Source organism: Cottoperca gobio, chromosome 6 (assembly GCF_900634415.1).
Source record: "Cottoperca gobio chromosome 6, fCotGob3.1, whole genome shotgun sequence".
In the NCBI taxonomy this organism is placed as follows: domain Eukaryota; kingdom Metazoa; phylum Chordata; class Actinopteri; order Perciformes; family Bovichtidae; genus Cottoperca; species Cottoperca gobio.
Genome location: NC_041360.1, coordinates 19,963,587 through 20,105,792, shown reverse-complemented (window position 1 = coordinate 20,105,792; position 142,206 = coordinate 19,963,587). Strand labels below are relative to the sequence as shown.

General features: G+C 39.5%; 13 protein-coding genes, 1 long non-coding RNA gene and 2 pseudogenes across 20 annotated transcripts; 7 read left to right on the top strand and 9 right to left on the bottom strand.

Annotated features, from left to right (window-relative positions):
• Positions 1-647, bottom strand: part of LOC115009725 (troponin I, slow skeletal muscle-like) — a 2,123-nt pseudogene extending 1,476 nt beyond the window's left edge.
• A 3,181-nt stretch (positions 648-3,828) lies between these two features.
• Positions 3,829-5,769, bottom strand: LOC115009726 (troponin I, slow skeletal muscle-like; annotated as a pseudogene).
• A 1,076-nt stretch (positions 5,770-6,845) lies between these two features.
• Positions 6,846-8,366, bottom strand: LOC115009424 (troponin I, slow skeletal muscle-like). The gene is made up of 5 exons (XM_029433383.1): positions 8,295-8,366; positions 8,058-8,189; positions 7,398-7,487; positions 7,134-7,304; positions 6,846-7,048 (listed from the first exon to the last, which is right to left on the bottom strand). The coding sequence occupies exons 1-5, from the start codon at positions 8,364-8,366 to the stop codon at positions 6,962-6,964; spliced, it is 552 nt and encodes a 183-aa protein (XP_029289243.1). The 3' UTR covers positions 6,846-6,961.
• Positions 8,367-14,031: 5,665 nt separating this feature from the next.
• Positions 14,032-17,675, top strand: LOC115009423 (interleukin-17 receptor A). Its single transcript, XM_029433381.1, is given in 12 exon segments — positions 14,032-14,169; positions 14,284-14,305; positions 14,570-14,713; positions 14,866-14,984; positions 15,064-15,184; positions 15,520-15,567; positions 15,677-15,834; positions 15,957-16,031; positions 16,121-16,190; positions 16,581-16,673; positions 16,760-17,524; positions 17,527-17,675. Coding segments are annotated over 12 exon segments (1,902 nt in total).
• Positions 17,676-18,418: 743 nt separating this feature from the next.
• LOC115009903 (pseudouridine-metabolizing bifunctional protein C1861.05) lies at positions 18,419-25,367 on the top strand. Its single transcript, XM_029434208.1, is given in 20 exon segments — positions 18,419-18,790; positions 19,395-19,496; positions 19,597-19,689; positions 19,692-19,710; positions 19,803-19,977; positions 20,343-20,454; positions 20,729-20,835; positions 21,209-21,335; positions 21,440-21,560; positions 21,808-21,893; positions 22,053-22,174; positions 22,334-22,393; positions 22,481-22,544; positions 22,628-22,722; positions 23,132-23,260; positions 23,703-23,817; positions 23,904-24,041; positions 24,156-24,331; positions 24,721-24,803; positions 24,997-25,367. Coding segments are annotated over 19 exon segments (2,097 nt in total). The 5' UTR covers positions 18,419-18,790; positions 19,395-19,417; the 3' UTR covers positions 25,193-25,367.
• A 694-nt stretch (positions 25,368-26,061) lies between these two features.
• On the top strand, positions 26,062-37,570 carry cnot4a (CCR4-NOT transcription complex, subunit 4a). Of its 2 annotated transcripts, none has more exons than XM_029434228.1 (13): positions 26,062-26,310; positions 28,127-28,330; positions 29,096-29,293; positions 29,606-29,692; positions 30,005-30,106; positions 30,294-30,419; positions 30,545-30,669; positions 30,750-30,956; positions 31,427-31,484; positions 31,608-31,863; positions 32,729-33,226; positions 33,933-34,166; positions 35,637-37,570. In XM_029434228.1, exons 2-13 carry the CDS (start codon positions 28,157-28,159, stop codon positions 35,966-35,968), a joined length of 2,397 nt encoding a protein of 798 aa, XP_029290088.1. In that variant the 5' UTR covers positions 26,062-26,310; positions 28,127-28,156; the 3' UTR covers positions 35,969-37,570. The 2 variants fall into 2 exon arrangements, with proteins under 2 accessions (XP_029290088.1, XP_029290087.1); XM_029434227.1 differs by having other exon boundaries at positions 28,108-28,330.
• Positions 37,571-48,368: 10,798 nt separating this feature from the next.
• LOC115009468 (potassium voltage-gated channel subfamily A member 1-like) lies at positions 48,369-59,292 on the bottom strand. The gene is made up of 3 exons (XM_029433442.1): positions 59,263-59,292; positions 55,906-56,006; positions 48,369-55,104 (listed from the first exon to the last, which is right to left on the bottom strand). The coding sequence occupies exon 3, from the start codon at positions 54,848-54,850 to the stop codon at positions 53,372-53,374; it is 1,479 nt and encodes a 492-aa protein (XP_029289302.1). The 5' UTR covers positions 54,851-55,104; positions 55,906-56,006; positions 59,263-59,292; the 3' UTR covers positions 48,369-53,371.
• Positions 57,420-61,022, bottom strand: LOC115009469 (shaker-related potassium channel tsha2-like). The gene is given in 3 exon segments (XM_029433443.1): positions 57,420-58,217; positions 59,263-60,281; positions 60,283-61,022. Coding segments are annotated over 2 exon segments (1,437 nt in total). The 5' UTR covers positions 60,727-61,022; the 3' UTR covers positions 57,420-58,217; positions 59,263-59,288.
• An 11,429-nt stretch (positions 61,023-72,451) lies between these two features.
• On the bottom strand, positions 72,452-74,218 carry LOC115009422 (melanin-concentrating hormone receptor 1). The gene is made up of 2 exons (XM_029433380.1): positions 73,325-74,218; positions 72,452-72,688 (listed from the first exon to the last, which is right to left on the bottom strand). Exons 1-2 carry the CDS (start codon positions 74,216-74,218, stop codon positions 72,452-72,454), a joined length of 1,131 nt encoding a protein of 376 aa, XP_029289240.1.
• A 3,124-nt stretch (positions 74,219-77,342) lies between these two features.
• LOC115010009 (parathyroid hormone-related protein-like) lies at positions 77,343-79,554 on the bottom strand. Its single transcript, XM_029434377.1, has 3 exons — positions 79,442-79,554; positions 79,096-79,214; positions 77,343-78,460 (listed from the first exon to the last, which is right to left on the bottom strand). The coding sequence occupies exons 2-3, from the start codon at positions 79,197-79,199 to the stop codon at positions 78,070-78,072; spliced, it is 495 nt and encodes a 164-aa protein (XP_029290237.1). The 5' UTR covers positions 79,200-79,214; positions 79,442-79,554; the 3' UTR covers positions 77,343-78,069.
• A 25,804-nt stretch (positions 79,555-105,358) lies between these two features.
• On the top strand, positions 105,359-111,116 carry tmpob (thymopoietin b). The gene is made up of 6 exons (XM_029434434.1): positions 105,359-106,037; positions 106,167-106,284; positions 107,238-107,393; positions 107,634-107,746; positions 107,825-107,925; positions 109,187-111,116. Exons 1-6 carry the CDS (start codon positions 105,804-105,806, stop codon positions 109,569-109,571), a joined length of 1,107 nt encoding a protein of 368 aa, XP_029290294.1. The 5' UTR covers positions 105,359-105,803; the 3' UTR covers positions 109,572-111,116.
• Positions 111,117-113,978: 2,862 nt separating this feature from the next.
• LOC115009604 (L-lactate dehydrogenase C chain) lies at positions 113,979-121,491 on the top strand. Of its 3 annotated transcripts, none has more exons than XM_029433720.1 (8): positions 113,979-114,044; positions 114,535-114,671; positions 116,123-116,240; positions 116,656-116,829; positions 116,921-117,094; positions 119,557-119,674; positions 120,793-120,916; positions 121,063-121,491. In XM_029433720.1, the coding sequence occupies exons 2-8, from the start codon at positions 114,543-114,545 to the stop codon at positions 121,228-121,230; spliced, it is 1,005 nt and encodes a 334-aa protein (XP_029289580.1). In that variant the 5' UTR covers positions 113,979-114,044; positions 114,535-114,542; the 3' UTR covers positions 121,231-121,491. The 3 variants fall into 3 exon arrangements, with proteins under 3 accessions (XP_029289580.1, XP_029289578.1, XP_029289579.1); XM_029433718.1 differs by having other exon boundaries at positions 113,985-114,188; XM_029433719.1 differs by having other exon boundaries at positions 114,022-114,115.
• Positions 121,492-122,465: 974 nt separating this feature from the next.
• On the bottom strand, positions 122,466-123,093 carry LOC115010158 (uncharacterized). 2 transcript variants are annotated; one of them, XR_003832420.1, is made up of 3 exons: positions 122,888-123,028; positions 122,622-122,705; positions 122,466-122,540 (listed from the first exon to the last, which is right to left on the bottom strand). It is a non-coding gene; the product is annotated as an uncharacterized LOC115010158 (long non-coding RNA). The 2 variants fall into 2 exon arrangements; XR_003832421.1 differs by lacking the exon at positions 122,466-122,540 and adding an exon at positions 123,050-123,093 and having other exon boundaries at positions 122,574-122,705; positions 122,888-122,947.
• Positions 123,094-125,512: 2,419 nt separating this feature from the next.
• golt1bb (golgi transport 1Bb) lies at positions 125,513-127,672 on the bottom strand. Its single transcript, XM_029434163.1, has 5 exons — positions 127,521-127,672; positions 126,874-126,965; positions 126,602-126,780; positions 126,437-126,518; positions 125,513-126,046 (listed from the first exon to the last, which is right to left on the bottom strand). The coding sequence occupies exons 1-5, from the start codon at positions 127,543-127,545 to the stop codon at positions 126,008-126,010; spliced, it is 417 nt and encodes a 138-aa protein (XP_029290023.1). The 5' UTR covers positions 127,546-127,672; the 3' UTR covers positions 125,513-126,007.
• An 898-nt stretch (positions 127,673-128,570) lies between these two features.
• Positions 128,571-132,364, top strand: slc35b4 (solute carrier family 35 member B4). The gene is made up of 10 exons (XM_029434056.1): positions 128,571-128,834; positions 129,379-129,492; positions 129,590-129,692; positions 129,779-129,828; positions 129,922-130,003; positions 130,176-130,236; positions 130,547-130,656; positions 130,799-130,874; positions 130,958-131,033; positions 131,120-132,364. Exons 1-10 carry the CDS (start codon positions 128,758-128,760, stop codon positions 131,367-131,369), a joined length of 999 nt encoding a protein of 332 aa, XP_029289916.1. The 5' UTR covers positions 128,571-128,757; the 3' UTR covers positions 131,370-132,364.
• Positions 132,365-133,323: 959 nt separating this feature from the next.
• Positions 133,324-139,088, top strand: LOC115010055 (vegetative cell wall protein gp1-like). Of its 3 annotated transcripts, XM_029434439.1 has the most exons (10): positions 133,325-133,539; positions 134,678-135,216; positions 135,310-136,271; positions 136,368-136,482; positions 137,034-137,214; positions 137,331-137,345; positions 137,597-137,680; positions 137,961-138,031; positions 138,278-138,413; positions 138,517-139,088. In XM_029434439.1, exons 1-10 carry the CDS (start codon positions 133,462-133,464, stop codon positions 138,538-138,540), a joined length of 2,205 nt encoding a protein of 734 aa, XP_029290299.1. In that variant the 5' UTR covers positions 133,325-133,461; the 3' UTR covers positions 138,541-139,088. The 3 variants fall into 3 exon arrangements, with proteins under 3 accessions (XP_029290298.1, XP_029290299.1, XP_029290297.1); XM_029434437.1 differs by having other exon boundaries at positions 134,678-136,271; XM_029434438.1 differs by lacking the exon at positions 137,331-137,345 and having other exon boundaries at positions 133,324-133,539; positions 134,678-136,271.
• The last annotated feature ends 3,118 nt before the right edge of the window (positions 139,089-142,206 follow it).

Genomic DNA, 142,206 nt, shown 5'->3' with positions numbered 1-142,206 from the left:
TCATTTTTGGACACCTTGAGGCTGATATCATACCACTCCTCATCTACAACGTCGATCTTGTGGTGCAGGTCTTTGCAAAGATCCTGTAAAAACAGTAAAAGACACCCTCTAGTGGTATCAACATATTATAACAAACTAAAAAGAGAGTGTACTGGACAATAGGAATAAAATAAAATACCTGAAGCTCTTGCAAAGACGCACCAGACATGTTAAGAGGAGGGACTCGTTCTACTAGAGCTGCTTCTTTCTCCTTCATGTTCTGCTCCATCTCCACCTGCAGCATCTGAGCAGCGACTGTCAAAAGTCTAATCTAAGGAGAAAAATAATAATAAAGGAATTAAAATCTATTTAATTAGGATCACTAGACCAAATAAAGCAAAAGTCCTCATACATACCTGAAGTTTTCATAAATGTATATTAATACATGACCATGAGTATGACACATGTTTAAATTATGTATGCATGTAAACTACAACTAACTTCTAAAGGTTCATACAAAGTTATATAATCTAATGTTTCAAGTCTTCTTCATAATAAATATAACATATAACATGAACTGTACACAACATCTCAAATAAAAAACGTACCTTTAACCCCAGCCTTCGAGAGGAGGAGATCTTTGATTTGTTTTTCTATAATTCAGACATAAAAAAACATTTAATACCGTCCATATACACTATACATGGACAACAACTTTCATCTATGCTGTTTGATATATAAAACAAAAAGGGCTTATTAAAGATGTTGAAGGATAGATACTCACTTGTCTGTTGCAACATTAACAAGAGAGAGAGAGAGAGAAAATGCATTTCAACTTATTTGCATAATAAATATCAATACATAGTTTTACAGTATACTTTGACGCTGTCATCAAACACATTAAATAAACCAGAAGTGGTTATACTCACTGATCAGCCATGATTGTTTTAAATTCCCGCACTAGAAATGAGAAGAAGAAAAAAAGAAACAGTTTTTTGCTGAAAAAGAAAACTGTGATTTTGTTCAATATAACCAACATGCCTTTAATTGCTTACAGAATGAATTCACCTTTTACACCCGTTCAACTGAGCTGTGTGCTGAAGACTCACTCCAAACATTCATTGGCTCATTAAGGCTGCTTAAAGTTATTTATTGTTCCCTCATTTGTCCCGCTGGTGCAGTTTATGACGGTTTGGAATGTTTTATGAACCAAATCTACCATATTTTACCATTTATATACAATATAGATATGCTTTTTCTTAAAATATTGTCAAAATCACAAGAATTAAATGTAATATTATTCAAAATTTAAATACATATAACGACTAAAATAAAATAATAGGTTCACTGGCTTCTGTTTCATATGCTTGTATCTTTTAAAGTTTAAAAGCACTTGTGCCAGCATTCAAAGCTTGTGCCGGGTCAGTGGACGTGCATAACTCACAAGAGTCTCTGCATAGGTGACAAAAAAGGTGAATGGCCAGATAATCCACAGGCATGTAAACTGACAATATTCAATTTGCTGTTAATCTTAATCACAACGATATCCAAATACAACAACAAAGTAAAGACAAGACACTCATGTGATTATACAGATTCTAAATGAACTGTTAGTAATTGTTTTAAACTCGCAGCAGGCTCAGAAGTTACTACTTATTTACAGAGATCAGCTCAACACCTCAACATGCACTTCACACCACATTTACTCTAATCCATTTAAGCAACTCCGTACCTTATTGAAGCTGAACTGATCCTTGAGCCTCCAAACTGAAGAAGAGGTTGTGCGTGTGAGGGCGGCAGCAATAGACTTCTAGACTACTAGAAATCAGATTTATAGTGTCAGTGCCTTGTGTGAATGGCTCACTAAAATAGACTCCTCTCTGTCCACCAACGGTGGCATTTAGTGTTGCACATAGCATCCCCACAATATCAGACAGGAAAGGGGGTAATAAAACTTCATTTATGGACACAAACACTTTGGTATCTTGTGTAATTTTGACAACACCTGTTGGTGGAAGTGACAGTGAGAATTTAAAGAGACATTACCCACTGACCCACTGGGAGCACGCCGGGTCAGTGTCACACATTCTCATTTGATCAGGGCCTGCGCGTTGGAAATTTGGATCACGTTGTTAAGGTGTCAAACAGAAGGAAGAAATCAAACTAGAGTGTCAGCATTAACTTTTTTTTCTTCTTTATTTATAGAACAAACAACACAGTCCAAGTGTGAACCTGGACCTTCTCAAGATGTCCATCTATAGACATCTATTGGTGTCACCAACTGAGATTAAAGAGGCTATTAAAGACACATATCTGAGTTTCTAGTGACCACATCATGGCTTTGTTTATGCCAATTTGCAAATGAATCAACACAATAAAGATTAAAACATTGAAAATGAATGAAATTATGTTTTCTTAGAATTTGGGAACTTTAAAAATTATTATTGGCATCAATTCAAATGGAGCTCATTTCTTACTTCCAACACAACTTCACAAAAAGTAAATAAAAGTAAGTAACAGTGATATTTTAAAGATTAAATATAGATTTTATGTTAATAATACACATATGATAATAGTGTATAAACAATCCAACGCCTCTCTAGCTCACTATTCATGATTGTTGTTTTGTTACGCTTTGTCCAGTTATGGTTACAGACTCTCTTTCATCTCCCTACACTCGTATTTTGAGTCCAATTCATTTGCCAAAAAAGGCAACAAAACGCACAATAAACAAAGTTAAAGATGAAGTTGACTGATGGCATTATTTTTCAATAGATATCGCGATAATATCGTTATTGTGAAATCTTTTGGCGACGATAATCGTGTCGTTTCTTATATTGTGACAGCCCAGCAGAGAAACAAGGACAGGTGCTGGTTAGGACTTGATGGATTGTAAACTGAGCCAGCCTGAGTTCAACCTGCGTCATTGTTGTAACAGGGAGTCAAGTGGCTCAAAGGCCTGAGACATATGCCCTCTCATAAGGATAGGTAGTCAGCGAACGATTAAACAAGAATAGTAAAGTACAAACCATGGGTCAAATATTATTCTTAGACCACTTCTGGAGTACTTCTTAGAGGAGTATTCAAGCAGTTTACCTCCATTACCTCCACTGCGAGCCTTATAATCACGTCATGGACATAAACCTGTTATTGTGTGGTCTTGTGTTTTTAAATTGAAAGTGGAATCACATACAAACCTCTATAGCTTCTTTAAAATGTGTTGGATTGATTGTAATAGTGTTGGTTATGTATTTTATTTAGATGTAACTGCCAGCAATGGTGGCCTTGCAGCCATTTTGCCAACTTTTTTTCACATGTGTATGCACAAACGTCCACTTGGACCCAAGGATGAACTGATTAGATTTTAGTGGACAGAGGTCAAAGGTCCAATTTCAAATTCCAAAGATGTTTGAACAACTTTGTTCTCAGCCGCTGCTGTTGTACCAAGTCCTGGAACTATTACTACCATCTGGCTGATGTTGTGTCCCATAATGTGGATAATAAAGTAGATATTCAAAAAGACTCAAGCCTCAGTTTTCTGTGTTGATCAGAAGTATTTAATTTGATTTAAACTGGTCTTTTCCAGGCATTTCAAAATCAAGACACAGCAAGTCTCACTAAGTGCTCATCTGGGATGAAGGTGTAGTCAATTTAAAAAGTGCCAACACCACAAAATGATGACAGAATGCAACTCATTTATATGCAAAATATACACATTACTTTTATTTTGTATTTTACGATTAGTGCATATTGTGAAGTCTATACACACACTCACACATACACTGTGGACCTGCTGTTGTGAGCAGTCATAGTAACTTTATTTTATAAATCTTAATCTACTGTCTTGATCTACTGTCCGGCATCAAACAGCTTCTTCCTGCCCTCCATACCAGACATGGCCTCCACGTTCTTACGCCAGTCAATCACTTCCTCTTTCTGTTCATGAAAAGAAAATAATTCTAAGTGATACTGTACCTTAAAAAAATAACCGATACCCCAGCATTGTGCCATAATTAAAACCTAATTTGAGTTTAAAACCGAGGAGTCAACCCAGCCCGATATAATCTCAAAAACTTCTATAAAACAATCTTCTGTTTTAGCAGCCCTTACCTTCTCCTCCTCTTTCTTCACAGTCTTGAGGTTGGCCTTGAAGTCCACAGACTCTTTGACCTTAGAGCCCAGCAGAGCCCCCAGCATGGCGTCAGCTGAGATCTTCACCCTCTTCAGAGCAGGTCGCTTCATTTTACCCTTCAGCTCAAAGATCTTAATTGAAAGATTTTCAATCTGCAGGAAACAATGAAAAGTGTAAGAGAAAAGTGTGCTATTAACAGGCTATTAACTCTAAATGTTGCTGGTAAATGATAAAACTGATAAAGAAAATTACAACAGAAAACAGAATTAAATCCACATGTGAGCCAAATTAACTTATTTAAACATAAACATGTACCTCCTTGTTATTTTTGACCACTTTGCCGTCAATGTCGTAGCGTTCTTCATCTACCACGTCGATCTTATGGTGCAGCTCTTTGCACAGAGCCTGCAGACGGAGAGAATCGCATCATGTGAATTGATCGTTTAATGAGAACGCTGCAATCCTTTGGCGTGTTGCACATCTCAAACTCAAAGGTTATCTTTTTCTGTGTACTTCTGAAAATCTAAACCAAAGAGCCTGGTGTCTTTTATTAATAATGTGTGCATTGTTACATTATTAGTGGTTACTTGTTATGTATTTATTAGGTGAAAATTCCTTGTATGGGAAAACCTACTTGGCAATAAACCTTATTCTGATTCTGAAATAATGTGTTTTATAATAGTATGAGTTGCTCTAAATGTCAGCTTAATGAGCACATTTTTAACCTCTCTAACGTGTCTACTGCATATGAACATACTGTATGCATGTCATCTATATACATCAGAGCAATGCTTGTGTATGGAGCATTTCAACGATGTTGTTTGATTGTATTATGATTGGCGGCTCATGCAGTGACCTGCACATACCTGAAGGTCCAGCATAGACATACCAGGCAGCTGAAGTGGAGGGACTCTCTCAACCAAAGTGGCTTCTCTCTCCAGCTTCTTTTCCTCCATCTCCTTCTCCAACATCACAGCTGCCAATTTCATCAGCTTGGTCTAAATTGAATAGAAAAAGTGAGGTTGAATAACTATGTGGCACAGATCACCCTTTTTTTGGAAACTTGTGGATGGTTGTATAAGTTGTCGTAAAGACAAAGAAGACAATACCTTGAGAGCCAGTCTGCGTGATGCGGTGATCTTAGATGTGTTCTACAAAGAATCAGTAGAGACGTTTTATGAAGCAACATTTACATACAAAACTACATATGGTATCTAAGTGTAGATTTTCTTTAGATAAGCTACACTAATGATACAATGTCTTACTTGTCTGTGGTGGACATTATGATGATGGAAAGGAAAAGAAAAAGTTTCAACATGATAAAGATCCAAAGATTTACTTTGATTTTACAAGTACTGCTTTACAACATTAAAAACAAATCAGAACTTACCCCTCAGACATGATTGGCTTTTTTCTGTAAAAAGGAAATAATTCATACTAAGGTCAGAAAAATGCAATATTCAGAAACAGTATTAGTTGCAGCAGTGGCCGTACATACATGCTGTATTGTAGTATTCTTCATGTTTAACATTAATGTACAAGATATATTATAATATTTAATCACTTCATGCACCAGAATCCTTTTCTTATACTATACATACTGTTTATTCACCTCTTGTTGACCGGGCCGAGTCATCCAGACCTCGGTATGGTAACATACCAACATTAAGCCTTTAAGTTAACAACACTGCTTGTGTGAGTGCTGCAGATTGTTTGAATGGTATCTAATTATAATCCCTGTTGGAATTGATCTTTTTTTCAAGGCAGCCAGAATCAGAACCGAAACCAGAATTATCTTTTGCCAAATAAGACAAATATATGTAATATATGTCCCAGCAAACATGTATAACAAAGTAAGTAGATATAACTGTCTCTTAAAGATCAAACTGTATTAAACCTTTTACAGTAAATCTGCACGTTTGTTGCTGTTCTTTAAATTATTCCAGATAAATGCAACAGGTGGAATCCTCTTATTTATTCTTAAGCCACATTATCATCATCACAAAAGTCAACCTACCTTTTTTTTTTTTTATCTCGGCAGAAAACCTGTTGAGTTGAGAAGTGGCTGTCTTTAAATGACCAGAGGAAAACTCAAGTCAAATTTAATGGTTCCTATTGTCTCCTGTGAGTGGTCAACTAAAATAGCCTTCTCTGTCTGACAGCTAGTATACTGCATATCACTAAACTTACAAGGCATTCCCCAACGCCAGGTTAACCACCACTGCTTCATACTCCCATTGCTCAACACCAAGAGTCGAGGCTGCGAGGACGGCCGGGTGACTAACATCTATGAATACGTCATCATGATGCTCTCTGTTATCGTATAGATTGAAAAGATTAAATCTGGAAATTTAAATAAACCAAAGAAACCAAGCAGTAAAGTTGTTATGGTCGTTTAATCAGCATCACATGTATTACAGACTAGTAGGACAGTGCCATCATCTGTATAATACACATACTGCACTTCAAAAGACAAACTCATAAAGCTAATCAGCCTTTTCTTTAGCACAATATGCAAAGGGTACTGTATACTATACAATGTATATGATTACATCCATGGCATGTAGTGGTATATTTTACATACATGTTTACAATAAATCAAGATTTAAACTATTTTTTTTAACGCCATTATGCTCCCTTTCTTAAAGGCAATGCGTTGTTTTCAATCAACATGTGATGTCACGTTGGTGTGTCCCGTTCCTCCTTTCTATACCAATTTGAGCCCTCATGAACTCACACACTCAAGCATTACATCTATGTACACAGGTGATGTCAATTAAGCCAGTGAGGGTTTAGTGCTTAGGGTGTAGGGTGTAGGTTGGGCCGATGTGTTACTAACATAGCACCTTTTTATTGCCCTGCATTAAACAGCTTCTTCCTACCCTCCATACCAGACATGGCCTCCACGTTCTTACGCCAATCATTCACTTCTTCCTTCTGCAAAGATAAATAATGTGATTGTAATATACTTTGTATGCAGTTTCTTATTTTTGTGGACGATTGTGTCAGCCACCAGCTTTACCTTTTCTTCCTCCTTCTTCACTGTCTTAAGTTTGGCCTTGAAATCAGCCTTCATGAGTTTGGAGTTGTCGGTGCATGCACCCAGCATGTCGTCTGTAGTTTTCTTCACCCTCTTCAAGTTGGGCCTCTTTGTCCCCTTCAGCCCACTGATCTTCTCATTCAGTGTCTGGATCTGTGCAACAAACACACACTTCAACATCCTCATAGGTCAATACATATATGAATGAACTGTTATGTGTGACCTACTGATTAACTTTCACTGTACCTCCGTCTCATTTTTGGATACCTTAAGCTCTGAATCATAACGAGCTTCATCTACAACATCAATCTTACGATATAGTTCTTTGCAAAGATCCTGTAGAGAAAAAGAAAAGTGTCAAGAGGATGTATAATAATAGAGTTCTGCAGGAATGATTCTTAAAACCCGGAAATGAGTTACCAGTTTTGCACTTCCAGTTCCCTCGTCTCGTAGGATTTTGGTTAGATGCCTGAAATAAGGTATGTGCTTAACACAAGCTTAAGAGATTGTCACGTTTTGTTCCACGGTATAAAATACTTCAGTGAGGTGGTTACTAACAAGTGGCTAAATGAGACTACGGAGGTGGTCGTGAACATTACACGTCATCGCGCTGAACACGGGGAAGCTCATCTACTCATGCGACCGTGGTGTAGTTTGTTTAAAGCCTAATGTTCGCTCTTTAGTTCTGGAGATTGCATTTGGTGGTGGTGTTCATTTGTGACGCTTACCTTGCTGAACAAAACGCATAAGTACCAACAACCTTTGTTTGCCACAGACCTTATTTTCTGCAATAATCAAAAGTCGAGAGAACCAGTGCGATGCTAACTTCCGGGTTGGCCTACAAAAATATGTCATCCCTGCAGCACTCTATAATGACTGAGTCAGCAGGATTTGCTGTGTCAGTACCTGGAGTTCCTGGACTGACAGACCTGGAAGATTCAGTGGAGGGAAGCTCTCTTTCACAACTCTTTCCTTGTCGTGTTTCTTCTGTTCAATCTCAGCCACCAGCATAGAAGCTGCCTTCTTCAGCAGTTTAGACTGTAAGATAGTGAGGCGTTAATAAGTCTGAATGAAAACTCAAGCGGTCTTGGAAGCATGTGGCATATCGTTGAACACGGCGGTCTAAAGGTCTATAAGACCTACCTTCAAAAGCAGTCTACGTGTCGCGGAATATTTTGCCTTTTTCTGTGAGAAAGATAAAAATACTTTATACATCAAAGTCATTAATAAAGCGTTAATTAAATGCATGATTCTGATTCATTAATGATTGTCAAATAAATCTTTTTGACTCACCGGTCTTCATCAACATATGTCAAGAAAAGTCAAAGATATAAAGAGATGTTTTTATTTATTAAACAAATAGTGTACAGAATTTTGAATCTCTTTAGAGGTCAATACTCACCCCTCAGACATGACTGCAGTTTACGGTACCTTTGGAGCAGAAACAATGTTTATTTACTCTTTTTAAATGCATTGCATGTATTTTTAACACGGCTCCACATAGTTTTACAAACTAGAATAAATAATTATAATGAGTCTAAATCGTGTTTTCTACAATTAATCCAACTAGTTCACAGTTTAGTTAAAAGTCTAATTGTCCTCAGGGGCTTTTAGATGCATTTTACTATTCTTTCAAGACCAGATAATCCTTCCTATTGTTATAAGAGCTGACGAGGAGCCTGTCGCACGGCTATATTTAGCCAAATTGCCACCATGTTCTGCTGTGTCCCAGCAGCTGCTGTGGCATTGATGGTGCCAGAGAAAGGTTTGGCATGGCCAAGAGACAAGCAATATCAAACCTGACGAAGACTGTGAGAGTAATTAAAAACTGTTTTCAATCCACAACACTGATCATTTTTTATTTTGCTAGTTTGTTAATTGCATATATCTGTCGTCCAAGCATACAGTCCCAGATTAGGACTAAAGTGAAAATGCGCCGTAAATAAACACTCTCTCCTCTGTCTCTCTCACTTTCTTTGACCTTGTCTTTGTAGCATTAGCTTTACAACTGCATTACTACAAGGAATTTAACCATGGTATTATATATTAACAAATATATGTAGGTATTAGAGAATGATGAAAGCATGTCAATGCCTCTGACACAACACGATAATACATCCAATTTAGATTAAGCCAGACTGACAGGGTGTGAACGTTAAGGTAAACAAGCCAAGCAAGCAGACAATTCCTGGAAGCCTGCAGCCTTGCTCCTCCACCCAGGAGGTTGGCAGTTCATATGAGCGAGCCATCATCACTTATCACACCAGCTTTCCGCACACTACGACGGGTCAGGCCTGCTGTTACCAGCCGATAATATTTTTTTTAAGCAGTTAAAGCCTCAGGTTACATTTCTTCACTTAGAGGATGAAGAGATCATCAAGACGCTTACGTTGTGATAGAAGTCAAAGCTGAAAAGTTACTTTAAGACCTTGACAAAAGTAGCAACATAGCAGGGATTCACTCACATAAATACCAGCCACACTAAATGTCTCAGGCACATGCTGATATGCAGTCTTCATTATTGAAGCCGGACTCGACTTTACAGGCAGACATGGCCGTAGAGATTTAGATAGCTGGGCTGCTGTCACATCAGGGGAATCATTTTATCTTACAATGTCAGGTTAAAGAGCCCCTTTAATGTCTGTAATCTGATTTGACTTTTAGTTTTTTTTTTTTTATAGCATAGGTTGATTACTTGATAGGAAACTTACCTTGAAGGTGATAGGAAGTCAGAGCAGGCAGCGACAGTAGTGAGTCTGTAAAAGAAAAAGTACTTCACGATTATTAGTGAAAGATTTATGTATTCAAAGTCTCATGTGAATGGCTCGCTAAAATAGACCCCCTGTCCACCTGACAATTGCTGCATAACAGTGCAACCCCTTTTTGATTTGCCCTCAACCCATGACCCATTTATCTCATGTGATTGCGTTGCACGAGGGCACACCTCACACGTTCCTCACCTAACTGACAGCTGACTTATCGTCTCTGCAGATATCAGGCGGCCTGACCTTGTTTGCTTTTTGAATATGTGCCATGGGGTGTACTGGCAAAGGTTTTAAAGGTGTCTTTAAAGTCAGTTTTGAAATGTTGATGGGTTTATTAAGTTGAACTTCTTTTTTTGTCATTTTATTGTCTGCAGCTGGAAGTCTACAGCAGCGTTCATCACGTGAGGCTGTTCTTGGCCATAGTGGTGTTGTGAGCTAAACATTCTGATATCAAGAAGGTATAATATTTATATTTATGTTCACTATCTTAGTTTACTATATTAGCATGCTAACATTACCTAATTAACAAAGTACATATGAGGCTGACGGGAATGTCCTTAGTTTTGCAGGAATTTTGTTAAAATCCAAAGTATTGGATGAGTTAATATTTTTTATTTTAATTCTAGAGCCATAAGACAGGGGTGGGGAACATTTTCATGTCAAGGGCCATTTTTTCTTTACAACATCCTTCGAGGGACCATACTAATTATTGAATTCATAACCTCTGCAAAAACTTTTTAAGACACAGCCCATTCATTTCACTTTTCTTATATGCTGTGCAAAAAAAGCAACTTTTTTATCCATGTATCTTTCTGTTATCAGAAAACAACAGGGAAATGTATCTTGTCACAGCAAAAGAACATATGAAGTGAAAAGGCAGTACACAATAATTAAATATAGTAAAAAATAATATAAGTACCAAGTGGTTGATAGAAAATAAAGAGAGTATTGCACATGGCAGTGATAACTGCACAGCAGTGGTGGATCAGTCTGTTCTTGGTGTGGTGGTCTACCTCTCTATCTCTCCATGTTTGTATGTTACGCTCTGGAGAGAGCTGCTTGTTGGGCCGAACTCCGCCAAAGAGCGTAAACTTTATACAAACGCACTCGTCCTCTCAGCTCGTGCAGTTTGACATGTTTCGTGTTTCACCGCAAGCCCGTCCGCACAAACTAGGCACACTGGCCTTTTACTTCCTCAAAGAAATAATCGTTCGTCCATTTCTCCTGGAAAGTGCGACATTCCGCATCCACCTTTCTCTTAGTTACACTGGCCACGTTGCGTTCGCTGATGTCAATGACCGTCTCGTTTAATATTGAAGTGTTTTGACATGATGTGACCACGTGATAGCACATTCCACTTGTGTTGTGTTCAAGGACCCTGACCTTGGGCCAGGAAAAACAGTCAATCGACCGTCTATCACTGTCTAGATTTGTTTGTTTTTCTTCTAGTTGATTTATTTATTATTTGTTTATGAATTACCTCGAGGGCCGGATCAAATGGTCTCGTGGGCCGTATACGTCCCGGAGGCCGGAGGTTCCCCACCCCTACCATAAGGTATTAAAAATCTGATAAAACTAACACACTATAATGCTGTAAGCAAATATAAAGAAAGTTTTACATTTTTTACGAATGTATTTGTCAACAAGTATACCTCCTCCTATGAAGCACCAGTAACTCGTGTACAGGAAAAATGCTCGACAATACGGATGTGATTATACATGAACAAGTTATTAAGTGTGTTAAGCATTTATTAAAGGTGTATATACATTAAGTCAATATGTTATTTTTGTTTTGCATATGTGATATGATGTTGTTGTTAAAATAAAATAAATTATTTTATTGATTGATTTTATTTTATTAAATCAAATCAAATCAAATTTATTTATATAGCCCAATATCACAAATTATACATTTGTCTCAGTGTGCTTTACAGACTGTATAGGTTACGACACCCTCTGTCCTTAGACCCTCGCATCGCACAAGGAAAAACTTCCTAAAAGAAACCCCATAATTAAAGGGGGAACATGTTAGAAACCTCAGGGAGAGCAACTGAGGAGGGATCCCTCTCCCAGGACGGACAGACATGCAATAGATGTCATGTGTACAGGATAAACAACATAGTACAAATACAACATTTGACAGAAATTATGTTGTGTTGGAAAAAAAGAAATAGAAAGTTTGGATGAATCCAGGAAAATGTCAATAAGGCTTCCTGGTGTCCAGCAGGACCAGGTCAGCAGGCGCTGTCACGATTCATGATCCTGACGTAAACTTTATCAGTGGCAACCTGCCACATGAGAGACAGACACTCCGGGGATGATACCCCGGATGGTGAGTTAGTAACATACATTTACATAAATGCATACAGATAGAGAGGGAGAAGAAGAGAGGGAGGGGAGGAGAGAGGAAGAGAAGGAAGAGAGCAGGGAGGTGTCCCCCGGCAGTCTAAGCCTATAGCAGCATAACTAGGGGCTGATCCAGGGCAAACCTGAGCCAGCCCTAACTATAAGCTTTATCAAAAAGACTTAAATTCTCTTAAAAAACTCTTAAATGTGGAGAGTGTGTCTGCCTCCCGAACATATATAAAATCAATTAAAAAATACTGTTTATCTCTCAAGCTGCAATTTGAAGCAAGTGAGTTTAAAAACACAAATGCACACAACCCATTCAACATTCTCAAATACAATACAAAGAATTGAAATACACAAGGATCAGCAGTGGCCAACAATAGCCAACATCACAAAAGCACATTGTGTCAAAAAGTGTCAAAGTGCATTTATCAATGTGGACACGAGGTAAACTGAACATTTCGTCTACTTTGGCTGTTCAGTCTGGAATAAAACCAAAACCAAACTTCCTTCAGGAGGTACGCAGGTCATCTAAAACACCTTCAGCATGTGTAAATAAATAAATAAATAACACATAGAAAAAAGCAGACAAAACTAAATCAATTCTGTACACTTTCTATTCAATTTAGAGCAAGCAAGGAAAACTAGTAAAAGAAACATTTTAGTCTGACACATACGAGCACATGTACACAACAATTACACAAAAACACACAAAACGTATTCTCATATCTGATAACGACTACGTTCTAGTATGTTGTACTGTGTTGTAAACCATTTATTAGGTGTTTATGTACTGCTTATACATGTTTCATTCTGTTCACAGAACATCACGTCAGCTGTACTGAATAAAAGTGTCTTGTTATATTTGAACCATGGCGACTGAATCACAGTTGCTCTCTCTCACTCTCACACAGAGCAGAGCTCAAATACAATCTCTGCAGTCTATTCTGGTCAGATTTCAGTGGCACATGTCTGTCTGCCTTAGTGTTATGTAAAGTGATACAATTGAGCTCAATGTCCAGGAGGGGGCCGTAGTAACACTGAGACAAAGCAACAGGAATTAACACATAACCACGGCCACATGCTTGTCCTATACAATGTAATCCCCTGGAACGGAAAGCAGTGAATAGTTGAAAGTTCAGTGTTTACAATCCTGGCCTTCAGGTGTTTATCCTCAAGACCGAGATGTTCTGGTGTCTGTTTATTTAGGTGGTGTTGCCTGGGGGTTAGGGAGGGTCGGGCTGGATGTTTAAAGGAACAGTTCACCCTAAAATCAGAGGTTTAACCTCTTGATTGATTTTATAATCAGTTTCTGTTTCTACCATTTGCTGTGAAGCCAAAAATGTCCCCCTAAAAAGTAGTTTAACCATGTGAATAAAGTGTGTGTTTTTTCGTTCAACAACTTTCTTTTTCTCATGTCACAAAATTATTGGACAGCACTTCACTATGTAGCTGCTGCCACCTAGTGGCTAGTTTGACATATTGGTTTGCAGTTGGCATCAATCTACAGTGTACATACATATACATGGCAATAAGGAGAAAAAATAACATGCTTTTTTCTCATATAGTTCTTTAAAAATGTGCAGATAAAGAGAGCAATATTTGCAGCCCGTGCAATGTTCTTCATAAGAATTTAAAAACCACATTATAGCGTCCTTCCTGTGTATTCAGATGGCACATCTGATAAAGTTGAAACTTCCCACACGTTGAGATCATAGTGAACCTTCTCTGTCTTTGTTCAAGCAAACCATTGAAACATCTTCTAAATGGAGTGTGTTATGGTCCTCGTTTACTCGATTGTTTTTAATGCTTTTCTTCTTTTTTTCTGCCTTTGTTTAACTGCTGGACACACAGTGTCGTCTTCTCTCAGGATTCTGGACAAGCGTCTGGACTGCAAGCAACAGGTGAGGATTCAACGCATAAAACAAAAAATACAAGCTATCTTATAAAAGTCAACTGAGTGGAACTTAAAGTCCTCGATTCATCAAGTCACTCTTATCTTGTGTTTTGTTTCCCAGGGTCTTGACCACTGCCACATTAGTAAGTATCTTACTTGTCAAATCAGTAGAATATAGTTTAAAATACTTATATACAGAGAGGACTTCAACCAATGTGTTAAGGGTGTCAATATTTTTCGCAACTTAAATATAGATTTGATTCTTAGCACTATGGAAAGATTTGCAAAGGAAATTATCATTTTAATTTTACGTTTTAATTTGACATTTATGTGATTCATCTGCCAACACACATACTGTACCTACACACCACAGCATTATAATATGCACACCGTTCCCTTAATGTCAGATAACTGCTCAGACGAGCGCAGGGTCGTACCAAGACCGCTTGCTCCTATTGGCCCAGAACTACTTACTGAGAAGGTGGGAGTCTGGATGGACGAACACGGGCCAGTTTCTGTTGTTAATGTGTCATGGAAAATAAAGGGAGATGGTAAGTAATGCTAAAATCTGCTTTTCTGTTTTGTTTTTTTTAATGCATCAAATTCAAGTTGTAAACCAACCAGTCTTTCTTCAAAAGATAATAGAAAAGCAGGACTCACAGATAATATTCATACACTATATACTATTTTCTTCTATTCACAGGAAGTATAAACGCCCTTCGTGGATCAGAGATAAATATTCTGGATGAAAGTACAAATCAAAGTTTGTGTGTGCAGTTTTCTTACAACCTCAACAAACAGCAAAATCCAAACTTCAGTGCGGTAAGATTGGAACACACTTGTTTATATATCTATTCCTGTAACGGCAAGCAGACGTTGCAGATTTGTTTTTATCTTTCAGTGGACATTTTCCTTGGATGGAGTTGTGGTAGAGCCTGGGCATACATATATAGTGTCAGTTGTTAATCTGCCAGAGCCTGACATTGGACACTACAGGGTTAGAAAGCCAATTACCATCCCAGGTGAGTTACCTGCAGATACCTGAAATCTGCATGAAACAGTGAATAGGACAGAAAACGTCGTGTGTATCATGACCACAGTTCAAATTATCAATGTAAAAATATTTGTGTGCTTGAATCAGGAAGTAGTAACTATCGCTTTTATTTAATTATCTTTGGAGATGTGATTATTATTATTTCTTTTGCATGTTAAGAGCCTCTTTAAGTGTCTTGTCAGGGTTCAGAGGGATTACCGCAATTCACCGAGTGATTCATTATTCATCATAAATATAAAAAATACAAAACAAACTTTTAAAACGTTCTAATCGTCTTCTTGTAATATGTACTGTCATGGTCAGGATGTGTTGACACGAGAATCCAAAAGGCCCAAATGTGTCGGGAAAACGGTACATTTTACATTATTTGACATTATTCACATCTCACAGGTTTTGATGGACCAGTGTACGATATCCAGGACCCTCTAAGCATTGTGCTCAGCATGTTTTATTATTTCAGGTAGCCTATGGGATCCTCACATGATCTCTGCTGTGTCTCTGAATAAGGAACGTAAACATTTTTCCATTGTTTTGGATTTTGAGGCAGCAAAGTATTCAGAGAGATACCAAGTCTCCCTCCAGAGTCGAGCTTTCCATTTCTCAAAGAATGTGTCAAAGGTAATTACCCTGAATGTATCACTTATATTATCTATAACACGAATGACTATGTTGTGAGACTACCGTCGTATGGTTCGCTGCTTGTTCAGCCTACATGATATCATTATCGTCTTCCTTTATAGGACAACAGAACATCGCTGAACGTGACATTTGAGTTTGGTTGGTGGCAGATTCCACAATGTGAAATGTTGTTAATGGTGAGTTTGATTGTATTGTAAAGTCCCATCCCTATGGGGTGATGAAGTCATCATCATCATTAAAAGCTCAACATACTCTCGTTTTTAAGATTCAGCCGTTTTTTGTTGGATGCAAGAATGACTGTCGGCGGTTCAAGAAACATATCGATTTATGCCCGTGTAAGTACGATCACTATGAAATATTTACAAGTCCCATATTGTGCAGAGCATTAACCAGCTGTTCCCAACCTTTTTATCTTGTGATCTTTCAAAATAAACCAGTTATTTCTTTGCGACCCCTTGTTGAAGGTGGCAGAAGTCTTTTACTTTTGACCTTCTTGCCCGATTTGAATAAATGTTTGAAACCGAAAGTGGTTAAATAATCCCATAATTCACAACGACGCGAAGATTAGAGAAGATACTAAATATAATATAATTATTCTTTCCTATCCCTTCAATCATCTCGCAAGCGCGACCTCCAGTTTGGGAATCACTGGCATAATAATATTCTTTTATCACTTTCTGTATTTGTAGAGGTATTTAGATAATCATATTTTGTTTTGTTTTTAGATTATCCACCACGGACTTTAATCATAAAGGCAACTGTGGGGCTGCTCTTTATTGGTGGTCTTGCCTTTTTACCATGGAGAGCCTCTCAGAAAGGTTTGTTTCCTCATAAATGAACAGTACTGAATAAGAAAACTCAGCTTGAATTAATAATTCATCAACCGATATTACCCCTCCCTCAGATCCTGTGAACTCATCCTCATCTGTTGCCAATCAACAACCAGAAAGTGTTCAAGTGCAAGAGAGAAGAAGAGTCCTCATCATCTACTCCCTCGACCATCCTTTATACAAAAACATTGTCCTCAAGCTTTGTGCCTTCCTGGAGACCAAATGTGGTACTGAAGTGTTCCTGGATCTTCTGGATTCTACCAGACTGGGAGTGTTGGGAAGCATCCAGTGGTTGGACTGGCACAGAGGACAAATAGAAAGATCTTCAGATAAGATACTTATCCTGTGCTCGAGAGGAGTACAAGCCAAATGGAGAGCCATGTGTGGTGACAAACAGGTTATTCTGAGAGAGGACGCCCACTCACCTGTAGGTGACATGCTCAGTCCAGCCCTCAGCCTCATGGTCCCCCATTTTATCCGATCTGTGTCGTTTGAAAAATACATTGTGGGCTATTTTGATGATGTTTGTTGTGAAGAAGATGTTCCTTCCCCCTTCAATATTACAGTACGATACAAGCTGATGAAACAGTTTGAGGAGCTCTTTTTCAGAATCCTGGACACCGAGAAGCACACGCCCGGCAGAGTGAGTCACATTGAAGGGTTTTCAGAGAACGAGTACTATCACTGTCCCTCAGGCAGAGCCCTGCGGGATGCCGTAGAGGCTTTTCATGCATACCAGCTGGAACATCCACAGTGGTTTGAAGATGAATTACTGGAAAGCTCAAAGGCTTCACCTGAAATCAGTGACGATGCAAAAACAAGCACAAACCTTATTACATATTGTACTCAACCTAAGTCACTGGTCATGTAAAGACACAACAAAGTGATTTCGCTTTAAACAAAACGGGACTTTACTCGGCTGAGGAGCTTCAAAGGTGCACCTCTGTTGAACTCAACCCTCTTATTGCTGAGAACAAGCAGCCAGTTTGATGCAACTGCGTTAGTGTTTGGAGACACCAATGAAGATCTTCTACTTAACTTTCAAAAGCAATCCATCAGTTATTCAGGTTGATGTGATTCATGTCCTACAATTTTAAGACTATTAAAGGAGCAACTGAAATCTCACCAGTGGATACAAACAGATATTAAACTCATATTGGAGCAAGTAATCAGATGATAAATGGCCAATGGATGTAGAAGACTTGTATGAATCTGTAACTTTTCATGAAACGTGGTGGAAGCGTGTTGCATGGGCCAAGAAAGAACGCATACAATGAGTAGATACACGCATTATTTTTATCCTATGGAAACAAAGGTCTGCAATATCTTCTAGTTTAATCATGTATCTCATATCAGTTCTGCAGGGTTTTCTTTGCATGTTGCATTAATGTTAAATATCTCTTTCTTTCACTCAGTAGACACATCCAGAGTAGTTAGACCACAGAGATCTGTAGTTGATGCTTTTGGTCTGTGTAAATAGAGTTTGGGTCAAAGTTCAGTCTTCTGGGCAAAGTTTCGAGCATTTGTGTTGCACTGAAGAAGGTAAGCATTAATCGCTGTTTGTGGGACATATTATAAGGATTTAATGTAAAGTGCTGTGGATTGTTATCGCAGGTAAATGGTGTCCTGACTGCATAGAGCATGTGAGCAGAAATGAGTAAATGTTAATCATTCCTTTAGGTTGATGCAGCTTTTCAGATGTTTTCTTTGTTATCTAAAGTGTTGATGTGTCTTGATGAGTTATTAGATTAAAGACTATTACATTTGCAATTCTGGCACAAAATCAGAGAAAACAACGTTTGTTAACTGGTCTCAGATAAGTTACTGACAGTGTAGCACATTTCAGCCGACACTCTTTAGTGCGTACATGCAGTGAAGTAGGACAAAAAGATAACAAACAGACCCCAGCTCTGGAATTTGGTTGTCGGATTCTGAGAGTGGCCCCAAAAAAAGGGGGACGGTGGTGTGAATGTGTCCCAACTAACTGGAGCAAAGAAATCCTCACAATGGCTGAGTTGGACTTGTGCCTTGCAGTGACAGAGAACACACTGCAGGGGTGTGACGCAACTGGGGAGCCTGTTTGATTTTTCCTTCAAGAAGCTGAGGTAATGTTGTGCATTGGTTTGATTTTGACAAGCACATTGTGTGTGACCTACGGCGCTTTCTTTTAGATTGGTCTACATGAGTTTTAAGTTAGACGCACCGTATATTGTGAAGTGTTTTCCATCACATGAAGGAGACTACAGGGTGTGAGTTTAAGGATCAAATCAATTCTGTACTTTAATGCATTCTTGTTCATTCTGAAGAACAGTGAAGATGAAGCTTTGATTGAGTCTTTGCGGCGTTCTTTTTGTAATTCAACATTGTGATATAGTAAGTTTTGAATGTATGCTGGAAAGAAGACGTGTAGGGTGTTTGTTTTATTCTTCCATAAGTATTAAACCATGATCAACCAATTACAGAGTTATTTTCTCTTTCTCTTGATGCCCAGTCTCGCTGTTATTTTAAACTTCAAAAACAATCAAAACAAAAGGACATCCCAAGTCTTAATATCTATGCAAATTACTACCATGTGATTGCCCGAGGAAGAGGGGGAACACTGGAGGGGGGGCCGTAGCCTTTGGCACATCAGGCTGCACCAGTAAAAAAAACTTGAATGGCACACTTAGATTTCAGACTTTAGATTTAAAAGCTCTTTGTGTTTTCAAGGTTTCTCTCAAAATCTGAACAGAATGGGGATGCTGAAGAGAGCCTCTGTACTCATCCTGAGAAGAGGAATCACAACTCATCAGAGCAGACTGTGCAGAAATGGTAAATGCATCCTCTCAATATATCTATATTTAAAAGTGTACGCACAGTTCATAACAGATGGATGATAATAAAGGTGATTTAATATCACGTCTTCTCTTAGACAGCCTCTTCAGAGTTCATTCATCTGTATCTCAGGCGCTGGCAGAAAACAAACCAGTGGTTGCACTCGAGAGTACTATTATCACACATGGCATGCCTATCCACACAACCTGAGGTACCCTGTTTTAAGATTCTGTGAACTCTGAAACCAGCCGCTAGAAGTTGCTTTAATCATTGATAATCAATGGCATTATTGTTTTAATGCAGCACAGCGAAGGAGGTGGAGGCCATTGTGAGAGCTGAAGGAGCCACACCAGCCACTGTCGGAGTGATCAAGGGTGAAATCCATGTTGGTCTGTCGTCAGAGAAGCTCGACCACCTCGCCCGCTGCAAGAGCTCCCTGAAGGTGTCTCGCCGTGATCTGTCCTACATCATCAGCAAAGTGAGACTACAACACGTTCGTCTCAAATAAACTCTGTACAAACCCATGAAGGTTGATTAGTGGCATCCGATTAGTGGAATACAATAAGAAAACAACAGTCCCCTCCTAGTTTAAACTATTCACAAAACACACAAGCAACATAAACAGTAAGAAACAAACAAACAAACTTGGAATAAGTAATTATGTACAAGCAATATGTTGATATAAAGTTCAAGATGAAATGAGAAATGTTTATCCTAAAATCTGGCAAGGAAGATAACGACTTCAGTGTATGTGGACCTCTAAGTTAGATTTGTATTTTGATGTATGTCTTGATGTACAACACTAGGTCAAATGTAAATCTTAGTTTTTTTTATTATTCTCAGGGGCTCTCTGGGGGAACGACAGTGTCAGCCACGATGATAGCTGCACATCGAGCGGGCATCCCTGTGTTTGTCACAGGGGGCATTGGAGGAGTTCACAGAGATGGAGAGAACAGTAAGCAGACTTATAAATACTTTTGCTAACTTATTACTCTTAACAAACCGTGAAAACAGACTCACTGACTGGATGGTGTTGGCCTCCTTTCACATGGAGACTGAACAACATTTGATAACCATGAACAAGAAACAAGGGAGTGATCGTGTGGAGGCCATAAGAAGGTCCGGTCACAGGATAAATCACTCTGAGGAAGGCCTCCATGTGTAAGGACACCAAAACTGTTCGGCACAGTACTGTAAGTGTGAAGAATAAGTCACGATTACTCCTCCAGGTCTGGACATCAGTGCAGATCTGACAGAGCTCGGCAGGACTCCCATTGCAGTCGTCTCTGCTGGTGTCAAGTCTATCCTGGACATCGGTCGCACCCTGGAGTTCCTTGTAAGAATATTGAGATAATGTTGTACAATGATACTAATACTGTGTTTCCCATTTGAGTGTGTACTATATTCTGCCAAATATGTGTTAGAAATCTTCTACTTTATGTATCATATTGCCTTGTTGTGACTTTAGTTCAAATGTGATTGAACACAGAGAGGGGTGTTGGAACATGCATACAATAGTTGAGTTTATGTAGGTTAGTGGGTCAGCTCAGAAATAATAAGCACTAGTCGATATAACTGCACTAGTCATATAAAGATAAAATGACAATCAATATCATAGCATAGAAGGAAAGGGAAAGAAAAGAGGATACATTAAAAAGCTGTGTTTAAAGGGGACTGTAATGTATTTATGTTATTGTATCTTTTATTAGGAGACGCAGGGTGTCTGTGTAGCCACTTATGGAGCATCGAAGAATTTCCCTGCCTTCTTCTCTCCACAAAGTGGATTCACTTCTCCATACCATGTCTCCAACCCTGAAGAGGCTGCAAAACTCATTGGTATGTCAACATATTATATTCTTAATACACAGAGGCCAAGATTCACTCGTTTTTATTTATTTATATCTGTAATGAATGGGGATCTGTCTTTTTGCGTCGTTCAGCAAGCACTCTGTCACTGGGTCTCCAAAGTGGTGTCCTGTTAGCAGTGCCCATCCCAGAGGAGCATGCAGCAGCCGGCCAGCTGATAGAGGAAGCCATACAGGCTGCGTTAACAGAGGCAAGGTACAAAAAGTCTCTGTGGATTGTAATTGCTCCACAACATTTAAAGATATCATCCTGGACTTTTAGTAACTGCGATGGATATTTTATAGACCAAACGATTAATCTACAAAAAGAAAATAATCTGCAGATTAATTGAGAATGAACATAATCGGTAGTTGCCGCACTAGTCATGACAAAGTGAATAATACGGACTGTTTATTTCAGCTGGAAAATGATCACTCTCTGTTCTCTTTTTTAATTTACTCAGAGCTAAAGGTATAACAGGAAGAGACGTGACACCTTTCATCCTTCAAAAGGTCAATGAACTGACTGAAGGAAAGTCCCTTCAGGCCAGTATCCTTCTGAAAATCTGAATCACTGAGACCACAAGCAGCGAACACCATAGAAAGGAAAAGGCACAGTGAAGATTGATGTCGTTCTTTTCTGATAAGCCAGACAATGTTACCGTGTAGTATGAATAACTAAAATGTCCTTAACCTGTTATGTTCTCAGACATATCTCTCATTTATAACAATGCTAAAGTTGGCAGTCAGATAGCCTGCGCACTGTCCAAACAAATGACTGAGAGAAGGTTAAGAGGAAAGACTCATCATCATGGAAAACACTCAGATATTGTGAGTATAAGCACTTATGATGTATTTTATTTTATTCTTCTACATTGGAAAGCACTTTGTACTTTGTTTGATAGGTGCTCTATAAATAAAGTTTATAATTATTACTTGCTTCGTCAAATACTGGCGTAATGCAGTACCCACAATGCTGTTCTTTTACAGGTTGTCATAGGAGGAATAAATGTTGATTTTATTGCAAAAGGAAAAACGGGAACACTTCATGTAAGTGTAATTGATCCACACTACTGCAGATCATGTACGGTCATGTTGTTGGAGGTTACTTCTGAGAAAACTTGTTGTGTCTTTCAGTTTGGACAGACCAACCCAGGAAGTGTCTGTCAGTCATTTGGTGGTGTAGGACGGAACATCGCTGGTGTGTTCTTATCTGATTATGTACATGCACATGTTTTCATCCGCACTTTGAATCTTAATGTGCCACATTCACTTTCATTACAGACTCTCTGAGTCGATTAGGCCATAGCCCCCTGTTCATCTCAGCTACTGGAGCTGATTCACACAGCGAAGCAGTGTTAAACTATTGTAAACATATGGTATGTCAGCAGTTGTTCATTACTAAGCATGATTATAATGGAATAATTTACAGAGTAGACTGAAACTTGATAGGGCATAAAAACATTTGGCTTGACTGTTTTCCATGATATGCTTTTTTATTTTATTTTTTTAAACATACACCAAGGATAAGTTTAGAAAGCGTTGACTCATCATGTGCCATACTGTTGTCTATATGTATGTATATCATCATTCAAACGTTGCTATTTAATTACATATTTCTATGTCATTACCATTATATATATCTTTTATTTTTTTCTGTCCTCAGGTCTCAGGTTTAAATGAAATCTCCATCTCAATGTGACTTCCTGATAGAGTATATATTTATAAAATCCCTTTTGCTTTAATATGTAAATATAAATTAGACTTTTTTTTTCTTATTTCTGTGAGAACACACGTGGTGTGGCCCGGCTAGAAGAGCAAAGCACCGCGACTTACTGTGCTGTTATCACTGAGAGTGGAGAACTGAGTCTTGGATTGGGAGACATGGATGTTCATCAACAGATCACAGAGCAGTATGTAAGTATTACTGAAAGAGTTATTCATTTTTAGCAAGGCTATAGTTCAAGATGTGTGTTTGAATACCATGTTCAGAACTAGATTCACTATTTAAAGTTGTCATATCAAACCCAAATCTTGATTTACGGTTGCCATTAGTTTAGCTATAGCCATTAAATACATTTACACTCATTAGTTATCTCTGTGTAAAGTAATTTGCATTGTCACCATTCCCACGCTGCAAAGCAAAGGGAAACAACACTTGCATGTACTGAACAGAATGAAATAGAGAAGATCTGGTGTATACGGACATTGCAAATAATTTGAGTGCATGCTCATATGTCACAGAATGCCCAGTGATCACGTTTCAGGCTCAAAACAAAGAGGGATAATGCTTTTAGGGTTTTAGTTTCAACACTTTCCAACGGAATCAGTCATTTTATCTTTGTATATCTTTTTTTAGGTGTCACAGTTTGAGAAGCAGCTTTCATCAGCCACTCTCGTGTGTCTCGACGGAAACATTCCTGCCTCCACCATCAACTATGTTTGCTCCATTGCCAAAAAACATAACATCAATGGTAAGCATGTGGAGATGGTCACTATGAATGATCTTGGTCAGAAGCTTTGATTGACATTAATACAACACAATCAATGTGTGTCACAGTTTGGTATGAGCCAACGGATTCAGAAAAGGCTTGTAAGCCTTTCCTGTCCGACGCCTGGAAGTCTCTTTCCTATTCATCCCCAAACCTGGCAGAGTTGTGCACCATGAACAAAACTCTGGGCATCCCCACACCTGAAGGTAAACTGTATTACTCATTTTGTGTTTCAACTTCTCTGCTCTCAAACACATATTCCCACATATAGCTAGGTTTCGTGTGAAATAGTGAGATAGTTATTGAGGATTTGTCTTGAGGTGTGGCAGTGCTGCCGAGCTCTGTCGAGGAGCTGCTGAGTGTTGCTGTGACTCTCTCACGCCCCCTACTGGAGCATCTCCACTGTCTGGTGGTGACTCTGGGGGAGAGTGGAGTGCTGGTGTGTGGAGAGTATTATTCAGGCTCTGTCAACCTGCAGCCAAGAAAACAGAAGAGGGTAAGGGCAACTTACATTTAACCCTTGTGCCTCACTAGGTAAAAACAATTCCCGATCATTTTGGTTATGTTAATGCATATTGCATAAATGTTGGCAAGGGTGTGACAAAAATGTCCCCATTAGAACCCATGATAACCACAATTGTTGATCCCATGACCATTACAGCATAAAATCATGCATTCAATATATTCTTTATAAGAAAACAACAGTAACAAACTGGTATTTTGGACCTCATTTTCCCTATTTAAAAAGGTTACAATTCTAAAATGTAATGAATATTTCGTAGTTATGATGAGGACTGATGTTGGTCAAAACAATTGAACTCAGTGAAAGTGATGATTATTGCTATGACAGTGAAAGTGAATGTTTACTGCACTATGTATTTGCAGAGGGAGCGACTCTGTGCTGTCCACTACCCAGCACTGACTGTGACGGCAGAGGAGACGATGAATGTGTCAGGAGCAGGAGATAGGTGCTGAAAATTAACTTGACCTACTTTCTCTGCTCTATTCTTATTTTAATTCCAATCTTCCTCTGCTTCAGTTTCTTCCACTTGTTCATTTCTCATGACCTCTTTCTCTTCCTGTCCCTGTCACACTTTCTCTCACTCACAAAATCCTTTTGACATTCATTCAAACAAAACGACACTCATTCCCTGTCTGCAGTCTCGCAGGCGCTTTAATGGCTGGGATTCTCCAGCGGCGAGACACAGACAGCTGTGTTCGGATGGGGCTCCTGGCTGCACGGCTGTCCCTGGCATCACCGCACCCCATCGCCCCCACGCTCACCTCAGACTCTGTGGATCCCAACAAAGTCCAGAATCAGCACTGGCCCAAACCCAGCTTCATGTGGATAGATTGAAATTAATTAAAAGTGTGAAGATTTGGTCTATTATACATTGGTTTAATATAATTCTCAGTTTGATCATTTTTGGCCTTAAAATGTGTGATTGGATTGTGAAGCCTGCATAAAGCCATTAAATCCAAATTGTGTTTGATATTCCATATTGATAAATAAATGAACCACTTTTTATTGAGTTCATGATTACAAATACTTGTGAAAAAAATATGAAATATTATAACAAGGTACAATGGTGTTTTTATTTCTCATAATAAAGACAGGTATAAGCAGTGGTGGAGTAAATACTGCATTCAAAATTGTATAATGTTGCTGCTGTTCAAGATGGAGCTCAATTTAACATGTTACTGTTGTGTAGTTTAACTACTAACAATCCACCATATCTTATTAATCTACAAAGTAACTAATAACTAAAGCTAAATATGTTGAAATATGTAGTTAAGGATGATACTGTATTTTGTTTGTGTATTTTGTTGGTGGAGCATCATTCTCAAAGATAACAAAACATGGTCGTGCATGCTATGGTATTTTCCATACAAACAGACATACTAGCAAAAGGCATAGGGAAAACACCCATCAAAAAAAGAAAGAAAGGTACACAATAATAATATTTGTGATACATAACTTATTCATTAAAAACATAGTAATAATAGTAATAATACAATACTACTATTCCTCGTATAACTAAAATGTTTTTGCCTACATATCGAAGAAAAACACATCTAACCCATAACAGGCTTCACACTCCCCTTATCTATCCCTTATTTTATTTTAAACGCACCCTCCGTGGTCCTAGTTTAAAGTCACCGAAAACAGCATTTCCCACAAAGCACCTGTCCACCTGCGCAGACTCAGTCGCTCTGAGCACTTGCCCCACTCCCTCCTCCCTACTTTAATGCTAGCTAAGATGGTGGTTTGAGCGTAAATTGTCTCCACTATACCAAGAAAAGAAAGGGGCAAAACATCTCTATAGCCTTTTAATCACAACAGAACAACACTACTACGGTTATCTTAAGTGACCGGCTATAGAAATCTTGACATTTCAGACACATTGGCTCGCAGTCCCCGCCCAATTTGGTGTGACTCCCTTGGAGAGGAATCCTAAGCTAAATACGGACAGGGTAAGTAACGCTAACGTTAGCTGAGCTGCTAGTTGGGCTAGCCAGCTTCCATCCTCCCTCAATAAATAAAGGACAGTTGTGTCTGTCACGATTTTACAGACTGACATTGGAGTATCCTCAAGCCTATTGGATCAGTGTCCAGGTAATCTTATTGTCGTGGGAGCAATGTCAGTTGTTTATAGTGCCAACAACTTGCTCCCAGTTCAGCGTTAGCTTGTGTAGGCCTCATCGTAAGCTTGGCTCGTACACTTTGATGAGAATGTAGCATGCTAGCTACGTCGATGCTAGCGGTTAGCCTAAAGCAAGCTGTCAGTTAATATGTAGGAGAAGGCGTACTTTTTGTGGCATACGTATTTTTAAATGTCAATATCAAGTTAATATTCACCTGTATGTTTTGGTTTTGTGATCAAACGTACAACTGCTCCTAGCTACTTGCTATTAGTTAGACCGGCTTCTTTTACCTATTCGCGGCTAATGTTAGCTTAGCCTAATGTTAGTCAAATAACATCTGTCATAATGTACGATACAGTAGGCAGAGCAGCTAAAGTTACCAGCTGGGTATTCCGGCTTCATACACGACTTTACCAATCAGCTGATTTCTGCGAGTGAAGCAGGAAAACTGTGACACTCGTGTACGTGTTCATGTATCAGCAAAATGCTGCCAAGTATTTAAAATGTTGGCATTTTCTCTGTTATCGTTTAATTCAACTTTACACAGCCAGGTTTTATCAATCCGGGGTTATCATGAGGTGGCCTGCTGGCTGCAGTGTTGTCATGTAGAAACCAGGCTGGTGTTTAACTGCTTACAGTAAAAGGTTTCATTAGTAAAATAAATGCAGTTTGTTGCATTTCCCTTTAACGTCCATCATGACGATGTGTCTACTAATGTCAACCCCTGGACGATACCACAACATCCGCATTATCACTTAAACATGACTGCTATGTTTGACTTGTTTTCTAAGATATACAGTCAGCTGTCTTTTATTAGGCACATCTAGCTTCTACTAATGCTGTCTATCACGAAGTCCTAAAATAAATCCAACATTTTGTGGAGTTATAGTGTTTAGTATTTGTTGAAGTTGTTTGAGATAGACATTGATTTAACTTTATGATCATTTTTGGAGGCTGTAGCTTGCGACCAATCAGAACCCAAGGTGACATGTTCCTGTTTTGTTCTACCAATAGTCAAATATATTCAAATAACTATGAAAGAGGACTTTGAACACCATCACATATTTACATTAAAGAATAATTTTGTTTTAAAATTAGATTTGTTTTTCAGAATACTTCAATTTCTGTCGCTCCTCATTTATTGAGCTCTTAAATCTACTGGGAGTAGTTTCCGATATTTAATCTACACTCGATGGTATAAATGTAGTAGAAAAAGCATTAGGAACATCTCTGCCTTCAGCACAATGCAGTTCACCAGCACCACAAAGTGTGTGGTAGTTTGTTAAACTACAACCTCCAAAAGGACTATGCAGTTAAATCAACTCCTCTCCAAACAAAAAGTTTAATCTAAAACTGAACATTATATCCATCATTAAAGTAAGATGTATTGCATTAGACTGCTGGAGCTTAGCTAGTTGAACCGAATAAATTGGCAACTGAGTGGTGTTTCCTTTGCTGCTGAAATAATAAATACATTTTGGTGTGCTCTGTCTGATATCGTGACCTTGGTGGTCATAAAGTCGTTACAGCATCCCACTATTAAGTATGTGTGGGGACAACAAGTTCAGTTGATATTATTTTCAATCATGTCATGATGGAGCTCTTAAACTTTGTATGTTTTCTTAGCCCTGTGCTCTGTGACTAGCTTCAAAACTCACCATCGCCGTGCCATAGGATGTCCCACAGCCCTGAAATGAAGGACGACCCCATGGAGTGCCCTCTGTGTATGGAGCCGCTGGAGATTGATGACGTCAATTTCTTCCCCTGCACCTGCGGCTATCAGATCTGCCGCTTCTGTTGGCATCGCATCCGCACAGACGAGAACGGCCTCTGCCCCGCCTGCAGAAAGGTGAGGAGATGATGAGATGGACAGGAGAGCAGAGAAACTCATCACAACTGAAGGGGGATTTATCTTTAGTGAACAGAAGGGATGATGATGTTGAGTGTCCAAATATTAATATATATGGGGGAGAGAAACTTTTGATCAGCCCTCTAAAGTAAACTGTTAGTTAAAGCATCACCTTATTGTCATTTACAATTTACAGCCTCAGCAGATTTTATATTATTTGCACACACATTAGAATGCATCAAATCCAGATAAAGAAAAGAAAATGTGTGAGGAGAGGTCAAGAAGCCATGGGCTTATACAACGGACCTCTGATCAATTAAAAAAAACATTATTAAAAAGATGTATACAACAAAAAATAAATGACAAAGAGAAGCACACAAAATGATAAAAAAAAAATAACAAATCCAATGAAAAATTAAATTCATGAAAACATTACATAAATGTCAAGAAATATTTAGACATCATGAATGCGATGACAAAAAAAGGTTTGTAAGGATAACAAGCTCTTGATAAGTTTTGCTTTAAATTTGAAGAGGTTGCTAAACGATGATGGTAATAACATGTATTTATATATGAGCACACGCATCTAAAGAATATTTGCCATATTCTGAAATAATGTTCAGTTTGACCAGCGATGCCTGTTGAAATACCAAATTGACAACTAAAGGCCTTTGTTACCCGCTATCCTTTACAAAGCCACTAGAGGAGGGTTTCTCTTTTTCTTCAAATGGTGGATATCTCATAACTTTCTGTGTTTTCGTGTAGCCGTACCCAGAGGACCCCGCTGTGTACAAGCCTCTGTCACAGGAAGAGATCCAGAGGATAAAGAACGAAAAGAAGCAGAAACAGAACGAGAAGAAGCAGAAAGTGACAGAAAACCGAAAGCATCTGGCAAGTGTCCGGGTGGTGCAGAGAAACCTGGTGTTTGTGGTGGGGCTCTCACAGCGACTCGCAGACCCGGAGGTGAGTGCATGGTCTCTACTCGAAAGCTCAGCGACTTATCTTACCTGCGAGTGTTGGAACTGTTTTAGCTTAATGTCAATCAGGCTGTGACTAAATGAAGGCCCTGGCTGCAGGCTGTATGTGAGAGTGATGCTGCCATAAATATTTTCATAGGGAATTATTTGAATGCACATTTTAAAGGTCTTTCAGTAAAACCTCCCTATGAAGCTTTCAATGTAAAGTTTTTGTTGAATATTTTCTTTAGAGTTCACAGTGCACCCAAACCTTCGTGATAAGTGACGTGTATTTATATTTTTACATTTGTGCCCACAGGTCCTAAAACGACCAGAGTATTTTGGGAGGTTTGGGAAAATCCATAAAGTGGTCATCAACAATAGCACATCATACGCAGGTTCACAGGTAAGAGGTTGGATCCAATCGACGGGATGAACTCTAAATTAATTTCTAAACATCAGAACATAATCAATGTCATTTTTTCTAATAGAAGAACCTTTTGGCTTTTAACAGGCAAACTGTGAAACCTACTGTTAATTAGTTTACAAATGTTTGTTATTTTAGTTGCATGTTATTTAGTGTTGCATAAATTATCTTCTTAGTTCTCATTATTGCAATGTAAGCAATCAATAATGGAAATACTACTGCCCTAGAATAATTAATCCGCTACAGAAGGTGTTTGCCTTGTATGTTTACTTTTTGTTCTTGTTTCTTCAGGGGCCCAGTGCCAGCGCTTATGTCACTTACATCCGCTCTGAAGATGCTTTAAGAGCGATACAGTGTGTGAACAATGTGGTTGTTGATGGCAGAACACTCAAGGTGAGAAGTTCACAACCGCTTTTCTCTCTAGGATTAGAAGTTTTATTTGTATAAAAGCCACGTGATAACTTTATTCTATATTTCCTTGTCTGTAAAACATAAACATCCTTTTATTCAAAACGACCTGCGACTAAAAGTCCTTACGTTTTGATTTACATATGGTATAATCATCTTTTCTCTGTTACAGGCTTCTTTAGGCACAACAAAGTACTGCAGTTACTTTCTCAAAAGTATGCAGTGTCCCAAACCTGATTGTATGTATCTACATGAGCTGGGGGATGAAGCAGCTAGCTTTACTAAAGAGGAGATGCAGGTAAGATACCTTTTTATCTTTGTCAAATGTAAATGAAATAGTTGCTTTGTGTGTTCATCGTGCTTTATGCTTTGCGTATTAACAAAAATAATGAATGTTGACTCATTGTGTCCCTTTGTTTTTAGGCGGGGAAACATCAAGAGTATGAGCAGAAACTCCTCCAAGACCTCTATAAAATTAACCCTAGCTTTCTACAACCTCCAGCATGTGGAACAGAGAAGTCAAAGAGTAAATCCAGCTCCACACAGAGGTCGGTGTTTTATTGATCTTCGATGTTTTTCCTCTTAATTCGTTCACTTGTGCTAAGATGGACTTCTCTCTTTGTGACAGAAGCAACAGTAGCAATGGTAAAGATGGGTGGCCGACGCTGTCAGGACACAACAAACTGGCCAACGGGCTTTCAGAGGACCGCAAGTCTCCTCCGCTGCTAGACTATCTAGACCAAGAGGTTCTTACTTCAGAAGGGCTAGAAACAGACCTGGGTCCTGGTCAACGCACTGCGCTGTCCCCCTTCTCCTCTAACTGTGACAGTAACAGGTAATATAGACGACACTCCAACAACAGCACCTGAAAACAATGTCTTATCTGTTTTATTATTTTTCAATTAACCTTTCCAGTTGATATGAATCTAAATGTGCCTCTTGTTTATGCGACCACGGGAATACTCTCACTGATTGTATTTCTTGGTGTGATAACAGCGTCTTAACTGCGTCTCTAACTATGAACTGATTTTTAGATGTAAAAGAGACGCAGCCATCGCACACAATAAAAGTTCTGAAATTGTCGCATAATAAAAAAAAATGGATACGATTTTTGATGACCATCTTAAATTTGATGTGGACACTGAGGCTATTGTGAAGCGATCACTCTCATCAATGCTCCGTGCATTACTTTATAGATTTTATTCAACATTTTAGCTCCTTCATGTATTTGTTTGTATGTTACTGTGTTTCTCTGTGTACGAGATGCTCGTAACTCATAAAGTTGTTTTGAATTTGAATTTGCAGTCCCAGTGATAAACCTACAGACTCAATCGGTATGGTAAATGGAGAGACTTTACAACAGGTAAAAATAATAATAATAATTTTCATATGAAAATAAAAGCTTCAACTCTGTTTTATTTCTGTTACATATAAACGAAGGTGTGAAGGACAATCTCACAATCTCTCTCTCTCTCTCTCTTTCCAGTTACCAAGCAGTGACTCTCCTTCTCCTCCCCCGGGTTTAACCAAGCCCAGCCTGGTAGTGCCCATCAGCGTGTCAGACCTCACAGCCCGTTCACCCTTCGAGGGAGCGGCAGCTGAGTCCCAGTCGCTCTTTTCAGACAACAGTAACTTCAGACATCCTAACCCTCTCCCCGCTGGCCTTCCCCCCTTCCCCAGCTCCCCCCGCAGCAACTCTGACTGGCCCATGACCCCCGAACCACAGAGCCTCTTCACATCAGGTACAGTGGAGATTTAAGAAAACATCTTGTGTTTCATTGTTTGTGCTTTTTGTCTAATTAAAAATACAGGATTGACCTGCAACCAACAGTGTGTTCATAATACTGTCGCCATTAGCATTGCACAACATAACATTGACTGTAACAGTGGTGTCTCGCTAATTTAGGTATTTTCTGCCATTGCATTTCCCTGGATAATAAAATGAACAAGGTGGCACCCTCTTAATGAATAAGATTAGTTTCATGGGACATTAGCGATAAGTCATGAGTCCCTACTGAATTTTACATCCCTGTAGTGTTGACAAATACATGTTAGTAAGTCTTAGACTTAAAAAGATCCTTCTGCATCATGGGAACTCACATTTTAGAAAGAACAATAATATCAGAGACCGTTTGAGTTCATTTAAATCAATAGTATGAACTTTATTTGGATAGCATTTTTCTTAAACACGCACAGGATTTTAGTATTTAAAGAAAAAAACAATGTAAAGACTCAGAAATGTAATTTGATTATGAACTACTAACAGTGTGTGGCGGTGCTGTGTTCTCGACATTTCTGGGCGTCAACCTCGAAAAACGACTCATTATTCCTTTAACATAGTTACAAAGTGCTTCAAAGGGAAAAGAAAAAAAACAAACAACTATTTAAAATGGCAAGAATAGAAAGATAAGATAACACCAAAGGAAACATAAAGTGTTTACAAATGCTTTGTGGTCACAGATGTATTGTCTGATCTCAATGGGGCAAAAGCATTCCAAAGTCTGGAGGCTCGAGAATAATTTGTCAAAGAGATCCTATGGCTGATTGTCTAAGAGTTGCTCACATGGAGGACAGCTCGAGTAATGTGTCTCTCTTCTTTCCTCGCAGACACAATACCGGTGTCCTCTTCCACAGACTGGCAGGCGGCCTTTGGCTTCGGCTCGTCCAGCAAACAGCAGGACGACGATCTGGGCTTCGATCCTTTCGACGTCACTCGCAAGGCCTTGGCGGACCTGATAGAGAAGGAGCTGTCCGTGCAAGATCAGAGCCCCTTGTCCCCGGGGCTCCTCTCCCACGGTGGGAGCATCCACGGTCCCGGCCTGCCTCCCCTGAACCCTAACGCCTCTCACCATTTCCCTAGCGGCCTGCCACGCCTCCCTCAGCTCCACCACAGAGCCATCTACAGCTCCTTCAGTTTCCCCGGCAGTCAGAACAGCCAGGCCAGTCAGCAGCTGCCATCCGCCAGACACCCCTGGATGGGCGTCCCGACACGAAATAACCTCACACACTTGAACCACTCAGCCAGTGCTGCCTCACACAGTAATTTTCTGGACCTGAATCTGCCCCCTCAGCACAACACAGGGCTGGGAGGGATCCCCATCTCAGGTAGTGGGCACCTCCGTGGAACCTTTCTGCATGTTAACACGGGGAACAGATGTGTTGCGTAATGATGTCTCACTACACTGCTGCCTCGTAGCATTGTGATCTGTGGTGGAAAGTAACTAAATACATTTACTCATGTACTGTAGTAATTCTGAGGTACTTGTACTTTACTTTGGTAGATCAAGTTTTATGGAAATATTGTACTTTTTACTCGACTACATTTATCTGACAGCTGGAGGTACCAGTTACTTTACAGATTTAGATTTTACAAACAAAACACTGAATTAATAAAATCTGATGCTGTTATAAATTAAACTAACAGGACATAGAAGTAGCTAAATTGTGCTCCACCTCCACCAGCTGTAACATTAAAATGCAGCAAACATGGTAAAGCATCATTAATATTATTCCAATAATATATACATATATTTATTTATTACTACGTTTAGTATACTTTTGTACTTAAGTGAAATCTTGACTGTAGGACTTTTGCTTGTAACATAGTATTTTTGCAGAGGGGTATTACCTCTTTTACTTCAGTAAAAGATATGAGGAGTTCCTCCACCTCTGATTTGTGATACTTGTTTTGATTAGTGTTTGTTGACCGTACAGAGGGAACGCTGGTAGATGCAGTTCTGCAGCTGACCACCAGTCTGTGCTCAAAACACCCGAGAAACTGACGTCGCTGTCTCCCTCTCCTCTCCTGCAGAAAACAGTGGCTCTATAGACGGCTTAAATATGAAAGAGTGGCAGGACGGCCTCCGAGCTCTCCTGCCCAACATCAATATCAACTTCGGGGGCCTCCCAAACTCTTCTTCCTCTTCATCTTCCTCATCCTCTAACAGTGTTAACCACATCGGTGGGCCGGTGGGGCCGGCAGGCATCTCACACAGCCTGAGCTGGGACAGCACAGCCAGTTGGATGGACCCTGCTATCATCACAGGTAGAAATGGTTACTTTAATTATGAAGCGTTGATCGAGCAAGTCAATCAATCATTTTGATATTCAATTAGTTGTAAAAGTCATTTATAAAGCTGCTGTGTTATATCATTGAATAAGAGCTGCAACTATTTTCTTTTTCAATAATCTGCTTATTTTCTTGATTAATCGCTTTGTCTATAGAAATGTAATAAAATAGGGAAAAAAGGTTAATCTGTTTCTTAAAGCCCTTTCAAGTTGGACATTTAGTTTACTAAAATGTAAGACAAACTCATTCTCACACTGGAGAAGCTGGAACCATCGAATATGTGACATATGTGGGAGTTAAACAGTTATTAAAGTAGTTTTAAATAATCAATAATCCTTTTGGAATTTTGTGTTTTGCACTTAATAATATTTTATAACAATAATTATAAAATGCCACTTTTTCAATTTTGATATACAATTATCTTTTTTAATAATAATAAATCAAAAGAAATGAGTGGCAGAGGAATCTCTGTTATAAATAATAATTTCCATGACAAAATTGCTGAGATTCTTTCATGAGCTGATGGAGGAAGTGTTTTACCAGAAACGTTGACAATACAAAAGCCTTTGGAATTATATCCTCATCCTTTATGATACTCTTCCCTGTGCTCCATTACACAAGTGCAGTTTCTGCAAATAATGCTCATTTATTCAAACCAGTCGATTTGAAAAGTCAGCAAATACTTTGTGATTTATTGCTTCATCTCTGAAGGTGCCATCTTAAAGATGTTCATCATTCCCGCTCTGAAAGTGCAATATTTTAATTACTGGTTTTGTCCAACCAACAGTCCAAAAGACTAAAGGTATTACATTTATTACACATCATCACATTTGAAAAGCTGGAACCAGTGAATGTTTGGTTTGTGGGGAAACTTTCTGTCGATTTGAATCTTATGAAGTTAAATTAATGTCCATCTGCTATAACTGACTAAGTGGACAGAAAGTAAGTTTTACAAAACTTCACTGATTGGTTGCTTTTATTTAGTGATATAGAAGACTTCTTCTTCCCAACATGGTCCTGGATGTCATAGAAAACAGGACAGACAATCCCACATGACATGCAAAGAAACAACAACTGTCATCCTATAAATTAAAAACATCAACTTCAAAACTCTGTCCTTGTATCTTCCTTCTTAACTATTTATGTCCTAAAAGCACAAAACCAAGAAAAGCATTAAAATAGAAGCAAGAGAAAGCGTTCACAAAAAAAGAATAACGAACATAATACCAAAGCACAATAAGATAAATAAAACTAACATTTAAAACACCCAGAACCTGTTAAATGATGTCAGCTTGATGTTCACTAAATTATCTTCACATCGTTTGTATTTACTGCAGTGTTGTTGTGTTGAAATGTGTTTATTTGTCTCCCCCATGTGTTTGTCATCACTCATCTGTTCTGTGACCTCTCTCTGCCATCACCCCCCCCCCCCTGCCCCCCCCTCAGGCATCCCGGCCACAGCAGGCAACAATATAGACTGTCTCCAGGACGACAACCCTCCACACTGGCTCAAGTCCCTGCAGGCGCTCACAGAGATGGACGGCCCGGCCAGTTCAGCGATGCCCACTCCTTCCCAGCCCCTCCACAGCGGCCTCCTCGACGGCCACCTCCCCCTCCACCACAGAGCCGCCGGCGGCTGGGCTCCCTACATGCCCCCCCCCACAGCCAACCCCGCCAGCCAGTTCCACTCCCCTCCCCCCGGCTTCCAGACCGCCTTCAGACCCCCAGGACAACCTGCCACAGAGCTGCTACAGAGTGCCGCTGTGGACCGCCACTGAACACAGACTACAGCAGACACCCATCCATTCCCCCACTACCACTTTATACCCACTCATCCTGTACCCCGCTCCCCCCTCCCCTCAATGCAATACACACCAATCTGCAGAGTATGAAAAATTATTAACAAAGTAACAAACATGCTTTCTTCTTTTTCTCTTCCTCCTTCCTTTTTGTCTACTCCAAAGGCCTATTTGTTTTTGTTTGTGGCACACAAGTTATCGGTACCCTTTACATGCTACCATCATCACTCCTTAGACATAGTTCTGGGCGTAACATGTGATTCATTGTGTAGCTCGCTGTTAACGGAGAGCACAAGAAACAGTTTAACATCGAGCGCTCAGTGGTGACACAAGAGTTAACTCCACAAAGAAACAAATTAGCTGAAGGGAGATCTTTTTTTTTTTTTTAAGTAACTAATGATTAAGCATGAACAACATTGTGTTTTTGAAAGTTGAAGTCGCGTTTAGATTTCGAGGAATGAAGCAAGCTGTGAATCTGCTCTTGAAGCTTTGCCCCAAAGACCCTCAACCTCCCCACTTTAACAGGAGACTGTGAAGCGGTTAACCCTTAACAGCCAAGTTATGAATACGGCGAGGTGAGAGAGAGAAAAGGGGTTGGTGCGTAGCTTTTTTGTGAGTGGTTTAAAAAAAAATAAAAAAAAAAGAAGCTGAGATTTGGTTATTGGAGAGTGAATGCAGATGACAGGGGAGTTGAGGGCACAGGCTATGCATTGGTTCCTGTTAGGTAGGGACACAGATGGCCTGCTTGAGAGGCCAATTGGCCCACATTCCCTTTAGTGGAGGACTCCCACTGGCCCCGTCCTGCTGCAGGGAAAATTTTGCTGAACCTCTGTATCAGAGGATAGAGCACTGCCTAACCGCGGGGCGCCGGGGCTTTGGGAGATCGTGGCACACATCCTGAGCACTAGGGTTAGACTCTTACTCACAGTGCCACTGTGTGGTACCTACAGTAGCTATCCCTAACATGGACAGCCACCAAGTAGATAGGACAATGACTGAATGGATGAGGATATGTCAAAAAATACTAAAGAGGGTAGCAACAGGGTTAACAGGCCCGTTTGTTCGACCCACGAGGGCTTAAACGAGGCCTTAACATGGACAGATGAGAGAAAGGAGCTCAAGTGATTGGAGGGGGAGTCTAGTGTCAATGATTGCTCAAAAATATGCAATATTGTATGTGACTTCAGCTGTATGCGAGTGTGTCCCAAAGGAAGGTGCTGCAAGACTATACCAAGTACTGTAGTAGGGATTTAAGGAGCTCACAGCCTTTTAGGATTTGAGATCGACCTCTCCGACCACCGCCTTTTCTTTTCTTTTTTTGAAGTCTTAATTCTGATCCATGTTCGCTCTGTCCCTTTCTCTCTCTCTTACCCTCCACCCCCACCACTCCTGCTGTTCCCTATTTAACAGTATTTCACAAAAATGAACAAATTCATCCAGGAGAAACCAACACAGAGTCATACAGTGGGTTTTAACATGATGTTGCGCGTAACAAAAAACAAAATTGAGGAGCTTAAAAGGAAGTGAACTGTCCTCTGCAGGTCTGGAGAAATGAACCTTAAATAAAACTGAAAACTCAGAGCTGGTGTTTGTCTGCTGTTGTGTTCTCAGCACCCTGATTCAAACATGTGCACTTATAAATATTTAAACCTTAAAGTACTCACCACCATACTGGGTATAACTCTAAAGGAAGGTCACTATAAATCACTCTTGCTTGTTGTTCCAATGTCTTCCACTAGGGGGCAGATCATTCTGTCAGTGATGAAGCTCTGCAGTCAAACTTCAGTCGAGCACACACAAGGTTACACAGAGTGACTGACGGATACCACAGTTGTTCAAATACACCATGTTTATTCCCACAAAATAACATTTTCAACAAGTATTTAGTAGGCACATTAAATGATTACATGCAACTATAATGCAGATAAGAATGAGGTGTTCTTACATCCTTCAGAACCGTATGTTTGTCTTCAGTGGGAGCAGAGCATGGGTGCTTATCGCAGCCCTTCAGTTTGCAGCTCTGCACTCTCCCCGGCCAATGCAGCAGTAGATACCTGCAGCAAAAACTTTTGGTCGTGTAGGTCTTCTGACAGACGCAGGGAGGAGCACAGTCGATACTTATACAGTGGATTCACGAGATCTCTGAATCAGGTGACTCCATATACACATGATTTGAAATGTAATTTATTTGGTCTTTGCAGTGCCCAGGAAGACGATCCAAAGGGATTCTTGGTTAGGGGTGCAAGTTAAGATTATATTCCTTATTATTTTTGATTATTATTTATCAATAATGTTGCCGTGGAGACAAGTTGAGCCCTGCTTTTTAGCCTATATTTGTTTACATTTCACCAAATGTCCACCATTAAAAGTATGCATTGTAAGCATTTATTAGCAGCATATAAATATTTAATCAATTATTTTTAACACACTATAATAGATTAATAAGCAGATATAAGGACATAGATATATGTACAATAAACACAAGTAATACAAACAAATACAGCTGTAACAACAAATGAATGAGCAAAATGTCCAGTTAATATACAATACTTTCTTTTTCAATGAAAATTTAAGAGCAATCTTTTTGACGAGCTCTATTTATTTATTTATTTTAGTTTTTAAAATTAAAAACGTAATAGTTTTACCTTTGCCTCTGGTGTAACTGGGCCTGTCGGTAAAACAGGCACCCAGGAACGGCTGGAGCTGCCCACTCTGGTTTCGTCCCCTCTAGTTTCAGACCCTCTGGTTTCAGACCCTCTGGTGTCAGTCCTCCTAGTTTCAGCCCCCCCCCCCCCCCCTGGTTTCTGCCCCTTTGGTCTCAGACCCTTTGGTTTAAGACCCCTCTAGTTTCAACCCCCTCTGGTTTCAGCCCCCCTGGTTTCAGACCCCTCTAGTTTCAGACCCTCTAGTTTCAGACCCTCTGGTTTCAGTCCTTCTAGTTTAAGACCCCTGTAGTTTCAACCCCCTGTAGTTTCAGCCCCCCCTGGTTTCAGACCCCTCTAGTTTCAGCCCCTTTAATTTCAGACCTCTCTAGTCTCAGACCCTCTAGTTTCAGCCCCTTTGGTCTCAGACCCTCTGGTTTCAGACTCTCTAGTTTCAGACCCTTTGGTTTAGACCCCTGTAGTTTCAACCCCCCCCCCCCCCCCCCCCGATTTCAGCCCCTCTGGTTTCAGCCCCCCCTGGTTTCAGGCCCTATGGTTTCAAGCTCCAGGTGCTGAGGAGGCTTTAGCAGAGGAAGGTGAGTGTGTGTGAATAATGCAGGCAGGCAGCAGATTCAGTAGCTGTGACAATGAGTCAGCAGCAACACAGATGGGGGGGTTGGCTCTGCTGAGAGTGTTCCTGGACCAACACACACTCATGCAGACACTGCACTGAAACATAATAGAGGGATCTTTGTGATGATGCATACCTGACAAGAATAGCATCTGTTTATTTTCGACAGCTACAGAAAAGAAATCCAGGGTTTGGGGCCTTTTTTTTTTTGCTCTCGTGGAAAAAGACTACAGCATTTGCCTAAAAGCATGCCGGACTTAATTATTAAGTGCTCTGAGACGAACAGTGTTGCCGTAAACAAATTATTAGTTTATTGATTTGCTTGCTTTGCTGATACTGCATATTCATGCTCATTAACATAAGGGAAAGGGGAGGACTGGGGAGTGAGGACAAATGATGATGAAGCAAAAGAGGTTAAAGGTAAATCATTTTTATTTTTAAATCACCAGAATTAGGAATTTTACAGTTACAGTTTTAAACTTCACATTCCTGCCTGTAAATGTCGAACTGAAGTATGCTGAGTATCTGTAAAAGAATGTCTACAAACAGCATTTCACTATGGCCAGGTGTTTCATCAGGCCAAGCAGAAAAAAACCCCTGATTTTTCACTCTGTCCTCTGCAGGAGTTCAGTCTGTTAAACTGCTGAAATCTCGCTTTCCTTGAGGACTGCAGCTATGAGGGCATGTGGAGAGGGCACAGTAGCTGCAATGGCTGCCGGTGAGAGTGAGCTGCCTGTGCTGAGAGGCATCAATGGATTATGAAACAGTATACAATAACGCATTGTTTGTAGTCAGTGACATTTTGCAGGTGAATCAGAAGGTGCCGCTGTATTTCATTCACACTGCAGATAAGGAAAAGCTGCCTTCAGCTTCATTCCACAACGTATCTACGCTGACGATCCTCTGCACAGCGTTATACTAAATACTGCAGCCCACTGTACAAAATATGATCAGAAACCATCAAGGAAAGCCTGAGTTGCAGTTTATATTTTTTTTAAGGAACTGTATTGAAATTAATGGCTTGGGGAGGGGGGGTGAAAAAAAAGCAAGCCTTTTAATATTTTCTTTGGCCCCTCCCTTTCGCTTTGAAAAAACTGCAACACAGCAGTGTGGATATCTCCATCAATTACTGAAAGTCATGTGACGAGAACTGACCTTGTGTGCAACCTTGCTTTGTATTTGTTTGTTTAAGATATGCAAAGTGTTTGAGGACTTTTTAAAACGGACTTATGAATATGGACAGCGATGCTGTGGGACACTGTTTGCACACACAGCAAGGCTTTGAGATAAACACTAACATCAGCATGCTAACGTGATCACAATGATGGTAAGCAGATATAAGTGCTTTCCTGCTTAATTTAGCGTGTTAACATGGTAACATTTGCGCATTTGCACCTGAGGCGGCTGGAAATCTGTCCAAAGCAGAGGGGGGACCAGACGCATCTGCCAGAGCAAATAAAACATGAGCTTGCAAGTTTGTCTGGTTCCCAGCCAACCGAAGTGTTGGACCGACCGACAAACTGACATTGCATCGTTGGAGCCAAAGAACAAGAATGGGTCAGTACTTTTACCTGAGCTCTGTGACTTTACAACAAGTTATGTTCACAGTCACTTCAAACAGAGGCAGGGGCCCCATGACCTCTTGGGCCCCTGGACCCTGAGCCCGTTCAGTAATTCATCTGTGAGGGGCTGTGTAGCTATTTTTCTTTATCTTACCCAAAGTGACAGAAGTTTTTGTTAGGCATATCAGCAATGCAGTGGTTCAAGCCCAAACCTTCATGTGTGTCACTGAGAACAACCGTAATTTACATTTTGAGGTTATGTGGTTTTCATATGTCAACATTATATATATATATATATATATATATATATATATATATTTCCTCGCCCTGGACTGGCTGCCTGCATGGGAAACCTGTAGGGACGCCTCTCAGCAGAAAGCACTCTCCATTTGTCAGCCTTTGACAGGCTCTCTCACCAGTGGAGCTGCCTGCACTGCAAGAAATTACCATTTTGGCAGGTTATGTAGTCTCATATTAAGCTATTAAAACTAGAGCTGAAATGATTAGTCAATTAATTGATTAGTTGATCAACAGAAAATCTATCTGCAACTGAGATTATTCTCTAGTTCCATCCTCTGGAGCTCTTTTTCAGTTTTCTAATGTTTTCTAAACCCAACCATTATTTGAATAATCCATAAACTAACCAGTGGTTTAAATGAATACTGAAAATAAGTTTGTTAAGTTAGTTGAAGCCCTAATAAAAACATTAAAAAACTATTATTGGAAAATGCTAGTAAGACTAAATAAGTCCACTTCTCTGCAGGGCTTCACGTTTACATTTAAAGAAAAGCACCAATAAAGTTGAATTGACACACAAAATGCATTAAAATATTTCACTTTATTTGTAGAAAGTTTAAGTCGAATGACTCAATAAGGTGGCTGTTTTTTGCAGTGTGCACACAAGCCTTTACTGTAAACTCCACCAGCAGTCCAATTAATGTGTCCTGGCCAGGAAAGCTGACATGCTCTTCCATCATCGTACAATATGTAATGACTCTGCTGTATGGGTTCTGTATGTACTGCAACATGGACAGTGGTTCATGTCCAACAATAACTCTGTGTCCTCTGCTGTAACCTCAGGAAAAACACATCCCATGCATGTTTTCTTTTCTTATTAAGACATGACAGCTATTATAGGTCATCCATATTTTACCTGAATATACAGTATAAGTATAAGATCTGTTTTCCAAAGAGTTTTTTCTAAAGAAGTTTAGGAAGTGATATCAAATCAGGATTGTGTTGCAGGAGATGAATGACTCTCGGACTGCAGGTGAGACGTCCAGTTTAATAAATGAGACTCTGCTACGGGGGAATGGATGGTAGTTGAGGCAGCTTGGCCCAACGACCAACTGCTGGCTGTAGCTTCATATTTATGTACAGACATGAGTGGTATCAATCTTATCGTATAACTCTTGCCAAGAAAAGCAAATTTCCCAAAATGTTAAATTAATCCTTTAAAAGATCATCAGTAACCATGACTACTAAACCCTCTTTCCAGCATTACAGTGACCTTTGTTGGTGCCTTAGACTGTAGTCAGCATGTGCATCTCAGCACGGTCCTCGTGCTTCATGGTGATATACTTTTGTGGTTTTGTATTTTCCGGCCTCCTTAATTAAGCGCTGTGCTGTGATGTAATTGAGCGGGAAGGTCACAGCGCTGGTTTTTTGTTGATGTTAAGTTTTGAATTTTCTTCCCCAGACAAGCACGCTGACACTGCACACTGGGGCAAGAGGAGCATGTAAACTGAGATCCACATCGCCTGAAACCACAAGGACACATTCAGACCGGGAGCATTGATGACAGATTCTACTACGGCCGGAGAGATGGGTGGACAGAAAATATCTATTAACAAGTACTTAAGTATGAGTAGTTCAATCTAACAGATCTACCATAAGGGGGAGATATTTCTGCTTTCTTAGCTATGCTGGTGGCATGGCTCCAGAGATGTGGCGCGATCAATATATCACTTTGATCCAGACTGGAATATCTCAAAAATAATTGTATTGCTATGACATTTTGAACAAACGTTCATGGTGCCCAGAGGATGAATCCTACTGACTTTGTTGATCCTCTGACTTTTCATTTGTGTTTTTGAGTGTGTCTCAACAACTGCTGGATGGATTTCCGTGAAATTTGGTAGAGACATTCACGTCTCCCTGAGGATGAATTGTGATAACTTTGCTCGTTACTGAACCTTTTAACCCAGGACCATCATCAGGTCAAATCTTTTAATGTGTCCAATAGTTATGTTTATGACCAAAAACCTGCAAAACCAAAGTTTCTGCGACCGATATATTGTATACATACTGCATGCAACAGTACATACTTTGTAAGGGCGGTTGCAGTACATACTAAAAGTTAAAAGAAATTGTATGCGATTTGGAATGCAGCCACTGTAAACACCTTTCCCACAGCAGACATGCTGTGATAAGCACAGGTGTAAATAATTAAATGAATGATGGCTGAATATCATTTAGATGCTTTGATTTCAGGTTCCTGGTATCGAGCATGCTGACAAATAGTCCTTACTGCAGCGGCCGGGGTTCAAATCCGACCTGCGGCCCTTTGCTGCATGTCATCACATCTCTCTCCCCCTTTCCTGTCTCTATATGGACAGAACAGAGCTTGCTAAACATGTTAGCACTGTCATTAGCAGACATGTGTACAGCCTCACAGAGCTGCTAGCAGTAGACTCTGCACTGTTTCTTTTCATGGATGAGTGGATGAATAGATGGACTCATCCGTTTATATATTGATTATTTTATGGGCACATGGAGGCACGTTGGACAATCAGACATATCGATGCTTGTTTATAGTTAATGTACTCCGTCATTCATTATTCCTAGAACACAGTGTGATGGCAGACACTCCACCACAGGATGTGTGAGTGTGTCTACGTCAATGGAAATTGGATAAACTGATAAAAAGATGAGCGGGTAATTCATGAAGAACTCAATCCTTCTGATCGTCCCTCCACCACCTCCACTGGATTGTATCACTGCAGTGATGTAGGGCTGTCAGTTGCCCGAGGTAAAGAGGTACATTTAACCGGCCTGAGTTTCACAGAGACCATTTGTGGACTTCCACAAGGATGAGAAAATTATGGACGTGCCCTTAATTATTAAACAAGTGTGTCAGCAGCCCGGCCTGATGGAGGTAATGCAAAGAGGAAGTGGGCCAGAGAGAGAGAGAGCCTCTGGGATTGAGGTGGATAAGAGAGGCTGGTGGGCTCGGACCTGCGGGTGGGGTAGTGTTAGGCCCAAGGGCTTTGGATTAGGCATGGGAGATCCAATAATGCTGTCAAAGCTATTTTGTACATTGTTAACATTCAGAACCTATTGTAAAGCATATGAGGCTGTTAGTGGTGGACAACTGTGCATTTGTTTTTCTAGATAGCGGTAAAGCCAACACCAAAGGACACTTGTGATTTGATATAATCATACGATATTGTGCATGCACAGCTGGTTCGACCACAATAAGGCCCTTGAGAAACTTTTTGGATGACGTCAACAGGAATGGCATGGCATTTTTGTACAAGAGATATGGGATGAGTGTCTGGCTTCAAAGGAATCGATCGGGGAATATCAAGTGAGCCAGAGGCCTGACTCAGGCAAATCGGCCATCCTTTGCGTGTGCGTGTGTGTGGGAAACAGAATGAAAGACAAGTGGTGAGGGAATGAGCACATGCAGCCACAGTACTTTTGCACGCAGGCATGGCTGTAAACACTCATTCCTTGATAAGGACATATTTTCAAACAGCTGACAGACTTTTTTTTCAGGCTGTTGGAAGATATACAGTAGCGTAGAGGGAAGAGGTGCCGGAGGAGGGTGCGTTAAGCTCGATGGAGGCCTACTGCACCACTGAGCGACAGTCCCTCAATTAGTCCAACACGCTCATCAGGGATTACCAAGACAGTGCCTTAAACCACAGTTTCATTACATGCCTTCATCTGCATGTGGAGGCCGACACCTGGGTGCATGTGTTGACCTGAAACACCCAATAAACACCCACCAGGAAGTCTGTAAAGGATGATCCAGGTGATATTCTATATTTTTCTTGTCAACAAATCCATGAAAAGAGAAAATACAGCAATGAAGTGATCCTAAGTTTATATTCAATGTTTCTCACCAGAATTCAATGTATTTTTGACGTCATGTTGACAAACATGTTTTATGCATTTCCTTCCTCTTGAAACATTTGCAAAGTTTGCATCCTGCATTGTTAACTGTGCAATGTTTTCTTGTTTGCAGTGCTCTTCTTCTAATGTATTGCTGCGTGGCAGGTAACTGTACATCAGTGGAATAGTGTGAAACCATTGGCATGTTTGGCATCCTGCATGCTCGTACATTTGTGTCCTCATGCACTTGCACAAGAACAAACAAAATGGGAACCCACTCATAAAAACTTTACTCGATAGTGTTGCTAATGGTAAAGAACCTTTAAAGCACCTTTAAAGATTTATGTCTTCAATAGGAACCCGTGAGCTTGCGACTGGATGCCACAGACGGGTCTAGAAATATCAAAAGGAATTGAGAGATGGACGAACACATTTCTTGGTTTATGGAATTTGTTGACAATAAAACAAATATAGAACATCTCTAACCTTACCGTTAGACCTCACTGACAAACGATGTGCTCCCCAACCCAGAAAACTTTATAATAAATTCTAGTGGAGATCCTAAAGTTTACAGAGATACCAAATATGTCAGGTTGACTTTTGGAAAAATGCTTCTTAAATGATGACATTTATCTTTTTGTTGCTGGAGTGGTGTGTTTTTTACTACGTGTAAAGCATAGAGCTGAAGTGTTGGATCAAGCCAGTACAGAATTGACTGTTTATGTGACAGTATCGGAGAGAGTGGAAAAAGATTTAATCAAAGCTTTTCATATGTTATTGCAATATGTAACAAAACTGGACTGCATTAAAACATGTGTGTGTTTCTTTGTCACTTGGGGGCAGTGGAGCTGTAAACACAACATTGACATGTCATGTTGTTATGGCAAACAACTTAGCAATGCTTATACATCCAGCAGTTACAGTAACATTCAGTTGTAGTTGTGTTTCTGGCCACCTGGTGAATCAAAGTCCAATATTCACTTTTAGCTCCATGTTGGTCTCCAATAACTCCAGATGGAAATATCTGGCTCTTTAGCTGCTCCACTGTGTTCTCCAGCTAGTCGCTCACTGTGTCTGCTGCTGGTGCTGCGTAGGTAGCGTGCAGTGGAGTTTCATCAGAGCTACTGAAAACAGCTGCCTGCTGCAGATGGGGTTGGTGGCCTAGTCCACACGTACGCAGGTATTTTTGAAAACAGGGTTTTTCCTCCTTTGTTCTCAAAAAACATCCTGTTCACACAGGCACTATTAAAAAAAATCTGTGTCCACATGAAAATGCAAAAGGTTTGGCCACAGAGACAAACAAACACTCTCGTCCAAAACCGGGGACGTTGGTGTTGTAGGAGTGTTAGAGAATGTAGCAGCGATCTCTGCACCACATTCTGACGGCTCTGTTCCTCAATATAGTGGAAGAATAACCTTATATTTATGTGTCAATATGTAAAATAAATCCTGTTAGAGAGGTTATTTGGCCACGTCTGCTGTTCATACATGTATTTATGTCGCTGTTGCACGAAATGGTGCATAATATGTGACGCCTACAAAAGGAGATAACGGCGCACACTCTGACGTTACAAGCCAAAAACGTTGCTTTTCGTGTCTACACGTTAAAATCTTCAACCTGGAAGCAGTTATACAGTTTTCAGTGACTTAAAATGCAGTTTGCTTGTACACGAAAGGCCAAAATGTATAGAAAAAGCTACATTAAAAAAAGATCCATATACATGTGGACTAGGCCAAAACCAAATCAGTAAAGTTGAAACCAAAACAAGGAGCTGAAAGACGCCACAATGCTTCTTAGAGTAGGGTCGGGTGGTCATCTGTGGGTTTGTCTTTCACATTACACATAGTCACTTAAATCTTTGCTGATGTGAAAATATTGATTAGTGCAGTTAATACTAGCAATACTATTAATGGTCATGGAAGACATGGAAAAAAAGAAAACATTAGCACGCAGACTGTTATCTGACAGTCATGGTTGGATGTTTGAACCCCTATGTGTGAAATTGAAAGTTAAGTAACAACAACAGAGAGAGAAAACAAATGAAAGCAGGTGTGATATCCTCTATTACAACTGATCTTTGTTGTACGATGCTCTGTGCTATTACAGTCCATGGGAGCTTCACAGCACTAAAGAGAGGGAGAGAGAGAGAGAGAGAGACAAAGACAGACAGCGAGAGAGAGAGAGAGAGAGAGAGTATGTGTGTGCAAGAAGAGTGGGACCGGTGCCAGCTCACCCCACCCTTGCTGCTGCTGCCTGCAGAGTGAGGAGTGCTGCATTTCCTGAGGGCAATGCAGAGGACAAGGAAGAAGAAGAGGCTCACTTCTGTTAAGGTCACCATACAGCAAAACATAGAGCTGGGCTGCAGACAACAGAGAGAGCCTGCGGCGGACAGAGAAACTGAGAGGGACAGAGACACAGAGAGCGACAGATGGACAGATAGAGAGAGAGACAGATGATCTGCAGCATTCAGCGTGATGCCTCTGCTGTCCAATGTTCTCCACAAATATTCAGCTTCACGCCATCACAGGACAGAAGCGGGAATGAATCAGTTTCACACCCCAAAAATTGCGCCCACTTCTTTCAGTTACATCGCTTGACTGTATGATTGGATGTGTTTGTTTGTTCCGTTTCAGGGTTACTGTGATCGACAGCTACATGTATTTAATATTACATAAAAATAAAAAACTTGTGATGAGTTTTATGTGACATGTTGTCTAATTCACACTCTTAGAAACAAGATGTTTTAGAGTATGCTTGAAAAGGTTATATTTTAAGTTTATAGAAGGCAAAAACTTAACTCAGTATCTCAAATCCACTCTGAAGAAACTAAGTGGTTTACATTTTATTACATTCTTAAAGCAAATACTAAACATTTCCGTGTACCAGCTTGTCAAATGTTTGTCTTTGTCTCTTGTTATAGCACACTGTCAGACAAAAGAAGCAGTTTGAAGATGTCACCTTGGGATTGGATATTGTGATGGGCATATTTCACTATTTTTTATAGATAATAATCATTTTTAGTTGCAGCCCTAAAACTTCATAATCCCACACTTAGCAAATGCACAACACCTCAGAAGTCATGCTCTGATGGATTTAAGCATGAGGAAGCAGAGAGTGGAGGGGAGCTCTTCTGAGGTGTGTAACCACTCGCAGGGAAGGACAGAGGTAAGCAGGCCTCCCCTGGGACAGGAGGATTAGTGTGTAACCATTACCTTATATTAGCCCTGTGAATCACTGCTAATGGCTTCAGTGAGAGGGTACTGTAGCACAGAGGTAGGACACGTTTGAATTGAGACTTTGATTTCTGAAACGACTCACACTGCAGAATATTTCTGCAGATGGTTTGATTTATGTAGGTTTTTTGCGCAGGTCCGTAGTGCAGATATAATCCCCCATCCCGAGCCGAAATGAGCATACACCAGCAGATCCTTAAAAATTTATTGAAGTTAATGTAAGTTGAAATCATAAGTGATATAAGAAAGAAAAACAAATAACCCTTGCATAGATCACAGACCATGCCTTTGTCATCATCTGACAAACTGAACACATTGTAGCATAATCCTTGGTAAACATAACATGACAATGACGGCTGGATTAGATAACACAATCAGAGTTTGGTTTGCTTGTGAATGAAAAAGAAGAGCAGAAGAGTTCAACAGTCCTTTTTGCGATTTGCTCCAAAACGTCCCTACAAGCGATTTAAATGTGCATTCTTGACAGGAAAGACAAACTCATAACCATCACACTTCTAACACAAACAAGATCTTCTCATCAATACACAACATCCAAACATTTGATCCTGTTCAGTGCCTCCTCAGCAGGCAGAAAGCAGTCCAACATCAACACCTTTAGCAAACAAGAATGCCTTCAAACCAATGTAGTACAGAGGAGGGTGTGTGGCACAGGCCCTGTTTAGACATGATGGGCACGTTTCCAACAACGCAGTATCACTACAGTCTAGACTGAGATAAGAATGGGCAAAATGTCACTTGAAAGAACATTTCAGTCCTAGAATAGAGATAAAGTTTGAGAAACTAGCCCTTAATGTCCTTGCTCACATTCAGAGCCTAGCGAGCACAACCTGAAAATCACACACAGACGCTGAGCACGGCTCGGATACCCAGCGCAGTCTTAGTGATGAGGTCAGCGCTAAGGTGCTTTAAAGAAATCCAGCAGAGGACACGTTTCACGACAACTTCTGAACAGGGCCTTACAGGAAGTCTTGGTGCAGATGAAAGCAAGGGTTTCTTTTTTTAAATGATGCAACTGTATTATAGTTGATCCACAGTTTGAAAGGCAAAACTCATGCAGTCTTCCATCGACCATGCAGTTTTTTGCGATTAGTAGGTTTCTGTAGAGATACATCGTAGCAGTAGGTTCAGTGGTGGAGATTGGAAAAATGTGAAAATGGTGTTTGAATGAATCCTGTTTTTTTTTCTTCTTAAAACCAAAGAGAAAACCATAAGTCTTTTGTATAATAGTACACTTTTTGTCCGTATCATTTAGTGTATAGCAATTGATCATAATACAGTAGTTTCATTATCATGGCTTGCCAGAGGAACAAATTGTCTTTGATATTCCAGTATATGGCATGTTCTTCCTAAATCAATCATGTTACAGTGCCACCAAAAGAAAGAGGAAAAATAAAAACACACATTAAAATTGTTTTTCATACGTAATTGCAGTATATAGTGATTACTTTTCTCTATCTTATTGTAGCTAAATTGCATTTTGTTCTCATGACATTTCAGGTTTTTTCTTATAGTTTAATTAGGTTAATGTCGTCATTTTTTTTTTTTAGATCTTCTCACTCATGTTTGTTTGCAGAGGCATTAACATCTAACAGTAAGCTAAACAAATGAATATGTTAAAACAATTTAGGCACCTTCTCTGACTTTCTCTCACACAGCTGATCAGTCCAGTGGACTGATGATAGATCCTCTCTAAGTGCATTATGGGCTTTTCCTTTGGGACTGTGTTATAGGTTCGCATGAACCCTTCAGCAGCCTTTGTTCCTGACTGAAAAACAACTCCAGTCCTACCTCGGTAGTTAATGGGGACTGCCTATATTTGGACTTTTCACGGCTTTCTCTCGATAAAATGTCAGCCTTTACATTCGACCCCACTGACCTTACAAAATCACAGAACAGAGGGTAAGAGGTTGGTACATAAACAGCCCTGTTGTGAGTTATCTGTCACATGATCGCAGTTTCTCCGACATTCAAAATAGATTTGTTTTCCTATTTTTTTTTTTTACAAAAAGCATCTAAGAAACAGGATATCTGTTATTCTATTGCTGTTAAGAATGCATGTTTCTGTTGGGTAATTGAATGCATAGCACCATCCATACATGCCTCACAGCACTGCTAATGTGAGGGGTAACATTTGTATTTTCTTCACCTCACTTTCAGCTCTTTCCTGCAGGACATGTTACACACATCACTACTTTCAAGCATCAGTCGTACAAGAAACTCGTGAACAAAGCGAACAATTTCCTGATAGCTGCATTAATGAGACTACTATAATTTCCTTGTATCTATACATAGCAATATAATATATGGTATTGGGTATTATTGATGTCCTTCTGTATGAGAAACCCTACACAAATTTAAGATCCCTGACACAAATGTGTATCTTTTTTGCTCTCATGAAGTTACTGACATCTAGCAAGGCTCTTGAATTTTTACCTCGCCTGAGGCAGACACTCTTCAGCGATACAGTAAAAAGATCATTCAAATGAAATGACAAACAGTACCCTAAACTAACAAACCGGCAACCAATAAGAAAACAGGGACACGATATAGGGAATGGAAAAAGTCTTGCCCAAAATAACATGTGATGTTAACAAGACAACAACGGTAGTCCTGTACTAGCAGCACAAAGGATAGGCATTGCACCAACAGAAACAACTATATGACATTCAAGTAGCACTGCAGTGGAGATTTCTTTTTTTTACAGGACATTGTCAGGAGAGTGCTAAATAAAAACAAAAGAGCGTACAGTACATTATAAAATCTTACTATTATTTGGGTAAGTTCATCTCAATACTGAGTGTAGATTGATGAACAGTAGCTGGAGATTTTCAAGTAGTCATTACAATTTGTCCAATTCTATCCGCAGTTAGTCTGCCTGGAACAATATGCTGAGAAACAATGCACTATGTATGAGCAAGCACAGTGAAAAAACAAAAAGAAATCTCACTAGCAAAAAAAAATGGTTTGAGCAAGAGAACAAAATGATTGTGCAAAAAGGCGGGCTGCACTTTGCTGTGCATCATAATGCCCAAGGATTGCAGTATGACATATTTAAAAACTATAACAAACGTTTCCACCGTCTTACACACGTGTGTGTTTAAACGCATTCAGGTGACACAACAGTAACTTTAGATCCCATTGTTTCAAAGAAAGCAACATATAAAACAGTCAATCTCATCCCCTTTAGAGAGTCAAGGACTCTCTACATACTCTCTACATATGAATGTTCTGATTGTGCGTAGCTTTAAGTGAACAAAAGGAGCGGGATCGTGGTACACTATTTGTCCTAAGTGCTTGTCTAAAGGCTATGCTTTGGGACTCTCACATTCAATGTTGCATGACTGCAGTTTACACTTAAGGTTCCATTTTGCATTATGGTATAGGAAGCCCTGCATTGAAGCTTGCAGCTCTGCAGCAAGTTTGCAATGACCTCACTGAGGTAGAGACCCTGAAAGGATGCATGGTGCACAAATAAATAAAAAACAACAGACATAAATAAAACATGTTTAAACCTATGGATATTCCCTTTTGAATTGGATTGGTAAACATGCAGAGTACAATACATTGCTGCTTAAGGGCATAATTAAGTGCGTGACAGCATGAAAACTGGGTTGTGCATAACAGCCATGGATCATCTTTTGTTTTTGTTTTTGACCACAATCACCTGCTGTTTCAACCTTGCTCATCTGGCATCATTTACATCATAACCAACAGTGTATCAACACTAGAACAGAAGGTAAACCAGCTCTGCTCAACCTCACAAATCCCATTGTACACAGAGGCACTTTCACTGGTCCTGTTGGTGAAAGGGATAAAGGCACTAGCAACTAATGTCAGAATAATTCTCTGTAATATGAAGTGAAATTTGGTATTGATCCTTTTTTCAGTGGATTCCAAACCAATATGTACTCAAATTTGCAATTTGGAAATGGAAGCATGACTAATGATATGTTAACTTTTCTTCTTCAAAGAAAGTCCATGCACTGCACTATTGATGTAATACTGTAATCGGTGCTTATTATAATTATATGCATTTTTAATAATATGTATTCAGTTTCTTTGACTACTTTTAAATTAGAAACTCTGCATCCTCAAGGTGGGTTTGGATATATTTGATCGCAATTCGGAAAACATCCAGAATTTGATTTCCTTAGCTTCCCTGACAATAGGGCACTGCAGAGTGCCTGAATTGCAACAAGCTGAATACTCATGTCATGCATTAAATATACCAGGATACAAAAGTACCTTAGTCGATAGACCATAATGCAGGTTACTTTTTTCATGCTATGATCTCATTTATGTACTGTTCCCTTAAGATTTAACATTCAATTTCTATACTTCTAAATGATTAGCATTTCAAATTAATAACTCATCCAGTGCACTCGGTATGAAAACTGATGAGAAGGGGGGGGATGGAGGCAGGTATCCAAAAGAACATCCTTTCCGTTATGTGAGATATGTCTCGTGCATGCCGATATCAAAATGGAAAGTCTCTAATCATGCTCGTGTGAAGCTCACTTTAACATTGTGCTGTGTTGCATCTAAAGGGCATGGCATTGAATCACTTGGTGATATCACAATTACAGCATCTGCTGGAAAACAGCAGCATTGCGGATGTCCGTGAAGCGAGTAGATCACCATCTGTTTACATCCAAACAAGAGAGATCAGTCTTCCTCCTATAAGGTGCTTTGCTGAATAGTAGATATCCTTTGTAGGGAGAGAGGAGGGAGGAGGAGGGAGCGGGGGTCACCTAACTTCTTGGCGCTTACCACTTGGCTGCAGGTGCTTGCAAGTCTCTGCAGACTTTTCTGGTGCATTGTGCAACTTGCTGAAATGTTTTCCGTACTCCATGCATAAGATTTTAATTATCACGCCGTCATCTGATAAGACGATGTGTGCTCTGCGTCCTCCAGGGAGCCGTGTATATGCGTAATAGTTGATGTTTTCTTTTTGATGTATCTATATATTTGTAGGATCAGAAGAATTAATTATTCTATCTACCTGTCATACACTCTAAGAGCTTTGATTTTTCTGTTTCCTTTCTATATAGCTTAGCATAGTTGTAGGCCTAATGCCATAGAGCGCTTTGAGGAGGTAAATGAAGCATTCCTAACTGATGGTCTACTCCACATATGACAGTCCCATTGAGATCCCAAAGTTCCTAACTAGTGTCTAAACATCTGTAAGCAGCTTGCTTTTATTTACACAGTTTTGGTTGGCTATAGTGCAATTGCCAGTTCTGAGGTTTGCCTCCCTAAAGTTGTCGATGCTATTGTTTATGTCTCCATCAATCTCCATGTACTCTGACTTGCTGACGGCGGATGAACTACGGCGGCTGGAGTTGGTTTCAGAGGGGATGTTGGGATTGCTGACGTTGAGCAGCTGGGCCTGCTCTTCTCCCTCGGTCTCCCTGTGGTAGAAGTAGTTGAAGTTGGACACAATGACAGGCACTGGGAGCGCAATTGTCAACACTCCGGCGATGGCGCACAGAGATCCTACAATCTTGCCTCCTATAGTGACCGGGACCATGTCCCCATAGCCCACAGTTGTCATAGACACAACAGCCCACCAAAAAGCATCCGGGATGCTGCCAAAGTGGGATCCTTGCTCCTCTGCCTCAGCAAAGTAGACAGCGCTGGAGAACAAGATGACTCCAATGAACAGAAAGAAGATCAGCAATCCGAGCTCTCGCATGCTGGCCTTGAGGGTCTGCCCCAAAATCTGCAGTCCTTTGGAGTGTCGTGACAGCTTGAAGATCCTGAACACCCTGACCAGACGGATCACCCTGAGTATGGCCAGAGATGTTGCCTGCTCCCCACTCCCTCCCTCTTTTTCTGGGTCTTCGGCCAGCTCGGTGCCGAGTGTAATGAAGTAAGGGATGATAGCCACTATGTCGATCATGTTCATCATGTTCTTGAAGAAGGCCGGTTTGCTTGGGCACGCCAGAAAGCGTACAATCAACTCAAAGGAGAACCAGATTATACAGAGTGTCTCAACGACGAAGAAGGGGTCAGTGAGGATATTTGGCTTATAATAAACAGTAGTGTTCCCAACTGCCACCATTCGGCCCCTCGGGTCCTCTTTCAGCTGTGGTAAAGTCTCTAAACAAAATATGACTATTGAAATCAGGATCACCATCACAGACACGATGGCAATCCCTCTCGCAGTGCCTGAGCTTTCTGGGTGCTCAAAGAGGAGCCAAATCTGACGCTGGAACTCCTTCTCAGGTAAAGGACGCTCCTCCTCCCTGATGAAACCCTCGTCCTCACGAAACCTCTCCATCGCATCCACTCCCAGCTCGTAAAATTTGATTTCTTCTGAGAACATATCCAAAGGGACATTCACTGGTCTTCTCAGCCGACCCCCAGACTGGTAGTAATAGAGGATGGCATCAAAGCTGGGGCGGTTTCTGTCGAAGAAGTACTCGTTCCTCAGAGGGTCAAAGTACCGCATCCGCTTTTTGGGGTTGCCGAGCAATGTCTCTGGAAACTGGGAGAGAGTTTTCAACTGTGTCTCAAACCGGAGCCCGGCGATGTTGATGACCACCCTCTCGCAGCATTCGTGGTCATTGTGGTCTGGGTGGTAGGTGTCCTGAGGGTGGCCCGGGACAGCCGAGGTGTCGTCCATGTTATCTCCTGCTACCACGGTCATTTTGGAAGGAGGAGGAGGGGGAAGAGGAGGAAGAGGAGATGTGTTGGGATCCCGGTTAGTCTGACTGAGCAGGCATTCAGGTTCGGGGCAAATTTTCCACTCCCCAGCTGCCCACACCCCTTAAATTGTTGGAGACGTCCCCAGATACGAAGGGGCTGGCTGGCTGCTTTGCCTCAGTGCGGCTCCACTGCGGTTCTCGCTGACTTGACCATTGCTGCTCTCCAGTGCATCTGCTGCTGTTGTTACTGCTGCCTCTGTCACCCAGAGAGCGAGGGAGAGGGAGAGGGAGAGGGAGAGGGAGTGGGAGAGACATAGAGAGAGAGAGACAGAGAGAGAGAGAGAGAGAGAGAGAGAGAGAGACAGAGAGAGAGAGAGACAGAGAGACAGAGAGAGAGACAGAGAGAGAGAGAGAGAGAGAGAGAGAGAGAGAGAGAGAGAGAGAGAGAGAGAGAGAGAGAGAGAGAGAGAGGAGGAAGAAATAATGGGATCAAACAGCCAAGATATTTGCTGGCTCAGCATTTTTTGCAGTTTATTTATTTATTTATCTACTTCTCTCAACCTGCAATAAGTGCAGTTATCCAGTAGTACAGGTTAAAAACACCCCAAGGAGAATTTCTAATGCATTTCTATAATATAAACATTTACAGATTATATGATTTATACATTCCTATATAAGTGATTATATTGGCATTTCTATCCTGTTTCTTTGATTCAGTCATATGATGTTTCTGGACGGATGTTTACTTTAGTTTAACAAATAAATGATGTGTTTCTATGTCCTAAAGGAGCATGGCAATGATTTGTCCTACGGCACTCTAACAAGCCTGAATTATGATGTGACGCATAGCATCTGATACTGATATTACACCAACTGATGTTTCTACATGCAAACAGCCTATAGGCCTACTGCGGGGCAAAAGATACAAAATGCATTTGCGAGATAGAACAACAATACAGTAGTTGTCTTTTATAATCCCCACATCAACAGCAGCTGTCGATAAGAAAATTACCTAACCGATATCATTATTGTATAAGTCAGCAGTTTCGAGGCTTACCGTGGGCTGTTCTTGAAAGGTCCTGAATGCGTCTTATCCTCGAGTAAAATCATCCAACGGCAGGGCAGCAGTGGGTGTCATGTGGCAACTTTACATTGCACCTACCACAAAAAAAAAGAAGAAGCCTAGAGCCTTTCTGTGCTCATCACCATCCTAACTGTGTCCGCGACAAAGTGCCGTCAAATGTCTTTAGACGGTGAAGCAAGATGAGATAAAACAAGATGTAAAATCAGGTGAGTCTAATGAGGAAAGCCTGAGATGGAAAAGGAACAAAAGAGAGAAAGCTGCAGCGTCGATAGTTGCTTGCGCGGCGGCACGGTGGTGTGAACAGCTTACAGTATACCGCAGGAGGAAATATTGCGCTGCAATTCAGGGGGGGAGATACATTAAGGGGCAATAAGCGAGCCCTTGACATTTCCAGACATCTCTGCATCAGCAGAAATCTGGCGCTTTTTGCGAGTAGACAAGATGACGGGCAGAATGTGTTTTCAGCACCGCTCGGAGGGCTGAATAAAATAAATCAAAAATGGATAGTTGCGAGACAGTCAAGTGCAGCAGCGAGGTCCAAATGTTTTCTCCACAATGTCAAGCAAGTTTTGCTGTGCATTTTACATGCAAGTGCAGGGGAGGTGAGGGGAAAAGAGAGGAGGGGAGAGGAGAGGGGAGGGAGAGCAGCAGGAGAAGGAGGAGGAGGAGGAGTTGGAGGGTTTCGACGCAATGCAGACCGGCTCTACTAAAGCACGCCGACAGAAGTTCTCCACAAACCACAAAAACAAGAGCGCTCGTGTGCCAGCACTGGCGCAATCAGACTGCAAAGAAGGACAGTTGGTAGCAAAACATCTAAATCCAAACTGGGTAACATTTGAGATGTTTCATAATTTAGAAAACTAGTTTATCACAAATTGGTGAGAGATTAAATCACTTTTGCATTCCCTCCAGGATTTAAAGATTATATGTGTTTGTCAATATCTAAGTTTATGTGAGACCAAATTAGATTTAGTCATTTTCATAATTTTACTAGTGAGCAATGAGAGATAAAGTCGTCCGCAATGTGTTTGCAGCACTAGTTATAATACATCACATCAGGGGAGCTTGCTTCCAGGATGTGCACTATTCACACCCAGTATCTGATACTTTATGATACTGACTAAGTTATAATATCTCCTCAGCCTCCACTCATCGCTCCATAGGGCTCCAGTAGTCAAACAGATCTGAGACAAATGCAGAAATGTTTCCTCTGCAGAGGACGGAGGATCAGGTTCAGCACCACGGACAGCTCAATGATTCACCTCATAGAAAACTACAAAACCGCAAACAAACCAGTATATACTCAAGTCATTACGATACAGTATCTTAAGAAATAAGCAAATATATTTCTCCATAGCTGACTTTGACAGATTTGAATAGGCAGATGTTTTTTTCGGGGCCTAAACACAGTGAGGGTCAGAGCTGAACTGACTCAAAACAACTGTCCTCTGACTTTCTAAAAACACACATTCAACACAAAATCAGATCATCAGACCTCTGTCTAATTTGTTAAAATGTTCCTCCAGCTAATTAAACCCCCCTGCATTAATCACTTTGACATTTTATTAAGTTAATTGGTTTTGTTGCAAGACAACACAATATCTGGTTCTGCCTGTTTTTTTCAATCATTCAGCACCAAAAGTGAACTGAACTAATAATTGGCCGTGGATTTGTATGTTGTCTCAAACAACTTGCTGTTCGCCTTCTGTGAGTCTGTATACTGAGAGGGAAAAATAACGAGTGATATATTTTCTGATTCATAATTTATTTATATAAAAGGATTACGTTACGTTCACATACATGTTTAAATTAGAAAAATAAATACTTTATTACATTGAAATTCACGATGCATTCGTGTCATGCAGACGTTGCATTGCAATGTCTTGGGCTGTGTTGTTGTTTACACAGCACGCTGCAATGCAATCTGAATGTTTCTAACAACACAGTTGCGATTCCAACTTTGCATTAAAAGCTGCATAAGAAAAGGGAAAATTCTGAATTACAAAAACGCAGTATACACAAGGCTCTTTATACAAATAAAGCGTGGTCATTAATAAAGCCTACACAAAAGAATGTTGTTTTTTCTACTGATGATACACACTATGTCCATTAAGGCAGACAAACCCCTTTTCAAAGTGTTTCCTCCATCTATGTAGGCTACAACATTGGCAATGCACGAATATCTGTGAGAAAATGATCCAATACTTTGGAGAAGAAGAGAATCCCATGCTTGTATTTTGTTGCGACTCTGAGGGAGAAACAAGCTTCACAAAATCGTCTGTGTCCTGCAAGTAAGCAGAAAACAAATCTCTCTAAGTAAACAGTGAGAGAAATCAGTCAGGCTTCAGCTGAGCTTAGTTAGCCATGACAAGCATCCATACAGTCAAAGAGCATGATCTCAGGGGCTTACGCCTAAATCAGTCAAGGCCAGCTGCAACAGTAAAGCTAAAGTATTAATTTTACACACAGCAGAGCCTGAGCAGGCTGCAGGGAGATGTGTCCTCCACAGAGGGGCGCTCACAGCTCACTTCTTCTGATCACATATATATAAAAGCATATTACAAACTCCAAAGAAAAAATAAGCCTGAGATGTTTTTTATCTCTCATAGTGAGATCTGCTGTTTTTTTAGAAAATAATTTCATAATTATGGAAAACTATCTTGTGATTACGAGTTATGTATCTTTTAATTATGGAAAACTGATATCGTTATTATGGAAAACATGTAAACTTTTGATAGTACCCTGAGGGATAAACAGTCCTGCAGTTCACACAGACGCAAACAAGCCCTACTATTAGAAGACGACGGTTACCAGTCACCTTTACACATAAGGCGAACTACAAACCCACAGTATTAACTAAAGTCTTGTGCGATAGACAGATTACTGTATTGGTTTATATGTGCGCTTTGACGCACGCCTGAACTCTCCTCGTCTACTTTATTTAAAGCGCTCTTTATATTAAAGATAATTTTTTTCTTTGGTTATTACAATTTCAAAGAAGTGTGTGACGTATGGCTACATTACTGCGGATGGTATTTCAAATATGCCATGCGTCCCCCAGGGGTTCCCAAATGTTTGCATGTGAGGGCTATGTGAGGTAGCTTTGGTGCACAGTTCCCTGCGTATTGATTTGTGACCCCTTCGTTTTGCCTTGCCACCTATAGTAATTAAATTACAGTGAATTTAAGATAATCCTCACTTTGGTGGGTGTTGTAGCATGAATATCTGAGGCTCCACGTTTGGGAACCACTGTAAGACAGCTTGCATAAAACAACTGCACATCCTAGCACCAAGGAGCTTAAATAGTATGTCCACTGGAAGACAACTCACCAGAAATAAAACCAGATCCCAAAGTGTTATACTTCTGTCAGTCTCACTGTGTATGTCTCCACTGGGGTTACGTGTGGATGTGTCAACATTTCCAAGTCGTCGCTTTCCTGGAAGGACTCAGTTTTGGAGAGCGACTGGTTACTTTTGTTTAAATCACTTTCACTTAAGGAGGTCTGATGCTGTTGTCCGCATGTCACGTGCACGTACTGGACATTTTCCTCATCCTCGTTCTCTCTGTGGTAGAAGTAATTGAAATTTGACACTATGACAGGGACAGGTAAAGCTATGGTTAGCACTCCAGCTATGGCGCACAAAGATCCAACGAATTTCCCCCCGATGGTGGAGGGACACATGTCTCCATATCCAACTGTGGTCATTGTCACCACGGCCCACCAAAACGCATCAGGTATACTTGAAAATCCAGACTCAGGGTCTTCTGCTTCTGCAAAATAAACAGAACTGGAGAATAAAACAACTCCAATAATCAGGAAGAATATGAGCAGTCCCAGCTCCCTGAGGCTTGCGTGAAGTGTTTGTCCGAGAATCTGGAGACCTTTGGAGTGCCTGGAAAGTTTAAAAATCCTGAAAACACGGACCAGACGGATGACCCTCAGGATGGCCAAAGACGCAGCCTGCTGACTGCTGCCCTGATGCTCCGCGAGGTCAAGGCTCAGGGTGACAAAATAAGGAACTATCGCCACAACATCGATCAGGTTCATGATGTTTTTAAAGAAAGCTGCTTTACTGGGGCAGGAGAGAAACCGCATGTTGAACTCAAAGGAGAACCAGACGATGCAAAGTGTCTCCACCATGAAAAACGGATCTGTGAATGGACTGGGCTCTTTGCCAACAGCACTGCCATTGGGGTGAGTTTCGGGCACTACAGGGACTTCTCTAAACTCGGGTAAAGTCTCCAAGCAGAATATGATTATGGATATCAAAATAACCACAACTGACACAATGGCATTTATCCGTGCAGGTCCTGAACTCTCTGGATATTCAAACAGGAGCCATAACTGGACGTTGATACACGTTGTTGGGCAGTGGGCGGTCCTCCTCCCTCGATAAGCCCTCATCTTCCCGGAAAAGTTCAATCGTCTCATCGTCAAATTCATAAAACTTTAATTCTTCCAGGAAAATATCCACAGGTACACTGATGGGCCTCCGGAGCCGCCCTCCTGACTGGTAATAATAGAGGACGGCGTCAAAGCTCGGCCTGTTCCTGTCAAAGAAGTATTCATTTCTCAGCGGGTCAAAGAAACGCATCCGTTTACGCGGATCCCCTAAAAGTGTGTTTGGGAAGCGCGAGAGGGTCTTTAGCTGCGTCTCAAAGCGCAGACCTGAGATGTTGATGACCACGCGCTCGCTGCACTCCTGCTCCGCTGGGTCCAAGTCAGCAGCATCTTGGAACAAAGGAGTTACGACCACAGTGTCGTCGTGGTTCTCCTGGGACACCACAGTCATCTTTTTACCCCTCCGAGGGTAAATCCGTCACTCACCTCCTCTGTCTTCCTCCTGCCCTGCTGCCTGTGCGTCCTCCCAACTCTCTTTCTCATGCAGCCGCTCGAGACTCAGGTAAAGTCCCCCGTTTTTTGTTTGTTGATATCCAAAATAATTGTGCTGTTGATTTACACCGTCCCTTTGTCAGATTAGTGCCTCTGAACTGTCAACTTTCAATGGTGCAGACAGATGTCCACTTGCATAAGCTATACCGATGGCTATGGCTATCATATTCACACCATTTTAAACTCCAAAGCCCTCCCCAAGTTGAAAGACCAGATGACACTTGCTGCTGCTGCTGTCCCTCTCACACTCACTCACTGTAGCAGTGCAGTGATTTACAAGTACAGGGATAGCCTTACAAATATAATCTTTTTAATTCTTATTTATTTGTTTACTTGCACACACATTATATATATATAGATATATATATATATATATATATATATATATATATATATATATATATATATATATATATATATATATATATATATAGATATATATAGATATATATAGATATATATAATATATCTATATATCTATATATATCTATCTATATATATATATATATATACACCACCCCACATACACATACAGTGTGTGTACTGTTTGTGTGTGTGTGTGTGTGTGTGTGTGTGTGGTGTGTGGTGTGTGTGTGTGTGTGTGTGTGTGTGGTGTGTGTGTGTGTGGTGTGTATCGAATAACCGAATACTAGCTATATATATATTATCTCTTACTATATCTATACTAGTAGACTATCTCATATACTATCTTCTCAAATATATCTCTATATCTTAATCTCTATGTATATTATATATATATCTATATATATCTATATATCTATAATATATATTATCTATATATTAGATATATATATTATTCATATCTCTATTATATATATATATATATAGTTATATATATATATATATATATATAATATATAGATATAGATATGTTATATAGTTATATATATATAGATATATATGGATCTATATATATAGATATAGTTATATATATATCTATATATATATAGATATATATATATATAGTTTTATATCTATATATATATAGATATAAAATGTAAAGTTTGAACATTGTGCACAAGATGTTAAAATCCAAAAATGTCTTATGAAGATACCTCCCCTATTAGATATTAATAGTCATAAGAAAAAGATTTTAAAAACAATGATTAGGTAATTCATCAGACTAAGCTATAATAAAAAATATATATAGAAATGTACAATTTACATGGACGTTTACAAGTGAACTACAATTAAATCTATGACGTTTTATAAATCTTTGCTACTTAATTGCAAGTTAGTGTCTTTAAAAACAATATATCACATAAAAGTTCTCATTTTGTTCAGAGCAAGGTCCACAAAGTTTTCTGAGTTGACTCAGACATGGAGTCTCTCACCCCGGAGGTCCCTCGTTCATGAAATCATGGGGCTATTCCTGTCACAAGGGGAACCTCCAGGACTCCGTCTCTACTTTGGGTCACAGCCCACAGTTTTGGAAACCAGGAGTGCAGACAAAGGCGACAAATAGATCCAGCTTCTTTAGTGTAGTGAGGTTTTTTTTTCTGCAGCTACATATCTTGAAATGAATAAGATGAAATGACCTGAATGTTTTGAAGCACAGGGCCTCGTATAACCAGGAGCCCTCCTGGACCCAGCCAGTGGAAAGTGCTGGCTGGACTGACACTTGAGTAGACCGGAGAGGATAGCGTCTTCAGGAAGCCACAGCCAAAATAACATTCACCGTTTATAGCACTTAAAAGGCTCAACTGTACAACTTGGAACACGGGGACCCCCGGAAGACGAGTGACCTGGCCCCGGGGTCACTGAGATACTGAAAAACAACAAAAGTACCTCCAATCTTATGAGTTCCTTATCAGCCCCTTCAAATCCTTGTACTTTAAGAAATGATATCCAACACATGTGCAGGGTCCACTTTCTTTCGCGTTACAGTTTATTAATTATATCACTCTTGAAAGATAAACAAACGTTTAGAAGATGTGGCCAGGGGTGTACAGAGTGAATTGATATGTGTACTGCAGCATTGTGATCTATTTATAGTCTGTTTCTTTCCGCTTTCATAAAGCTGCATCAGGTATGTCAGTTACTGCAGTTGTAAACGCAGGAGCGCAGCAATAATAACCCAAGGGCGCTAATCAGTGTTACTAAAACCAACCTGAACACTTTGTATTATTACGTTGGCGCGGGAAATCTTTGGCGTGTACAACATGCTGCCACAAACCAGAGAGGTTTTTCTTTTTCCAGAGGAGCAGTTTTTGCATTTCTGAACAAAGGGGTTGGATGTCAGAGTCAAATGTCAGTGTGCTGCCTGCTGCTAATGTGTTAGCATATAGCGACTGTCTGGGTCAAGCCAAGGTGTCAGGCCTCGACTGTAACCAAGGAAACAAACAATAACAAACAAGCTGAGGAATGGACACGTGACTCTTGAACATCGGTCGGACAAAAAAACACTCAAGAGATTGAGGCTTAATTAATCTGTTAAGATTCTCAGTAACCTCCCGTGTCACCTTTATGTATATATATATTTCTTAATTCATTAGTGGGACATCTCATTTTTGAGCGCATTATTCATATTATCTCATTTAAATATTTAGATAAGATGGTTTAACAAACCAACATTTGGTTTGGTAGCAATCCACTAAGCAACAAATATAAATATATTAAAAAAGGAAATGTATATACAAAATATATATGCATGTCACATTCTAAAAAAATATATTTATTAACATATTTTTATTATAGTATAACAACAGATGCTCCATGTGTGTTTGTGGTGGGTCTTGCAGTAGTGCCTTCTATACAAATCCAAACATTGAGATATGCAGACAGATACGTGCATACTTCACAGCGACTGCATGCATTGAGACATAGCCTGGGAGACACATGCCATAAAACCTGCAGGGTGCACGAATGCTGACAGCGAGGAACCTCCCGACGTTATTAATGGCTCAACCTATGAATGCAGGAAACCCCCATGGACACACAATACTGTGGATTTCACTCATTCTTCTTTTTAATCATTCTTCAGAGGAATCACTTCATTAAATGGTTGAGAAAATCAGTGACATTTATATCATCATGAATTAATTATTGTAATACTATGACGATAAATACATTAAACAATCTTTAATTGTCGCAATAGCATGTTGAAAAAAAAATCATTATGACTAAGAAAGTATTTGATTTCACAATTTGATGTCAATATCATCATTAATTATACATAAAAAATGTTCTAATAATGCATCGTTCAGATATTCAGTAACCTCATTTCTTTTAAAACAGATTTTTATTGTTGCACTTCTTCCTCTGACTTTTGTCTTTGTCTAAATATAGACAGAATGAGGTTCCTTGCTAACCCTTTACAGACGTGAGGTAATCACAGTAGCATCTTGTGTCAGTGACTCCTCTTGGCTTTCCTCCTCCCAAACCCCAGGCCAAGTATTTACAAAGTGTGTGTGTATTTCTGTAAGTGTGTATCCGGCATCGCCATTAGTACGATTGTGAATGAACACATGTGCGTATAATGTTTGCGTGTGTGTGTGTGTGTGTGAGAGAGTGTTATAAATTGAAAGAGGAGTTTTTAGAAGGTCAGCCGTGCTAGTCAACAGCTCTTTCGGATCACATCGTTCCAGAGCCAACTACTCTGCTCAAAATGAAATAGGTGGCATTTGAGCCAGTGTGACGTATTCTCCGTGGGGCCGGTGATGACAGCGTCTCAGACACTGGACTGAGTCTATAAAGGAAGAGCTATAACTGGAGGCTCTCATCAAGATGCTTTACATTACCTCTGCACACTTGAAATGTCCTTATCATCTCAAGGGGCTTCCTGGTTAAATAAAAGTGAATTACTATATTTTAATAAAGGATCACTAATAACTATTCCTAATAACGCATTACCTAAAGCAAAAAAGATCAATCACGTCTATACAGCTAGATTAAAAATAGGGTTACACAATACCTGACGCCATGAGGTGATATAAATCTGTCTATAGCTGTCACTAAAACATTTCTGGGTATATCAGTTCTCCGTGTGTGTGTGTGTGTGTGTGTGTGTGTGTGTGTGTGTGTGTGTGTGTGTGTGTGTGTGTGTGAGAGAGAGAGAGAGAGAGAGAGAGAGAGAGAGAGAGAGAGAGAGAGAGAGAGAGAGAGAGAGAGAGAGAGAGAGAGAGTGAGTGAGTGTGGTGCAAACCACTGAGACTGTTTTATGAAAATATTGAATTGTACATGATTCTTGCATCAATGTGGTGAAGTGCTTTGGTTTGTAAAGACTTCAAATGGCTGGATTAGCTGATTTATTGTATTTTATCCATTTACAATTTCACAACAGATGTTTTGGAATTATTTTTTGTTTTTTTTATCAATTTAATTAATTATCTTTGGGTTTTGAACTGACAAAACAAAACATTTAATGGCATCCTCATGGACGTTGAAAAATGGACATTTTCCACTATTTTTGAATTAAGTTTTTAGACATTGGTTACATATTACTATATATATATATATACATATGTTCCAGTGTGACCCACGTCCTAACTGCATGTTGAATTATAGTAATTGAAATGCTGTCGCGACAATAGTTATAATGGAAATGTACACAGCACACACAGTGAGACTCTGTAACACATTTTGCAGATAGAAAAATAAACTGAAAACTGCTCTCTGATTAACAAAAAATGTAGTGTTGACACTTTGCTTAAATGTCTCAACCATTTTTGTGGAATTTGTGTAATGCAATTTCTTATTACTTATCAGCTGACATACGCACTGATACGATATATCTGCAATAAGCTAATGTAGGCCAATAAATCAGATTTGCTCTTTTTAAATATTTATGTTTCGCTGTCACTGTATGTAAATGTGACAATGGCCATGATGAGTCAATAACACAGTGACAGTTCATACATTTATCATAAATCTACGGCTGCAGCTCTCTATTATTTAAGTAATCAAGTATAGTACCGATAATTCCATTGATTAATAAGATGAAAAGAAGAAATACTTTTGATCTATTAAAGAGTAATAGTAAATATAGAAAGGAGAAAATAAAACAGGCTTAAAATGAACTAATTGGTTGGTTTTTTATTGCTTAAATTGCATACAATATAATATGTCAAAACTAAACCCATTTAGTGCAATTAAGTGCCATATATGATTATTTCAAAGTAAAAATTGATATTAATATTGATTTTGATATTAAATAATTAATATTCAGGCCTCTAGCTCACTGTGCACTCTTGCCGCACATCTGTGCAGGGGGGATTAAACCAAGCTTTGATGCTAAGAGTGTGCATCGATGATTTTTAGTAATCAAATTTCTCGAGGAATCGTTTCAGGATCACATCAATCTTAAACTTGCACTGTGAACTTTATATGGATTACAGCATACATTTTAGTCTTCGCTCATCAGTCAGAGCATATGGCTGAGAAGTGAGGAGCGTGTGCAGCTGCATCTAATTAATAGTGTGAAAGTTTTTGCCTAATAGAACCTAAGCTGTGTTTAAACCGTCCCCATTACCCGCTCTGCAAGAGAGTGGAGCGCACGGCCTCCTCACCCTGAGGTGTCTGAACACAGGGCTTCCACTCTAGAAAGCGGATACCTCAGCCAAGCTCCTTGCCAGTTCCTGGGTTTTGATATCTACCATTTTTAGCCTGCTGTCATCTGAAGTTGATGTTCATGTTTTTGCTGATAGGTAACGCGCCATGCAGCAGGGAGAGATGAAACTGGATACCTCAGATCCGGAGGGCAGGGTTCCTTGGAAGTACGTCTGCATGTCCCATCTCACGCCTACTTCGGATTATCATTTCACTCCTTGATCGAGCCTTTCCCTTTTTTAGTAGACAGCGTCGTCCAAAATCCAGGCCGGGGGACAACTGCGGGGGGATCAGTTCACAGGAGAGCCACACATGGGTTATTAATCAAGGACTTCAAAGGTCTCAAAGGTTTTAATCTTTATTGGTAACTTTATGTTGATATGACTCTACTCTCTCTACTCCGTCTTGGCATTTGGTTGCACACCCACCACCAGGCTGACTGAGTTCCTGTTGACTTCTGTCAGTTTATGTGTGAACGCCCTCTTCATTCTCAATGTCCTCAACCAGACATGCTTTAACAACACACAGGGATTATTAAATATACAGTATACGAGAGCAGAAACTTCTTTGATTAGGTGATCTATACAGAACATGTATCCGCAACAGTTTTGACCTACTGTGGGATACATTGTCTGTAAAAGTATATCACAAAATGACCATATATTCAATGTCTTATGTTGTTTCAACAGTAATAAACATAATTTCTTATTGTACAAAGGCAACTCAGTCAAACATATGTGTGTATGGATTTGTGAAGGTCAGAAGAAGGGAGGTGAGATAGGATGATTAACTATCAATGGGAGGCTGTAAATGTCATGGCGAAAGCAGGAGGAGGGGAACGGGATGATCCAAGTATGTTTTGTTAGTTGCTCTGTAAGCAGGAGAAGGTAAAAGAGTGTGATAAATAATAAGTGTGGACTCCAGCAGGCTCCACGTTAGGAGGCGTTAGAATAAATAAATAAATAAGGACTCTTATGTTGTATGGCAGTCGCTCTGCAGACCAACTCAGTGTATTGTACTCTGTTTGATCTACAGTTAACCTTTTCATATCGAATTCTGAAGTCTTGTTTTTAAAGTTAAACCTATTTTATTAAAAGTTTGGTAATGAAACAATAAACAATAAAAATGCAACAGGTAATTTGTACAGAAAAATATCCTAATGAAACCCCAATGTCTGTCCTTATTTACAGATTTTCAGTCATTTTTGTATTATTATTATCATTATCATTATATTTATTTAATATAACACTTTTATAATATTTGTTTGTCTCTTGTTGCATTGTTTAATTGTATTTGAATCCCTTATTTTTTATCTTTTATATACAGTACTTATTGTTATCGTTATCAGCTATCTTGCATTATGTTCATATGATATGAACTTTGTTTTTGCTAAATAAAGTTTTATGTAAAAAATACAAAAAATGAATTTTAATTTGTATTTTTTTCACTTACAACCCCGTTTAATAAAGCAATACTAAAACCTACATAAACTTATTTCGTACTGCAGTCCCAGCTAAGAAACGTTGATGTGTGCTAACATATCTATGCCATAACTGTCGCATACAGTAGCTCCTCCTCTATGGACAGAAGAAATGGATTCCCATACTCTATTATACTTCCTGACTGCTTTCTTTTCTTGGCAAGCTGCTGAAAACTCTACAGTCAAAACATCAAAAAAACATTCTGTCTGTACAAATAATTTAATTTGAAGTAAGAGCAGGTTTTCCTTTTTCTGATTATTTTCTTTATAGGAAGAACCATATTTACTCTGGCACTTACAAGGCCTCACTTGTTCAGAAGCTTGGAGGTTTACTCAGTGTTAACTCAAACATTTTCCTTTTTTGGACCTCACCTGCCATGTCCCTACATGTCACAGTGAGTTTTACAACGTAAACAGACTGTGATATCAGGTCAGGCTGAGGCCGGTGCTGCTGACCATCTGGACTGCAAGTTGTTGGCAAGTGTCTGATAGTATTTCTCAATCCATGGCTTCCTTGAAATACTTCAACTTCTGCATGCTCATTAATTTAATTACACTCTCATGGTCTCAAACAAGCCCAATTCAAAGCATGGGGGCTTATTTCCCTCCCTGTAGTGAGAACTTATTCATTATTTATCCTAAGGTGAATCCAACTTAACATTTTAGCATGACGGCAATAGGTTACAGATTACTAAATAATCTAAATTTCTTTAATGTAACTTATTACATTTGATTACTTTTCTAAAAAAAGTTTTAAACTGGGCAATAAAACATAAAGTGTAAACCTCACAGCAGTACTCAACACTGATTACAGAGCAACAGAATGAATCATTTGATCAGTAACTGTTAATTAATAACATGTTTTCTTATAAACTGCATCTGATTACAAATGCCTTTATTTTGTATTTGAATTACATAACTCCGTTACATGTAACTAGTGTCTCCCCGACACTGACGGGATGTTTTTGAGCACAGACAACTTGTGGGTTCCTTAAGCAGCCACTAACTGGTTTCGGGATGATGACAGCACATGCTGAGTAGAACTTATAATGGAGGGGGCTGTTGCCTCCATAGTTGTTATAATTTAAGTATCCATATAAGCTTCTTTTCATCACATCCACAACAGTTATCTTCAACAAGTGTCCTACTATTCAGTCAGCATGCAATGCAAAGAAGCATACATGGATGCTCAAGATATAGCCTTAATGTTTTTTTAATATTGCAACCTGTGCTTCTCTGGAGGAAACGTCACCATTATGTCCTTCGTCTACTGTAAATACAGCACAACAAACTAGGCCCATAGATTCATATTAAGAATTTATACTCATGTTTGTGTCTGTATAGATGCTGTATTTTCAGCTTTCACCAGAGCTGTAATTGAATCCAGCTCAAAGAGCAACCCACTGCTGTGGAACCTTAGAGACGCCTATAAATAAACAGGCAACACTCCTTCAACACTTGCCTATATGGCACATGGAATGATTAGCTCATGGCAAGAGCCCTCTGATCTTACAGTGTGTAGCCACAACTATTTTTTGTCAGCTATGTGCATTGCTTAACTCGAAGAGTGTGTCAAGAATGTGATCTCTTGGGAATTCACAAAATTTCGGTAGCCTATACTGTACATTGGCCTTAATGTGAGCATGAACGTTGCTGTATGATGTTGTTGTAGCTAACAGGGTAATGTGTTAAGAAAAACACCTGTATGTAAAGGGAATATGAAGGGAGGCCAATATGGAAGCAATAATATTAAATATTAAAACAATATTAAACAATTATCTTATCAAACTTAATCAAATGTAGTTACTTTGTGTAAAGAGTGTAGTCTTGGGTGTTGATATAATACTTGACAGGATTGCCATAACATTTCTATGAAATAAAAACTAATAACTAAGTAATATTTGACCACTAACAGGCAGACATTTGACACATCAAACTACTCTTTTTTTTTTTTACTTGTTCGAGAAAATTCAATAAATTCATTACATGCGTTATAAAAGTTGAAGTAAATATATTTCACAGCATAAATGATATAAAAATAAAACATATTGTACAACAAATAACAAAATGGAGGGAAAGGAAAGAAGAATAACTAAAACTAAAACCTTTGGGGTCTGCCTAACAATTGTAGTTAATAGGCTTTTTGCCAATTTATATATGTTTTTGCTTTAAGTTCAATAGTCAGCAGGTAGGCTACACAGCAAGAGGATCCCATTGGAGTAATATTTCTGGCCACTGATAAATATTGTCCAATATTCACCTTTTAGCCTCCAACAGCCATTTGTCTCTTGGCATCAACATGTAATTTACACTCAAACTAGGTTGAGTGTGTTGGCCATAGCTGTTTAACCAAATGCACTAGTTACTTTGTTGACATTGAGATCCCGCGTGATTTCGCGAGAATCCAGCTGCCGTGACAGGTAAACGGCTGCAGAACCAAAACAAGGAGATAAAAGTGGCTAAAAGATGCCAGAGATGTAGATGCCAGTACTCTGAACGTTAAGTAAACGGTACATATTTGCTTCTTTCCCTATTTTAATTTAGTCAACAATTAAAAACAGGCTGGAAGAACAGTTGGATAATGTTCGTGGACTTGCCTGTGGTGGGAGACATCAAACCTGCAGTTGGAAATCTGAAGGGATGACCTCGGCACCATGATTGGGACAGCGGTCTTCTTCAGGTATAGGCAGGTGAAGCAAATAATTTCCCCTCTTCTATCTTTGCTCTCTCTGACTGTCCTGATGACATACTGTCTGGCCTGTACGAACATAACGTTACTGTGCAACTGCTGCTGTGGTTATGCTGCTAGTAGTAGCCTATAATGTGAATGTCTAAGAAGAGCTGCTGAAGTTAATCATGTTGATCACAGACTATGCTGAGTCATGGGCAGGTCAGCCTGAGATTGTGGGCCTCCCCTCTGACATTGAAAAATAATAAAAATAACATTTCTCTGAACTATCTCTTTAACCAAATCACACACATTTAGGCTATTCTATGTGATCTTCTTTTGATGATGTAATATGTTTTCACTTCCAGGCCCGGCTCCCACTTTGAAAACCTCTGACCTAGCTCATTTGGCCATGTGTGGTTTGTTATTGTTTATAATCCGTGCAGAGGTCTAGCTGTGACTTGTTTGAGTTTTTTCATCCTTGGCTTTGTTTTAAGATGTGCTGTATAATCAATAGTCTTCATTGTCCCAAGAGGTCTAGTATTAGGTAAATGAGTCTCCGTCCAAAGCATCTCAATAAATAGATTCACGAGGTAGTCCACTTATCAGTGTCAATATGAAAAGGTAACAATCACAAGCACATACCTCAGGTCTTTACCAATCACCAGCAGTTATGCAACTACTTGCTTTTTTTGTTTATGGATACTCTTGCTTTGTTCAGAGGCTGCAGTGCAGTCTCTACACTCTGAAATGTGTTCAGTAGGTTAATTTGAAGCACCCAGAGCACGTGCTCTTTATTGCTTCACCATATCCGACATGCTGATGGTCTACAGATGACGATCTGTACGAGTCAGGCCAGCTGCCCTCGCTGTATGCTAAAGAGAAGGCCAAAAGTCAGGGGGCAAGCTAACAGAAGGAGGGGCAGGCTGTCTCCTATTACTGCAACGGCCGCCTGAAAGCAGCCAGACTTGTTATTCCCTCTCCCGATCTCTTTGCTTTCTATATAACTACAACACCTGCTGCATGGCCCTCTCCTTACTCTTCTCCCACTCCAACCTGTAGGCCTATATGTGCTGCTAGTGAGTAAAGACTGGCACCCTGAAGCTGGTGGTGATACTGTTGATCCACCCAGGGGACAGCCAACAGGTCCTTGGGGATTAAGCTAATTTCTAAAGAATTAGTCATCCCTAAAACACTTAGTAATGTGCCTACCATTTGTGTTTTTTAAAATATTTTTTGATTGTGTAATAAGCCTGGTATTAACCCAGTGTCAATATCTGACTGGATGATGTTATGTTATGTCACGTCAGCCACAAAATCCTGAGATTAAAAAATTCATCCTGCTGTAAAGAATTGTACCTGCAGTTAGAAAATATAACTAAAAGAAAGAAATCATACTTGTATTGACAAGAGCACAGTCCAAAGACAGTACAACTGTTTTTAGGATAAATATATCTGATCACGCTTATAGTTACGACTCCAACATTACACTTACAATTCCTGCATCACAATTGTTAATTTACTGACGGTCCCTCACCATCGTTTTACTTTGTAATATATGCATTTTGCTTTATACTCACAATATAACTGACCCAGGTGGAGAGATTATATCTCCACACTGGCCTGAGAACACCTCGGGATCCCCCAGTCGGAGCTGGAGGATGTGGCACGGAAAAGGGAAGTTTGGGGTTCTCTTGCATCAGGGATTTCTTTATTCTTACAAACAATATTTTTTTCTCAGTAAACAAAGATTATGTTATTATTTTAGAAGACTAAAAACATTTCCTAAAGTTATTATGAGGAACTTTTAATGTTATGAAACGGTATCAATGATATACTGATGCCTCTATATGACCTACATAAGTAAACAAGAACATCGGCTATAGGTCTATTAAGTTATTCTTAATGCTAGTCTGGCAAAATCAGACAATCATTCAAGTTCTCCAGAAACTCCTTCAACTCAGACTCCAGCAGGGGCTCAGTGACGGACTCAGATCCGGCTTCGATTCCGCCTTTGACCCGCAGTAAGAGTTTGGGCGGGAGGTGGTAGTGCTCTGTGCCAGCAGCAGCTCCTCCTCCACTCTGCCACTGGGAGCCAACACCGACACCACACTGATGGAGGCCCCGGCCGTATTGCTGGGCCCACTTGAGGAAAGGGAGGCACGGCAGAACCAGAACCAGTACTGAGCGGGGCAGACTGTCGGACCCTGCTGCAGTAAAATGGGAGGTTTTCCAAAGGGACTCTGGGGCTGGGAAACACTACAACTTTTGTCCACATGAACTGCCAAAATCAATACAGAATTAACGTTCCTCGTAATATCTTTAAGAGAGATGTTTGAAATGATGGATTAGACAGAAGTCAAAGGCTTCTTAAGATATGTTTACGAAACAAAAGTAGAACAAATGAGGGACAGAAATATCTGGGGCAACGGAAAAGAATCAAAGCAATAAGGCTTAGTAGTGGGAATGAGTTACATAGTTTCCCTAAAAATGATTAGATACTAAAATATTGACAATTTCTGCTGCTTTTTGTAATAAATGTGAACATTTGATTGTGGTAAACCCTGAAAATCCTAAACTATTTTTTTCTCATCTTCTTATTTGTACACGTATACCTCAAATATGGGAATCCTGAAAATGATCACAAAAACATCCATCTTATTGAAAACAAAAGCAGTTGATTTTATATAAACCATAAATAAATAAAAAGTGTCCCTGAATGCCACCAACTCATTGCTCAATCAGCTGTATTTAAAAGCTGTCTGTGGTGACGCTGATGACCTGCGGCTGCACTCTGTTCTTGTTACAGCTGAAGAGCCAGGCTGCCCTCCTGTGGCGGTAGCGCTTTGACAGCAGCACATAGAGCACAGGGTTGATACAGGGGTGCAGGTACTGCAGCACAGTACAGATGAAGTAAAACAACTCCCAAGCCTGTCCATGTCGATACAGGCCCAGGTACACACACAGCTCCAGCACATAACCAGGCAGCCAGCACACTGAGAAGGTAGCAGCGGCCAAGAACACCATGACAGAGGCGCGGCGGGTGTTCCTGGCACTGGACACCGACATTACAGGGCTCTTGTGGAGAAAATGAGCCAACCGGACATAGTTGAAGGCAATGACTAGCATTGGAACAAAGTAGTAAAGTACAAACTGGCTCAGCACCACTTGGTAGTGGTGCTCATGAATGGTTGGAAGGCAGAAGGTGAAGTTAGCCAGGCTTGGACCGAGGCTCTCCTTGGTGGCAAACATACGCAGCGGCAGGCTGATGAAGAAGCTGAGGGCCCAGACCAGGACAAACATCAGGATGACCAGGTCCATGGTGGGCGGCTGGTACGGGTTGGTGATGATCATGGCACGGGTCATGGACACGGCACATAGCGAGTAAGTGCTGGCTGCCAGGCTGAAGGCCAGCAGGAACTGGTAGATCTTGCAGGAGGTGTCACCCAGAGGCCAGGTGTAGCTGACGGCGGAGTGCAAGGTGAAGGGGATGAGCAGGAGGGTGAGGAAGTCGGCCAGAGTCATGCTGAGTAGAAGGATGTCGAGGCGGTTCTTGCGCAACGTGTTGTACTTGACAAACAGAGAGAAGACCAATAGGTTGGCACAGAGTCCGATGCCCAGGATCACTCCACAGGTACAGGCAAAGATCAGCACATAGGTATTGGGAAGAGCCATTTTATCACCGACTTGACGTCACCTTTCAAATAAAAACAAACATTTATTCATCATTTATTTCTTAGGATTTACAATATCATAATATGAATTAAAATGTATTTTATTGACTTGACAAGCACAGCATCTACACTCTCCGATACAGAAAGACAGTATGCAAGTTTTAAGTTGGTTTGCAATCCGTCAATAAACACAGAGAAGAAGAAGCGCAGCACGCTGACTAGAGAGCCAAACATGTCCACTGTTTTTTTACAATTCCAGAGGAAGACAACACGATTGCAATTTGCAGTACAAGTTTTTGGATGTTTTTTACAAGAAGAATAAATGAACATTTCTTTTTGTTGCGTTAACAATACAGGTGTCAGTTAGATTTGGTTAGAATATTAAATTAACCTTCTTTTCTCATTACATGTTAGCCGTTCTTCCTCTCAGGTGTGCATAAAGTACATGTTATGAAAGTCCTTTATTAAAATATAAATATGTGAAATTAATTAGAAGCGTGAGAAGCAGGTATTTATCGGCTGAAAAGAAATCTATATCGTGAAACCCTACAATTTTTTGCATTTTCCTTTTAGACAAAAACAATAATTTAATTGAGAAAATATAAAAATAATTATCATTAGTTGGATCTCTTTTTATTTAAGTTACATTTCATATCAAGACAACCACTTTGTTTCTAGCATGGCCAAAATGCTTTTTTTTGTTAATCAAATAGCATCTGAAAGGCTTATAAGACCACCTTATAGACCACAGTGATAGAAAATATACTGAATGATTTATAACATCACCAAAACACACCTGATGTAACATCACCAAAACAGCAATATGGTCGTCTGCTAAGATACAAAACGTTTTTTAATTAACATTTTGACAGCTACTCTTAAAGGCTGTCGACTGATAGTGTAATTAAATGGAACAGGTGTTTGTCTTATCAGAGGTCATTGCATTTTAAAATCACTTTTAACACACTCACCATCATCGTTCCTCAAAGCAGTATCTTCAGGCTCATGTTTGCGAGTGAGCTATCCTCATAATATACATTTCTATTTCATTGGTGTCCATCCTGTTGGACTGGACTAACTGAGGGAAAGGTGGCAGCCTCTCAGGACTCATTACAAAGTGTGATAGCTGCATGTGAAGGGAAGAAAGGCAAACATCACTCGGGTCAAATTGATTCTGGTTGACTTGGTTTAAAGAGAAACGACCTCGGACCAGCTGCTCAGGGAACAGTGATGCACTATGCCTGTTTTTGTTGTATGTATGTTTATCTTTAGTCTTTTTAGTTATTTTTATGTTTAGTAACTCTCTACTCTTGACATTGTAAACCTTTTGTTGAACTATATTGTTTTTTTTAGGACTTTAAAGATACCTTATTGACTAAGACTCTGTTGCTGTTTGTAAAAACGTGTATTGACCTTTCATGACCTGCCACTCTCTCTTGATTGACATGGTTTTTGGTATTCCATCGTACTGTATGAATAAGGCTATAATTTAAAAATCTCCAAAGAAAAAGAGACCAGTCCATTGATTACATTTTCTGACCCTCCCCTTCTCTGGTGATATTAACGTCTCTCTCCATCGTTGGATTGATTTCTTCGGTGTGAGCTGCAGGCTTTATCAGGCTTTCCACAGCATTTATGACTCTGTGTCAGCTAATGGCCTTCGGTGTACACTGCTGCTCTTAGCACAGGATATAGCTGATGCTGATGCATTTGCTAACCCCTCCATTATCAGGGTCTCTGCCGTTCAGCAAGTAGCTGTTAAAAATGGCACATGTTCTCAAGTGGGACATTAACTGCTTCAATGCGTTCTGTCCGTGCCCAAAAGTCAACAAAAACATTTATATTTTTCACCTGCGTATACAAAAGTTTTAAAAACCTGTTTTGACCTAAATCCTTCACTTCTTATTTCCTTTCTCTCCACCACTTTAGCAAGGTTAAAGGTCATGATGAAATATACAACCAGCGCCTCATAAATGAAAGGGAATTCAATGATTTTCTCAAAGACACTTCAGCAGATACTTACTGCTGATTGAAGTCATGGTCACGACATCACCCTGCCGCCCTTTTTCTTCTTTTGAAGTTTAGCCACTGATTCTTCATGAAGACGCATACGGGTCTACTCCTTATCAATGAATGTGGGTAACTAACCATGCTGCAGATTAGTCTGCTTTGCAATCTTAGTTTTTGTATTATCCTGTAGTATATCATTCATATCATTGTATGGATGATAAAGCTGAAGTAATTGGTTGACTAATCAATGAGTCGCTCAACTACTTTGATCTTATCTTTGATCTTAATCTGTAATCTTAATCTCTTTGATCAAGCAAAAATGCAAAATCATTTCCTGGTTTAAAATTCCCAAATGTGAGGATATAATCGAATATTGAATATATTCAGGGTTTGAACTCGAAAAAAAACAGCTTTTTGAAGCGGTCACCAGCACTCAAATTGTCACAGAAATTGTGATGGACGGGCATTTTTCACTATTTTCTGATATTGTATGGACAAAACAATTAATTGAAAATAATCAGCATCCCTGCCCAAGTCAGAGTAATCTGATTTGCAATCAATGTATTGTTCTTAGTAAATTAATTTATGCATATTACTCAATATGAAATCACCAAAATATCAAATGTTTTGCTCAAGGAGGGCTGAGTTCAATTCCTCCCTGATGCAACCAACACTTAAACACATTCTGTAAATGCAATCATGGGACAGTGAAGAGTTTCTGACCTGTCATTAGGGCTACTAATCAATTAATCTGCCGATTATTTTCTCAATTAATAGTTTGGTCTGTCATAATTGCCCAAAGCCCACAGTGACGTCTTTAAATGTGTTGTTTTGTCTGACAACACAAATCCAGAACATTGAGGTAATTTTTAGCTTTTGTGCTTAAAAAAATCACTTAAAGAATCAACTGATAATCAAAACAGTTACTGAGGATCAACTAATCGATTACTCGATCAATCAATTTAGCTCTACCTGTCATAAATGGCTGGTGAACAAAGACACTGTGAATCAAAAATATTTCTAATGGCTACACTTTTAATGTTTGATTAACTGGAAACATGTACAGTATGCCCTCAGTGCAAGTGAAGAACATTAAATGCGTCTGACAGCCCCTGACTCGGGCTTGTTCTATAAAAATAAACTATAATGTGAAATGGTGAAAGTGGATTTGATGAAGCATCCAATAAGTTACAAGTCCATGAGGGATCTAAGGTGGGAAAGGAAAGCAGGACCATCAAAAAGAAACATTAAAATAAAACTCAACCACATCAAAGAACATGTACAGGATATATCTAAAGTGCATTATGGAATTTAGTCAGCAGCACCGTGATACATTCACAAAATAAATACACACTTTCAAAATGAAATAAATTATGGCAGAACAGTTCGAACAGATGTATGCAGTGAACACTTTGTATGTAACTGTAAGTTCACGATAGTCAACAAATATAGAGACATACAAAAGTAGACAATCCAGCCTCCCAATTTTGTGAAGTTATATTATATTCAGGCAATAAATAGTTCCTCCTATGATCTACTCATGCACACAGCTGGTTAGAGATGACACCATCTGGCTTTGTTTTGAAGTCAACAAAGTTACAGAGGCCTACAGATGTTCCAAATAAATATGGACCTAAGAAGATGTTATGATGATAGTTCACGAAACTTCAGGAAGAATGAGATTTAAAATACAAACGCAGCAAAATATTATCATACAAGCACAACCCCGTGCTATAGTGGCTGAGTCAGCCATGGGCAGAGTCTCTCAGGTTCCAGTCTAGTGTCTTAGTGCAGTACCATATAAAGGCTATTAGGAGTCTCTTAGCCAGGGCACTGCGTCCTTCATGGCTCCTTTGTTGTGACAGACCGTGCCCGCCTCCGCTTCTTGTCGCTCTCTCTACGTCGGCCTAACCTCACCTTTTTTTTCCTCTTTGTGGTCACTTTTAGTGGCTGGTCCTTATAAGCCACAGCCTTGTTGGTCTCCTGGGGCAGGTTAGGGCCGTCTCTGTCCAGCCTGAACCTCTCAGGGAGGTTCTTTGTGGCCCCTGGGGGCTTCTCGTGCAGGGCATTCCCACTGAAGGTTTGGCTCTGGGTTCTGCTCTGCACAGGTGGAGCTCGCTCATCGGCGGTGTGCACCTCTTCCAGCAGCTCCTGCAGCCACATGCGGCGCTTGAACTCCTGCAAAGAGCGGCCCTTGTCATGCATCAGCTGGGCGTGGCTCACTGACCTCCTCCTTAAAGCATTAAAGTGAAGAGACAGATCAATCAGGATGGTAGCATAAAAGCTAGTAAATAAATCCTAAAATATCATTGTGCATGAGAAGTTCACTTTTCTCTAAGTCTGCCAGAAATCTGTTTTTGTTTTTTTGTTGTTCTGATTTCTTTTAAATTATTTTAAATTTAAATTTCTGGTAAATTAACCCAGAATTCCTCATTTGTGAGTTGGCTCTGAAAAAATCTCACAATTTTCTTTTTTGTTTGGCCTTTTTTTGTAATTGCATGGTACACCACAGTGTTGAGTTTCTGTGTGGAGCCGTTTTAGAAGTGGTCGCATCTGAAATGCAAGGTCAGGCACCAGGAAACCTCAGTACAGTAGGTGGCAGCATAAACAAGTTTGTGAGAGCCATCACGAATCTGAGCTCCAGACCCCAAACAGCCAGAGTTGAAACAGAGAAAACCTCCTGTACCTTTTTTTATTTAATCTGAATAAACAACTGTAGTTGTATTTTCTAAATCCAAACAACAGGAATATTTCAAAAGTGTTGTTTTAAAAGATTCTTTAAGTCTTTTAATTTTTTTTTTATTTCCATATTGCATAACATTGAATTACTTTTCTATGGTCATCAACATTAATATAAAAATAACTCACATTCTGCCACTAAGTGCATCAACTGGTCTCCCTTCAAGAGTCACTGGGGAGCACAGCAAGAACACAGCCAGACTCCACTGATGAAGCATGACTATAGAGCACATCTTTGAGCCTAAGATCTGAAGAACACAAGAAATATTATATCAGTCACTTCAATTAATTAAGTAAAACTTTGTTTTATGCACTTAAACTAAACTGTTTGTCTACTATTACTATCTATAATGGATTGTTAGTAGCAGTGTAGGCAGCGGAAAATGACACCGTTTCTGAGTATGTGAGATCTCCCAGGCAGCGTAACGTGTGCCAATAAACAGTGTATTAAAGTAAAGAAGAAACTTAGACTTACATGGTGTGAATCCTTACAGTGAAAATCCACAAAGAAAAGTCTGCAAGCTCTTAAGAGATTATCTCGTTTCAAAAAGGGATTTGCAAAGTAATAAGAAAAATTATTCTGCCAAATACATTTTGGCCAGTTCAAAACTTGTGTCCAGATCCATTGGTGTGAAGGCAGCCTGGGGAAATCCCCCGTCACTCTGCTCCATTCATTTGCCTCCCAACAGTGTGTGTCGAGCTATTTATTTCTCCCCAGCGTCCCAATTGAAAGAGAGATAAGATGGAAAGAGCAGCAGCAGCAGCCCATCAGCTGCAGAGCTGCCACTCCACCCAGTGTTGCAGTAATCTCATGAAGAGTAACGATGAAGCATCTTCTCTGGTGGCCAGAGCCGGAGAGCGGAGGTGAGAGGGTTTTTACAGTCCAGCACTGTGTGAGTCTGTCTGAGAGAGGCACAGTAAGAAAGTCAAACTCCTCTTTGGGTGAAGATGCAGGCACTACCTTAGCCCCTACCCATTAAGTGCAGTCATAACACCCTCCCCAACCACCACACCCTCCCCTCTCTCCTTCCCCCCAGCTCTTCACACACACCTGCTGTGACAAGAAGGTGGCGCCCATGCAACGTCAAAACCACCACACAACAAAGAGTATACTTAACACAAGCTTGGAACTTCATTTTTTATCAATTTTCGAATTATTTTAGCCGTAGTTTCTAAATAAATCCACCATTTTTTTCATCATAAATAGGTCAGAAATGACAGGTGTGCACCAATGGAGGTAATCATAGGTTACCAAGCAGAGTGTATAAGGGGAGGGTCAGGGTTACTCCAAAGTAAACAGCATGGCCTAACCACTTTCCCAGGGGAGAATGACCATAACCTCAGAGAAACCCAACCCACAGCCTCTCACTGCAGACCATTCAATTCACCTCCACTCTGCCTCAGCAAACCAGCTCACCACCAAATGGTTACAGTGGGCTCTGAGGTACATGTATCTCTCATATACAGCTAATAAGGAAAGTGGAGAGCTTTGCATTGAGGCAGCCGTATACAATGTCAGGTCTACTGCTTAGACAATAAAACCACCCTAAAGTATCCAGCCACATTTGTAAATTTACTGAAAACTTAATAAATACTCTCATTAAAGGTCAGTAGTCTGACCAAAGAGGTAGCTCTGTGGCTAAAAGTGAATGTATTTTTAGTATCACAGTGATTGACAGCACTACATGCTGTAGTATACTACAAGTGTAGTAATATATGCAGCAAGTGCAGGGCTGTTTTATAAAACATATCTTGTAATGCTTTAGAGTTAAACATACATTTTGGGCAAATTGAAGTTTTGACATGTTGGTGGCACCAGATGAAAAGTGAAGGGATCACTAGAATTATTACAATCCTCCGGGTCACATTAATGTCTGTACAAAGTTTTCTCGGCCATCTGTTCAAAGGTTGTGAAGATATTTCGGTCTGAACCAAAAGACAGACCTGACACTACCATCATTAGAGCCACACTGCTATCATGGCTATAAATGTGTTGTCCTGTGCAAAATCAATTGCAGCCTACAATGTTTGATCTTAAACATTTTCATTAAACTGAGGACTGTAAACTCTGCATGTTGCTTTACTTGTGGTCTTGAATCTCACAGTTGACCATTTATTTCCACAACATTCCTGCTTGGTACAATACGAGCATGTTGTTCTTGAGTTTGTTCAAAGTGATCCCTGCTTAAAATGTAATTAGACTCAAATGAAAGATAAGAACATGACCATGGCTGTGTGTGTAGTCAGGGCTCTTGAGAGTCCCTCAGTTGTGGTTAAGGTTAGTTTAGTTCTTGCAGCCGATTCTTCTCAAACCAGTTCGATGTTCCTGTGATTCATTTCTGGTTCATAACCCGGTAGTTGAAGGACAATAGTACAGCCTGTGCTGACACATTGAGTACATTTGGAAGGAATTTCTAACTCCGTACAAACTACCAATGTCCTCTTTATTATACTCGACACCCTCTTTGGTCCAGTCTGAAATATCTAAAGAACTATTTGATGGACTGCCATGAAATTGTGTAAAGATATTCATGGTCCCCAGAGGACAACCCCTACTGGTAGTCCCTTGAGTTTTTATAGTGCCACCAGCAGGTTCATTTTGTTTTATTGTTTTTAGTGAAATGTCTTGCAAAATATTTGATGGATTGCCATTCAATTTGGTACACACATTTGTGGTCCCCAGTCGATGAATCCTAATAACTTTTGATCACCTCACTTTTCTTGTAGCACCTGCAGGTCAGTGGTTTCCCTCATCCATGAAAAATATGGAACAAATATCCCTGCTTCCGGGTCCATGTAGGCTAATAAAATATGTATTGTACATTTGTAGTTTTGAGTTAAATGTCTCACATTCATGTGTCTCTCTGGTTGATTTGTAATAACTTTGGTGATCCCTACCCACCATAATCAGGTCAACATTTCTAATACTTTGGTTATAAAACTAATGGCCTTCCCATCAGCCTCAACTGTACATTGTGTTTTGTGCCAACTACATAATGTTAGCATGCTAACACGCTAAACCAAGATGTTGAAGATTGTTAAAATTAAAGAATCTATATGTTATTCAGAGCATGAATATAGCAGTAAACAACTATTTGCTAAAGATATAGAGCAGTCATGTTGTACTGAGTAGAGAATGAAGTCACGCTCCCTCTGTGTGTTTTGTTTTGGCTGACTATGTGTGTGTCCCTGGCTAGCTAATCACTGTGTGCACATCACAGCGCGCGAGCCATTGGAAAGAATGGGTTCAAAGTGTAGTGATCCAGTTGTTGCTTTGTGTTTAAAAGGGCCATTATGCTAACCCGCCGGTTCCCCCTCAGGTTAACACTTGCTCTGTCAGCACTGTTGCTGTTGTTTGCACTGTTCATGCTGTTAGCTTTGTTAGCAGCTTGCCGCCAACTAAGCCATCTCAATGTTGAGGGCCGTACGGAGGCAATCCTGGCCGATAGGCCTACTCTGAATCATAGCTATGCCTTGAAATCCATATAGATCTCCTTTAAACCTGCTAAACATCAACATGTTAGCATTGTAATTGTGAATAATGTTAGCATTTAACTCAAAGCACCACTCTTCTCAAGTAGGCTATAGACTTGTTTTTTCCATTTAATATCTTTTAGGATTTTGATACTTATTAATATCTGAATATTTTCACTCTTTGTAATATTTCTTATTCTTGCAATATATTACTTGTAATGTAGTATTGATATAAACACTATGTTTTTGTTTTCTAGGGATTCGTAGTTAAAATTGTTTGTAAGTTGACTAAGATGAATACAGTCCATTCAAAAATCCTGAGTCATTTATGTGGTCATTGCACCTACTTACATGTTTTACTGGATGGAATAACTTGCATTTCTCCTCATGAATAAGGCCCATAAATTATTTCTGTGAGCAGTGATGATTAGTAGAATCACTTCAGGCTAGACTATAGACCAGTCAGTGGTAAATTACTTAATAGAGGGCTCAGTATTTTACAAGCAGTCATGATTCAATTCAGCAAGAGGTCCAGAAGGGGTTTGGGGCTGGGACAAATATATGGCAGACCCCCCCTGCTGTCTCCAAAACTCAGCTTTCTTCTGTTTCCAGCAAGTCTGCCTCAAACTTCCAACACTTTAACTTTTGGTAGGGGAAAAAATACCTCATTTGATTCCATTCTGCAAAGACTTTACCTGCAAAAAAATCCGAAAAAAAAAATCCCCATTTCCTGGCAGGCGGCAGTGTAGGGAAGGGGAGCCAGGAAAGCTGCTTTTGATTCATGCTAAATTGCACTCTCAACACAGAACAGTATTCCTGTCCGTTTTTCATCCTTTTCACACTGCACCTACTTCACATTCACACATACAAAACATATACACACACACCCACTCTCCTGTTCCAAGCATCCAGCTCACACACACTCTGCAACCAGAGAAACACCCTCATTTCATGTATAAATTCCGAGTTCAGCTTCTATTTTTGGATGTGTTGTACCCACTCCCTATTATTTGCCCACCCTATTATGTCATAATTCCTGGCTTTAGTTGTAGTAACAGTTCCTGCTTTTGTTGTGGAGTTTCATTCAGAGTCACCATGTACATAGGTCAGTGTTAATTTCCACAGAAGTCACACGTTGGGGCTGTCAGCATTCTCTTTTACTTTATGACTATTTTACAGCACCACTCCCCTTTAACTCTGAACAGTAAAGTGAAGACATGTACAGTACACTACAATAATCCAGTGTCTGTATAAAAAAAAAAGTATTTCAGTGCAGTTTCTGTTAAACATGACATTCAAGAGAAACACCTCAAATGTCATCCATAACCGTATATTTAACTGCAAACAGAATCAGAGGTTTTACAGTGTATTTGATAATGGTCCCACTATGATGCAGTCAAGGCTTTGATCGCTTGGCCGTTTGTTCACATGAGAACTTCAGGTTTGTTATCCTGGAAAACCTCACTAGAAAAATGACTTTTTTTTAGAGTTACTTTCCCCTCTTAATGGTTTTTTAACGGTGAGTTACTGTAGGGGCCGTTTCAGACATTTCATTTGAGGCATGCTTTATAAAGTCATATTGTGGGGAGACTTTTCTTCTAATCATTCACACCTACCAATCATAACTGTCATCCCAGGAATGCTCTTTATTCCTCCTTACCTTCTTCTGGTTCAGCTATTTTCAACAGCTCTGTAACTAAGGCAGTGTTTTATTAATAAAAGCTCAGGAGATGAAGTTTTAAATTGATGCACTCTGTTTTCTTTTCGGTTGGTGGTTTATTGATGCTTAAAATGTGTCACATCAAATCTGGACGCTCGAAAAATGGCATGAAATCAGCGGTTGAAGAATAGAGATGAGACGTGGTTGAAAGCTTCTGAATAAGCTAGTGAGCAGATTTTGCGTTAAGATTTTTGTCTGACTAACCATCTGAAACCCAGAAGTGTTCAGTTAACCATCATATGTGACAAATAACAGCAGTGAATCCTCACATTTGAGAGAACATTTGACTTTTTTCTCAAAAGGTTATTGAAACGTTTCATTGATTCATTGACGATTATAATGTTTCAATAATTCCTAAAGAAACTGGATCCCACTGATAATGCTGATGTAGCTCTTAGCTATTGAAATAATATATTTCTCACATTTATATGTTTGCATGTATTTCGTCTTGAAACACTTTTGCTGTCTTGGTCAGAGCTCCCCTTAAAAAATAGTTTTTGTAAACTCAATGAGACTCACCTAGTTTAATAAAGATTTAATAATAATGATGTTTAGTACGACATTTTACGTCTTCACATCCATTATATTGCACACTTTTAAATTTACAGGTTTTGAGTCGGTGTTTCCAACAGCAAAAGCAGACTTTTAGGTTTTGAGCCACAAAGCACAATGGACAGTTTAGTCAGGATGTCAGAGAAGGGTCACTGCTTCACACTTTAAGAGGCATACATCCTGAACATTACCTAATTCCTGCTCAGGGTTACCCAAACATGCCCTCCTCCGTCACGCATTTACTTGATCTGAAAGTAGCAGTAAGATTTGTCTGTTTCTGTTTCTGCTGCTTGATATATGATAATCCTCCTCAGGTAGCGCTTTGGGGCTGATTTCTTATTTACAACTAGATTTCTTTTAACGTTAACCATAAATGTCAAGCTCATGGAGACAGTGAGTCGGGGAGTTCTTACTAGGACAAAAGCATGTTGTCCAGACTCAGTCTACTGCACAGGTACATTAAATCATTATTTTTCAGACAGGAAATATCTGCCACTGGACATTTTGCCTGTAAAATGTATTTCTAAGATGAAATGATTCCTGCCTGGCACAGCTCTGAACTGAAGTTTTTTGTTACACTCATCTATTCAATATTAGAGCTTCTTTCTAGTGAAAACCATGTTGTTCATCTTGTGATTAAACCGTGTGTTTGATCATGTCCAAGATGTGATTCAGAGTGATTCAAAAAGCAGAAAAACAAGTCCAGAGCCTGAGTCTTTGACCTGGCCCTAGGAGGTGCCCACCACATTAGCATTTCTCTCTTGGCAGATGTTGATGGTGGGGTGTCTGACTGTGGCCAGCCTCTCTGCAGTGGCCCTGTGCTTCAGGCTCTGGGGAAGCAGGGGGAGGGGGGGGGGGGGGGGGGGACTCCTTACTCCTTACTCCTTACTCCTTACTCGCCCCCCCAAACCTAAACCACAAGCTGCCCCATGTCTGATGCCCCCCTCTCCCTCTCCTGACCTCAGAGGCAGACCCCAGGCCAGCTGGACACAGCCTGAAACCCCACACAGTCACCACACAGCCACCACCAATGGCCGCCACCCTCCTGCCCCTGACCTATCACCCAAAACATTACCATAAACTTCTGCCCGGCTGCCAAGCAACACACGCAGCAGAGCTCACAGTCCGACCCTGCACTGCTCGTCCATGTAAAGATAGCTCTGTCTGAGGGTAGAAAGTGGAGAGGGGTAAGCGCTCTCGGTTATGATGGCATTTTACACGCAACATAAAACCTACTGTGGTGTTTTATGTTTTGTGGCTTGTGGTGATGCCGTGGCATCGCCTGTGGAACAGACTCCTGCCCGCTGCAACGACTACTGTGCAGTATTTGAGGCTGATGATAAATGTGTCCGCCAGTGTGTGAACCGCTTTGAAACATGCCACAAGTCTGCGTGCCACACGTCTTTTACACGCTTGACAAATCGTGCCGTTTTGCGTTGCCTCAGCCTCGGCGAAAATTGAAGAATCAATAGAGGTCTGATTGAGAAGACCACACACACATGGTGTTACGGTAATGACGGCCTGAGTCTGTTTGTTTGCATAAGTGAAGAGCAGGCTCAAATCGTTAATGAGTGCTTTGCGTCCAGCGTGCAACCACAGCTAAGCCAGTGGGTCAACAAGGTTGGCCAGACTAACCACTGTGTGTGTGTGTGTGTGTGTGTGTGTGTGTGTGTGTGTGTGTGTGTGTGTGTGTGTGTGTGTGTGTGTGTGTGTGTGTGTGTGTGAGCATGTTTCTGCATCTCCTTGAAAAGTAAAAGAAAAGTTTACGTCCAGAAACTGAAGTAATATTAGCAGAATTGGTCACATTCCCTTTTTTTCCCCCTCGCGTGTGATAATCTGCTCTTACATCATCTATAAGCACTCGCTGCAATGTTTCTATATTTAACATCATTCTATATTTACTTGTGCTCTGACACACAGATACAGTTTTGTTTTCCCAGTGAGACATTTCAGTGAATATTTAAACACTGAAGAAAAAAATGCTTCACTTGAAATTTCCAAATGTTATAATGCACGGTGTGAGCCAAGTGCACTTCACCGACTCAAAGCTGATCCATTTACTGTAAATGAGCTTGTCTCTGTTGGTTTCCTGACCAATTACTGTACAGTGAACTTAGGTCCTGTATTTATTTATCCATATGTTATTTTAAACGGACTGCACTCAATGCCGAGGCCTTGTTGAGCGGTCTTGTCCTCCCAGCCTACCCTGGGACATACTAGCAGTGCTTGGCAGACAGACACGGATGCTGGAGGCAGTCTCTGGACAGCTTTATCCTGCATCGAGCGGGGCCACCCGCTTCGTGCTCACCAGGGCACAGTGACTGGCACGGCGTTCCCCGGCCTCAGTTTTTACCTCTCAATTTTCTGCTTCTCCAAGAGAACTGGAGAACACTGTGCACTTTTTAAAGCTGTGTGACCATGAAAGGATATCAAGGCCAACCAGAGAATAGGAAGTCTCAAACTTGGAATACATTATTAAGCAGGAATCGCTTTAAAAATACACTCCAATGAGGGGATTATTAGGGGGAATTATATACAATCTGAGTGATGGTCTTCGATACAACATGAGCTAAAGTAATTTAATTGATAGACTGAAAAATCTAAAATTATATTTACTAATGTTTAAATATGTTTTAGCTTCCCCGTTTAAGATTGGAGCTGAAACACTTGGTTGATTAATAAAACACTATTTAAAAAGAATATTCATGTTGTAATTTGATGATTGAGTTGTAGAGTATGTAGGATGTTTATGTGCCAGAATAGTTGGATAAATCATCTTATAGGTGAATCCTGAAAACAAGATAAGAATGAATAAGATGAAACTGGGTCACTGTAACAGCAAATAGGATATTCAAAGAGAAATACAGAGTTTTATGGCTGTAGCAAAGCAAATTTGAGAAGGAGCCACTTCATTGTCAGACTCCCTGGTGCTAAATAGAGACGGGATATGTCATGTTTGATAAGTTATTATGAGTTGTTATTGTTAAGTGTGTGGTCTCGTTTAGCAGAAGTTTCTTTGTAAAAGGAACTGTTAAATCTGCAATATTCAAACATGGGATCTGTTTTTTTTATTGAAAATGCGTTCCAGTTGCTTTATAAAGCTAAAATAGTCAAATGTGGTGAACAGTGACATCATGCTTTTTTTTTTTTACAGAAGGCCACATCTTTTGTGACCGAAGATTTCTCCAAACACAGACAGACAGACTTTTAAAATGTTGTTTTTTTCTGCGAGACACAATAAATTAGAGCCACACTAAAAAAAGAGACCAAACAAGAGAGTGTACTGCTCATGAATGCAGTATGTATGTCTCTACAGATCCGCACTACAAATCCACAGACAGTGTAAACAAGCATTTCTTTTTTGATGCCCAAAGTAGTCATGTCTAAATATATGCATTAAAATATCTCTTAAAAACAAACCCTAAACAAAAACATGAAATAACATAACTAATCAAAATCAGAAAACTAAAATCAAGACAGGAAAAATACAATGTCTTCTGTCTGACAGTTAAATAACATATAGTGGAATTCTACATATAAATAAAAGCTTTGAATACGTTTATAAAATGGTACCAATATAAACATTGAGAAAAGTACGCTGAGCTTGTGATTCATTTGGGATGATGGTATTTCAACACAGTATTACATTTTTGGATTGGTCCTTTTAATATGGTCACGATGTTCCCTTTAAACCTTCTACGAGGCACAGTCTTCAGAGGTGTTCTGGTCTCGCGTTGACCTTTTTAGTTGTTGAAAGTGGTTTTGTAATTTAATATTTTTCAGAATGTGTTCAAAAAGAGAAAAATATCCCCACCCTCTGAGCAAAAACTCTAAAATAACTTGTGCTTCCACAAATTGAAAACATATGCTCGGCCTCGATGATGTAAATGTTCAAAAGTGTTAATTCACTAATGAACAGTGAGTCCATTAGACATTCGATTACATACTCTGGGCAGCAGATAAATCAACACTGAGTGTAATTCAAACATGGGCTCTGGCCAGGTGGCTTGTTTTCTGTCCGACTGTGGTTTTCCAACAGTCTAAATCCATGAAGCGGATTTGCTCACAACAGCCAACATATTTCTCCAATCTGCATCCCCTTGTAAAGCAAAGGAAGGAAGGAAGGCAGAGCTCACAACTGTTGGTTTTGTGCTGCCCACGCTCTCACAACCCTGTAACATAAGGCCAGGCTTTCATTGCCTCTCCACTGCATGAGCAAAAGGGAATTAGCTTTTAAAAGTTTGTTTTGTAAGAGTTGTAAATATAGCGGCCCTGATTCAGAACTAGATCCCCTTTCTCTCAGATGGGGTATGGCTTATGTGGGTGGCTTTGGAAATACTGGGGCATGCTGAATATGTTTATATTACACTGTCCCCAGGGAGAGTTGAGCTTTGTGGTGCAGATGGATTACAGGGGGAAAAGAGCTGTTGTAGACCTTTTAAAGTTCAGTGTTAATGGTGGGAGTGAAGTGGCTGTGTAGGTGTGATGTGTTCATTTCACAGGTCGCAGTACAAGTAGGTCTTGTAGTAAATATGAAGATACCACTAGCAGCTAACGCTCACTACTTATTACAGCCGCCAAGGCGGTTATGTTTTTGGTTCAGTGTGTTGGTTTGTCAATAGGATTATGGAAAAACTACCGGCCCTATGTTCATTACACTTGGTGGAAGGATGTCGCATGGGCCAAAGAAAAACTCATTCAATTTTAGAGCAGATCTGAATCACGGAGCAGATCTGAATCATGGGACGGATACACGCATTATTTTTCAGAAACGGTCTTAGAAGAGGTCTGTGTCCTCTGAGTGCCCTCCTAGTAAACACTTTATATCTTGCTTGTTTATTGTCTGGCACATAACCCACCGTATAACCACAATGTGCTGTTTTTACACTTAATTGTTTGTATGGATTAAACAAACAAGATATAATGTGCTAATGAGTGATCTGTGGAGGTTCTGAAAGGAGGATTTTGTTATCTTTGAGTAGAATCAGGCTAGTTTCCTCCTTCTTCCAATCTTTAAACCAAACTAACTGTAGCTTCATATTTACTGTACAGACAGTAAGTGGTATCAATCTAACTCTTGGCAAGAAAATGGTTAAGTGTTTTCCCCAACAACAAGTTGGTGGAGACCAAAATGAAGCTAAAACAGAGTGAGGTGGCCAAAAACATGGCTCCGAATGGATGCTAATGTAGCTCCACGTCTACTTGATGTGTGTTTGCTGAAATGTTTACAACTTTACAGGTAATATATGATGTGTTACATCAGTTAATGCACATTAAAAGTATTTTGATAAAAGCAGATGCCAGAAAAAAAGAAAAAAAAAAGAAACGGACGGTTAAAACAGTAAAATATGTTGATAGATTACATTTTAACTCAACCACAGCTGTAGATATCTGTTCCCAATCAGGACCTTTCGTGTAAGATCACACAAGATCTTCTCTAAAGTAATGAAACACAGCGAGAGCAGTCGTGTGTGTGTGTGTGTGTGTGTGTGTGTGTGTGTGTGTGTGTGTGTGTGTGTGTGGTTGTGTGTGTGAGATGCATGCCTGAGGTTGCTGAGCCTCGGCCTTCTCCTCAACATTAATAAGGACTTCCTTCCTACCAGACAGAGTCAAACACCTGATCACTTACCAAGGAGGACATGCCCACGCATCCCTCAGAGCTGGCAGCCTTCAGCCACTAATAAGGATCAGTCTGTGTTCTTTAGCTGCCCATCAATCAAAATGTTCACATGCCGGACATCCATGCACAAATCATGTGTTCTCTCTGTACTCCACCCCTAATGTGTGAGAGTGTGTTTATGTGTAAGTTTAGCGTTAGATATCATGGGTGGCAACTTTATCCAGGGAGACAGGGCACGAAATAATCCCTCCCATACACACACCACTTCAAAGAATTACAACCTTTTCTCCGATGGCAATAAAGTTTGGCTTCTTTTTAAAAGATGTTGAGCCAAGATACACTAGGTGAAATGTGCAATTTCATGATGTGCATAACTTCTTATTTTTCTTACTTAAATATCAGGTTTTTGAGATGGTTTTTCCGTAATTGAATTAGAGTGGCTAGTCAAAACGGACTCAAAAACACATCGACTGATTCTTTCAGCCCAGATGATGTCAAAGAATCACTTGGCCAAAGAAACGAACAAGTTGCTGAACAGAAACATTGTCTTATTTACAAAGCTCAAGCTTGTGACTGTAATCAGAACTACTCCAAAGCTGCAATATAAGGATTCAATTATCACTTTCTACTTGATATTAGATTAGAGATATGTAATACCTCAAGTGTGTGGGGCACACATGTTGTCTGTCATGAGTCTGGCTGTGTTCAGAGTGTTTCATGGTTCATATTCTGTCAACATATCACGCAGGGATATCATGTTTCAGCAGTAAGAGCTGCTGTCATCATTGTGTTGCACAATTAGCAGCAGTGAACAAAATATCCTTCAAACTAAATCAAAACCTACAACCCTTCACTCCTTCAGCCACGGAGTTTATCATTGTGAAGCTCAGCATAAATGAGTGATGTTTATTAAAGACCTTTTTTATAATGTTTTAGGGTCGTCTGGTCTTCATGTTCTGTACGCAATAATATCAATAGATGCAGTTTATGTTACCGTTGGACATATCAAGCATGAAATTATTCGGCTTCCTAATGTCTCGTGTTAATGTCGACATAACTGTTGTAATATACGAGTTTTTATTTAGCCACAGTACATTTACTCAAGTATTGTACTAAAATTCCTTTTTTGTTGTTGTTTGTGATCAGTGGTCACTACTGTTACTAACATTTGAGTTGTTGTTGCTGCTCCTGTTAAATATCCAGTTTTTATTGAATTTGTTCCAAATAATCCAGTTTTTTCTTCTCCAGTTGTACAATATTCACTTCTTCTCTGTTTCTTCCCCTAAAGACCATTGCGTTATATCAGCAAGCAGTTGTGTTTCAAACTACAGATTACCACATTGAAAATGTCATGGAGTAAATCCACCATTGGGGCGGTGCTGCTCAGGTGGTAGAGCTCAGATATCATAGCGTTTGTGTTTTAATCCCCGGTTCTAAATGTCAAAGTCATTGAGCCAAGATGCTTAAAAGAAAGTAAGCTGCTTTGGACAAAGTTGTCTACCAAATGAATCTGACACTTGGGTTGCATTTAGGAAAATCCTTTCATACCTTAAAACTGACTCCACCTGCATGAATTGAGAAATCAAATCTTGCAGCAGAATAGAAACTTTAGCGACTTTCTCAAGCAAGTAACCTCTCTGTCCAGAGAAACCTGTGCATGTCGTCACTTTGGAAATATGTCATGTTAAAATACATTTCAAATCATTCCCTTCATGCCTGAAGTTGTACACTGCAGTTGGATATTCCTGTGTGCCCCACAGGCTACGTGCTCCTCTATGTTCAAGCTGAAACCAAATAAACTCACAATTAAAGACAAACAAAACAAATCTTCATCAATCTCTATTTCCATCATGCAGTTTCTTTTTAAATATCCTTCTGTGTGAGTTTTCCACAGTATTAGTCTGAACATATTCAAGCCCGGCTATTCTCCAGCGCTAACGTCCTCAGCTCTGTTTGATTAGGGCAACACACAGGAGGTCCACTGCCACGGTGTTTTCTTTACCTGGGCCCATAACTCTTAAAAACACACAAACACTTGGGTTGTAAATGACCTGTTCATCACACAGTGACAGGAGAGGTGATTCTGGACTCTTGGTGGGCCAGGTGTGCAGATCAGGACAGCCCTGCCGTGCCAAGACCTGTTGGCATGGCGACGCGGGACCATGGAAAGTTCTGGGATCTGTCGCTGCTGGCAGGGCCGAGCTCCTGAACAGGACTGGTGTTGGCTTTGCCTCCAGCTGTTTCTTTACAGACATGCTGAACGCCAGCAACAGCCAGGGGCCAAGATCAGCCCAGCGAGTCTGGCCACACACAGGCCACTTACACACACACACACACACACACACACACACACACACGCATATATACCCCCACAGTTATACAAGCACACAAACAAACACACAAGCATTTTCTGCAATAAGCCTGTCTCTGCCTCAGCAACAAAATGCAACAAACATATTTTCACACATTTCATATTCCCCTAACATTAATGAATGTAAATATGTACATTTTATTTACGGTCTGTACTTGCTTTGTGTGGCACTTTGTTGAATCCTTATTTGTTTTTTTAATTTGACATTTTTGCAGTGATGGCTCCCAGGTTATATAAAACTGTCCCTCTGAGGGATTGTTTTAAATCTCATCTCAATGCCTGCTTATTCTCAAGTATATTTTGTTGATGCATCTTTTTGAACAGTTTGTTTTCTTATACTTTAAGATTTAATATTAATTCACATTTTATCGCCTTTGGTACAAAGTGCTATATAAATACAATTTGACTTTTTCCCTGTTTAGTTAGTTTTTTCTTGCCGTGTGGTGTTTGCTGGTAATCAGTCTGAAATGACATTTGTTTTCACTTAATCACTGAAATAATCCAGCGACTCAAAAGTGTGGAACCAGGTGCTGTAATAATATAATTTTATGATTACATAATGAACAATAAGCTTCTTTGTGTACAACTGTTTAAAATAAACGACTATAATAAACACATTAGTAGCTTGAAATCATACATTTAAACAGCGTGCCAATCAGCTTGCCAACAGCGCTGAAACCTTTCTTGGACAAATACTTTACAGGTGTTACTTTTTTCTGTGAAAAAATATACAAGACATACTCTTCCAGTTCATAGCAAATTATAATGTGACAATGTAATACACAGTACAGGAATGTTCCCGCTGTAGCTCAGTACTATCAATGGTCCTTGAAAGTTTTGATTGAGGAACCTTTGAAGGTGGTGTCAGTGAATAATCGCTCTGTTGAAACGGCCCCACCACAGAAAAATAAACTTGCCATCTTTTGTTTTCCTTGTGTGGTCGAAGGTTATTCATTGAGTAAAGAGAAATGGGAGGGAATTCTTTTGAGGCTTTTGTTCGTTAATTCATTACATTCACAAGACTAGGAAAAGTGGCTGCGGAAATTAAAATTTATTGAAATCTATTTCAGTGGTAAAGTTGGCCGTGTTTCTTGGAGAGTCTGGCTCTTTTTTTTTTTTTTACTTGCACAGTGAGTTTTGGTCAATGAGGAGGTGAACTGCTTTTGTGGTTGTGCTTGGAGGGAGGAATGTGTAGGTTTGTGGCTGGTGGAAACCTGCAGTTAGAGGAACTGGTCATAATGGGAAGGTATAGACTGACCATTTATGTTTAAAATGAAAACACTGATTCTCATTCCTGCAGAACAAGTGGCCAAAAAGTGGCCAGCAGAGCATCACATTGACTGCCAGTTTGACTGGATAATGAAATATGACAGCACAAAATGTGTCCATCAAAAGCATCAGTAATACAAAATGAAGAGCAAGGGGTTTCAACACAGTTACAGGGAGAAATCCATTCTACAGGAATAACAGATTCATTTCTTCACTAACAGGAACCATAGTAGCCCAAAATGCATTGCAGCTACAAGACATGTTGTGTTTTGAGTGACATGCTTCTTATTTGGCTTTTGATATCCTATCGCTGTAACTGGCTCTCCAAATAAAACCAACAGCCGAACGCATATTCTGGGAAATGTAGGGAATCATAAGGGAAGTATAATTCAACAATAGTAAAGGTTGTTTAAAGTGAGCAGAAGGTAGTGAGCCTTTTGCGTTCCTGTCAAATCAGATTTACCACTATTACTGTCAGAGATGTCCCGGGCCGATCGTAAGAATCTATATATATATATATATATATATATATATATATATATATAGACAAAGCGAGAACTAAATGGATTTAAAAGGCGTTGGATTATTTACACGATATTATCATATGTGGATTATTCTGATATCAATATTGAATTTTTTCAAATATCACTGTTATGATCAATATCGGTATAGTGCGACACCCCTAATTGCACCGGTGATTGTCGGTCATGACACAAAGGGGTTGGCAAAACTCGCAACCAATGTTGTTTTCAGTCGATGCAGAAACCGCAGTTGCTCCAAGCCATTTACTTAATCAGTTTTCATCAAAGAAATGTGCAGATTTAAGAGTTATTTCTGTAAGTTGACTTTCAACAACCTGTACAGTTGCATCAATGTCATTCACGCTTGTTACCATTTTCATGGAAATCTTTCTTTCCTTTTTTTTCTGGCTCTGGCACAGGAAGGTTATGTCGCCATTCTTAATCACGCCTGCAAAGCTTTTATTGGCTCAGAGCTGTGGATAAGCACAACACCAGAGCTTTTGAATCACTGTAAAAATGTAGACAGCTATTCAGATGTCTGGAACCAGGCTCATGTTGCAGGTTTTGATTTTTGGTCAAAAACTGTGCTTGCAACATGTTGACAAAAGGAAATGCCTCGTTAAATTGTGGTGACCTACTCGACTATTCCTAATGTACAATTGCTGCTTTTCTCCCATGCTTTGTCACCAGCAGGTTTCATGTGTGCAAAGTTACTTAAAGCTCTGTCCATCGCCTAGCAGCTCAATAGCCTGCTGAGATGAAGTACGACTTGACTGACTGAAAGACTTCCTCTCCGCTGTCCCTCTCTCTGGGCACCGAGTGGGTGGATATGGTTAGCAGCAGTCATAACAAGCATTTTTCAAAATGAGTTTCATCTGATGACAACCTCCGACATATTGAATGCCCGACAGTGTTTTCCTGTCCAAGTCTCTGAAGATGCTGTCCAACAAAGACTTTGCTCTCCAACTGTATAGATGAAGGAAATATTTAAAAAAAAATATATATATATATATCATTTTTTTTATGGAGCTGACATCCAGGACAGCAATGTTTTGAGCATCTTAGACACAGCTGGACATGCACAACTTCCTCAAGCTGCAACAGAAATTGTTACTAAATTCACCCCAAATCATTATGTTGTCACTTCAATTTCAGCCTCACGTGTGGCATTATTTGTCTTAATGCATGTGGTTACTACACCTATTACTTTACCAGAGTCTGTCCATCAACTTGCAAAGCTTTACCAACAAACTAATTTATTTCCATTTACTGTCTGCTGCTGATGTTGTAAGTAGACTACATCTTTGCTTTCCATATCCGTGGTGACTGCCAGCACTCACCCAACCCACCCATCTGGTCTCATTTTGACACCCGTGGTTGCCATCTTGTAAGTTAGAAAAAAGTAAGAGCTATAGAAAGGTGACAACAGTTTTTCCTCCTAGCTTACCTCCCTGCACCACACTGAGTCTGACAAGCTGCTGAAAAATAGGACCGGGTCACATTTCAGCCTCAAAAGAATGTGCAGGGGCTGTGAGTAACCCTGTGGTCTGCTTCGGCATGTTTGGTCTGGCTCTTCATAATATCATGTAGTGTGCCATTGAGGACCGAGGGCATAAACACCAAAGAGAAGTGCCGAGGGCGTTCCTACTTTGGACCAAAATTGACGCCAAAGCCTAATAGTAGCACTGTAATCAGTCTTCCCCCTAATATTAGCATCATGGCTTTTTTCTCCAGGGTGGCGGTTGGTGTGTTTGGCGCAGTGCATCCTCTGTGACCTTAAATTCAGTCCTGTGGCTTTGTAAAGCACCTCTTGGCATAATCAGCAGTCAGCACATTAGTGAAGTTCAGCATTAACCTCGTTTAAGATTATTTTACCTGGAGATACTAACACCAATGATTTTAAAAAACATCCTCAATTTCAATTACTAACTCTGCGGATTACAGAATTGATCGGTTTTGCTTCTCGGCATGTTAGAAGTATTAACTTCTTGAGCTATTTTTTGCCACATGGTTTTATCATTGTATTAAGGAAATCTCATGGAACTGGTTTCTCTTTTATCAAAACCAGAAGTCTTGGCGATGGCGGGCTGAAGCAGAGAAAGAGTCCAGTTACACAGAGAAATAAATGACGTGTCCCAAAAGGACTGGACATGAACTTAAAGATAACTAGGTCAATGCACTTCAAGTCATGGTTGATATTCAATATCACCCCCACTGGCATTTGTTGTACCTCTCGTACAGCAGGGTTGCCTTCTACTATCGCACCTGACCTACTGTATGCTGAATTTGCAGGAAAACTCACGCGAAAAAGAAGAGCTTGTCAATTACACCAGAAGCCGATCTCTGGTCAATCAAGCCACCCAGTATGTGCTCTCACTGTGAATTAAAATTAAAATTGATATCCCCAGCAATGCCAATATTTTTTGTTCTGCCACTAAATGTCGGCGATTTATCATTCAAACATCCCAGGGTTTTGTGTAGGTACTTTTGGACCTCAGGTTCAGTGGGTTTGATGCTCAGCCAGGGACAATATCGAATCCATGCCAAGAGTCCAAGCTGTGAACGCTTGTCTGAGAGTTACCGTAAATCCTTCTGCTCGCACCACTAAGAAGCTCAGAAAGCCACAGCCCTGCTATTTGCCACCCCTGTGGTCCTAACAGGTAGCCACTGAGACTCCCCAAATTATGATCTTCGTGTATAGGGGAGCAATGCAAGAACAGAGCTCAATGGATAAAGGGATACCTGTTGTACCTTATTTTCCTCAGTGGATAAGGACTGGGGCTGTCAGATTTCCTCTGTGTTGATTAATCTGGCACTTTATTGGATATGATCCTGATGATTAATGACATATTATCCTGGAAAGGTTGCCCTACTGATAAAAATATTGAGATTTCAGATATTTCCTGGTTGAACCTGATATTTGTGGCTGTTATTCCTTAACATGCTAAATGTATTGAATGTGATGTATACCATTTACACTATCTCACTGTGGAAATTAAATCATTTTATGTCCCCGTTCCTTATTTAATATTATTCATTCCCTTTAAACCTTTTGAAATTGTGCAAAGAAATGCCCACAACATGCATACAAACTTTAATTCCACCTCAAAGAAGCTCAAGGGCTAATTTCTTCTGATCTAACCATAGAAAATATGAAAAGCATCATAATAAAATGGTGAATGAAAGTTGAACCTTTTACATCTTAAACAAGTCACTGACAAAAGACAAATCATAGCCTCATGTGAACCATGGTTCATTAATGTTGGAGATTATCTCTCCTGATAGATTTCACTTGCAAATCATCATGAATTAGCATAATACCAGTAAACGTGATTATGTTCTTAATTTAGACTTCTTTTTTCAGATGGAAAATGGTCCGTCAGAAGGTGAAGTCCAACACTGCCCCCACCAGGAGTTCCCAGCAGGGTTCTGGGATCACACATCAAGGTCTGTCGCTGGCCCTCGACCCCTGCCGAGGCCTCTGTGACGGGGAGGAGCCAAGATTGAGTGGGCCGGAGGAGACAACACACCATAGCTGTGTGCAACTGCACAGTGAGTCCTTTCGCCCGCTGCCATGCTGTAGCTCACCGCAGGATTGCAGTGTTTACTTAAGAGCCGGTGCATAAGAGAAAGGCAGACCACCGGCAGTCACCACCCGCCGGGCCCTGGGCAGGACCTGGGGCTCATCTTTGTTGAAAATGGCTCTGGAACCTGCCACCTCCCACCGGGCTGACCTATATTTAGCAACAAACTGAAAAACCTCTTCATTCTTAAAAAGCTGTTTAGGTTTCCATTGAGAAGGGGGTTCAGAGGAGGACGGGTGGAGATGCTGCACTCCTGTGGTCTGAGAGGTGCTTCTCTTTGCCCTGGACTCACCTGTGCAAGATGGTTATGGGAAATCCAACAAGAGACATTGTTATCATTACAGCTAAACAGCAGCGTAAAATCAGTATGTGAAAAATACAAACACAAGTAAGCACACTGCCAATGCACTTCATTTCTTAGCCTAGATAAAAGAAATTGAGATTGACTCATTCTTCTGATCTTTTTACTGTAATTAACATGGAAAGTGACAATTGAGTCTGTGAAACCTGCTATGGTGATATGGTCATAATTACATGTGAAGCAACTCTCAATCCAGATCAACAACACAATATCTGAGTACAAAAGTCAAATTAGAATATTGATTATTTATTTATATTTATATTTATATTTATATTTATATTTATATTTATATTTATATTTATATTTATATTTATATTTATATTTGTATTCATATATATTTATATTTATATTTATATTAATATTTATATTTATATGTGTATGTATATTTATATTTATATATATATTAATATTAATATTAATATTTATATTTATATTTATATATTTATTTATTTATATTCATATGTATATATATATATATATATATATATATATATATATATATATGTATATATATATATGTATATGTATATATGTAAATAACAAAAATTAAAGTGCATGTGTATGAAAACAAAAAGCCAATTCAGAAATAATGAGATTTTGTCAAGTGTTACTTTTTTAGGATATAGTACTTCTGTCCTAAATCTAGGTGTCTGCTTTGTAGTCTAGATTTCTCTAAACTATACTTTTACACATCTGAATGTTAAATATTTTACTATTTCTGGTTCAATTGCTAAAGAAATCCTAATGAAAGCGACGTTTTGCTGACTGACTTTTTCTGTTTGCGTGCTGTTCTACTCTTCCCACTTCTCTACGTCTCATTGAACTCGAGAGGAGGGCAAATCCAAGACAGGACATGCGTATTACATGTTTTCATTTGCCCTCATATATGCCTGAATAGTGAAACAATCCCTCTTTTCATGCCCATGGTTTCATTCAGTGGGTGGCGAGAGCACCACTATGATTGAGGATGAGGGAGCTGGATGATTTTTTCCAAGGTGAGCGCCTCATGGGAGATGACTGTTCGCTGCCATTAGTTTAAGTGCAGGAGTGTCAGTTAACCCGACACTGGCACCAGGAATACTTAATGCCAGATGGAGGGAGCTGTCCTTGAAGTCGTAACAAGCAGGCACAGAGAAACAAGCCTTTATTCAGTGTGAGAGAACATAGAAAAAATTGATAACTTAGCAAGGTTACCACAAAGTGTATGTTAAATCCCACATAGGAAAGGGAGGGATAAAGGAGATTGAAGGGGGTGGGGAGGGGCAAAAGTCCAAAGTGGATAAAAACACAGTTTAGATGTTGCTGACTGTAATTTTTGATTGCGTTCAAAATATGCAAGAATATAAAACAAAGCAGCGGTTGTCACGCTAAAGGGTCCAGCTGCTTAAGAGGTGTCAAATTATTGTACCTCAGCTGGATACATCTGTGTTGGAAGCCAGGGGGTGAGAAAAGAGCCAAACCCAGCAGACTTTGGCACATTTGTCCTTCACCGCTGGCACGGATGAGCCACGCTGTGAGGCTTCAGAGCATCGATAGACCCCCGACGTTTTACTACCCAAAACTATGAGCTGCTACACGAGCCGAAGCTTCAAGACTACCTCCTGGAAGGACCGTAAACATGACGATAAGTGCTTTTTCCACACGGTGCGCCTCCTTGTCCACTGACCAAATAGTTCTGATGTAGGTCCGGCTAAAGAGCAGTCCGTTCAGGCAGGCGAGGCACTATGAGGCCTAAAAGTTTCAGTTTTCAAGATTGAATAAATAAGATTATATCAGCTTGAAGTACCAGGTTTTTTGGGAATGTATCCCAGAGCTGAGAGCTATTACTTAAAATAACTCAACACCAGGACCTCAAAACGACCAGTAAGGAAATTACAAACACAGTCATGTCAGCCTATGGAAGCACCTCACACAAAGGTCCCTAAAGAGCTTTCTTGTTGTCAGCTTTTATAAAATCCATTCCCTTTTCTTTTTTGGTTCCTAATTGAAAATTGAGCTTGAGTCCTGCCAACGATTGCAATAAAATGCTGAATGCACTGAGCTGTTGGCATGTTCCCTGATCTGGCATTTGCACCTAGGAGTGCTGCTGAGTCTCTGTTGATTGTCCACTTCTCATTCATTAGCTATGGTTAATGCTGACGCTCCTGAACGGGGACTCCTCGCTTGAGTGAGGGTCCTCTGTGAGCTCAGAGCCCAGGCATCCGGCAAAGAGAGGAAACAGTCGAGGGGCATGTCGGTGTCACAACCGACACATCACAGGAGGCTTTTGAGAAGTTGTTGGCTCTTCCCATACTGGTCCGGTACCAGTGTTCAGCCATGCGTACAGAAAAACTAAGCAGAGGCAGGTCTGTTGAGAGCTTCAGCCAAGTTAAGCACGGAAATATTTCTTTCCTGTTAACTCAAGAGTCTGGCAGTCACCTGCGTGAGGTTGCCCTCTCTTTTAGTCGCGAGCCACCGGCCGTTCGGTTCTGAAGTGTCAGACACGTTAGAAAAGGCCAACCTGGTGATGAACCATGAGCAAAGTCAAATATGTGGTTTCTGAAATGTTACAGAGTTAGTGTTTTGACATTATATTGCACTGCGTATCATTGTCTCTTAACTGAGAAAATGTTCACTTCGCTAGTTTTGTTGGCTGAAATAAATTCCATTAGTTGTTGAAGTGTAGAGTTGCAATGAGTTCCTGAAGGCCTTGTCATGGTGGAGCCAGGTCTTTGCTCAGGAACAGTGGATACATTTCTGTTTGGGCAAAGCTGGTGATTGTGTTTGGCCCACAGTAGTTCACTAGCACAGGCTCTCCTTTAAACTGCCATAACAGATTTATCTTCTTCCACGTGGGGGCAGCAGAAACGAGCTGAAAACATACCATATAACGTTTATTTGGGGAACATGTCAGCAAACATTTGCTTATTTACAAATCCAGCTGATATGGAGCAACATTTGCGTTCATTTTGAGTCTTGTTTCTGGCCACCTGATGAATTGAAGTCCATTATTCACGCTCTTAAACTGATATAAAATATTTGGCTCTTCAGCAGCTAAATGCTCCACTATGCTCACCAGCTAATCGCTACTTTTGTCTGCGTGCTGTTTGGTGCTGGTTGCGGGAATGCGCTCGGTGCCAGTATAAGAGACGGCTAGATACGTGATTCAAAAACAGAGAATATAGCTTAAATCAGGGGGGAAAGCACTTCAAAGTTAGTGAATGTGTAGCCTGTGTGTTTAATTACAGGTCGGGTCCGATTCACAGGTCACGGCTCCGCGGGTTTCAAAACAGTTGTGGCTGAAAATAAGAGCTCCGTGGAGAGTCAGGAGTCAAATATCTCTGTATTTGTAACTACGAGGACCCCTTTCACAATCCACATAATAATTAGATCCATTGTTAAAATTAATTATTAATTAAAGCAGCTTTAACTATGCGCACATGGTCCATGATCTCCAGAAGTGTGAAATGGATAATGCGTTGCAGTGCACTTTCAGTGACTCTAAAAGATCGAATTTGTCTTGATCCGTTTTATGTCAGTGCATTACATTTTGAGGAGATGGATGGCCTACATTAAGTTTCCCCCCAATGATCCAACATGGCGTCCCACGGGTGCCTCACTGTGGAGCCTTGGTAGAAATTCCTCATTCGCTGCACAAAAGTTCACACACAGTAATTTCTGCCTGAAGTTCAGTGAGGACATGAGCAACTGTGTCTCTGTACTGTCTCAATGGCCAAATAAAACGGGAAAAGCCCAAATCATAATAGTAATGCAAATATATGGAGGAGTGCTTATGATACAAACAGGCAAGTGGCCAAATGGGCATCAACAAGGGCCAGAGAGGGAGTCTCATTTTTCCTTCTGACAGAAATGTCTACAACTAAGCTTGTGTCCTTTAAGTAGAGTTTGGATTGTCAACAGATGAAAATATACTGTGTGAGAGCACTACTAGATGGCTGTTCCTAGGCCAGGACACACAAATCTCAGCTCCTGTGAAATACACTGCTCCCACTGCCTGCATCCTACCCTCCTTTTTGCACAGGAAACTTCCCAGGATTTGATCTTTATTAGTTTGGCACCTGCTTAATAACATCTTCTGAGGATTAGAGATTGTTGTGATAGATTAGTGCAGAAAAACTCAGCTTTTCTTTAGTTTTGGATGGCACAACAAAATGTTAAATGTGGATTTAGTCAAACAAAATACACTTTTATGAAATAAATGATTTATACAGCTGACTGTTTAGTTATTATGTAAATCTGGACCAAAGCAACAGATGTGTGCCCATGAGGTGATCATACGTTGTGCTGAAATTTCATAACTAGGTATAGCTAAGTATGTGTTTTGTTGTGTCAGTGGAATTGGATCAGACATCCACTGGGTGGTAAAGGTTGACTTTTCCTAAGCTACTTCTGCGGTTGGCTCAATTGGGATTTAGAAATGTTTAAAATCCAAGATAAACTCAGCCAAGGAGTCTGTGTTCAACATTTTTCTAAGTGATCAGAAATCCACTTTTGGAACATGGATGTTTTAGTTTAAGATGTGCCATCTTTTCCCAAACAGTATATAACAGTTAACAATTCAATCCAGCGTTCTTTAAGAAAAGACACTCTGGCCTTTATTTTCCCATAAATTGCTTTTTTTTGTCTTTCTCCAGCCAGTCTTTCTCATTTGTTGTCTAGATTTATTTTACAATCATCTGTCAAGAAATGTCGTCAATTATACTGACTGGTCGACATCAGGTGAAGCCGTTCCATTTTAAATGAACTCATTCTGAAAATGTGAATGTTGACGATTAAAGAGCAGGCTTTGATCATTTTTCAGAGGCCATGACTGTTATGCTTAAAGAGGCACTCTCTGTGATTCTTGGCCCGTGCCTTATTTTCTGTATAAATTACATACAAAGAAAGCTTAAGAGGTGTTTCTCAAGGGCTCAACATTTTTTATGCTTACACTCCATTGGCAAATGCACTATGGAAAAGCTGAACTATACTTGAAGTGCTGTATTTTAGTGTGGTTTGGAGCGGAGGTGGGGATCAATTGCTTGGTTTCTGCAGCAGCATCCCAGAAAGCCCCAGAGAGGCAGGTCTGAAGGACAGGTGGGGAGCCACACAGGGCCACCTCAAACCGCTGTCCCCACGGCAGGAGGGAGGGGGGGGGGGGGGCTCACCGCAGAGTTAGAGACCTGAGACAGGCAGGAGGTCAAACACTGCCATGTCTATGCAAGTGTGTAGGGCTGCAACTTAAGAATATCTTCATTATTGATTCATCTGTCAATTATTTGCTTTAATTAATCATTTAGTCCGTAAGATGTCAAATAATACTGAAAGACCTACCTGGTGCCAGACCTCTGAATTGCTGCCCCCATCTCATATTTGTTCAGCGGTTCAATACGTTGAAAAGAAATGGAAATTCAGTTTATTAGGCTACTACAAATATGTCAATTGTCAAAAGTTGACGTCTTCAAATGTCTCGTTTGTCCGAAAGGGTCAAAACCCTAAAAATATATTACATTTTTGTTAATAAAGACAAAAGCAGAAAATCCTCAAATTGGAGAAGCAGTTTGTGTGTGTGTGTGTGTGTGTGTGTGTGTGTGTGTGTGTGTGTGTGTGTGTGTGCGTGCGTGCGTGCGTGCGTGTGTGTGTTGTTAGAGAGGCTAGAAGAAGTGACACCTTATGTCATTGTTTTATGTTTTCCTGTCGTGTCCCCCTGTCCTTGATATTATCATTTTACTCTTGCTCTTTCTGGCTGGCTTGACAGCACAACATGAAACATCTACTGAGACGTTACCCATGTTTCTTTCGAATAACGTAGCTCATGCTGCCATCTTCTGTTACAGAGGCAGACTTCATCTAAATAGCTTAACTTTCACTCTCTGCCACATGATGTAATATATAAAACCATTGGTGACATTTCTTGAATCATCCTTAACATTTGCAATACAGTTAGTTATTTTCCTTAAAACAATTTGTACTAGCAGCACCACATAATGGATTACCTGCAAAAGCCCGCAAATTGCTCAAAATCTTCAAAAGTAAATATGTCAATGAACATGTCGGTGTCATCAGAAAGACAGGTTGTTGTGTCATTGTCAGAAGATTGTCAAAATGCTTAGCCATGTTGTCACTATAAGTGTACTCTAAGTATTTTCTGATTTTAACTAGGGCCAAGGTTTTGATGACACTGATTAAAAATACACAAGGCTACACTTTTTCTGTATGTCAAATCAATATGTATATAAAATATGCCTGACCGATTACGACAGCTACAGTACATAAATCCTTTGCATGAATGTGCCGAAGCATCTGGGATTTTCAAAAGAATGAGAGCTTTTATTTTTTTCTCAAGTATGTTTTATTGAAGAAGCGATGTAGGACATGATAAAGCAATTTTAACATTTTCAACAACATAGTATCCAACATAAATAAAGCAAAAGTAAACACATATGGACTCTTAACACACCCATCCTGCCTACCATCTGCTCAGTAACCCTCCTTCCTGCTCACTAAATGTAGGCTATATGACAAAAAAGGTTTGAGATGGAAAATAATAAAGACAAAAAGGTGAAAAGTAATAATGGACAGTCAGATACACAAGGAGTGTCGAGAAATTGCGTTTATGATGTGCATAAGTGACAAGATGGTGTGGAAGTTGAACAAATAGTTTTGAAATTTGAATTCTGATCTAAGAAAGCGACTAAAACTAATTCATGCAACAAACATGCTACAGACTGAAACAGCCATCGCGATTAACACTGTTCCCTCATCACTCAATGCGACTTAAATGACTCATTTAAACTAGCATTTGTCTACTTCTTCAAAACACTAACGCCAGTCAAGTCAAACACTAGTGTAAATATGGTCTGCAGGATTAATAACACTCATGGTAAACTCATCGGCCTGCTGCCGTTTCTTTGTGGCCTTCCTTTCACAGCCAGCCAATCAGAGCAGAGTTTACTGGGGTCTCCCGTCCAATAGCGGAGCTGGATGTTGTCCGGCCCTGTTGCGACCGCGGACAGAAAGAAGCAAGTGGACCGCTTTAAAGCTAAGCTAATTCAATCACATTTAAAGCTGGTTAATTGTGATTGTTTGCAGTGGTTCCGTTTTCAGCACATGATCTGCTTGCGAAAAAATTAATCTACGTGTACATATTTTAACCGCCAGGCTAAGAAGACAAACCGTTTAACGTTTAACCGTTTACTTTGGTAAACCGCTTCTGTGCGCGCTAGCTAAATTGGCGCCAGTCGGGTGTTTGACAACAGCGCTATTCAGTCACGTTCCCGGTGTTGTTGTTTGTAGCTGCTGAGTGAAACGAGCTAGTTTCCGTTAGGCGTAAACTGCAAAAAAAAAAGAGGAGAAAGCTCACGATACCTAAGATAAAAGTTAAGTATGGCTGAATTCCTCGAAGATCCGTCGGTTCTTACAAAAGATAAGCTGAAGAATGAGCTCGCGGCCAACAATGTGGCACTTCCCACCGGAGAGCATAAAAAAGAAGTGTACGTGCAGCTGTATCTGAAACACTTAACCGCGCTGAAAGATAAGAAGATGCCGCCTGTAGACATCTTCTCCAGCGACGACGAGTCGCCTCCTCCCGTGGTGTCCAACAAAAGTCGATCTGGAAGAGTAAGTTTGACTTAATTGTTTTCTATTTGCGGATTAACTGTGATACTTATCGATGTGTCTTGTATGAATAAAAGAACACGTGTAAATTATAAATTGTTGCATGGTATGTAACTTAAATCTGTGTTGCAGAAAGCTACCAAAAAGACAGACAAGCCTTGCACAGAGGAAGTGGAGGTGACGGAGCTCACTGATGAAGATTTAAAACAACAGCTGGCGAAACATGGGGTGGAATCAGGACCCATTGTTGGTGAGTTCAGAGGTCGTGCTCAAACTTTTGTGAAGCACTTCTCCATCATAACAGATGCAATTACATTTAAGTTATTCAAATATACCAATAAATGAGATTAGGAATACATTTATTTACATTTTAATTAACGATTCACTTATTAAAACAAAGTAATTCACTTAAAATCTTATTACTTTTTGTTCACCTGCTAATTTAGCTCCTAGAGCTGGACATTTATTCGGTTCAAAATTAGGTTTTTAACTGTAAATTAATATTTGTATTTTATTTATTTATTTATCTAATAACAATATATCAGCCACATACATAATCGTTTTGGTAAGATCCATTGAATTAGGTTTTTTCCTGAAATTTGACCATCTGTTAGACAAAATGATAGCATATTTGGTTGCAAATATTGGTCCCTTAAGCAGTGCTACGTGTGTCCAACAGGTCTTAAATGTTTGCAAAATGCTTAATTTTAAGTTGTTTTGTTAAAGTTATTAATATGGAAAAATGAAAAAATTGAAATTGAAAAGATGTTTTAATTTTCAACATAATCTGGTGTTTGATCTACACTCACTCATGCAAACCAAAACTATTGTGGTGTGGAAGGAAACTAGCTAAGCGTTAAATAATCATCAAAACATACAATCAAAGTCAATATGAACAGCTGGTAAAATAAACAAAGTGACAATACACATTGATTACTCTGGGAATAAAATAATTCTGTGTTTTAAAAGAAATGTGCACCTGCTTTTATAGCAATAAATTAGACGACCAAGGCGTCCAGACTCTGGATATTTTTGGTTTAGATACCTTGGAAGTGCTTGAATTTTCACTCGTAGCTGTACGAACCCTGGTCCAAGTAATCATGTGATATGGCTAAATTGAACAAAACTTTATAAATCCTTTTAAGAGTTAAATGCAATGCATCATGTTATTTATCCTGTTTTGCCCTTCCTCCCCTCATTCAGCGACCACTCGTAAGTTGTATGAGAAGAAGCTGCAGAAGCTTTTGGAGCAGCCTCCAGCTGAACCCGAAGCTCCTACAGACGTCATCACTCTGCCCAAGGCAGACAGTAACCAAAATGGCAACACAAATTCTGACCAGTACAGCGACAAGGAAGATGGTGAGCTGAGCTCTGACCACACAACTCCTGTGAGCTTTTTAAAGTTCACATTACTTACCAAGACAAATAACATGCCCTGAATATGTCGGTATGTTTTCTTTTATTAAGAAGAGTTATCCAGACACGTTGATAAACCTGCTTCTCGCAACAGGGCCCTGATTTAAATGTTTGAAAAACACTGATTACTGTTCTGATATCGCCATGTTTCACTGTTGTTTTAACATTACGTGTGTTTTTCAGAGGAGATTGCTGCCCCTGAAACAGAGCCAGTTCCTGTGGTGGAGAAGCTTGTGAGAAGCAGAGGGAAAATTCCAGTTACGTCCAGAACCAGCAGCAGAAGAACAACCACCAAGGTGAGGCACATTTCAAATCTTAGTAATGGGAGTATTTTGTAAGTTTGTATTAACATTGTTTGTTTATGACACTGACAGGTGGTGGAGGAAATTATAACTGACGAAACCCCTAAGAAGGCTAGCGAGAGTGTTGTTGAAGATATCCTTGCCAATGAAATAAGCACGCCAACAGGCATGAGGTAACAGGCACATGAATCATGTACTGCAAAAATATTAACCCAAATGTTAGCCGGAAAGTTGAACATGAAAGAGCAACGTCTGAAACACTAGTTACATTTTGTTTTAAATAAATAATCTTAAATCAAGGTTCACTTGCTAGTATTTTCCCAGAGCTTTCAACTCCATTTCACATCCTTAATAATCGTTTAAGTAATTTTTCATGCAGAAATGGCAGAAAATGCTGTTTTCAGTCTCAAATATGGAGATTTTCTGTTTTATATCATATTAAAGTGAATATCTTTGGGTTTTGGACTGACAAAACAAGACATTTAAAGACATCACCTTGGACTTTGAGAAACAGGAATGGATGTTTTCCACTGTTTTCTGACATTTTATAGACCCAATGATTAATCCAAAAAACAATCAGCAGATTAATTGATAATAAACAGTCGTTAGTTGCAGCCTCAATTGAAAGCTCCAGAAAATCTAGTACCGTAATTTCCGGACTATAAGCCGCGACTTTTTCCCCATTTTTCGACCCTGCGACTTATATAACGGTGCGGCTTATCTATGGATTTTTACAGCTAACGGCCACTAGGGGAATTCCTAAATCTATGGATTTTACAGGTTACAGTCCACCGGATGCCGGGAAAGAGCGCGCAAAAGTAGCGAGTGGTACGAGAGACAGACGGACATTACGAGAGCGAGACAGTTTGTGAGACACCCTCATTATGGAAAAAAAACGTAGAAATGCATATATATTTATTTCGAGGAGTCTTATTTTGTTAAATATGCTTTTATGTTGATACTCCTGAAACCGGCACTTTCTGGGGGACGGTTAGAAGGAAACGCGGAAGAGAGGGGTGCATGTCCAAAAACCCCGACTGTGGAGTTACCGTATGATGATGACTTCCATGTGTTTCTTCTGTTTCAACGGTAATTTATGGACAAATTAAGGAAAACACCAACGGTCAGAGACAATAAATGCTGATTGAACAGGCAGAAGTTCTCCATCGTTATTTCCTGGTTCTACACAACACAACGCATCGTGGTGTCAGCTACAGACTGGCTACATACACATCAGTCAATTTAGCGTCTGCGGCTTATAGTCAGGTGCGGCTTATAGTCCAGTGCGGTTTATATATGTACAAATTAGTCAATTTAGCGTCTGCGGCTTATAGTCAGGTGCGGCTTATAGTCCGAAAATTACGGTAAGTGGATTTTGGTTTAAGTTATGTTTTTGTTTCTCTAAAATATTGATTTTGTTGTTTCCCTGCTCAGTGCAACCTGCAGGCGTCCAATCCGAGGGGCAGCTGGTCGACCATTGCAACCAAGTGAATACTGGCTGGATGAGTCCCGGGTGCAGCGCAGCGTCCACTCTGAGACCCGCTCTTTCTCTGAGTCTTACTCCAGAGTGGGCAGCTCCGTCTCTTCAAGCAAAGCACCAGCCCGACAAGGCTTCCTGTCCATCTTGCTCAAGCTCCTGCTCCTCGTTGTGGTGGCCGGTTCTCTCCTCTATGCCTACCAGAACCTGAATGCCGATAACATCAACACCCTCAAAGGCCTCCTCGACAACGTCATCGTCCCCTTTCAGGGCGTTGTGAACAACGCAGCCACCTACCTGGGCATCGGCAGCAGCGGTGCTACAAAGAGCGCCGGCAAGTAAGGAGCCTCAGCAGTCTCTCGCCACGCCACCTCCCTGTTACACGCCACAGCACAGCACAAGCAGCAAACTTGGCTCACCTCTTCTTTACCCACGTGTTTGGACAAAGGTCACAGATTTAATTGGAACGATGAACTTTCTCCTCTCTGGACTCCGGCTTTCCTCCCAGGAACACAGTAGCTTCTGGATAACACTGTTTTGTGGCAGTCAGAAGAGACTCATTTCAATGTTGATCTTAATCTGTGAATTGTTTGTGTCTTTGTGTGTATTTAACCCTTTGTATGTAGAAAGACAGGCGCAGAATGGAGAGGCCTGTTTATCCATGCATGGTTGTAGTTTTTGAAGGTCCTACTGTAGTTTCTAACTCTTGTGCCAGGTGTTTTTCTGATGGTGAAGTGCCTGGACACGTAGCACGTAGTGCCCTCCCATTTTCTAGCACAAAGCAGTGCTCCTACTAATGCCAGAATGTTTCATGTGTTTCTGTATGAATTTCAACATTTGCTCCGTAGCTATAGAGTTAGGTAGAGTGATTCATTATTTCAATGGTGCTCAGGTCAATTCAGCTCAAACTTTTTAGTGTGGTCCGTGCTGGGAGGAGACACATGGTGTAATCAGGTCGCATCACTGCATGAGGAAAATCCGCCCACGTTCAGGTTGAGTTATAAAAAAACTTTTATTAAGTGGCTGATCCCGGCTTGAATATCGTATACGGGGCGCTATAATTATGACTCAAATAATTATTCTGGTCACTCAGTATTATCATGCTTGTTACTGTTAATTGATTGAGGAAGAAAATGTACTTTTGAGATCTCAACAATTTACAAAGAAATTAAACGGCTTTTTATTAATCTTATACCACTTATTTGACAATTCCTCTTTAAGGAAACTAAAATTGCTGTGTGCAATTTATAGATTGATTTTCCAGCCCAACCGGTGTGCCCATTTTGAGTTTATATGCTTTGGGTTTTAGTGCTCTGTTGTGCTTTTTTGTTTTTATTAGATTTCTGATCCTTCAGTCCTATATGCAGGATTGGCTGTTGCAGTGCACCCACATAGCCCACCTCACTGACTACATGTGTCCATACATGGCGTATCTGCAAAGGGGACACATGGAGAAAGTTCATCCTTTTGGGACAGTTAATCAATTTATTCTTTTCAGAACTTGTTTACTACTTCTGCCTGAGCAAATAACCACAATTAAGAGACTGTATGTTACCCGCTGGGAGGGACGATGCATTCACTGCAGGTGATTTTGGGGGTGGGAAGATTTCTGGGGCATCTTTGTTTCTATTTTGATATTTTTCTAAAATGGCGTGTTCAACTTTTTATATCACATTTTAAGGTAACATTTGAAAGCAATATGTAAAACATGAAAGTGATTCTGTATCTTAATTTGAACCTTGCTGAATTAACACAATGATTCATCATCAGGCAGCTCTTCCACAATGGACAGAAACGACAAGGGTTATGTGGGTAAGGATTTTTAATCTGTCTATTTATGATAATGTAGGCAGTGTATCATAAAATAAACGTGGCAGTTACAAGATATTTTTTCTTTGTCTTGTTTTAGCGCTGTCTGGGCAGCACCAGTATATTTGCATTTAACCAAATGTATTGCAACACATGTCATCGCTACAAACCATTTAAGCAATCTGCTTTTTACAACGTGGATGTGATCACAAAAGATTATCATGGCTACTATTGACAAGTCACATAATCAATGTGGGGTAATGTAGACGATGGGAAGGTGTTTTAAAAGTGGATGTGATCACTTTACGTTTCTCTCAAGCCAGTTTTAAATCTGAGTTAATTTATAACTCCATAAGGTATTGAATTGAAAACTTGGCAGGTGCACACACATCCTTTACACAAAACTTTGAGTCATTGAAGATGCTTCACCTGAAAGGTAACACTTTCTTATCGTGCTGTTTCCTTCTGTTCTCGTGGCCTCTGTCCCCTTGAATGTGTAGGTTGTCTAATGTGACAGCTTGACTGGGTAAATCCCTTTAGCACCCTGCTGTTCTCCCTGTCAGGGGCAGATGAGGCAACTCCTTTGTATAATATCTCTGTTTATAGTGTTTTGTGAGCACCTGCAAACATGATACTTCTTTCCTTAATCCTCACAAGAGCCCTTTTTGTTACATCTCTCACATTGCTGTCTTGCAGTGTCGTGACTCCACACTGGTGTCTTGTGTCCAGTGATTCCCTCCAGGTGCTGAGCAAAGAAGAGCTGCGTCACTGCTTTATGTGAATGTGACAGATCCCCACTGTCTTTCCATCAAATACCAAAAGGGATATAGCTGTAGGACTGATTACACACACACTGCTGTGGCCTTCTTGGTACAATCCTGGATGCTTCAAAGTGACCCTACCTGGCCTGGTTCCTACAGCATGAATGCTTTTGATATAATCTTTGCATTTTTAACACCATAAAATTACAATATTTCTCTGAAATGAGTGCAGCCAGTAAAATTGGCTGATTATATTGGCATAACACATTGCTTTCTTGAGTGTTGCTGCTCTTCACAGCTGATCGGTTGTCTGTTCTAGTTTTCCCTGCAGTGTGTGTGCTCTAACTCTCCCCCTGCTGGTTCAGTGGTGTCTGTGCTTTACTAAGAAATGCAGGTCAGCAGTCCGTGTCCTCAAAATGCTCAGATACAGTATACGGGTGAGTAAATGACTGAAACCTTTTGTCTGTGGTAACACGTTCCTTGAAATCCATCTGTTGTGGAGCACCTCTTATTTGGGATTATTTCTTAAGGTAAGAACATAATTCATTCACACTTTAAGAGCACACTTTGCACAAAATGCATAATAAATCATAATTGTGAATTTGTAAATGGAATGTTTTTTAACCATCTTGCTTTTTCTTTCTTATTTAACAGGAAACGTGTGTTGTTTTCGGAGAACGTTGTACCAGCTGATTGAGGTGACCCTTGGAGTGCCAAACTGAGACTTTGTAGGGGATGGAGAGGCTTAGTCAATTAAATCCAGTAGGCTGCAGACTGACTGCACAACAGGAAGGGGAACAGCCACAAAGTACAGCACGCCAAGGGTGAGGTGAGTCTTGCTAAATTGTGTTGGAGAAAGGACAAGGACTTGCACTCAGAGTAACTGGACCCTCAAGGCAACAGGGTGAAGCAGCCATGGTTTTCTTTGTTCATTTGAAGATTGAAATAACTGCAGGAGGTGTTTAGAGGGGATTTGGATTTGTTGTGTCTACCTGTGGGGAAAGTTTTGCGTCCTCTTCCTGCTCCCCGTGCAGATGTTTGTTGCTTTCAGGCTTTGCAGAATTGCAAATGAAATCTATTCACCACATATGACTAAATCTACTTTCATCACACGCTGTGACAGCTTCCAGTTTGACTGTTTATCTCCAGGTACTCTGATACAACCATCATCAGTTGTTTCCTTTAAATGTAGTTTTATCTGGGAACTCATCATTACCCAGATAAATAGAAGGGATGTTATTACGTTGAAACAGAATTATTAAAAATAATTGGTGGTCTGAAATCAACTGTTTATAGTTTACAAATTTCAAGTGCTTAATGTGTTGTCTGCCATCTGGACCGTGCGCTGTCTGTGTCCAAGTTCAAGGGTGACTTAACTTTCTCACTCGCATATAAACATTTCACGGCTACTGTATCTTGTCTTCAATGTTGCCTTAAAAATGTGAATTCTCTGATGATACTTTGGCTCCTTGATCATTCAGGTACCACCCATGTTTTTACTTTGCGTAATTAAAAATGATGAAACTCACTGTCCCAGCTGTGACTTTGCTAAACCGCCCCATTAATTGCTGATGTTACATGTTTTTAAATCCACTACGCTTTCTCTTGGTAATCCAGTTCCACTCGAGGCTAACGAATGGACAGTGAACTTTTAATGGGACTTCTATCCTCCTTGATGGCACATTTTTGCAGATATCTGGATTTATTTAATTTCAAGCCGTAATCTCATGCATAGTGCCTCATGTGTTACTGTATTTACAATCTGCAGCATAAAGTATAAACTATTCCCAAATGTGCAATGTGCTGAAAATGCAGTGGCAGCTAGATCGTACGTAATTCAGATGTCTGCCTGTTAATGTTCAACAGTGGCAATATCATAGCTTTAATATAAACAAATATATTAGTCTGCACTTATTACAGAGAGAGAATTTAGTTAACATAATTTGTAAAGTACTTCTTGCACTGCATATGATAGAAGTAATGTTGTTATTGTTCTGTAGAGACATCCTTTTAGATACAAGGTGCTCACCTGTAGTTCAGGTGCAGCAGATGGTGGCAGCGTTAAGGGATTACAGTAACTCCTTTAACTGTCTGCAGTCAATCAGTCAAGTCCAGCATCCGATTATAGTCATACGTCCTCCAATTGGGGAGGAGAGGGTGGAGGGAGAGGAGAGAAGCCTGCCCTGAGTCACATGTGCACTGTGCTACTGCTGCAGCTGACCGGATACCTGCCTCAGCTGCTTAGGTTTGCATAAACTGCCTTTGGGAGGTGTTGTGGATGCAGGGGGTACGCAGCTCTGTGGGAACACACCTTAGGTATCCGTTCACTTTGCCATGCTGATTACATGTTGGTATTTATACCTCGCAGCTCGGATCATCGCCAAACAATGCAAGTATTGCTACTGTTTTTTTGTCGGGCTGCTTGTCATTTCAAGGTGAACTCTGCAGAAAGATAATAATTGGACCAAAGCTCAGTCCGTGTGTTTCTTTCTTTCTTTTCAAATGGATCTAGATGACAGAGAAGTCACGCTTCCATTAGTGCTACTGACGTGCATGTCGTTTGTAATCCCTCTACACTCGATATAAAACTCGACGTCCTGATTCTGAATGCAGTATTTATGAAGTTCGAGCACGCAGCCTGCTTTCTGGATGCTGGACTGTTTCCCTCAGCTGTGTTTGTCACTGACCAGTAACGTTCTTCTCTTCCTCCCCTTCTTTAATTTTACTCTCCTCAGCACTGAACATGGCCTCAATTCTGCAGAAGCTGATCACCCCGCTGTTCAGCGGTCCTCCTGAGCTCCCCAGGAATAAAGTGACAGTTGTGGGCGTGGGCCAGGTTGGCATGGCCTGTGCTATCAGCATCCTGCTCAGGGTAAGAGCCCCACTGGGTCTCCCTCTGCTTAGATTACCATCATGCCTGCTGCTGTCACAGGACAGGGTAATACCCTCTGTAGACCAGGGGTAGCCAACGCGGTGCCCGCCGCAGGTACTACATGAGTCGCCCGCAGAGCATGTTCTAAAAATAGCACTAGTCGCCATGAAGCTCCGTCTAAAATTTGTATTTAATTGTTTTGCTGTTTCAAAAAAAAAATCAATAACACTTAAATTATTCTTTATTTTAAAATGACAATATTGAATATAGAATTTAAAAAACAAAAATGTTGAAATAGATTGAGAACATAAATAAATAATGTTGCATGTTTAAATATATCTGTGTTTCCTACCATAAATCATTGTTAATAATTATTGTGAGGAATAATTAACAAGTCTCTTCACATATATTAATATTTATTATGATTATTAATGATAATATTATCATTAAAGGTGAACTGTGCAACTATGTTATTCAGAAAGTTTGTATCAAACAAGTAGCCCTTCGTATTGTTCAGCACCCTTGAAGTAGCTCTCAGTATTAAAATAGGTTGGTGACCCCTGGGCTAGACTGACACGGGATTATTGCTGGTCTCTCGGTGTCTGATCTGTCTCGTAAAGCTTCACTGACCCTGTTAAGGTGTGAAAGTGACAGAAAACTGCATTTGTCACCAAAAAGGAAAAGCTACAAAGACTTTCTACTTAAGCAGCTGAAATTGGGCTGCAGCTTTTTCCCTGTACTATATTAATAGCAGCAATTTCACCTTATTGATTAACTCCACAATGTGTCATTTTAACATTATAATATATGCAAAATAGGTCAATGATTGCACAATAATTGCCAAAGGATAGATAAGCAAGTAAATATAGATTTATGATAAGGATTTGAGTTGTGGCCAATTATATGTACATCTATCTTTATCTGAGTTGAGTTAAAAATAAACAGTGCAGTTACAAATTACATAAATTCAATGTAGCCAAGAAACATAGATAAAAGACAACAAATACAAATTGAGTAGATAAATGAATATAAGCATAAAACAAAAATATAAACTATAATTAAAAGCCATTTTAGAAATATTTGATTAAAAAATATATATAAAAAAAAATATATATATATATATATATATATATATATACGTATTTTAATTGTAAGCCATCTGGTCTTCATTTCATCAAGGCAAACAATTATTTTATTTCAGTCATAATTTATGCTAATTTATATAATTGAGTGTCATCTGTGTAAAAGTGTCAATATAACATATAATGTGGCGTTAATGGAGAACATACGTACAGAAAACTGGTCATCCTATAACAGTGGGTTATATTTATTATTATTTATTTATATTTTAATATATTTAGTCCCTAAAAACGAACTCTCTCTTGAGGTTATTTGGACTGGAGTGAGTGTACTGTGAGCAGTGTTGTTGTGATTGTCCCTGATGTGTGCAGGAGCTGGCTGATGAACTGGCCCTGGTGGATGTGATGGAGGACAAGCTGAAAGGAGAGTTGATGGACCTGCAGCATGGCAGCCTCTTCCTCAAAACCCCAAAGATTGTTGCAGACAAAGGCAAGTTCATATCTCAGATAGACTATGAATGATATATGAACACACCCTTCTGCAAAAACCTGCAGAATATAGATAAGAATGAAACTAGTTTGGTGTTGGTGCTACTGAAGTGGCGAAGTGTGGCTGAAAGTATGAGAAAATGTGCATTCATTATTTCCATTAAGACAATACTTTTTTGCATTACAACTTTCATGAAATTGTATGTTTAAATATGGAAATGAAGTATTATCTAATGCTAACTTTTGGTGAATTTAGGAGGAAAAGAAAATAGACATTGTACTACAATAGGGTTAAAACTCTCAAAATTGACCCCTGCGTGTTTTTTTGCCTCTATTAACGCGATACTTGGGTTTAGATAGGAATCTGAAAGAGAGGACACTTAACCGTTATGACCAATCTACTCCTCTTCTCTCAGACTACTCTGTGACAGCAAACTCCCGCATCGTGGTGGTGACAGCTGGAGTCCGTCAGCAGGAGGGAGAGAGCAGACTGAACCTCGTCCAGAGAAACGTCAACATCTTTAAACACATTGTCCCTCAGATCGTCAGATACAGCCCCAACTGCACCATCATCGTGGTTTCCAACCCAGGTACTGTCCAACACACATTTCTTCATTCTGTTTCTCTCTCTCTCTCTCTCACGCAGCAGAGATACAGTACTCTAACAACACTCTTCAACAGTTGATGTGCTGACTTATGTAACCTGGAAACTGAGCGGCCTCCCCAAGCACCGTGTCATCGGCAGCGGCACCAACTTGGACTCGGCACGCTTCCGCTTCCTGATGGCCGACAAACTGGGAATTCACGCGAGCAGCTTCAACGGCTGGATCCTGGGAGAACACGGAGACACCAGTGGTGAGGATTTCTGTTTTGTTAGACCTCTGAATGGGTTGTGGTGATGACGACCTAGTGGTCCAGAGGTACGGCTTCCAAACAGAACACCAGAAGGCTGTGAGTTCAATACCTGGGCTGCCACCATTGTGCCCCTGAGCAAGGCACTTAACCCTGAGTTAGACTGTCCCTGTAGTTAGTTCACTGTAAGTCGCTCTGGATAAGAGTGTCTGCTAAATGATGTAATGAATGTTATTGTTACTGACAAACAATTGTGCAAGGTTATAATAGTTTAGACTTTTCAATTTGCATTTATTTAATTTATTTTTCGACTTTCAATTCTGTTTTAGATTTGAGTTATTTTTAAAAGAGTAGTTTCTAGTTCTAGTTTAGTTTCAGATTTGTTTTTAGTTTATCAAAATGTAGTTTTAGTTAGTTTTGGTTGGGGCCAGTTATAATATAGTATGTAGCTACATACAAAAAGCATGGTTGGAGAACTGTGTAGGAATGGCCATAAGTTTAATTCTTTTAAAATGGGAATCAATCTGAGTACTGCTTCACTACCACACGCTGAAGAGTTTGGTTGAATGGTATTTAATCTACTACAATATTTAAATCATTGTCTTGTTATTTAATTCTACCAGACTAGACTGCATGTGAAAAACAATAGGGATTAATTGAAGTATAGCAGCCACAGTGTCACCTCCTGAAAATATCAATTCCCTTCAATGTTATGATTCGATGCCACAGGAGTTGACGGAAATGTATGCTGTCTGCTTTTTTTGGCAGTGAAATATAATATAATATTAATGATAAACTTTATTTGTATAGCACATTTCATACAAGAATTGCAGCCCAAAGTGCTTCACAGCAAAAACATAAAAATTAGTACAAGATTAGACGTTTACAGTACAATAATCACAGTGTTGATATAAATGAGTCTGAAGTAGCATAAAAAATAGTATAAAATAGCAGAATTAAATAGTATAAAATAGCAGAATTAAATAGTATAAATAGCAGAATTAAAATAATATAAAATTAGCAGAATTACAATAATATAAAATAGCAGAATTAAAATAGTATAAAATAGCAGAATTAAAATAATATAAAATAGCGGAATTAAAATAGTATAAAATAGCAGAATTAAAATAATATAAAATAGCAGAATTACAATAATATAAAATAGCAGAATTAAAATAGTATAAAATAGCAGAATTAAAATAATATAAAATAGCAGAATTAAAATAGTATAAAATAGCAGAATTAAAATAATATAAAATAGCAGAATTACAATAATATAAAATAGCAGAATTAAAATAGTATAAAATAGCAGAATTAAAATAGTATAAAATAGAAGAATTAAAATAATATAAAATAGCAGAATTAAAATAGTATAAAATAGCAGAATTAAAATAGTATAAAATAGAAGAATTAAAATAATATAAAATAGCGGAATTAAAATAGTATAAAATAGCGGAATTAAAATAATATAAAATAGCAGAATTAAAATAGTATAAAATAGCAGAATTAAAATAGTATAAAATAGCAGAATTAAAATAATATAAAATAGCAGAATTACAATAGTATAAAATAGCAGAATTAAAATAGTATAAAATAGCAGAATTAAAATAGTATAAAATAGCAGAATTAAAATAATATAAAATAGCAGAATTAAAATAGTATAAAATAGCAGAATTAAAATAATATAAAATAGCAGAATTAAAATAATATAAAATAGCAGAATTAAAATAGTATAAAATAGCAGACTTAAAATAATATAAAATAGCAGAATTAAAATAATATAAAATAGCAGAATTAAAATAATATAAATAGCAGAATTAAAATAGTATACAATAGAAGAATTAAAATAATATAAAATAGCAGAATTAAAATAATATAAAATAGCAGAATTAAAATAATATAAATAGCAGAATTAAAATAGTATAACATAGCAGAATTAAAATAATATAAAATAGCAGAATTAAAATAGTATAAAATAGCAGAATTAAAATAGTATAAAATAGCAGAATTAAAATAGTATAAAATAGCAGAATTAAAATAGTATAAAATAACATTGGAAATCTTGATCTCAGGTTTTTCAAAAATACACACTCTGAAATTTAGCGAAGTTACCAATATCAATGTTAAACCAGTTATAGCTCAAATGAACAGTTCAGAATGAAATCATTTAAATGAGTTTAAAGTGGCATAGAGTAGCAGCATTCAAATGTTTATAAAATATCACCATTAAAAGGCTAAAGTAAAGAGATAAATAGCAGAATTAAAATAGTCTTTACAGATATAATAGATAAAAAAACAAAACTGTAATGAATTTATGTTCATTTATTTATTTTATTTTCCATTTCAGTTTAGTTTTAGTTTTTCTTTAAGGACATAGTTTGTCTTTAGTTTTAGATTATGATAATAACCCTGCGATAGTACAGTGCCGTGTGGATGAAGGTCGATGGTTTCGTCGTGTGTTTCAGTGCCTGTGTGGAGCGGAACTAACGTGGCTGGAGTCAACCTGCAGATGTTAAACCCGGACATCGGCACTGACTGTGACGAGGAGAACTGGATGGAAACACACAAGATGGTGGTGGACAGGTGTGCCGCAGTTCACCTGCTCACATTTCCTTTCACCAATACAATGTTTTTTATAAGTGTGGTGATCATTCAATATCGTTGTTTAACACCTCTCCATGTAATCATACTTATATCTAGATATTGATATGTTCTCACGTCAAAATAAATAATACCATTAGAATAAATTCAAATCTTTATCAAAATCAGGCCGCAACATTAGACCTTAAATAATCATAATTTTAAATATATGTATATGTTTGATGTAGTTTTCAGCATATTTAATTCAAAGTTATAGTCAAACAGTAAAGCTCGTTTGTTTTAATGCTATCACACATTAGTTAAACTTTATATTATCTGATTTTGAATAATAGTACTGTAATAAGTGTTACATATGAAAACAGAGACAAAGTGATAACTATTGACATTAATTTGATTATTTTTTGTTTAAAGTAGTATTGTATTGGTATAAAAACATATATTTTAAACTATATTTATTGTCTTAAAATAATATTTTACAGTAAATTCAAACCTGTACAGTCCAGGCATAATAGAAATAATAACTATTTATTAATTATAATAATAATAATAATAATAATAATAATAATAATAATAATAATAATAATAATAATATTAAAATAATATGCCAGACCATATTCTATATACATTTTATACATGGAAAATATGCATCCCAAAACCATTGCTAAAGCCATATTACGCTACAGACTTTATAATTGTGTGTAACAACCTTTTTCTCTAATTAGTAATATTTGAGATCAGTAAGTACAGATTATGACATATCTATCCCTCCATAGAAATTTTAAATAATAAAAGAAAATTAGAAATCAGACAGTTAAAAAGTGAGATCATCTTATATTCAAGGACAAGACGTAAAACAGTTCATTATACATTCAGCACTGTCTCTCTCTGTCTGTCTCTTTTATCAGCGTAGAGGGCAAAAGCAGCCGCCCTGAGGCAGAGTCTGCCTTTAAGAGTGTTCTTTCAGGTTATTTTTAGCACTTCTTGTCTGCTTTGTCACAAATAAAGTCAACTAACTGTAATAAATGCTAACATTAAGCAGTCTGAAAACTGGCCCTCAGCCTCAACCTTTTTCTTTTCTCTGTGTCTCCGGTGCCTCTCAGTGCCTATGAGGTGATCAAACTGAAGGGTTACACCAACTGGGCCATCGGTCTGAGTGTAGCCGACCTGTTAGAAAGCCTCATCAGGAACATGAACAGGATTCATCCTGTCTCCACCATGGTGAAGGTAAAGGCTCAAACACACAGGTTCATTTTCACATGACAGACACCGAAGCTGGTTCAGACTCTGGTTAGACATCTTTGCAGTTTATATCATCTGTGAGATGCATGTTCCTAATACAGACATTGAGGTTGTTGTGTCACTGTGTGCAGGGCATGTACGGGATCAGTGAAGAGGTGTATCTGAGTTTGCCCTGCGTGCTGAACAGCGGAGGCGTGGCCAGCGTGGTCAACATGACCCTGACGGATGACGAGGTGGCCCAGCTGCAGGCCAGTGCCAACACGCTGTGGGACATCCAGAAGGACCTGCAGGACGTCTAACTGCACAGCAGGGGGCGATGTAGCTGTGTTATCACTCTGCATTCACTAAACCCCACACAGCTCCACCTTCCACACATTCAATCCATTGCCATTTGTAGACTCACAGGTAGTTTAATCCGTCAGATTTAGCTGTAGCTGTCAATTTGTGACATGAACTGAGTGAAATGCTGCTCTGACTCATCTGTCCTCTGCTGTGTTGCAGTGTAGGACTGTGTGTCACTCGTGCTGCTGTAGTGTGTAATAAAGCAAGTTGGCTGTTGCTTGAACAGTAAAGTGTGTGTTTAGTTATTCAGTAGTAGAGGGAAGAAAAGATTAAACAAATCCTAAAACACTGTGAAAGCTCCTAAGAGGGTTTTACCAGGACGTGGGAGCATTGTCTGATGCATTTGGGAAGTATTATCACACAAATAAATGCTATGAGTCATTAATTTGTCATAAACTCCCGATAAAAGCAGGTACTTCAAGTACTTTTTAAGATTAAGTCTAAGAATGTGAAAAATCCAACAGCAGGGACATTTGGATGATTAATGTCAGGTGTCTTGCTAACAAGGTGACTATAATGTCCTTCTTATACAGAGAGACAGAGTAAAGCTGTGAACAGGCACGATGCAACCTTTTCTCCAGTAATATATATAATAACTCTGTCCATCTGTGTCTATGTACATCTTTAAATAAGTTTTAGGATAGACGAGTGCATAAGGTTTGCAGGGGAACACTGACATCGATCAAATGAAGGGAAACCATCGTTATGGAATAATGTCCTTAATATGGTGCGTGATGGTTGCCTTGTATGAGGGTATTTCTTACACAGATAGTTATGCATAATAATAACTTTTATTCTAATTTACTTCAGTCTAAACGAACAGGATTCAAACTCTTCTCAGCTGGTGACCTTTGTTTGACTCAGTCACGGCTGGTTCAGGCTGCCATTTCCAATGAAACTCATTGGGCCACCTCTCTCAGACAGTGTGATGATGAATGGCTGAATGGTGTTTATCATGGTGTTAATCACGTGTATGGTGTGAATCACTTAATTACTGCCCCAAGCTGACGGCAACTTTTTTTTGTTCGTAATCGATAACCAATTGTGCGACTGTGTAAGGAACTTATTTCATGTTGAACACAGAGATCACCGGCAAGGCAAGGGGATTTTATTTTTATTGCACGTTTAATTACAAGTAAACTCAAACAGTAGTTACATGTATAAAACAATTCAACAATAAGACAAAAAAAAAGGGGAAAACAATTGTCTTCACAAGTAGTTTAATTCAGCTCTTGTTTGTCTGGGTAAGGATCTGGATTTCCTCCCCCTGAGGAAGAAAAAGAAAAACATAGGAGCTAAAATTGCTCCAATGATGGTGATGTGTTGGTGATACCTTTCAGGGTTATACCTTCTTCCACAGCTCGCTGCAGAAGCTCCAGAAAGATGGAAGACAAAGACAATCCAGGTCCATCACTGCTCAGGTTGTAAGTCACTGCAGAGACATTTAGGAAAGAGGCAAGAAATTGCAAAACCAAGAAAATGTCCAAGAAAGAAAGAAAATACATCGTGTGAAGAAGAGACAATACGCATATTAGATCAGCTTCATTCTCTCTAATGTTAGTCCTAGTATCAAACTGATATCAATGTAGCTGCAGGACATCATACTATACTCACCTTTCTGTAAAGTGTCCCTGTCCTCTCTGCTGGTGCGCTGCAACACTGAGCGGTGTCCTTCTGTAAAACATCAACAATCAACACTGTTTTCTCTTAATTTGACAAAGACGGCTCAAAACCAGACAATTCTACCGCTTTAAAATGTCCTCTGCAAATTCTTACGTGCTCCTTTTAGGTATAAGATGGCGTGAGGAGTCCAGTTTCTGCGCTGAAACGTGACGCAAAAGATAAATGTTTATGTCATAATTATATTTCTTAATGTGCTTAAAGAAGAATCTACTTTCACCCACCTGTGCTGCACTCCAACACTGAGTAGCCAACGTCACCACAAGCAACGTGACAATTAGAGACATTGTTGAACTCTGGAATGACATTTAATTAAAAATAATAACATTAATAAAAACTAATACGAATAATAGAATAGAAGAAGAGGAATACCCCTACATCTCCATTTAGTAAATGTTTTATATATTACAATATACTGTAGTTATAAGATGATATAAGGACATTTGTTTATTAATCTGCAGAATTTGTCAACATTTATCATTTCTCCTATGAAGACATTTATATATTATATCCTCAAGAGTATTTTACTATGTTTGTATTAATTAACAATTATTTATGCTTATGTCTACATTACAGTGTTATAAACTGTTTATTAAATATATATACATGCTAAATAGGTGGACAAAAAGTAAACTGTTTAAACTATTTAAATGTACATTTTAATTATAACAACCTCGATTTACATTTAACTCTGACTTCTCAGATATTTTAAGGAAAAGTAAAATAATAGTAATACTTTTTACATGTTACAAAACATAAATACAGATAACAGAATCCAATACAATGACAATAAATAACAGCATTATTATAAGTAAGAATAAAATAAAGTTTATGATAAGATATTAAAATAATAAAACAATAGAATTTAATATTAGACATTCACACCGCAAGACATTAATTATGTAAAAGTGCATTTAAAAATAGAGCAAACACTGACAAAATACAACAACTACTCGTACTACTAATAATAATAATAATCATAATAATAATAATAATATTAGCTTACCAATAATTGTATGTGTTGTGCTCTCCTGCAGGCAAAATGTATGACTTGTGCTTCCTCTGTTACTGCTGTTACGTTATAAAAACAACAAATCACCTCATTAATATGCAGCATCATTGATGAGGCTAATTGGTGCCTTTATAACATGTCACGTGATATTTCCATTGACAAAAGTGACAGGTGTTAAAACTGTCACTGCTCATTAATCACACACACACGAGAGAGATTTAAACTTTTTAAGACTCACGAGCAGCGGAGTCTCTTCACGGGGTCACCACGTGATGACGACACTGGTGAGATTTTATGAATGAAAGCTGATGTGATGACAGCGTGTCAGTATAGTATGTGGGTGTAGACACCTGCAGGAGGCCTGAGGCTGAGGAGGAGTGGACATTATTGACAGCAGTTCAAGTCGGTAAAAAAAAAAAAAGTTGATGCTCTGCCATAAAAAGCTGCACGGGTCGTGCTGTAAAAGTTTGTCTTTCTGTCTTCCAGTGCAGGGGGAGGGATCTATTTGCATTAACTGAAAATAACGAATGTGTGAAGATTGATGACACTCTTATCACTTGGGAACAACATCTACCGCCGGCATTCATCGACCTCACGAAGGCCTTTGACAGACCAAGACCAAACTCCTCATCTATCACCTACAGCAGACATGTGAACGCCCTGGAACAGTACCACCAGCGATGGTACCTGAGGGTCAGCGGAGAAGATAGGAGTCAGCATCACCACAACCATCACCCGGCACCAGTTACAATGGACAGGTCACGTTATACTTCCGAAACGAATGCTTTAGCACCAACTGAAGGAAGGGCTAAGCACCCATGGGTGACAAAAAAAAAAGCAGTACAACATCAAAAACCCACCTGAGAGAGAGTCGCTTCAACCTCAACAACTGGGGGGAGGTGGCCGTCAACAAGAAGAAATCCACCATTTATTATCCTCAAACCACCTTTTATATGAAATCCACCCACAATGCAACAGCCACCTGAAGACACACAACCCCATCATACTTGACTTTGAGCTCAAGATGTCTTTATTAGTAAACATTTCTAAACATTAAACTGTATTTGTTTATGTTTATGATAATATCATTATCTATTTATTGCAGTTATGCCGTTACTTCATAGAGGCTATGTTGACAAATACATTAATAAGCATAAATTAATGAATACTTGGAAATAAAATAAATGAAAACATTTAGTTAATACTGCTTACTACTACTACACTGTTGTTTTAATAAGTGCTAAATGGGTCGATGTAAGTGTTGCTCTAATAATATTGCATATTCTAGCGTAACAAATGGAATAATGAGGGATACATTTACAATTTAATTATTAAAGATATTAATTAAAATGTAAAGTGACCTCAAGGTTTTAGTCATCCCTGACTTCTCAAACATTCTCAGACCGAAACTGTTGGATTTGTAAGATCGTCAGAGGCTCTTTGTTGAGAAGGACACTAGTGCCCTGGAGCAAAGAGAGTTAGTGCAAACCAAACCTGGGTGGCAGATAAAACTGTGATGGCTGCAGCAAAAAACAAAAACCCACAAATTTATAAAATACACACTTTATTCCAAGTATGCACTTACAAAACGTACAGTAAAACATCTCTATAACAAGCTTCTTCACAACACTTCAGGTTTCTTTGCCCAAGTAACATTTAACTCAACATTATTTAGTTTTAATGTACAAAATTCCAGTAACACTTCATTGACGTAACAAAGCTCTCAGTGTCTGTTGAGGCACACAATCTGGAGGAGGGGATGCTCAAAGAACTCCAGTCTCTCCGCTGACTTCAATCAATTGGTCCCACGTTATCAGTCCATAAATATCAGACAGGAATGATACAAAATGAGAGACCTGCTTCCAGCTTTTAAAATAAAATAAAAATCTCTTGGCAGTCAGATACAAAACATCAGTCAGACATCCACAGATACAGTGTGTTTGGATTCACAGTTCTGGAGTGGCAATGACCAAAATATACAGTCATTATTAGAAAGTATGATAAATACTGAAACTCTCCTCCGATACAAAAACAGTCCTCTGTTATACCATATTGTTGCTCTCCCCAATTTTATCCACCAGCTGAAAGACAATAAGACAATAAAGTTATTTATAAGCTGCATTTTGGTTTGACAACTTCTACTAAAATCAGACAAAAACATGCAATGCAAATAAATTGTAAAGGGTTAGTTTGGATTGTTTCTGCTGCTGATAACATCGTGAAATTAAAAGTAATTATGGCCAGGATAATCGTGACATGAAATGTTCATATTGTCCAATGACATACTTTGTCCCATACTTACTTAATTTTGTGTCAACAGCTTGTAAAACCCTAACCGATCTAACTTTTAAATATAGGAAGATGATGAAGCTTTTGATACAAAACAGACAAAGATTAAACATTATTTATCCGTCTGAAGCAAGTTTAAAGTGACATTTAATTTTAAATTAATGTATTGCTATGATACTTACTTTACTGATCCCTGGTAAACTGAGCAAAGACCCGAGCACAGGTACTCGTCTGATGAAGCCCACCGCCACCGGGAAGAATCCTCTGTTACAGAGAGAGAGAATAAAGTTAGACCAAAGTAATGAATAAAGACGACAAAGAGATTTGTTTTCTTTGTTTGAGCTGACCTGAATAAGAGGAAGAAACCGTAGATCTCCAGAACCACTCCGATGATCGGCCAGCCGATCAGAACCACCAACACTCCTCCAAGGAAGAAGCTGGTGGCTTTTACTTTGTGTCTCTGGAAGAAGAATCTGAACGTCCGCTCCAGGCCGATGACAAAGGACAGGCCTGCCACAAAAAGGATCTGCACAACAAGCGGAGACATACAACACGATCAGAGGTCAGGGAAAAGTTTGACTGTCACGCAGTGTGATAAGAATATTGTTGAGTAACTCACATTTCCAATGGCAAGGAGAGCTTTATCAAAAAACAAGACCATCCCAAAGAATAGGAAAAACACACCGAACCCCGTCAGCCCCATCCCAATTTCTGTAAGAAACAAAAACAGTTGTTATAAAGGCAATTTTATTTTTAATTAAATAGATCAAATAAAGTAGTTACAATGTTAATGTTAATAATTATTTTTAAACACTTTTAGAAAAGTGTAAATCAGTTAACAATACAGTAGGAGAAATAAAGTAAAGTTAACACAAAACATGGCAGGGGTCAACATAAATAAAGAGAAAGTAACTTTTAACTATTAAACAGATTCACAGTTTTAATACCTTTTTAATTTTTTTTATTGAAATTGTCTTAATATATAGCTATTTCTTTAAAACATGAAAGCGAAGTTTTACTTTAGGAAATTTACATTTTTACATTTATAGATTTACTTTAAAAAAAACTTTATTCAAGTAAAACATTGACAATGAATTGACAACGTGATACAACATTTAACAGATGTACGTCCAGCTACGTGACGTAATGGAGCTCTCAGCCAATGGTGTTTGAGATGCTAACCTCATCTTTTCAGCTAACAAACCGGGTTTTTAGCAGAAACACTACAAAAACAAAGAACAGCAGGAAAACATAAACCGGTCTTACTTTGTGAATCCGTGAGTGAAATCATTTTGGCGGCAGCAGGAGAATTAATGAAACAACACAAAGCTCGTAACGACTTAAACCTGCTGCTTTCTGCCCTTAGCGCTAACTGGTACAACGGTAGCGGTTTGTTACGCCACGTCGTCCGGAATCACGCAGGCACGTATTTCACCAAAGATCGTCTATCACTGAACAAGAAATTAATAAACTTTACTATTGTATAGATTCAGTTACTTTTTGGACTCAAATTAGAGATTATATATTGTGTCAAACTAATTATAGTATCAACATTTTGTGTAAAAATGTCATACATTTTGAACATAAATGTATCATTGTATCCATTGTAAACTTATTGATTATAGCTTATATGGTAACTTTTACATACATACATGCAAAATGACAAAAGTTATCGCTCATTTCACTACACTTTTATGTGAATTTAAAGAATATATTAAGACTATTTAATGCATAAACATAATATATATATTTTTTAATTATTCAGATTCTTGTTTCTTTGTACCATTATGTCGAGTACCTATTTCCAATGTATTTTCAGTAAAGATAAAGCAAGGTCTATGTTGCAGTTGTGGGTACGCTTTACATTCATGGGTACAACTGATATACAGTCTATAGTACAACTTTGAATTAAGTTTCTGCAACCTTAAATTATGTTCCTGCTCCTTGCATATAACAAACAGTGTGGGGTGAGAGGTGTAGTCCATAGAAAGCAGTGTAGAGCTCATTTGTGGCAGGTTTGGTTTCTGGTACCCCGAGATGTGAGCCGAGAAAGACCTCTTGACATATTTAAAGAGACGGTTTATCTGCGCATGCACGTTGGAACGTTTCTGTGCGTCATGGTTGCGCAGTCATTGCGCTGTTAACGCATTAATTTACGCTTTCTGTCCTTATTTTTCATATATTTAACCAACATGTACTCCTACTTTTGTTGCCCAGATAGTATTTGTATTTCACTCGTAATGTTACCTTAAATACAGAGAACATTAAGGACAGTGCGTACCTTTTCCTTCCGTGATGTCAAAAGAACTACAACTCCCATGAGGCCACGCGATACGGAAGAGTTTTAAGCTCAGATTCAGACGTGTTCAGCTGAGTTTGTGTTGAATCAGAAGATCTCCTATAAGACACAACAACTGCTGCTTATTTGCAAATATGCACACATCAGAAATACACTTTATTAAGTGACACATTTTCCACCGAGTTTCTGTCTCCAGTCGCCAACATGGGGACTGCTTTTGCCATGGTTCTGGTTTTTGTTGGATGTTGTAGCAATGTGGTGTCTCTAGAGCTGCTTGTAAGGTCAGTGACAAACTTAAGACTGTTTATCAACTCGTGTCGACTTTACTACATAAAGGTTTTCACAGGTGTTACTTATCTTTGTTTTGACTTCCCACTGCACGAGTGTTTGTTGTTGTATCCAAATGTGAAGTTCAATAACTGTGGAGTGACACATAATCATATTGTCAGAGGTGGGAAGAAACTGTTCAGGTACTCGTGTGACTGTCATTAGGTAGCTTCTTCTTGCACTTGTGTACAGATTGTTATTTATGACGTGCTCTAAACTAACTCGTGCTTTTATAAATAAGATAAAAATAGATATGAATTCATCCTAGAGGTAACCCTAAACCTATGTTTGTGTCCAGAATATATTATATATTACATTTTCATGTACAACACAGAACAAAACAGCTCAGATATGACATGAAAAATAGAATATAAAATACTTTTTGCATGCAAAAGTTAGACATTTTGTATTAAAATATATTTACATACAACACACAACAGAATCTAAACATCTTTAAGTCAGTTAAATCTGTATATTTTCTGTTGTTTTGTCCTTCAGACAGTTTCCAGGATGTGGCAACATAGTCACCTTCGCTCAGTTTGTCTTCATCGCATTAGAAGGTTTCATCTTTGAAACAAAATTTGGAAGGAAGAAACCAGCGATCCCTATCCGGTAAATACTAATCGATCGGGTTTGAACTTCCTGCTTCCGGAAAACATAAAGAACAGACGCTAAAACAAACCTGCTATGTCCCTTCTTTTTCCCCCAGTAACTATGTGATCATGGTGACCATGTTCTTCACAGTCAGTGTGATCAACAACTACGCTCTCAACTTCAACATCGCCATGCCGTTACACATGATCTTCAGATCGGTAAGAACTGTTGATTTCCCCTATTATCACATCACCTCCGTCCATCACCTCCACCTCAGTCTGATCTCCGTCTTGTTTCTTTGCAGGGATCGCTAATCGCCAACATGATCCTGGGAATAATCATCCTGAAGAAAAGGTACACCTGCATTCTGTGACAACAATAATACTTCAGAGCTCATATAGATTAAGTCTGCAGGTTTAAAAGTGTTCATTTATTTCTCACCTGCAGGTATTCCACAAGTAAATATCTGTCTATAGCTTTAGTTTCAGCAGGTATCTTCATCTGCACCATCATGTCTGCCAAACAAGTGGTGAGTCCATGTTGCATTATTATATTGTTATAGCAATGCTTGTTTTTATAAGTGTATCTTGTGTCTGTTTTTCTATGCAGCGATTTCTTAAATCTAAAACTAAATCTCTCTTAAATACACAATCTTGACCTGTAATATTTCTTTGTTTCATTTTGTCATTTTGTTTGTGCAGAATATGGCCAATGAGGGATCAGAAGAGGAAGGCTTTTATCCATTCATGCGCTGGCTTATAGGTACGTTATGGGTGCCAAACACTTTTTAATTGACATTTCAGTTGAATATTTGTATTAAATTGTGAATCATTCATCTATAAAATGTCATACACTTGATAAAATGCCCACCATAACTTTCCACAGTCCAAAGGGACGTCTTCAAATTTCTTGTTTTTTCCAACCAACAGTCCAAAAAAGAGAGAGATTAATAAGTATAACTTGCATTATTGGCATTAGTGTAACAAAGACAATATTGTAAGTAATGTAAATATTGAGATAAAAAATCATGGTGTCGTAAAAGTGTTTTTATTGTTGATTTCTGTCCATTCAGGTATCGGCATGTTGACTTTTGCTCTGCTGATGTCTGCGAGGATGGGCATCTTCCAGGAGACGCTGTACAAGCAGTACGGAAAACACTCCAAGGAAGCCCTCTTCTATAACGTGAGCGTTCTCTCTGCAGGACGCTTCCATTCAAACGTCTTCAGGGGGAATTCAAGCTTCATTTGGGCTCGTAGGAAACATTCTGTCTTGGGAATAAAGGATCACTTCAACAGCTATTAATGTTTTGTTGTCTCTTTTGTAGCACTGCCTACCTCTGCCGGGCTTCCTGCTTCTCTCCACGGACATCTACAACCACTGTGTCTACTTCAGTCAGAGCAGTGAGTTCCATCGAGTCACTCGGGAAGCTTTCGTTATGCATCTCCTCTCACGGATGTAAATAAACTTCTTGTCTCTCTCTCAGCTCCTACAGTTGTTCCAGCGGTTGGACTGACTGTGCCGATAATGTGGCTCTACCTCCTGATCAACGTCATCACACAGTATCCTGCTAAACACGTTATCTCACTGGCTTGTATTCATTTTGTATTTTCTCATACTCTTGTTACAGACTTTAACCAGTTTTCAGGTATGTGTGCATCCGCGGTGTTTTCATTCTGACCACGGAGTGCGCCTCGCTGACCGTCACTCTGGTGGTGACCCTGAGAAAGTTCCTCAGCCTCATCGTCTCCATCATGTTCTTCCAAAACCCCTTCACCGCGTGGCACTGGGTGGGCACGGCGGTGGTCTTCCTGGGCACTCTGCTGTACACGGAGGTGTGGAGCAGCGTGCGGGCAGCTCTGCGGGGACCTGACGTTAAGGAGAAGAAGGCAGAGTAGAAGAAGAAGAAGAAGAAGAAGAAGAAGAAGAAGGCGGCGGCGGGACTGGTGGTCAAATAGAAAAGCAGCCACTGTGATGGACTTAGAGATTGTTTATGGACGACTATCCCGCAGCAATGTTATACAGTTCTGTAATTTTGTTTAGCCTATAGTAAAACACACACACACACACACACACACACACACACACACACACAGTTTACAGGACAAGGCTGGTGATCTTGAGGTCTTACATTAAAGTAAATTGAATATTTTTGGGCTTTGAACTGTTGTTTCTGATCTTTCATAGACCAAAAGATTAATCGGTAAAAGTAATCTGCAGATGAATCTATAATAAAAAAGTAATTGTTAGTTGCAGCCTTACTGTACATTTGTTAATGTTGTGTTCACAGCTTGTTGTGGCCAACAAATCTGTTATAGCAGCTGTAAAAACGGGTTTCATTATTTAAAAAGGTTGAATAACACAGCTGGGTTCTGGAGTTTATCAAACGGGACTAAACAGTGCATTTGTTGTGGACTATTTCCAGCCGTGGATTAAAAGACAATTGGTGCCCTAATGAGTATTTACAGCAGCAGGACCCATAATGAGGAATGTGTCGTGTAGCTCTTTGTCTTTTAATGTGATTGGTTGATAATAAAAAATGTAAATATAGAATATCACCAGCCCTGTTCTTTAATGTTAGTCACAGATGCAAAATCATGGTGCGACTTTGTAAAATGATTTTAATATTTATTTTCTACATGTGACGGCTAATTTACTCCATTAGCACTGATACTGACTTCCATCAGTACAATGAACACATGAGATGCTGAATAGACAAAATACTGTTACTATATTAATGTTTCACGAGCAGCTGGAAACTGTTTGATTATTATTATTATGTTGTAATATTTTGTCCTCATGTGTCAAACTGTCTCAGGTGTATCGCGTCAGTATTTGTCAACAGGAAACGTCACATTGTGCTGTACAATAAATCTTTACACTCCCTGCACACTGAAATGACAGTAGATGATAGAGTCTCTGTAGCTGCAAGGTCAAATTATTTAATAACATAGCATAACAAGAAGCATGTATACTCAAGAACTGTACTTAAGTATAATATTGAGGTACTTTACTTAGTATTTATATTTTAAGCTCCTTTATACTTCTACTTTACTACATTTCTGAGGGAAATATTTTACTTTTTACATTCAGATTAACACAAAATATTAACAAATAAATGATGTATTATTATTTACACAGTCGTTCAAATCAGCTCCACCTTTACCAGCTACAACATTAAAGTGATGCTTACACACAAATGCATCAATAATTATGATACAATAATATAATATACATTATTCTGAAATTGAAATGGATTATTTTCACTGGTGAAATAAATACTCAGATATTTTATTTAAGTAAATGTACAACAGTGTATAAATACTTTGTTACTAGTAAAGTTCCTGCATTCAAAATTGTACTTATTGAAAGTCTAGTATAAGCATTAAAATATACTTAAAGTACATAAAGCAAAAGTACTCATTATGCAGAATAGCCCATTTCAGAATAATTAATATTATTGGATTATAATGTGATATATAATGCATGCTTTAAATACTGCTGTGTATCTTAATCTATAATAATAAATATATTAGGCATATGTGTTGATAATATTTTATATTATTAATTTTAATCTGTCAAGTAACTAGTAACCAAACAATGTAGTGGAGTAAAAAGTACAATATTTCTCTCTGAATTGTAGTTGAGTGGAAGTATGAAGTGGCATAAAATCACCTCAAAATTGCACTTACAGTATTTAAGTAAATGTGTTTAGTTAAACCACAGATAAATTGTTAGTTCGATAAATGTTTTATGCAGGGACACAATGTTCCTTTACGTTTCATTGGCTTTAATGTAAATCGACCAATCCAGAGCGGCGTTGTTCAGCTGCAGCCAATAGCAGCAGCCCTTGTTGACACCCCAGCAGTGGGAAGGGCAGATTGTTGCAGCTGTAGAGTTGATATCACTGAGCTCAGATCCACGTTGTGGATTAAATACTTCCAGTAACCGCAGTCCTGATAGTAGTGTGTATCTGCTGCAGGTGTGTGGATGGGGGGAAACAGCCCGAGTCACCTCTCTCGTGAGGATGGTGAAGGTGGAGGAGTTACTTTTGTGAAGGGCATTCGGGTGAGTGAAAGCCCAGATGCATGGATCTAAAGTGGGAGAAAGTGTTTAAACACAACGTTTAATGGACACTGTTTCAATACAGAGACCCTCGCTGCAGAGTGCATGCGTGTACATGTTTAATCTGCAACCCTGGCTGATCTTTGTTCTACTTTGAGATATGTAATCCATAAATATTGATCTCGCCTTCATGTTTGTTGTCACTGCACAAAGTCAGACCGCTCTACTGCTGTTGGGTTTAAACATAGAAATGGTCGGTTGTCACGTGGACTACAAGAAGAAGAAAACACTTTTGACACGTGCTTAAATAATCAATTATATCATTAATATAAATGCAATTTAGTTTTATTTCTAAATCCTTAACGTGACAAAATATATTTATGTATATATATGACAATATCTCTATTTCTATTTCTCAACCTGTGACCTTTGTTTTTCGACCACTATCGGTGACCTCATGCAACATCAAGGAAACTTAACCTTTAAGTAGCCAAACATGGCTTGTCCTTTTCGCAAACAAATGTTCTACTTATAATAATAATAATAATAACAATAATAACAATAACGTGAGGTAGTTAATAGAAATATACATTTGTGATCATGATAAGTTTATTATTTACTAATCTTGAAGTAAATAATAATAAATAAATTCATTAATCTCATCATACCAGGCCGTCAACACTGTTATTTTCTCTACAATCTCACCACAAGATCCTTTTCATTAGTTCTACAGCTGTTGATTGTATCACGTGATCTTCCTCAAGTTTCAATATCTAAAATATGTTGTTGTCATTGTGAAAAAATTGTGTTAAGAACATCACCATGATCATACAACAAATAATACTAGATAAGGAGGTCAGGTGGAGATCATGAAGTAATGAAAGAGACTTCATCAGAAAAACGATAATTAGCACCATGTAATCATTTCACAGGCAATTTGAGTTGTCCTTAAAATAAATGACTACGCACTGAAGCACACCTCTTTAACATTTAGAGACTTTCATTTGGGATCTTGACCATCAGATCACAGAAAGGACTCAAAACATACTTTGAGAAGGAAAGAAAGACACCCAGGCTAATCCCATAATGTGCTGAGATGCTAATTAAGTCCATATTAAGTGTTTCTCTTGTTTCTCCTCAGCTGTCAGATAAAGTGATCCACCGGATGAAACAGTCTGCAAAGGTCGTCGGTCCTCCGCGCTCACAGAATGGACGTCCTACTCCACAAACACCAGAAACACTAACACCCACTCCGGTTCCCACCCCCTCTGTCGAACACTTAATACCTCTTCTGACTCCTCCACCTCCTTCATACATCCCGCCTCCACCTCAGGAAGCTCCATCCACACCATCAGTGGAACCGGCACCTCCTGTGAAACTCGTTCCTCCTCCTCCTGTAAAGTTTCACTCCCTGCCTCCTTCCTCTGTGGAGCCTGCAGCCTCGCCAAAAGGTCCTCTTCTGACTGACCCTGTTGTCTCAGCCCCTCCTCCACCTCCATCTACTACACCTTCTGCACAAGTTGAAGCACATGTGGAGCTTGAATCTCCCCCTCCTCTACCTGTAGTGGAGCCAGTTGTCCTACCTCCTGTTGAATCCTTCATCCCACTTCATGTAGAGCCAGAAACCACGTCTACACCACCAATAGCAGAACCTATAGTCCTACCTCCACCTGCAAAATTGTCTGTAACTCCACCTGAACCTTTAGCTATCCCTCTGCCCTCTCAAACACCTGCTGCTGTAGCTCCCTCTCTTGAACCTGTTGTCCTGTCTGCGCCACCAGTGGAAACGGTTCAACCTTCACCCACTGTTGAAATCACACCAATAACACCACCCTTTCCTGCTGATTCAGCTCCAGTTGAAGCTGTAGTTTTAACTCCGCAAGTGGCGACGACTCTTGTTGAGGCTACAGTCCCACCTGCTGCAGTGGAAAAAGAAGTGCCTTCAGTCCTGCTTCCTGCTGTCAATCTACCGCCTCCAGAGCTGGTGGCAGCACCCTCTTCTCCCCCAGAAATGATGGCAGCACCCTCTCCTCCCCCAGAGCTGGTGGCAGTACCCTCTTCTCCCCCAGAAATTGTGGCAGCACCCTCTCCTCCCCTAGAAATGATGGCAGCACCCTCTCCTCCCCTAGAAATGGTGGCAGCACCCTCTCCTCCCCCAGAAATGATGGCAGCACCCTCTCCTCCCCCAGAAATGATGGCAGCACCCTCTTCTCCCCCAGAAATTATGGCAGCACCCTCTCCTCCCCCAGACATGGTAGCAGCACCCTCTCCTCCACCGGAGCCGGTGGCAGCACCCTCTCCTCCACCGGAGCCGGTGGCAGCACCCTCTCCTCCTCCAGAGCCGGTGGCAGCACCCTCTCCTCCACCAGAGCCGGTGGCAGCACCCTCTCCTCCACCAGAGCCGGTGGCAGCACCCTCTCCTCCTCCAGAGCCGGTGGCAGCACCCCCTCCTCCACCAGAGCCGGTGGCAGCACCCCCTCCTCCTCCAGAGCCGGTGGCAGCACCCCCTCCTCCTCCAGAGTTCACTTTTGAAGAGCCCTCTCTGCCCTGTCACTGTGTGGAGCTGGCCATCGTACCCTCTGATGCACCTGTAAGCGAACCCTTCGTCGAGCCTCTTGCAACACCTCCACCTGCTCCAGCTCCACCTGCTGAGGAGCCCACCATGACCCTCTCTCTGCCCCCTGCTGTTGAGGATGAAGTTCCTGCTGTCGGCTCAGAGCCACCACCTGCAGAAGGTGAGCCGATCACTATGATAAAGATTGCAGCAACAGTTTGAAATAGATCTACTACATTTCTTGTGTTTTTTTCTCACCTATTGAATATGTTTACAGCCCCACCAGTTCCTCCTGAAGTGGAGGAGGAAGACTTGAGGCAGAAGATCAAAGAGGAGATTCAGCTGAGTCTGGAGGAGGAGATCAACCAGAGGAGGCAGGAGCTGCAGCGACAGTAAGGACAAATGACTGTGAACGAGTTTCTACATCTCATTATGTGTGTGGGGAGACTCTTTTTGTCTGATGAGATACAATAAATACAGATGAACTGTAGATACCTTTTCAACCAGAAGTAAAGTAAGATGTTTGATAGGCTAAGTTCGATTTAATTGATTGGACATTTTCACAATTTTCTTACATTTTATACTATGTAATTATCGATTTTTCTTTTTGAGAAAATAGTCAGAATATTAATTAATAGTAAAAATGATTAGTTGCAGCCCTAATGCACAGCAAAATACATAAATACATCCCACCATGATGTCTTCAAATGTCCATCTTGGACTAAAAATGAAAGACATTCAGTTTACAGACATATAAAGCAGGCAGTCTTCACACTTGAGAAGCTGGAAGCAGCTCAAATGTTTTACTTGAAAGATAACATCAAAATTGCAGTTGATGAAATGCCTGTCCATCAGCTAATCGACTATTCATTCACTCTTATAAAATGTATGAAGGATGCATCACTGCAAGTAGGAAATGTTCTAACATGTGATCCGTGTGCAGGCTGGAGCAGATGAGGGCTCTGGCTCAAGCCGAGGCCCATGTAGCCGCTCAGGCTCAGGTACAGGAGCAGGTGAAAAAGACGCTGGAGGTGGAGAAGGCGGCGTACGTGGAGAACCTGACAGAAGCCATCGCGAAGGAGAGAATGAAGACCAACGATGAGAGGCTCATGGTGCAGCTTTATGTAAGCACAAGACAAACATGATGCGTACATGTGGCAGGATCTCTCTTGTAAATGTGAAAATCTTTCCTCTTCTTATTTTGCCTCTTTTTCTCTCTTGCCCTCTTGTGATGTTTCAGCGGATGGAGGTGAAGGTAAGACGGGAGAGAAATTTATACGTGCATGACTCATTTTTTCCCTTTCATTCTCCTCTAATGGCACTCAAGCTGCTTCGTCCCGCTGCTCTTTATTTCTTTGAGACAAAAGAAAAAAACATAATTTATAACTGTAAATTCTGGGTATCACGGTCTACAAAATATGAAACAATAAAACGTTGTATTGGCATGATTATAACTGGTTTTAGAGGTGCCATGATGTCATTCTAAACCAATCTAACCTCACGCAGGCTCATCAGCTGGAGGAGCGGGAGAAGGAGATGAGGAAACGAAACGTTCTCTACCAGGAACATGTCGCAAAACTTGAAACTAAGGTAAACGCCATTTTGAGTAATCCTCATCCCTACACCCCATTTAAGTTTAGGTTGCATTGAACACTTGTTTGAATCATAGGCTTTTCTTGATAACATTAAACATTTATGACACAAAAAGCAAAGTGAAAGGGGGTGAATCTCCCCTGAGTTTCCCAAAATGGACTGTTTTGGGAAACTTTCATCACTCTTATTGTTTTCAGCCGCAGAAAGCAGCTGTTTTTACACATTTTATATATTCTACCTTGGTTGGTAACTTGTGGAGTTTTTACCTCTTTGACAGTGCACTGAGTTTTACAAAGTGACAGCTGAGAGCTTCCAGAAGGGCAAAGAAGAGACTCACAACCGCTTTGCGTAAGTTTGAAGTCACCGTTTTGTATAAATGCTAAAAGATTATATGCAATTGTGCCTTTTCTTAATGATGAACAAACATTTTTACAGTTCATGGGGTTACATTAGTATGGTTACACTGGTACAAGGACGAAAGACATTATAAAGAGTTATGTTTATAAATAAGATAATTGGCTACTTTGCATGTTTCACAAATTTGTTATCGACTACCAAACCAAAATGCTTTGCATATTTGCACGTCTCTCTCAGGCGTTTTGATATCCAGCCAGTGTGCGGGGATCTGCAGAGTCAGATTTTAAAATGCTACAAGGAGAACACAGGAAAGACTCTGTCGTGCTCGAGCATCGCCTCGGCCTACATGCAGTGTGTGGACAACGCAAAGAAGGTATGACTCAATGTATAAACATCTACCGCTTTCACTCTCCTCTCTTCACTACCTGTCACATTGATTGTATTGTTGTTAACATGTTTCTCTCCTCCGTCTACAGAATAAAATGAGCACTGGAGGTTAATGTGGATACTTGATGAGGACGACGACGACAGCTTTACTGCGGCAGCAAAGAAAAGTTGATGGATGGATTCAACAAACAGACGAGTCACAGGAGAATCAACTCCAGCCTTTACACACATCTGGAATAAGTGGCAGTATTCTGGTCCACTGTTAATGCCATATGTTCAACCTCTCTGGTTCTTGGGATCATCTTAAAGCCAATTGTGCCACAACAATAACAGATGGATCAAACCATTTTAAGCTCTTGTCTTTGAAAATGAGTCAAAATACAACAAAGGAGCAGAAAAGTTAAACTTGTGAATTCAAGTGCGGTGTTTGTGTGAGGTATATGAAATCATGGTCAATCATTATGTATGTGTGCCTTGAAATTATGAAAGCTAATTATCAGTTTGCAGATGCATGAAAGAACTGTTCGATGATCAGAGTGTGAACTAACAAAGACCTGTACGCGTTTGAGGTTAATGTGCTGTACATAAATTATTTCAGGGTTTATTTCTGCGGCATGCACAAAAAAGTAAATCACTCAATAAACTTTGTTGTTGAATCACATAATGGCTTTTAATATTCTGCAGATTGAGAAGATATTGTTAGATGGTTGCTGCTCTCTGGTGGATGTAGTTTAACATCAGCAATTTAGTGAAACGTCACTTAAACAGGCTGGACATCATGTTATTAATCTGGGGTTGACTACTTAAAAACCTGTTCCAGAATTGCAAAAAAGACAAGTAGTGAGACGTGAGTGGAACAATGTATACTGCCCTCAAGTGATGTCATGTGCCATTAACCATGAAAAAGTCGGGACATTTGTTCTGCTGTGTAAAACCAAAATGACGTAGAACAGGGAGGTAAATTATCTTCTCTGTAAAAATGAACATAAGGTATTCGTTCTACTTATTTCTAATTAAGACAAAGTATTGAACCTTTATTGTCCATCAGTTACAGAAGTGGTGGAGCTTATTCCAATAATATAGTGGTTACTAGAAATCTCTGTAATACTCCTTTAATATCCATCTAGCAACTCAGTATTTTCCTTTTAAAAGCTTCAACAGAAACGGTTCATTATTGAATTTATTTTATTGTTTATATAACATAACTGACATCAGACAGGACAATGATAATGTCACCAGTAGAGGTCCCTCCATCTGCAACTTAAGGCTGCTGCTCAACCTTTCCTTCATCCGTCATTGATTAAAGGAAAGATGGCATTCCCTGTTGTTAGTCACTTATTAACCGTTCTTCAAACAACCGCTTGAGTTCAGTGACTCTCATTTGAAATGCTTTATATATTGTCAGTAAGAAATATAGATGAGAAGTATAAAACAGCATGAAATGGAATTACTTGAACGTTAAGTACAGTACTTCAAAACTCTACTTCAGTAAAGTACATTTTGAAGTGTGGTTAGTTACATTTCGTAATATCCAAACTCGTGTCTTTCTGCTCCTAATTTCGGTAAAAACCACAATGCGGCTAAATCGAGGACTTAACGTGTGAGGGTTTGTCTGTTCCGATTTTAGGTACACCATGTCCTGGTCGATATGAAGAGGAAGTGAGCGTTTGCATGTATGTGTGGCTGCGTGGTGCAGACATCCAGAGAGAGATGTTGGGTACAAACTTCAACTTTGGCAATTAACATGCAAGAGATGAAATCAAAGGATTTCATGCTATTTATGTGGGTTAAGAAGTTCTACAGCCATTAAAACTTCCTGAATAAATTGAGTATTGATGTTTGCCAAGCTAAAAATAAGGCCGCTTCTATTCATTCCTGAAACATTTTTAGTTGGATGCGTCGGTGTGTCAACACTTCAAGCTTTTAGCATTATTATCTTTAATCTTGTTGTATTAAGTCGACTCGTCCTGTCGCTTTGACCTCACCTCAACTGAATTTGGTTTGTCAGAGTTTATTCTTTACAAATCTAATTCAATCAGATTAAAACTACTTCCTTTCTTGTCAATGCCTTCAAAAAGGACTTCCACAAACGGTGAGGGATCGAAGCAGACGTTTGAGTGTTTGTTTTACCCTCACAGCTTACATCCTCATCCACTCGCTGCACTAGAAGGGCCAGGAAAGTAAAACAAATAAGAAGCTGTGGTCTGCAGACCAGAGCTGACTTCAAGTTCTTTCATTGGCCACAGAGGAAGCAGTGGGCAAACTCAACAGTGTTTTTCTGTGGCTTTCTGTGTTCATGCAGAAGAGTGGTGTGTGTTAAACATGATGTAATTGCATTTAAGTACACCCATGTCTTTGACTACTACTCTACATGTATCTGTGTTTTTGTGTGTGTTTGATTTGTTGTTAGTAGTTCTGCTGGTTTTTCTTATTTCACAGGATTCATGGATTGATCACTGGTTGATTGATAGTTTGAAGTTGGATTTATTGTAAATGCAAACATGAACTGTTTTAATAAAGATATTAATCAATATCTTTAGCGCCACTAGTGTCATGTCTCTGGGGAGGGTAATGTCCGTCTGTTGGTCCACCACTTTGGCCCAGACTGAAATATCTCAATAACTATTGCAAATGTTATCATGCTAACATGCTAACATGTTAAACTACGATGGTAAATATGGCAGCTAAACCTAGCATTGTCATTGTAAGCATGTTTCCGATTAGAAAAGTAATGCATCATTGTTTCGGTTTTACACGCTTAACTTTACTGTTCTAGTTCACTCTCTGATATAATAATATATTTCCCTCAGGAGTTGGTGAATACTGAAATTACATTCATCAGATGGACTCTAAATGTATGCTAATGTTGCTCTGTGTCTGCTGGATGTGTAAATAGGGGACAGTTTGCGAATAAGTTTACTTTAATTATGTAAATATTGTTATTGCAGCTTGTTTCTGCTGCCCCCAAGTGGCCAACAACTTAATGCAGGTTTAATAATAACTAAAATACCCAGTTTCTTTTCTCAGGGAGTCGTCCTGCTCTCTTCCTGCTCTGACTTCCGTCTCTCTTCACTGCTGGATATATGCAGGTCCGAGTTCATGGTGAAGATCACAGAAAGGATCATCCGACCCTCCAGATTGTAGTCAGACACTCTCCATTTGCTCGGACTCTGTGGTTCATCAGGTGAGTGAACAGAGCAGGTGACTCTCACAAACTTCCTCCCCTCAAACTGCATCATGTTGAAGTGATTCTGGGTGTTAGCAAGAGCCTGTATGTCGATCTGCTTCGGGTGGACTGGGATCACCAGCCGTCTACTCCTCTCTGCTGCAGCTGGTACGGCTGAGGGTGGGATTATGGGAGTTGAGCTGAATTGGCACACATTTAACTTTTCATGGCACCACATTTGGTCAAAATGCTCTTCTGTGCTGGGCCCACACTGGAGTGAAGGTAAGCAGAACGCCAAGGCTGTTATCTGTCCAGGAGTCAGAGCAGACGACCTGAGGTTTGACACTTCCATCTTGATGACCCTTCGCTCTGGCCATACCAAACCTTTGAGTTTGAACAAAGAACATCTTATACTTATATTTAGTTTAATAATGTATCAGCCAACTTTGGATTCTCCGTAGAGGATAGCATACCTGCAGCTTCATTCCTGTGGTTTGCTGACCTGAAAACAATAGTACAAAGATATCTTTCTTCTTTTTTAGTAAATAATTCTTCAGAATAATATGTCATTTTGCTCAGCTGCAACATATTCGAATGATACGTTTGTGGCATC

Coding starts and splice junctions, on each gene's coding strand:
- tmpob (XM_029434434.1), top strand. CDS start 105,804: ATGGCTGAATTCCTCGAAGATCCGTCGGTTCTTACAAAAGATAAGCTG. Junction 106,038..106,166: donor ACAAAAGTCGATCTGGAAGA/GTAAGTTTGACT, acceptor TCTGTGTTGCAG/AAAGCTACCAAAAAGACAGA. Junction 107,926..109,186: donor AGCACGCCAACAGGCATGAG/GTAACAGGCACA, acceptor TTCCCTGCTCAG/TGCAACCTGCAGGCGTCCAA.
- LOC115009604 (XM_029433718.1), top strand. CDS start 114,134: ATGCTGATTACATGTTGGTATTTATACCTCGCAGCTCGGATCATCGCC. Junction 114,189..114,534: donor TCGGATCATCGCCAAACAAT/GCAAGTATTGCT, acceptor TACTCTCCTCAG/CACTGAACATGGCCTCAATT. Junction 116,830..116,920: donor CATCGTGGTTTCCAACCCAG/GTACTGTCCAAC, acceptor ACTCTTCAACAG/TTGATGTGCTGACTTATGTA.
- slc35b4 (XM_029434056.1), top strand. CDS start 128,758: ATGGGGACTGCTTTTGCCATGGTTCTGGTTTTTGTTGGATGTTGTAGC. Junction 130,875..130,957: donor TGTCTACTTCAGTCAGAGCA/GTGAGTTCCATC, acceptor TCTCTCTCTCAG/CTCCTACAGTTGTTCCAGCG. Junction 131,034..131,119: donor CTGATCAACGTCATCACACA/GTATCCTGCTAA, acceptor ACCAGTTTTCAG/GTATGTGTGCATCCGCGGTG.
- golt1bb (XM_029434163.1), bottom strand. CDS start 127,545: ATGATTTCACTCACGGATTCACAAA. Junction 126,781..126,873: donor CTCTCCTTGCCATTGGAAAT/GTGAGTTACTCA, acceptor CTTGTTGTGCAG/ATCCTTTTTGTGGCAGGCCT. Junction 126,519..126,601: donor GGTTTCTTCCTCTTATTCAG/GTCAGCTCAAAC, acceptor TCTCTGTAACAG/AGGATTCTTCCCGGTGGCGG.
- cnot4a (XM_029434228.1), top strand. CDS start 28,157: ATGTCCCACAGCCCTGAAATGAAGGACGACCCCATGGAGTGCCCTCTG. Junction 30,107..30,293: donor TTGATGGCAGAACACTCAAG/GTGAGAAGTTCA, acceptor TCTCTGTTACAG/GCTTCTTTAGGCACAACAAA. Junction 30,670..30,749: donor AAATCCAGCTCCACACAGAG/GTCGGTGTTTTA, acceptor TCTTTGTGACAG/AAGCAACAGTAGCAATGGTA.
- LOC115010055 (XM_029434437.1), top strand. CDS start 133,462: ATGGGGGGAAACAGCCCGAGTCACCTCTCTCGTGAGGATGGTGAAGGT. Junction 136,483..137,033: donor AGGCAGGAGCTGCAGCGACA/GTAAGGACAAAT, acceptor ATCCGTGTGCAG/GCTGGAGCAGATGAGGGCTC. Junction 138,032..138,277: donor GAGACTCACAACCGCTTTGC/GTAAGTTTGAAG, acceptor CGTCTCTCTCAG/GCGTTTTGATATCCAGCCAG.
- LOC115009424 (XM_029433383.1), bottom strand. CDS start 8,366: ATGTATAAAGTATTTTTATCTTTCTCACAGAAAAAGGCAAAATATTCC. Junction 7,488..8,057: donor TGTCAGTCCAGGAACTCCAG/GTACTGACACAG, acceptor TTTTCTCTACAG/GATCTTTGCAAAGAACTATA. Junction 7,049..7,133: donor TGAAGAAGGAGGAAGAAAAG/GTAAAGCTGGTG, acceptor TTATCTTTGCAG/AAGGAAGAAGTGAATGATTG.
- LOC115010009 (XM_029434377.1), bottom strand. CDS start 79,199: ATGTGCTCTATAGTCATGCTTCATCAGTGGAGTCTGGCTGTGTTCTTG. Junction 78,461..79,095: donor GATGCACTTAGTGGCAGAAT/GTGAGTTATTTT, acceptor TAATGCTTTAAG/GAGGAGGTCAGTGAGCCACG.
- LOC115009468 (XM_029433442.1), bottom strand. CDS start 54,850: ATGACCGTGGTAGCAGGAGATAACATGGACGACACCTCGGCTGTCCCG.
- LOC115009422 (XM_029433380.1), bottom strand. CDS start 74,218: ATGGCTCTTCCCAATACCTATGTGCTGATCTTTGCCTGTACCTGTGGA. Junction 72,689..73,324: donor AGAACAGAGTGCAGCCGCAG/GTCATCAGCGTC, acceptor CCTTTCCTCAAG/TGGGCCCAGCAATACGGCCG.